General features: G+C 40.4%; 3 protein-coding genes and 1 long non-coding RNA gene across 7 annotated transcripts; 2 read left to right on the forward strand and 2 right to left on the reverse strand.

The window, feature by feature from the left end:
- Positions 1–1,782: 1,782 nt before the first annotated feature.
- Positions 1,783–35,837, reverse strand: LOC101730980. The gene is made up of 4 exons (XR_209023.4): positions 33,822–35,837; positions 10,488–10,516; positions 9,782–10,018; positions 1,783–1,962 (listed from the first exon to the last, which is right to left on the reverse strand). It is a non-coding gene; the product is annotated as an uncharacterized LOC101730980 (long non-coding RNA).
- An 838-nt stretch (positions 35,838–36,675) lies between these two features.
- On the forward strand, positions 36,676–60,956 carry ftcd (formimidoyltransferase cyclodeaminase). Of its 2 annotated transcripts, XM_018097084.2 has the most exons (17): positions 36,676–36,942; positions 39,272–39,455; positions 39,969–40,097; positions 40,439–40,527; positions 41,596–41,775; positions 42,294–42,431; positions 42,676–42,807; positions 43,068–43,129; positions 43,501–43,630; positions 44,079–44,240; positions 44,655–44,698; positions 47,083–47,221; positions 47,879–47,974; positions 51,828–52,298; positions 59,052–59,080; positions 59,694–60,052; positions 60,674–60,956. In XM_018097084.2, the coding sequence occupies exons 1-14, from the start codon at positions 36,889–36,891 to the stop codon at positions 51,909–51,911; spliced, it is 1,623 nt and encodes a 540-aa protein (XP_017952573.2). In that variant the 5' UTR covers positions 36,676–36,888; the 3' UTR covers positions 51,912–52,298; positions 59,052–59,080; positions 59,694–60,052; positions 60,674–60,956. The 2 variants fall into 2 exon arrangements, with proteins under 2 accessions (XP_017952573.2, NP_001006855.1); NM_001006854.1 differs by lacking the exons at positions 59,052–59,080; positions 59,694–60,052; positions 60,674–60,956 and having other exon boundaries at positions 36,868–36,942; positions 51,828–52,975.
- Positions 60,957–66,929: 5,973 nt separating this feature from the next.
- Positions 66,930–76,859, forward strand: LOC105948358. The gene is made up of 5 exons (XM_031893861.1): positions 66,930–66,998; positions 70,809–70,842; positions 74,749–74,777; positions 75,585–75,847; positions 76,629–76,859. The coding sequence occupies exons 1-5, from the start codon at positions 66,930–66,932 to the stop codon at positions 76,651–76,653; spliced, it is 420 nt and encodes a 139-aa protein (XP_031749721.1). The 3' UTR covers positions 76,654–76,859.
- Positions 76,860–92,399: 15,540 nt separating this feature from the next.
- Positions 92,400–119,283, reverse strand: col6a2 (collagen, type VI, alpha 2). 3 transcript variants are annotated; one of them, XM_031892514.1, is made up of 28 exons: positions 119,102–119,283; positions 114,943–115,040; positions 113,649–114,250; positions 112,162–112,182; positions 111,307–111,372; positions 110,746–110,799; positions 110,564–110,608; positions 110,444–110,470; positions 110,332–110,358; positions 110,204–110,248; positions 109,422–109,475; positions 108,850–108,912; positions 106,826–106,888; positions 106,315–106,404; positions 106,066–106,128; positions 105,909–105,971; positions 105,184–105,246; positions 104,310–104,372; positions 104,038–104,088; positions 102,438–102,473; positions 101,576–101,638; positions 101,411–101,473; positions 101,004–101,039; positions 99,249–99,294; positions 98,563–98,715; positions 97,851–98,303; positions 97,219–97,257; positions 92,400–93,786 (listed from the first exon to the last, which is right to left on the reverse strand). In XM_031892514.1, exons 1-28 carry the CDS (start codon positions 119,266–119,268, stop codon positions 93,182–93,184), a joined length of 3,219 nt encoding a protein of 1,072 aa, XP_031748374.1. In that variant the 5' UTR covers positions 119,269–119,283; the 3' UTR covers positions 92,400–93,181.
- Between the last annotated feature and the right edge of the window lie 24,896 nt (positions 119,284–144,179).

Genomic DNA, 144,179 nt, shown 5'->3' on the forward strand with positions numbered 1-144,179 from the left:
TTAGGGGATCTGCAAACATTTGTGTTTGTGATCAGTTAGCTTAAAGGGGTAGTTCGCATTCAAATTCACTTTTATTTTTAATGGTTTTTCAGTTATTTAGCTTTTTGTTCAGCAGCTCTCCATTTGGTATTTCAGCAGCTATCTGGTTGCTAGGGTCTTATTTACCCTAACAACCAGGTAGTGGTTTAAACAAGAGATGGGAATATGAATAGTTAAGGGGCCTACTTGGAAAAATAAGTAATACAAAATTATAATAATAATAATATTGTAGCCTCACAGAGCAATATTTTTTGGCCCCCATTTGAAATCTGTATAGAGGCAGAAGAGAGGCAAATTATTCAAAAAAATTAATTAGGAAGACCAATTGCAAAGTTGCTAGGAATAGGCCATTTTATAACATACTAAAGGTTAACTTAAAAGTGAACCACCCCTTTAGATGTGTTTATGTTAGTTTTATAGCAAGAAAGGCAGTGGGTACTGACTCCGCATTATATACAGTGAGACGCAGTCCTTATTTACAAAACCAGCACATTATATACAGTGAGAAGCAGTGGGTACTGATGGCAGATATAGTGCCAGGGCCTGAATAACACTGGCACTGATACACAACATTGGCTCCACTGTAACTAACTAGAAATTAACAAAACAATGACAAAAAAAAAATAGTAAGTGCAAAAAACAACAACAAATATATAAACACACAATGAGCTTTTTCAGAGGGAAAGAGTTAACTTACCCTCCATCTGTTAGGGTAGGGGATAGATTATAAATTATTATAGATGTCAGGTCAGGAAAAATAAATTTAATGTCAGCTAGTGATTCTTTAGAACTGTATAGTACCTGTGTATAGTGCCTGTGTATAGTGCCTGGGTATAGTACCTGTGTATAGTACCTGTGTATAGTGCCTGTGTATAGTACCTGTGGGATGAAAACTGCAGCAAAAGTTGAGAGTTGGTTCTTAGGTAAAGTTACAGCTGCAGATTCTTCTTTTCAGTCTTCATTTCTGTTTCCAGTTTGCAAAATCTCCCGATCTCTGTGTGCATCTGTGCTCTGATTGGTCAATTTTACTGTCTGTCAAGAAAGCTGTGCTCTGATTGGAGAATCCACAAGAAGAAAGATCCAATCGGAGCACAGCAAAACGGGCTTGCAAGGAACAAATTTCCAGCACAGTGCAGAAACGGAGTAAGGATTTTTTTTTTGTTTTTTTAATGTGCCAAGCAGGTTTGGGGAGGCTTAGCCTCCCCTAGCCTTATGGAAAATCCGCCTATGGGCTTATACTAAAAAGCTAATTTAACTACTAATCTTAACTACTAATAAAAGTAAAGTGGGTTAAAGAGATGCAAAAGTCTCATGGTCCAAGCCAGGTGTCATGGGTATTTGATTCATAACGACCACAGAATATGATTCATGTCCAAATTAAAGAGAAAAATACCCCACCCCCTTTCATTCAGCTAGGCATATAGGAACCCTTTCTTGACCCCCCTCCCCCCCTTAGGCTCACAGCATAACACAACCCCTTTCTCACCTGTTTTCATTGTGAAGTGATGGATTTTGGGACTACATAGCACTTTGCTTTCCACAGTGGTAAATTAGGTAGGTCTGTGTAATATACACTGATATTCATTTTTTGAAGTTCACGTAGGGTTTATGTAACTTTTGTATATAAGCGCAACTGAATGAGCTCATGTCATAAAGGGGGGGTATATTTTGTCTAACGGGAGTGAGGTTTAGGAATTGAAGGTCAGGCCAGTATCAAGGAAATGATTTTATTCATAGCACTGAGTATACAATAAGTAAGTAAGATAGGCAGGGCAGGTACATTACTACAATTGATATTATATGCATTGCATTATATGGGGTTATATGTGATGGTATGTCCTAAAGCAGAAAGAAATTAACATTTGAATGCATCCATCTTAATCCACAGATCACCCATCAGTCAAAGCTGGAACCATGGCCTTGCTACAAGGGGGAGAAGAAAAGAATATTTCAGAAAACAAAAGTGATATTGCATAAATATTGCAGTCTGCCAATAGTGTTTAGTATAGCTGCCTTCATGGGCGTCCGCAGAAAATTTTCCAAGGGGGGGCAAGTAAGCTAGCATCATCCTGCAACAGATAAATATATATATATATATTTTTTTTTTTGCAGGATGATACTAGGGGAGGCTAAAGATGGCCCATACACAGACTGACCTACAGCTAATGTGACACTTAGTGGATTCACTGCTGGCGTAAAAAATTAACCTCCCAACTACCTCTTGCCGTTCCCACTGACTTCCAGGGATACTGTACAAAAGTGCGGGTGGGGGTGCTTTTTTTTTTTACCCTAAAATGTTTAGTATTAGTAGTAAAAGTATTCATACGCGCACTTCTGTTAGGGGATCTGCAAACATTTGTGTTTGTGATCAGTTAGCTTAAAGGGGTAGTTCGCATTCGAATTCACTTTTATTTTTAATGGTTTTTCAGTTATTTAGCTTTTTGTTCAGCAGCTTTCCATTTGGTATTTCAGCAGCTATCTGGTTGCTAGGGTCTTATTTACCCTAGCAACCAGGTAGTGATTTAAACAAGAGATGGGAATATGAATAGTTAAGGGGCCTACTTGGAAAAATAAGTAATACAAAATTATAATAATAATAAAATTGTAGCCTCACAGACCAATATTTTTTGGCCCCCATTTGAAATCTGTATAGAGGCAGAAGAGAAAGGCAAATTATTCAAAAAAATTAATTAGGAAGACCAATTGCAAAGTTGCTAGGAATAGGCCATTTTATAACATACTAAAGGTTAACTTAAAAGTGAACCACCCCTTTAGATGTGTTTATGTTAGTTTTATAGCAAGAAAGGCAGTGGGTACTGACTCCCCATTATATACAGTGAGACGCAGTCTGTATTTACAAACCCAGCACATTATATACAGTGAGAAGCAGTGGGTACAGATGGCAGATATTCAGGCCCTGGCACTATAACACTGGCACTGATACACAACATTGGCCCCACTGTAACTTACTATAAATGAACAAAACAATGACAAAAAAAAAAAAAATAGTAAGTGCAAAAAACAACAACACATATATAAACACACAATGAGCTTTTTCAGAGGGAAAGAGTTAACTTACCCTCCATGTGTTAGGGTAGGGGATAGATTATATATTATTATAGATGTCAGGTCAGGCAAAAAACAATTTAATGTCAGCTAGTGATTCTTTAGAACTGTATAGTACCTGGGTATAGTGCCTGGGTATAGTACCTGGGTATAGTACCTGTGTATAGTACCTGGGTATAGTGCCTGGGTATAGTGCCTGGGTATAGTACCTGTGTATAGTGCCTGGGTATAGTGCCTGTGTATAGTGCCTGGGTATAGTGCCTGGGTATAGTGCCTGGGTATAGTGCCTGGGTATAGTGCCTGGGTATAGTGCCTGGGTATAGTACCTGTGTATAGTGCCTGGGTATAGTGCCTGTGTATAGTACCTGTGTATAGTACCTGTGTATAGTACCTGGGTATAGTGCCTGGGTATAGTGCCTGGGTATAGTGCCTGTGTATAGTGCCTGGGTATAGTGCCTGTGTATAGTGCCTGTGTATAGTGCCTGTGTATAGTGCCTGTGTATAGTACCTGTTTATAGTGCCTGGGTATAGTGCCTGTGTATAGTGCCTGGGTATAGTGCCTGGGTATAGTGCCTGGGTATAGTGCCTGTGTATAGTGCCTGTGTATAGTGCCTGGGTATAGTGCCTGTGTATAGTACCTGTGTATAGTGCCTGTGTATAGTGCCTGTGTATAGTGCCTGGGTATAGTGCCTGTGTATAGTACCTGTGTATAGTGCCTGGGTATAGTGCCTGGGTATAGTGCCTGGGTATAGTACCTGGGTATAGTGCCTGGGTATAGTGCCTGGGTATAGTACCTGTGGGATGAAAACTGCAGCAAAAGTTGAGAGTTGGTTCTTAGGTAAAGTTACAGGGGCAGATTCTTCTTTTCAGTCTTTATTTCTGTTTCCAGTTTGCAAAATCTCCCGATCCCTGTGTGCATGTGTGCTCTGATTGGTCAATTTTACTGTCTGTCAAGGAAGCTGTGCTCTGATTGGAGAATCCACAAGAAGAAAGATCCAATCGGAGCACAGCAAAAACGGGCTTGAGGGGACTGCAGAAACGGAGTAAGGTTTTTGTTTTTTTTGCTACTTTTCCAGGGGGGGGCAAGTGCCCCCTCTTGCCCCCTTCTGTGGACGCCCATGGCTGCCTTGCAGCAGGACATTATCTGCTGGAACATCAATGTCTTCCTATGTCTATGTGGCTTTCCTCCCACACTATGTATAACATTAAGTCTGGTCATTTGGCTCCTGATGAAACATATTGTACATAAGTACAAAATATTAAGCCTGTATACTGGACCACAGTTCATTGGGATTACATTTAGGCATACAACATTAAATTCTTATTATTTAATTCCCTGTAGCTCAAATGCTTTAGTCCAGTTTTGATTTAGTAACTGTGGGCATTTGCTATACATTTCCACCAAATGGCCACCTAGCCAGGAGCATATGAACAATAATGCACCTAGTCTACTGTGGTAGATGGTGAGCCACATAGGCGGATTTTCCATAAGGCTAGGGGAGGCTAAGCCTTCCCAAACCTGCTTGGCACATTAAAAAAACAAAAAAAAATCCTTACTCCGTTTCTGCACTGTGCTGGAAATTTGTTCCTTGCAAGCCCGTTTTGCTGTGCTCCGATTGGATCTTTCTTCTTGTGGATTCTCCAATCAGAGCACAGCTTTCTTGACAGACAGTAAAATTGACCAATCAGAGCACAGATGCACACAGGGATTGGGAGATTTTGCAAACTGGAAACAGAAATGAAGACTGAAAAGAAGAATCTGCAGCTGTAACTTTACCTAAGAACCAACTCTCAACTTTTGCTGCAGTTTTCATCCCACAGGTACTATACCCAGGCACTATACACAGGCACTATACACAGGTACTATACAGTTCTAAAGAATCACTAGCTGACATTAAATTTATTTTTCCTGACCTGACATCTATAATAATTTATAATCTATCCCCTACCCTAACAGATGGAGGGTAAGTTAACTCTTTCCCTCTGAAAAAGCTCATTGTGTGTTTATATATTTGTTGTTGTTTTTTGCACTTACTATTTTTTTTTTGTCATTGTTTTGTTCATTTCTAGTTAGTTACAGTGGAGCCAATGTTGTGTATCAGTGCCAGTGTTATTCAGGCCCTGGCACTATATCTGCCATCAGTACCCACTGCTTCTCACTGTATATAATGTGCTGGTTTTGTAAATAAGGACTGCGTCTCACTGTATATAATGCGGAGTCAGTACCCACTGCCTTTCTTGCTATAAAACTAACATAAACACATCTAAAGGGGTGGTTCACTTTTAAGTTAACCTTTAGTATGTTATAAAATGGCCTATTCCTAGCAACTTTGCAATTGGTCTTCCTAATTAATTTTTTTGAATAATTTGCCTCTCTTCTGCCTCTATACAGATTTCAAATGGGGGCCAAAAAATATTGCTCTGTGAGGCTACAATATTATTATTATTATAATTTTGTATTACTTATTTTTCCAAGTAGGCCCCTTAACTATTCATATTCCCATCTCTTGTTTAAACCACTACCTGGTTGTTAGGGTAAATAAGACCCTAGCAACCAGATAGCTGCTGAAATACCAAATGGAGAGCTGCTGAACAAAAAGCTAAATAACTGAAAAACCATTAAAAATAAAAGTGAATTTGAATGCGAACTACCCCTTTAAGCTAACTGATCACAAACACAAATGTTTGCAGATCCCCTAACAGAAGTGCATGTATGAATACTTTTACATCCTAAACATTTTAGGGTAAAAAAAAGCACCCCCCCCCCGCACTTTTGTACAGTATCCCTGGGAGTCAGTAGGAACAGCAAGAGGTGTTGGGAGGTTAACTTTTTATGCCAGCAGTGAATCCACTAAGTGTCACATTAGCTGTAGGTCAGTCTGTGTATGGGCCATCTTTAGCCTCCCCAAACAAAAAAGTCACCCTCCGCCTATGCAGATATCTGTGACGGGCCTTCTGCGCTCCCAGGACACGTTCTGCACTGAGGCGACTGAAAACACGCACTCGATGCAACATCAGGCCAGTGACAAGGCAATATCTATAATAAATAATAACTTTTATGTAAAGGGTTCATTGGCCAAAGTCATTCTTTTTTGGATTGCAAAGAACAAAGTTCATAGGCAAAAACTTTATTGCTGGTCTGAGTGCCTGTCTGGATGGAAAATATTTGAAGTCAGAGAACTGTACCTGGGTGTTGCACAGAACATTTAATTTATTAATTTTAAATTAATTATTAAAGGCAAATCTATAAACTGTGCACAACACCACATTAGATTGTCTGTGGCAGGGTAGGCAAAGGCTTGGTAAGGAGAGCTGTGTTAATGACCGATGTAACTTCTACTTCTGCGCTCAAGTTTATGCACTAGGTTACTCTATGTATGTATGTATATCTTTATTTATAAAGCGCTACTTATGTACGCAGCGCTGAACAGTAGAATACATTAATACAAACAGGGGGTTATTAATATAATAATAGATAAATACAAAGTATAATAATAAATACAAATAAATACGAGATACAGTTGCAATAAGTTAAGAGTCAAAGGCATAAGAGGATGGAGGTCCCTGCCCCGTAGAGCTTACAATCTATATGGGAGGGTAACTTACAGACACAAATAGGCAAATACAGTATAAGTGCTGTAGGTCACAGTGGGTGACACTACAATATATGTGCCTATAATAGAATCATACTTATTTACAGTAAAAGCCTTGCCGCTGACAGGTGTAACATAAGTACAAATACTTAGGTGTAATATAGGTGTGTGTAAAAAACGACTTACACTCCTTTTAATAATCAAAAATAAATATTGTTGCAATATAGCCCAAGTTTTTGTTTCCGCTTTGGGACCAAAATGTAAAATATAATGCAAGTAAAAGTAATAATAATTACGTATATATTATTGGATATACATAGACATACAGACACAAAATCTGTTTAAAACATTGATGCAATCAACATTTAAAGACTGTGGAACGATGTGCTTATACAGTTAGTATACATGATATAAGAGTGGCCAGCCAGCCTTGTATGGAAAGTCTCTCATATAACCCACATAGGGCTTTATTGGGTCCAGCTGGAATAGCCATACAGGCACCTGCTTTCAGGTCAAACACTTTTCAAATCGATGTTGTGCCTATTTTTATGTTATGAATAGTGCAGCACAGTTTGCAGATTCATTCTCTCTGCTTATGTAACAGTCCCCCTACTCATACAGGTCTTGGTGCAGCCGGCTTTAACCCTGCATGTTTCCTTCACACAGTGACGACATCACCGTCATATCTAAGACAAGAGAACGAATAGATCCTCTTATACTCGGGAGGTCCCAGGTAGCCGAGTGGTAGGGAGTCCGCCCTCAGTAGGGTCAACCCCCACTGAGACGCGGGTTCAATTCCACCCTTGGCCGCTGGCTGTACCCTGTGATGTTGGACAAGTCACTTCACCCAAAGTCCGGGTTGGCTGTATAGCCTTTTTGACTTTTTCAGTGGCTACATTTACCTTTCCCCACCAATCCTCTTTTTGCATTTTGATACCAGCTATAAAATTGCCTGCCTTAATTATGGCTGATTGTCCCTGCCACAGTTAGTGGAACTGAGCTGTCTATGGCAGCTGAAAGCAACTGTCACAGGAAAAATCTTTTTCTTTCCACTGGCAATAAAAAGTCAATTGATACACATCCCTGATGCTTGTGATATAACTATGAGAGCCCACTAGATATCAGACCAATGCCAATGGCAGTAAGAGACTGAAAGCAGTTGCAGATCAGCAATAGCTGGATATCCTGAAGACAGGGGCGCTGCTGCCATAAGCCTGCAAGAAGCCACTCCTGGTAGCTTTAAATCGGATTTTTGACTCTGTACTAGCAATGTGGCCCCCTCTTTCAGTTATCTGGGAACCTGTTATCCAGAAAGCTCTGAATTACTTAAATACATTCTTAAAAATGATTTCCTTGTTCTTCAAGATAATAAAAGAGTATAGTGCTGGGCGGTATGACCAAAAATGTATATCACGGTATTTTTCAAAATTATATCGGTGTCACGGTATTTGACGGTATTTTTTTTGGTGGCCACAGAACGCTCTTAAAAATGTGCTATACTAAGCAAGATCCACATCCCAAGGCTGAATGAGTTCAAACACAGTGAATTCAAGTTTGGAGATGCAAGCTTTCAGTATAAGAATTTGTCTCCAGTGTGGGGGGGTTTCTTTAATTTAAATAAATGAATTTACACATATCCCTGTCATTTGTATATATTTACTATCAATTTTATTCAGACATTGCAGATAAATTCTGTCTTGTTAGCAGTTTATGTGAAACCTTAGTGTATTACTGGCTATGTCTGGGCAAGGTGGAGTGATTGGATGCTGTGGGGTGAAATACAAGTAGTCAGTCACTCTTGTAGCATTGTATAGGGTGCATGGTGCAAAGTAAAAGGAAGGAAGGTGGTGGATTTGAGGGTATTTTGAGGGATTTTCAGCTTGGTGGGTTCTAAGTAGTGCTGGGCGGTATGGCTAGCGATGCGGTCCGTGCCGCTTCTGGTGCGTACTGACGTCACGTATGCACGGGGCGCAACACAAACTACACCGGTATGGGGGTATTTCAAAAATTAATATCAGTTTTTTTTAAAAAAAACGGTATTTGGTATATGGCGGTATACCGCCCAGCACTAAAAGAGTACCACGTATTTGATCCCAACTAAGATATAATGAATCCATATTGGAGTTGCATCCACTGTACCTATTTATATAGAAGGACATTTTAAGTTAACCTTTAGTATGTTATAAAATGGCCTATTCCTAGCAACTTTGCAATTGGTCTTCCTAATTAATTTTTTTGAATAATTTGCCTCTCTTCTGCCTCTATACAGATTTCAAATGGGGGCCAAAAAATATTGCTCTGTGAGGCTACAATATTATTATTATTATAATTTTGTATTACTTATTTTTCCAAGTAGGCCCCTTAACTATTCATATTCCCATCTCTTGTTTAAACCACTACCTGGTTGTTAGGGTAAATAAGACCCTAGCAACCAGATAGCTGCTGAAATACCAAATGGAGAGCTGCTGAACAAAAAGCTAAATAACTGAAAAACCATTAAAAATAAAAGTGAATTTGAATGCGAACTACCCCTTTAAGCTAACTGATCACAAACACAAATGTTTGCAGATCCCCTAACAGAAGTGCATGTATGAATACTTTTACATCCTAAACATTTTAGGGTAAAAAAAAGCACCCCCCCCCCCCCCCCCCGCACTTTTGTACAGTATCCCTGGGAGTCAGTAGGAACAGGAAGAGGTGTTGGGTGGTTAACTTTTTATGCCAGCAGTGAATCCACTAAGTGTCACATTAGCTGTAGGTCAGTCTGTGTATGGGCCATCTTTAGCCTCCCCAAACAAAAAAGTCACCCTCCGCCTATGGTGAGCCAATATGTTTGTACTGCCAGATCATGGGCTTGTTCTATGCACACACACAAGGTTCAAGCATTGTGCCTGGGAAACTAGATTATAGAATATGTGGAAACAATGTCTGTTCTGTCTCATGAAAACTCAATTTTAGTCTACTGGGTAAAGTGGGCATATATCATCACTATATGTCTCATTCAAGAGAATCTAGACCATTTTTGTTGCTATTTATCTTACATAATACAGGAGGTACCTGTAACCCACACAATTAATACTAACCTTTGCATGACTGTTGATGGTATTTGTGCTTCTTGTGTTAGCAAGGTGGGCCACAGCCATATGGGTATTGAGGGGGGCATTGAGGTATTATAGGCACCTGTGGTACGGACTGGCACCCAACTGGATAGCAAACCACAGGAGGGGGTGGAGGAGGACATATGACTGGCACACAGGGTGGGCAGACAGGAGGGCAAGGCCTACAGCCCCCTTGTGGTGAGGGGCAGGGAGGGCAACGTCCTGTAATGAAAAAATGTGTTTAGACACAGACAGTTAGTATATATAGTTTGGGAATTGCATGTAACATGATAGCTCAGAAATGAAATCATTCTGGTAGTGTTATATGGTAATATACTGTGTTATGTTAATGTTCATACTTTGGCATGGGTTTAGGGTAAAACAGAAAAGGCATAGGGGGAACAATGTAGATACAATCAGGAAGCACATATATCTCTGCAACAATCATTTTTTATTAAACAAATGAGGAATATCCAGCCTGTCAGCCTTCCAGATCTTATCGACTGCTTGTAGGATGCTGGAAGCACTTTAACAGCTGGAGGGCTGCAGGCTGAACATCCCTGATCTGTTAATTTTGTTACACCACAATAGGTCACCTGCCTGGACTGTATTCTTATAGAAAAGATGTTTACAAATCCCTAAAGAGTGAAAATGATTGGGATATTAGGAATCAGGGTTCTGGATCACTTACCTTGATTTGAGCTCCACAAGATAAAGAATCTTGAAAAAAAAGAAAAAAACAATGATCACTGGGAGGGAAGGGATTATATTAATGTACAAGTTATATAGGCACTCATACAGGGTATGTTCTTCTGCAAGTAGGTACCAGATATGCAACCATGTGTCAGACTGGGCCCACCAAAGACCCTGACATTGAGGACCCAGTTTACACTTAGAAGCAGACAAAGCTACATATAATAAGCATTATATAGACCTACAGTGAAAATAAAAAAGGACACATGGGAATGCTCCTTGGCTCGATCCCCCTAGAGTTAGGTATCACAACACTGAATGGGAGTGGCCCCTTTAGTAAAAGCTAGATATGGCCTTCAGAGAAATACTCTATTTAACTTTTAGTGGAATTTACTTGCTGCCTGAATATTTCCTATTGACATCAGCAGCTTATGTAAGGTCTAAAATGGTGTAAAATAACAGTGTAAAATAAGGCGGCATGAAAGAAAATGTGCATCTTTAAAATATGCAATTCATTAAATAATTCATTACATTTACACAATTTTCTGGTATAAATACTTTTGGAGCATTTAGTTAAATGGGCCCCTCTGTGTATGCAGAACCTTCTGCAATTAAAAAGAGGTTCTATAAAGCTAGAGATTCTGCTTTTAGGCTTATGATACATAGGTCTTTTTCTCCTCTGGGACCTATACTCCCTGAATGTGTGTGCAGTCATTGGATCAGTCTGTCAGCACAGGCACAGCCTAGAATTTGTTTTTTGTTATTTCTGGCACTAAAAAAAAAATGAAACCAGTTTTGCTTTAGCAATTTCTGTCACTTCCTGGTTCTGTTGAGTGGAGGAGAATCTGATAAAACTAATTGCCAGTCCTCTGAGAGGCCCTTGATAATAAGCTGCGCAAAGGCTGTAGCTTAGAGAAGGATGGGGTTTGTTTGTTCAAAGACAGAGAAGGAGTCTTGTACAAATTGCCCTGTGTACAATGAAAGAAGGGGGCCTTTAGTGAAAAAAAAAACAATTAGTGCTTTATAATGTGTAGTTCACATTTACATTAACTTTTGGTATGTTATAGAATGCCCTATTCCAAGCAACTTCCTAATTGGTATTAATTATTTTTTTTTTATAGTTTTCTAATTATTTGACTTCTACATTTTTCCAGCTTTCAAATAGGGGTCACTGACCCCGACTGCCAAAAACTATTACTCTGTGAGCTTATAAATTCATTAATATTGTTATTTTTTTACTTATTTCTCTTAGTCACATTCCAGTCTTTCATTTAACCCACTGCCTTATTTCTAGGATAAAATTCCAAACTGAAACTAAAAGGCAAATGACTGAAAAACCACAAAGAATAAAAAAAGAAATCAATTGCAACTTGGCTCAGAATACTCATTTCTACATCATATGAAAAGGTAATTTAAAGGGAAACAACCCCTTTAAAATACAGATTTTTTTTAATTAAAAGAATTATCAGAATGCATTATTATTATTATTATTATTATTAATAAAAACCTCATCATATGCGTTTGTGTTTTTTTTAAAATACAGATAGGTGGATATTTGTCAGTTTCAAATGCAACCCTCTAGTCTACTGAATTATGAATGCGCGTCAAGCGCAGGAAATGCAGCATGTTGTGTCTAAAAAATGCAATGAAATGCAAATGGAGTAAAATGCATCTCTAAATGCCCAGTGAGTACAACCTGGCAGAATATAATGAAATCAATTAGCAAATGTGTTTAGGTGCGCTCAAACCTACGTCTCAAATGCGTTAAAGAAACGCTTGTGGTTTTTGCTACACTGAGCCTGGAACACAAAGGATTATACAAATACTACTTTTGCTTTTGATTGTAATTACATTTACAAACACGTTTAAAATTTAATTCATAGGAAAGTTGAAATGCATGTTCTTTCTTTATGCAAAAAATTCTTTGGCCACAATGTATCTACAAAAGGTACATTACTGACATACACAGTAGCACATAATGTAACCTCCCTATATCAAGAAACCATGTTAGTTACAAAAAGAGAACAATCACTACAGATCAGTTATATATAAAAACCAGCAGTACTTTCTACCCATGTAACTTAAACAAACAAATGTACTCACACACCAGTGCATTGAATACATACCACACACTGCAGCCACTGGTACCCAAAGGTTTAGATCAGATCATCAACTGTGCCTCACAGAGAATCCAGCTGCACTTATAGGAAATGGAGCAGATTGGGGGGGGACCAAGGGGAGGGGGTAGAGGCAGGTGGGAGCCCTGTATCCATATCACACACAAATATCACCCAGCAAATCTCACCCTCTCTAAATATGAATCACATTTCCCAGAATCTTACATAATTTACTGTCATATTATGAAACAAAGGCAAACTCAAAGCAAGGGTTAACGTAGTACACCTTGTGGGGCAGATTTGTTTTATCACAAGTAAAACACAAGTAAAACAAAGGGGACGTGGAACAAGAAATTGTGAGCACAAGTGTTAAAGTAATTTTATTATGTTATCCTTATGACACACTCAGTTCCATCCCTCGCACATGGAAGTTACCAGGATGAAATACTGGGAAAGTTGGTAAACCCCTACTTTCACCCAGTGTCGGACTGGCCCACAGTGATACCAAGAAAATTCCCGGTGGGCCCAGGTGTCAATGGGCCCTCCTGCTTCTAGCAATTTGGGCTAATTCATGGTCATTACTTATTTTTTTATGAGAACAAAGCAACTTAATATATAGAATAGATTATAGTATGTAAAGAAAAAAATATAGAGATTAAGAAGTGGATGAAAATAGGTTTGGAGAGTGGGCCCATGGTCTAAGGTTTTCTGGTGGGCCCCTGGCATCCCAGTCCGACACTGCTTTCACCTGAGCAAATTATATTCAACAGGGACATGTGTGGGGGACTACGACTGGCTTCAAAGATAATCCCATTATTTGCTACTGAATTATATTGCACATCACAGAAACTTGAGATGTGCATTCATTTTGGTGCAAATATCTTTGCATAGTTTGTAAGTTGTATATGAGTTGTATGAGTTGTATGCACTATTTCTGAACGTTAAGGCTTATGCGTTTTGTACCACACAGGAAAGTATGCGTCATGTCTGTAAGAGAGATAAACTCACTTCTCTTGCTCCTCCACTGTGTTTTTATGAAGCTTGATTGCAGCCAGAGAAGACAGAAATGATCAAACGCACGAAAAATTGAGGGAATAATGTTATAAAAGTCACAAAGTTTGCAGTGGGTCTGGTAACTCTTATAAACCAATAAGCTGTGACATAGCTAATATACAGAAGACCCTGCAGGGGGTCTGGAGGACATACCATAGTGAACAACGTGCCATCTGCATGAAAGCATTGCGAATCAATTCTATCACTATGGTACCATTTAGACCCTACAGCTGCTAAGCCTAGGTTTGCATGGTTCCACCCATATTTGATATAGGGCCCGATTCACTAAAGTCCAAAATAAGGAGTGCTATTTATAGCATGTGTTAAAAATCTTATCACTTCTTATTTTTCACTCGATTCACTAAAAGGACACTTGTCATAATTAAGAAGCGATGTTCTTGGCGTTATTTATCTTACGATGACATATTTTCAAGAAATATATTACGCAGTGCACAAGATATTACGCAGCGCGCGATATTTTACGCAGAGCGCAATATATTACGCACGTAACCATTACTTTCTGAAAACCACCATTTCCCTGAAAACTGGAGGATGCATCACTCTAGGGCCAACATATACTTGAAAAAATACGACTGCAAACTCCATGTTGTGTTGCCAATAGCTCACGAACCGCAATTTTCTTTAAGTACCGCCTGCCCCAAGTAGGATTAATATTCACACAGATTAACACGATATTTTGCACGTTTAACGCTTCATATGTGTTTGTGAATCATGCGTTAGTACTATTTCTATTCGCTAATTAACGCAATGCGTTTTTTTTGTGCATGCGATATGCGGATTAACACATGCGAAATGACTTTGATGAATCGGTACTTAATTATCGCATGGTTTTTAATGAAAAAAACTATGCGATAAGCGTTATTGACCTTTAGTGAATCAGCCCCTATAACGCTTATCGCATAGTTTTTTTCATTAAAATATGTCATCGTAAGATAAATAACGCCAAGAACATCGCTTCTTAATTATCACAAGTGTCCTTTTAGTGAATCGAGCGAAAAATAAGAAGTGATAAGATTTTTAACGCATGCTATAAATAGCACTCCTTATTTCGGACTTTAGTGAATCGGGCCCATAGTGTCTTAAAAAACACAATGTATTTTTGGAAATACATGATATTCATATGACTAGTGATGAGCAAAATTTTTCACCAGGTTTAATTGCAAAAAAATGCCCATAGACTCCAATGGCTGAAAATAAATGTTGTGTGGTTGCTGCAAAAAAACAGCTATTAATTTCAATGCATTTTGCAAATTTTTTTTATTTTTTTTTCGCTGAAGCAATACGGGACAGATTAACTCATAACTACATATGACATTATCGTCCTATGTAAGAAGCTAAAAATACTATAACTGAAATAAATATGGTAAAATGCTCATTATAAAACACATTTTTCAAAACTTAATGTATTGTGATGGGTTAGAATCAAGTCCAAAACAACCTGAGACAGCTTGCTTATCAAAAAAGGAAGCCTTATTCAGAAATGAGCAAGTAATACAGCTGAATTCCTTAGCATGATTAATCTTTCTATATAATTTATACCAATTATTATGTCAACATTGCAAAAGTTGTGTTTGCTTATAACCCTTAAACCCTACACATGTATTTTCCTTGGAAATGTTACGCAGCAGCACTGGCAAGACAATCATCTTTCACAATGTATTTACTTTGCAGTCACTTCTCTGTTTCTCATGATAGCTAATATTAAACCCCCTCCGACAGTGACTGGGTGACTGATTTAGAAGGGTCGTCCTGGACAATGCACCTAAAGGGAGCACAAAATGTGTGGGGAGTGGGGTCAGAATCATAAGGGTTTCTTTTACTGCTATTTACCAATAAAGCAAATAAAGGGGTAATTTAATTAACCACTGGGTGCTAGAGCATTAAGGGGCACAAGACATTGCTCTTATTGCTCATGTGCCTACACATAGGCGGAGGGTGACTTTTTTGTTTGGGGAGGCTAAAGATGGCCCATACACAGACTGACCTACAGCTAATGTGACACTTAGTGGATCCACTGCTGGCATAAAAAGTTAACCTCCCAACACCTCTTGCTGTTCCTACTGACTCCCAGGGATACTGTACAAAAGTGCGGGGGGGGGGGGGGGGGTGCTTTTTTTTACCCTAAAATGTTTAGGATGTAAAAGTATTCATACATGCACTTCTGTTAGGGGATCTGCAAACATTTGTGTTTGTGATCAGTTAGCTTAAAGGGGTAGTTCGCATTCAAATTCACTTTTATTTTTAATGGTTTTTCAGTTATTTAGCTTTTTGTTCAGCAGCTCTCCATTTGGTATTTCAGCAGCTATCTGGTTGCTAGGGTCTTATTTACCCTAACAACCAGGTAGTGGTTTAAACAAGAGATGGGAATATGAATAGTTAAGGGGCCTACTTGGAAAAATAAGTAATACAAAATTATAATAATAATAATATTGTAGCCTCACAGAGCAATATTTTTTGGCCCCCATTTGAAATCTGTATAGAGGCAGAAGAGAGGCAAATTATTCAAAAAAATTAATTAGGAAGACCAATTGCAAAGTTGCTAGGAATAGGCCATTTTATAACATACTAAAGGTTAACTTAAAATGTCCTTCTATATAAATAGGTACAGTGGATGCAACTCCAATATGGATTCATTATATCTTAGTTGGGATCAAATACGTGGTACTCTTTTAGTGCTGGGCGGTATACCGCCATATATCAAATACCGTTTTTTTTAAAAAAAACTGATATTAATTTTTGAAATACCCCCATACCGGTGTAGTTTGTGTTGCGCCCCGTGCATACGTGACGTCAGTACGCACCAGAAGCGGCACGGACCGCATCGCTAGCCATACCGCCCAGCACTACTTAGAACCCACCAAGCTGAAAATCCCTCAAAATACCCTCAAATCCACCACCTTCCTTCCTTTTACTTTGCACCATGCACCCTATACAATGCTACAAGAGTGACTGACTACTTGTATTTCACCCCACAGCATCCAATCACTCCACCTTGCCCAGACATAGCCAGTAATACACTAAGGTTTCACATAAACTGCTAACAAGACAGAATTTATCTGCAATGTCTGAATAAAATTGATAGTAAATATATACAAATGACAGGGATATGTGTAAATTCATTTATTTAAATTAAAGAAACCCCCCCACACTGGAGACAAATTCTTATACTGAAAGCTTGCATCTCCAAACTTGAATTCACTGTGTTTGAACTCATTCAGCCTTGGGATGTGGATCTTGCTTAGTATAGCACATTTTTAAGAGCGTTCTGTGGCCACCAAAAAAAATACCGTCAAATACCGTGACACCGATATAATTTTGAAAAATACCGTGATATAAATTTTTGGTCATACCGCCCAGCACTATACTCTTTTATTATCTTGAAGAACAAGGAAATCATTTTTAAAAATGTATTTAAGTAATTCAGAGCTTTCTGGATAACAGGTTCCCAGATAACTGAAAGAGGGGGCCACATTGCTAGTACAGAGTCAAAAATCCGATTTAAAGCTACCAGGAGTGGCTTCTTGCAGGCTTATGGCAGCAGCGCCCCTGTCTTCAGGATATCCAGCTATTGCTGATCTGCAACTGCTTTCAGTCTCTTACTGCCATTGGCATTGGTCTGATATCTAGTGGGCTCTCATAGTTATATCACAAGCATCAGGGATGTGTATCAATTGACTTTTTATTGCCAGTGGAAAGAAAAAGATTTTTCCTGTGACAGTTGCTTTCAGCTGCCATAGACAGCTCAGTTCCACTAACTGTGGCAGGGACAATCAGCCATAATTAAGGCAGGCAATTTTATAGCTGGTATCAAAATGCAAAAAGAGGATTGGTGGGGAAAGGTAAATGTAGCCACTGAAAAAGTCAAAAAGGCTATACAGCCAACCCGGACTTTGGGTGAAGTGACTTGTCCAACATCACAGGGTACAGCCAGCGGCCAAGGGTGGAATTGAACCCGCGTCTCAGTGGGGGTTGACCCTACTGAGGGCGGACTCCCTACCACTCGGCTACCTGGGACCTCCCGAGTATAAGAGGATCTATTCGTTCTCTTGTCTTAGATATGACGGTGATGTCGTCACTGTGTGAAGGAAACATGCAGGGTTAAAGCCGGCTGCACCAAGACCTGTATGAGTAGGGGGACTGTTACATAAGCAGAGAGAATGAATCTGCAAACTGTGCTGCACTATTCATAACATAAAAATAGGCACAACATCGATTTGAAAAGTGTTTGACCTGAAAGCAGGTGCCTGTATGGCTATTCCAGCTGGACCCAATAAAGCCCTATGTGGGTTATATGAGAGACTTTCCATACAAGGCTGGCTGGCCACTCTTATATCATGTATACTAACTGTATAAGCACATCGTTCCACAGTCTTTAAATGTTGATTGCATCAATGTTTTAAACAGATTTTGTGTCTGTATGTCTATGTATATCCAATAATATATATGTAGGGACCCATAGGGTTAAATGGTCCCTATGGCTTTAAATCCCTACAGGTTCAGTTCCCTTAGTTGCTGGGCAGAAGGGAATGTATCTAAGTGAGTTCATTAACATGTGTGCTATTGGTTAGAAGGTATGGTGACCACATCCTGCCTGACTTTGGTATAGTGTTGGGCATAGGCGGAGGGTGACTTTTTTGTTTGGGGAGGCTAAAGATGGCCCATACACAGACTGACCTACAGCTAATGTGACACTTAGTGGATTCACTGCTGGCATAAAAAGTTAACCACCCAACACCTCTTGCTGTTCCTACTGACTCCCAGGGATACTGTACAAAAGTGCGGGGGGGGGGGGTGCTTTTTTTTACCCTAAAATGTTTAGGATGTAAAAGTATTCATACATGCACTTCTGTTAGGGGATCTGCAAACATTTGTGTTTGTGATCAGTTAGCTTAAAGGGGTAGTTCGCATTCAAATTCACTTTTATTTTTAATGGTTTTTCAGTTATTTAGCTTTTTGTTCAGCAGCTCTCCATTTGGTATTTCAGCAGCTATCTGGTTGCTAGGGTCTTATTTACCCTAACAACCAGGTAGTGGTTTAAACAAGAGATGGGAATATGAATAGTTAAGGGGCCTACTTGGAAAAATAAGTAATACAAAATTATAATAATAATAATATTGTAGCCTCACAGAGCAATATTTTTTGGCCCCCATTTGAAATCTGTATAGAGGCAGAAGAGAAAGGCAAATTATTCAAAAAAATTAATTAGGAAGACCAATTGCAAAGTTGCTAGGAATAGGCCATTTTATAACATACTAAAGGTTAACTTAAAAGTGAACCACCCCTTTAGATGTGTTTATGTTAGTTTTATAGCAAGAAAGGCAGTGGGTACTGACTCCGCATTATATACAGTGAGACGCAGTCCTTATTTACAAAACCAGCACATTATATACAGTGAGAAGCAGTGGGTACTGATGGCAGATATAGTGCCAGGGCCTGAATAACACTGGCACTGATACACAACATTGGCTCCACTGTAACTAACTAGAAATGAACAAAACAATGACAAAAAAAAAATAGTAAGTGCAAAAAACAACAACAAATATATAAACACACAATGAGGGAAAGAGTTAACTTACCCTCCATCTGTTAGGGTAGGGGATAGATTATAAATTATTATAGATGTCAGGTCAGGAAAAATAAATTTAATGTCAGCTAGTGATTCTTTAGAACTGTATAGTACCTGTGTATAGTGCCTGTGTATAGTGCCTGGGTATAGTACCTGTGGGATGAAAACTGCAGCAAAAGTTGAGAGTTGGTTCTTAGGTAAAGTTACAGCTGCAGATTCTTCTTTTCAGTCTTCATTTCTGTTTCCAGTTTGCAAAATCTCCCAATCCCTGTGTGCATCTGTGCTCTGATTGGTCAATTTTACTGTCTGTCAAGAAAGCTGTGCTCTGATTGGAGAATCCACAAGAAGAAAGATCCAATCGGAGCACAGCAAAACGGGCTTGCAAGGAACAAATTTCCAGCACAGTGCAGAAACGGAGTAAGGATTTTTTTTTGTTTTTTTAATGTGCCAAGCAGGTTTGGGGAGGCTTAGCCTCCCCTAGCCTTATGGAAAATCCGCCTATGGTGTTGGGAGAGGAGTGGCACCTTCCTGTTGTTTGCTTCCACCTTAGGGACAAGGTGGATGTGTGCTGAGAGCCCAGGGCATGGGCCCAGGCCCAGTGAAGTCGGGGAACAGGGCCCCGTGAATGAGGCATTAGATAGTGGCAGGTGTAGCTCCCTTTATAGTACACTCTAGGAGTGTAAGGCAGTTAGGGCTGAGCTAGAATGAGCAGCATGAGCTCCTGCATAGGATTTGCAGTTTTTCTGGAGATAGTTCTCCCAGGCCACATTGCCTGTAGTGTAGGGATCCAAGTGAATAGGGAATCAGGATAGAGAATTCCCTGAGGGATCCACTACAGGGTGTGTCGCAGAGGTGAAGGGAGATTCCTGCCAGTCTGCCCGCAGGAGAGTGTGAGTCTGAATATACACTCGGTATGTGTTGCATGTACCAATGGCCTCTGAAGCTGTATTGTAAGTAAACCCTGTGGATGTTCAATAAACACTTATCATTTTGTTATTTGCAAGAACCTCTGGCGCCCTCTGGTTTCATTTTTCTGCATAGCAGCAAGAGAGGTGTAGTTGCAAAAACACCCTCACCTTCCTCTTCCACTTAGCGAAGGCCCATTCTGGGTAAGAGAGTACAGTGTAACCCATGTTCTACTGGTACTAGTCCGGGAAAACAGCTATTGAGCTGAAATAGGTGTTACATTTGGCGCCCAAAAGGCGTGGGGCTCGAAGGTTAAGCTGCTAGTTCATGTTTCTTTAATTTTTTTGTGACAAGCGCAGGCACTGCTGGATGCAGGAGAGAAAGCTGCTTGTTCACTTCGTGAAAGGCGCAAAGTAATTGGCTGTGGGTTCGGGTTCTGAGGTTCTTTTCCGTTACTCCCATTGGCTGCAGTTACTGCCTGTCATTTAAGTCTTGCGTGCATATGTTTTGGCGCGAGTGAATAGTTTTGGCGCGAGTTGACCAGGGAGGATCCCTGATGTGAGGTCATCCCCGCCATTTTGAGGAAAGCAATAGAGGAAGACGGATGTCTGGTATTGCTCTGTACCTGGGTGTGCGCATTATCTGTAATCCATGCTGAGGAGAGACTGCTGCATTCTGTTTCTGTACCCACATAAGCTGTGGGACTGTGAGAGTATCTTTCCAGTGACTCTGTGTGCATCGGAAGGCCGTAAGCCCATACCCACACAGAATGGCGGATGCCCGCTGGGATGGCTGGGAGGAAAAGTACACTCCGGCTGGAGTTTCTGGTGGTGCCACAGGGGAAGTGCCAGTGACTGAAATGGCCAGAGATACATCTGGCGTGGCACGTTTGGAACAAAGCCTGATAGTGGCAAGCGGTATGTCTGGCGAGGCACATTTATACAGAAGTCTGACAGTGAAGGCAGGAGGGTCATGGTTCCTTGCTGTGGGAAGTGCAATGCGGAGGTCACCAGGGAGCTGCGTGATTTTGCTGCTAAATGCCCTCGTTGCCAAATGCCCTGCTGGGTGGGACCCTTCCAAGCCATTGGGAAAAGCAAAGACTCTGAACTGAGGTCTGCCCTGATTTTTGCTCTGGAAGGACTGTCAGTGGTGATAAAGGAACTGGAATAGGGGGGAGGCCTGGTACCCCATTCTGCTCCAATGTTATTGATTGCACTGTTGATATGTTGCAATGTTTGAAATGCTTTGCTTGTTTTTCAGTGACCATTGTTACCCGGTAGTGCTCTGGAGAGACTACCAGAAGAGGATGTCATATGATACTATGGTATTCTGTGGGTAATGTGATGTGTTTGATATTGTACCCCATTGTCGGGACGAAATGGGTTTTTCCCAGGGGTGAATGTAGGGACCCATAGGGTTAAATGGTCCCTATGGCTTTAAATCCCTACAGGTTCAGTTCCCTTAGTTGCTGGGCAGAAGGGAATGTATCTAAGTGAGTTCATTAACATGTGTGCTATTGGTTAGAAGGTATGGTGACCACATCCTGCCTGACTTTGGTATAGTGTTGGGAGAGGAGTGGCACCTTCCTGTTGTTTGCTTCCACCTTAGGGACAAGTGTGACCAAAAAACCCTTATACTGGCCCCATGTTTAGCCAGTGCATGATCTAGCCAAGATGGTGGCAGCCCATTGTTCTGTTTTCCCGCCGAAAGGGTTTTAAACAAAGAAGCTCCCAGAAGTCCCCTCCAGAGGAGCTGGGCATGTCCTTCCTAGGTTAAACCCCTCCCCTAATGATGCTGCAGGGGACCCTGCCAATTGGAGCTACTAGGGTTGGGTTAAGCAGAAGCAGGGTCAGCCTCCTAACCAATCAATCCTAGGGGGTGTGGAAAAGAGGGGAGGTACCAGCAGCAGGGTAGAAAACCCAGAGGTTGTGGGTGGAGAGGGAGCTTTTTGTTGATCTGGGTGTAACCTCGCTACGGCAGGACACCCTCCCCTGAGGTTCCTTGGGATCCATCCTAGCTCAGGCAGGAAGATTCCCTCCAACTGGATTACCCTAACCCCTGTGGAAGGACTGTTTGCCCCTGGAACCAAGGTAGTGTGTTTCTGTGGAACTACCCAAAAAGGAACTTTGTTTATTCCCATTGGAACTGCCTGGGGAGGCTACCCAGGTAATTGTGACTGTCTGGGTGGGACACCTTTGTGTATTGGGGGTTGGGCTGGGAGACTCGGCCTTTGTTCCCTGGAGACTGTGCAGAGGGGGGTTGCCCTGAAGACTCCCTGTAGGAGGATTGATGTGATTGGGACTTGTGGACCTTCCATGCGTATTGCCCTTTCCCTGTTTATCTACGTTTGGTTGTAATAAACCCCTGTGAAACAACCCCTGTGGAACGTGTGGTATTTCCCTGATTGTGCTAGCGGCTCATACGTCATACGTTGTGTGACAACAAGGTGGATGTGTGCTGAGAGCCCAGGGCATGGGCCCAGGCCCAGTGAAGTCGGGGAACAGGGCCCCGTGAATGAGGCATTAGATAGAGGCAGGTGTAGCTCCCTTTATAGTACACTCTAGGAGTGTAAGGCAGTTAGGGCTGAGCTAGAATGAGCAGCATGAGCTCCTGCATAGGATTTGCAGTTTTTCTGGAGATAGTTCTCCCAGGCCACATTGCCTGTAGTGTAGGGATCCAAGTGAATAGGGAATCAGGATAGAGAATTCCCTGAGGGATCCACTACAGGGTGTGTCGCAGAGGTGAAGGGAGATTCCTGCCAGTCTGCCCGCAGGAGAGTGTGAGTCTGAATATACACTCGGTATGTGTTGCATGTACCAATGGCCTCTGAAGCTGTATTGTAAGTAAACCCTGTGGGTGTTCAATAAACACTTATCATTTTGTTATTTGCAAGAACCTCTGGCGCCCTCTGGTTTCATTTTTCTGCATAGCAGCAAGAGAGGTGTAGTTGCAAAAACACCCTCACCTTCCTCTTCCACTTAGCGAAGGCCCATTCTGGGTAAGAGAGTACAGTGTAACCCATGTTCTACTGGTACTAGTCCGGGAAAACAGCTATTGAGCTGAAATAGGTGTTACATATACGTAATTATTATTACTTTTACTTGCATTATATTTTACATTTTGGTCCCAAAGCGGAAACAAAAACTTGGGCTATATTGCAACAATATTTATTTTTGATTATTAAAAGGAGTGTAAGTCGTTTTTTACACACACCTATATTACACCTAAGTATTTGTACTTATGTTACACCTGTCAGCGGCAAGGCTTTTACTGTAAATAAGTATGATTCTATTATAGGCACATATATTGTAGTGTCACCCACTGTGACCTACAGCACTTATACTGTATTTGCCTATTTGTGTCTGTAAGTTACCCTCCCATATAGATTGTAAGCTCTACGGGGCAGGGACCTCCATCCTCTTATGCCTTTGACTCTTAACTTATTGCAACTGTATCTCGTATTTATTTATTATTTATTATTATACTTTGTATTTATCTATTATTATATTAATAACCCCCTGTTTGTATTAATGTATTCTACTGTACAGCGCTGCGTACATAAGTAGCGCTTTATAAATAAAGATATACATACATACATAGAGTAACCTAGTGCATAAACTTGAGCGCAGAAGTAGAAGTTACATCGGTCATTAACACAGCTCTCCTTACCAAGCCTTTGCCTACCCTGCCACAGACAATCTAATGTGGTGTTGTGCACAGTTTATAGATTTGCCTTTAATAATTAATTTAAAATTAATAAATTAAATGTTCTGTGCAACACCCAGGTACAGTTCTCTGACTTCAAATATTTTCCATCCAGACAGGCACTCAGACCAGCAATAAAGTTTTTGCCTATGAACTTTGTTCTTTGCAATCCAAAAAAGAATGACTTTGGCCAATGAACCCTTTACATAAAAGTTATTATTTATTATAGATATTGCCTTGTCACTGGCCTGATGTTGCGTCGAGTGCGTGTTTTCAGTCGCCTCAGTGCAGAACGTGTCCTGGGAGCGCAGAAGGCCCGTCACAGATATCTGCATAGGCGGAGGGTGACTTTTTTGTTTGGGGAGGCTAAAGATGGCCCATACACAGACTGACCTACAGCTAATGTGACACTTAGTGGATTCACTGCTGGCATAAAAAGTTAACCTCCCAACACCTCTTGCTGTTCCTACTGACTCCCAGGGATACTGTACAAAAGTGCGGGGGGGGGTGCTTTTTTTTACCCTAAAATGTTTAGGATGTAAAAGTATTCATACATGCACTTCTGTTAGGGGATCTGCAAACATTTGTGTTTGTGATCAGTTAGCTTAAAGGGGTAGTTCGCATTCAAATTCACTTTTATTTTTAATGGTTTTTCAGTTATTTAGCTTTATGTTCAGCAGCTCTCCATTTGGTATTTCAGCAGCTATCTGGTTGCTAGGGTCTTATTTACCCTAACAACCAGGTAGTGGTTTAAACAAGAGATGGGAATATGAATAGTTAAGGGGCCTACTTGGAAAAATAAGTAATACAAAATTATAATAATAATAATATTGTAGCCTCACAGAGCAATATTTTTGGCCCCCATTTGAAATCTGTATAGAGGCAGAAGAGAGGCAAATTATTCAAAAAAATTAATTAGGAAGACCAATTGCAAAGTTGCTAGGAATAGGCCATTTTATAACATACTAAAGGTTAACTTAAAAGTGAACCACCCCTTTAGATGTGTTTATGTTAGTTTTATAGCAAGAAAGGCAGTGGGTACTGACTCCGCATTATATACAGTGAGACGCAGTCCTTATTTACAAAACCAGCACATTATATACAGTGAGAAGCAGTGGGTACTGATGGCAGATATAGTGCCAGGGCCTGAATAACACTGGCACTGATACACAACATTGGCTCCACTGTAACTAACTAGAAATGAACAAAACAATGACAAAAAAAAATAGTAAGTGCAAAAAACAACAACAAATATATAAACACACAATGAGCTTTTTCAGAGGGAAAGAGTTAACTTACCCTCCATCTGTTAGGGTAGGGGATAGATTATAAATTATTATAGATGTCAGGTCAGGAAAAAAAAATTTAATGTCAGCTAGTGATTCTTTAGAACTGTATAGTACCTGTGTATAGTGCCTGTGTATAGTGCCTGTGTATAGTACCCGTGTATAGTACCTGTGGGATGAAAACTGCAGCAAAAGTTGAGAGTTGGTTCTTAGGTAAAGTTACATAGTTACATAGTTACATAGTTACATAGGGTTGAAAAAAGACCTGTGTCCATCAAGTTCAACCCATCCAAGTAAACCCAGCACACCTAACCCACACCTACCAATCTATACACTCACATACATAAACTATAAATACAACCACTAGTACTAACTGTAGATATTAGTATCACAATAGCCTTGGATATTCTGATTGATCAAGAACTCATCCAGGCCCCTCTTAAAGGCATTAACAGAATCTGCCATTACCACATCACTAGGAAGGGCATTCCACAACCTCACTGCCCTCACCGTGAAAAACCACCTACGCTGCTTCAAATGGAAGCTCCGTTCCTCTAATCTAAAGGGGTGACCTCTGGTGCGTTGATTGTTTTTATGGGAAAAAAGAACATCCCCCAACTGCCTATAATCCCCTCTAATGTACTTGTACAGAGTAATCATGTCCCCTCGCAAGCGCCTCTTTTCCAGAGAAAACAACCCCAACCTCGACAGTCTAACCTCATAGTTTAAATCTTCCATCCCCTTAACCAGTTTAGTTGCACGTCTCTGCACTCTCTCCAGCTCATTAATATCCTTCTTAAGGACAGGAGCCCAAAACTGCACTGCATACTCAAGGTGAGGCCTTACCAGGGACCTATAAAGGGGCAAAATTATGTTCTCATCCCTTGAGTCAATGCCCTTTTTTATACAAGACAGCACTTTATTTGCTTTAGTAGCCACAGAATGACACTGCCTGGAATTAGACAACTTGTTATCAACAAAAACCCCTAGATCCTTCTCCATTAAGGATGCCCCCAACACACTACCATTCAGTAGATAGTTTGCGTTTATATTATTTCTACCAAAGTGCATAACTTTGCACTTATCAACATTGAACCTCATTTTCCAGTTTGCTGCCCAGTTATCTAATTTTGTCAAATCGCTCTGCAAAGCGGCAGCATCCTGCATGGAACTTATAGTTTTGCACAATTTAGTGTCATCAGCAAAAATAGAAACAATACTGTCTATGCCCACCTCCAGGTCATTAATAAACAAGTTAAACAGCAAAGGCCCAAGGACTGACCCCTGCGGTACTCCACTAACCACACTGGTCCAATTAGAAAATGTTCCATTTACAACCACTCTTTGTACTCTATCCTTCAGCCAGTTCTCTATCCAATTACAAATATTATGTTCTAGGCCAATATTCCTTAATTTGATCATTAACCTTCTGTGAGGTACTGTATCAAACGCTTTAGCAAAGTCCAAGTAGATGACATCAACTGCCATTCCAGCATCAAGGTTCCTACTCACCTCCTCATAAAAGGCAACTAAATTAGTCTGGCAAGATCTGTTACGCATAAAACCATGCTGGCACAAACTAATAGTATTGTGAACTGCAATGTATTCAAGTACCCTATCCCTTATTACCCCTTCCAAAAGTTTTCCTACTACTGATGTCAGACTAACAGGCCTATAGTTTTCAGGCTGAGAACGGGATCCCTTTTTAAATAACGGCACCACATTAGCAATCCGCCAGTCTCTTGGCACCATGCCAGACCTCAATGAATCCTGAAAAATTAAGTGAAGAGGTTTGGCAATCACAGCGCTCAGCTCATTTAATACCCTGGGATGAATCCCATCCGGCCCTGGACCTTTGTTTACCTTTACATGTTCAAGTCTCTTTTGAATTTCCTCCCGAGTGACCCATGCGTCAGTAGCTAAATTACTAGCACTGGGCATATTACAAGGGAAGCCTTCATTATCTGGCTCCTCAGATGTATAGACAGATGAAAAATAAGAGTTCAAAATTTCAGCTTTTTCCCCGTTTTCATCAACCAACGTACCCCCCCGTGATAATAAAGTTCCCACCCCTTCTTGCTTCATTTTTTTACTATTCACATAATTAAAAAATAATTTTGGATTCTTTTTACTCCTAGCAGCAATATCCCTTTCCATCTCTATTTTAGCTTGCCTGATAGTTTTTTTGCATGCTTTATTTGCTTCCTTGTACCTGATGAAAGTTTCTGCTGTCCCAGCTAAAACTTTCATCAGGTACAAGGAAGTTACAGCTGCAGATTCTTCTTTTCAGTCTTCATTTCTGTTTCCAGTTTGCAAAATCTCCCAATCCCTGTGTGCATCTGTGCTCTGATTGGTCAATTTTACTGTCTGTCAAGAAAGCTGTGCTCTGATTGGAGAATCCACAAGAAGAAAGATCCAATCGGAGCACAGCAAAACGGGCTTGCAAGGAACAAATTTCCAGCACAGTGCAGAAACGGAGTAAGGATTTTTTTTTTGTTTTTTTAATGTGCCAAGCAGGTTTGGGGAGGCTTAGCCTCCCCTAGCCTTATGGAAAATCCGCCTATGCTGCCTACATGGTGGAGGGCCGATAATGGAAGACAGTTTTGACTACTCCCCTTTTTTTAACCACACCCACTTCAATACTTCCATACAGGCAGCATAGGGCAGACAGAGTATGGCACACAGGTATGGCAGGCAGAGTTTGGCACACAGAGGTAGGGCAGGCAGAGTATGGCATACACGGGCAGCCTAGGGCAGGCAGAGTATGGCACACACAGACAACATAGGGCAGGCAGAGTATGGCACAGACAGGCATAGGGCAGACAGAGTATGGCACACAGGTAGGACAGGCAGAGTATTGCACACACGTAGGGCAGGCAGAGTATGGCACACACAGGCAGCATAGGGCAGCCACGGGCTGAATGGACAGCACTGTCCTAGAGTATACTGATTAGCAGTGATTAGGAATGCAGTAAATGGAGCATTAGAGGTACTTTGAACCTGCTTCTATATTATAAATCAGTCATTTGGTGGCAACTTCCACCAACATTTGGGTTCACTAGCTATAGAATCCACTCCTCTTCATATAAATATCTTTCTATGGTCAGATCAGGAAACCAGGAAAAACCTTAAGAAAAAAAATGCAATAATCCAAACTTCCTTGGGGGTATAGAATTGGTTTAATACAAAATTTAAAAAGTGGCTCTCTGTCTTTACTATTTTTGGCAATATTAGGTTCCTACACAATCAGAAAACTAAATCTACACAATAACAAAGATTAATTGGCACATGTTAAGGAGACACAGGAGGGGGGCTGTTGTACTGTAGAGCTTACAATCTAAGAGATAAAATCTCTTTCACTTCCTATAAGGATTTGAAAATTCTCCTGTGTGCCTGTAAAAAATATGATGGAATGCATAAGCAGTCATTTATCTTGCTTATCTTTTACTCGGTAGTGCTAAAAAGGTAAAAACAACCCCTCCATCAATCATACAGCTGCCTAGATATACAAATGGTTATAGATCAGTTCATATTGCTAATGGATTGCAACTGATTGCATGTCTGAAGGCTGCTTCTTCTGTGCAAGTGCCTGCTTGTTAATTGAGGTGAACTCAGGAACAAAAGTAATATGGCCAAGCATGGCAGCCTCCAACCAGCTGGAGCCAATGCAGAGGAGGAGCAGTTCACTTGTGAGCAGTACTGGTGATAGAAAAGTGGTTGGGGAAAATGTGCACTTTGGGGGGTAACAATTGAATATCTATAGGGAATGTTTATAATCTATAGGGATGGCAGTAGTTTCCACTGTGCAAGCCAAGTAAGCAGGTTTGGGGTGCTATACCCTCCCATAAAGTAAGCCTTATGTAGAGCACCAGCAAAGTGTCTATGGTTGGGATTTTCAGTTAACTATGTGACAGTTCTGAGGGGAATAAAAATACTGTAACTGAAATAATTATGGTAAATTGCTGATTATAAAACACATTTTTCAAAACTAACCCAAAAGAAATATGTTTTTAATGTGTTCTTCAGAGGAGTAAAGTGTTGGTTTAGAATCAAGTTCAAAACAACCTTTCAGCTGAGAAAAAAAGTTGTGATTGCTTATAAATCTTCTACCCTACACAAGCGATATAATGTATTTTCTTTGGAAATGTTACTCAGCAGTTATGGCAACACAATCAGCTTTCAAAATCTACTACTATCTACTTTGCAGTCACTTCTCTTTTTCTCATGTTAGCTAATGTTAACCCGGCAGTGACTGTGTGACTCATGATGGCTCAGAAGGGTCATCGTGGGCAATGCACCTAAAGGGAGCACAAAGCATGTTGGGAGTGGGGGGGGGGGTCAGAATCATAAGGGTTTCTTTTACTGCTATTTATCAATAAAGCAATGTGCTGATTACATTAGATATTTGGTCTTTTTACCCCAAGATTATAGGGGTAATTTCCGACCCCTAGGGGCGTAAGGCGCTCTGCACTGAGAGTTGAATGAAATATCTAGCACTCAGCGTAGAGAGCAGCATCAACGATGTGCAAGGTACACAAAGGATGGGGGTGATGCTGAGTGCCTGTGGGTATTTGCCATTAACCCACCCAGTTGGAAAAGTGCACTTTCACTTGCAAATGACCCTACATATACAGTATCTATGAAGATTCTCATTCATCCAGGTCATGATATACAGTATCTAGTAGAATTAAGTCTAAAACAACTGGACTTTTCTGAGTTTTTCTTGAAAACGTTTCAACACTCATCCGAGTGGCTTCTTCAGTTCAAATGACTAGTGGGGAATTCCCCGGCATTTAAATCCTTGAGGGTAGTCACAGACATCCAATCACAATGGTTCCATTGAACTTATGCGGTTACAGTGAGGAACATAAGTATTTGAACACCTTGCGATTTTGCAAGTTCTCCCACTTAGAAATCATGGAGTGTATTCGTATTGCACTGCTGCACATAAGTAATTAAACACCTGGCAATCAGCCAGCCTCTAGTCCTCTCATTAATCTAAATTAATAGCACCTGTCTGAGCTCTTTAAAGACACCTGTCCACCCCACAGTCAGTCAGACTCCAAGTACTACCATGGGCAAGATCAAGGAGCTGTCAAAAGACACCAGAGACAAAATTGTGGACCTCCACAAGGCTGGAAAGGGCTACAGGGCAATTGCCAAGTGTTAGGGTAAATCCTCCGTAAGTGCTCCCTGCACCCTGTATATCGGCAAAACATCTGATATTATCTCTGCAGGTGCGCTGATCAGGGAACTTGTACAAACGATACAACCAGTATGTGTATTGCAAACAAGTTCAACTTTATTTTGTTTTGTTATTACTTATATAGTAGATAGAAAAACACATCCCATTATGCTTACGTATCATGGGTGGGTACATATGCCTTGCAATTATTAGTAGAAATACAGAAATTATTTAAGTAGCTACTGAAGCTTTATTATGATTTCTTAGCCTTGAACATTAGCTGAGATTATCAAGGTCAGAGCAACTTGGACAGAGACAGGATAGTGAAGATAATCATAACAACTAAAGTAATACATGCACAGACCTTCATGATTTAAAACAAAATTTGTGTAAGTTCAGCATTTAGCAATTTAACCCCTATCACCAAGCAGCTTGGTGAAAATAGATCAACTGTTGGAGCAATTGTTAGAAAATGGAAGAGGCTAAAGACGACGGTTTTTAAGAATGTGAATAAAGTTCGAGTTTTATCCATTTTCTGTCTGACCATGGTGCTTTGCGAGCCGTTTTCTTCAGAGAATTGCATGGAAGGTTCCCCTGCTCAAGTCATCACGTGTCCAGGCCCGTCTGAATTTGCCAATGACCATCTGGATGATCCAGAGGAGGCATGGGAGAAAGTCATGTGGTCAGATGAGACCAAAGTAGAACTTTATGGTCTAAACTTCACTCGCCGTGTTTGGAGGAAAAGTAAGGATGAGTTGCATCCCAAGAACACCATCCCCACTGTGAAGCATGGGGGTGGTAACATCATGCTTTGGGGGTGCTTTTCTGTGAAGGGGACAGGATGACTGCACTGTATTAAGGAGAGGATGAATGGGGCCATGTATTGTGAGATTTTGAGCAACAACCTCCTTCCCTCAGTCAGAGCATTGAAGCTGTGGCTGGGTCTTCCAACATGACAATGACCCAAAGCACACAGCCAGGATAACCAAGCAGTGGCTCCGTAAGAGGCATATCAAGGTTCTGGAGTGGCCTAGCCAGTCTCCAGACCTAAATCCAATAGAAAATCTTTGGAGGGAGCTGAAACTCCATGTTGCTCAGTGACAGCCCCGAAACCTGACAGATCTAGAGGAGATCTGTGTGGAGGAGTGGGCCAAAATCCCTGTTGCAGTGTGTGCAAACCTGGTCAAGAACTACAGGAAATGTTTGACCTCTGTAATTGCAAACAAAGACTTCTGTACCATATATTAACACTGATTTTCTCAGGTGTTCAAATACTTATGTGCAGCAGTGCAATACAAATACATTCTTTAAAAATCATACAATGTGATTTCCTGAATCCCCACTTGACAGTGGGAATGCACAAGTGAATTTCAGACCCCTCCATGATTTCTAAGTGGGAGAACTTAGCAGGGTGTTCAAATACTTATGTTCCTCACTGTAGGTGTTGGCTGAAACCGACAGGTGTAAGAAGGTATGATCCAGTGACAATGGTATCATGATTGTCATTGATGCAGGTATTAATCCTTCAATGGTACATGACTGGAAGTGTGAACTGGATAAGGCCTCTTCAATTTCCCTCAGAAGGGGGAGCAGTCCCTGGATCAACTTTGTACTAAGAGATATTTTCCACTACTCTGTATTTACTCACTTGCTTAATAGCTATCTAATGTATCTGCCATTATGACTTATTCAGGGAGAGAATTCCACAACTTCAAAGCTCTCACTTTAAAAAAAAAATGCTTTTTGAATATTAAAATGGAAGTTCTTTTTTTCAGTCTGAATGAATGCCTTCACGTCTGCTAGAAGGGCCTACTGGTAAAGTATTAGAGAGTTTATTATATGGTCCCTTCGTATATATTGTTATACATAATTATCATATTGAAGAGAGAGTTTTCAGCACCTGGAGAAGAACTTGGCTAGCCACAGGAGGGCAACTGAAATGAGAAACGTGGCAAATTACATTAAAGACACCCAGGGGGAGACACACTCTGCACAATTGACACTTGTCTTGTTTAATCTTTAAAATAAGAGTAATCCCACCCTCCCGCCCGCTCGGCGACACGTTGTCTTGTTTAATCTTTAAAATAAGAGTAATCCCACCTCACTCTGATGTGGTAGGAGAATTATATATTAAACTGGTAAAGGGTGACATTATGAAGTTAAAACAAAATAATCAGAATAAACCTCTATTGAACTTTAAACACAACTTAAGGTGGCCATACACGTGGCGATCCGACGATGTTTCGTGCGACCATCGGTCGCACGAAACATCGTAAGATCCGCCACACACCATTCAGGACTGAATCGGCAGGTAAGGAGGTAGAAACAATAGGATTTCTACCTCCTTCTGCCGATTCAGCTCTGAAGGGAGAATTTTGGTCAGGCGCCTTCTATGGCGCCCGATCAAAATTTTCAAACTTGTCCGATCGGCGAGTCGTCCGATATCGGCAGCTTCCTGCGATATCGGTCGACTCGCCGACATGCCATACACGCACCGATTATCGTACGAAACGAGGTTTCGTACGATAATATCGGTGCGTGTATGGCCACCTTTAAGTAGAGAGACTTTTGTCACAGTTATATTAAAAGGTATTCAAACCTGCAGATAAAGGGGAGCATAAGTGATATTAGATAAAACCTATTATATGAATGAAATCCAATCCCAGCTTTCAGATGAGATGATTTATAAAAAAACTAGATGGTAATCCACTGAAGAATATACAAAAAAAATTTAGAGGATACCAAAAGCAGCTCTGGGGAATGGTGTAATTTATAGAGATTCATATCATTTTCTTCATCTGCAACATTCCTGTGTTTAATACATTACCAAAAATTCATAAAAATTTACACCACCCCTGAGGCTGCCCATTTGTAGCTAGCAGTGACTCAGTGCTGTCTATTATCCATATATTTAGATAAATTCCTGCAACCTTTAATCCCAGGTATGAGATCAATTCTATAAAAGAGAATGCATCTGATAGGTATCTTGCAGGGTGCAAGGTCTGCGCCCCCCCAATATTAATTTCCCCTCCACACAACTGTAGCCCAATGAGACACGCGCCCTCCCGCCCGCTCAGCTACACGCGCGCCCACCCTCCAGCCCGCTCGGCGACACGCGCGTCCACCCTCCCGCCCGCTCGGCGACACGCGCGCCCACCCTCCCGCCCGCTCGGCGACACGCGCGCCCACCCACCCTCCCGCCCCCTCGGCGACACGCGCGGCCACCCTCCCGCCCCCTCGGCGACACGCGCCCACCCACCCTCCCGCCCGCTCCGCGGCACGCGCCCACCCACCCTCCCGCCCGCTCCGCGACACGCGCCCACCCACCCTCCCGCTCCGCGACACGCGCCCACCCACCCTCCCGCTCCGCGACACGCGACCACCCACCCTCCCGCGACACGCGCCCACCCACCCTCCCGCCCGCTCCGCGACACGCGCCCACCCACCCTCCCGCCCGCTCCGCAACACATGCACCCACCCTCATTCTTTTTACCTTATGGACAAAATTACATTGCTGCACAGGAGAAGGCCAGTCCTTTCAGCTCTTCCCTTAGTTCCTGAAACATAAAAGAAAGCAGAATTGTAAGAAATGGATCTATAAATCAGTATGTACAGTAAGATGTGTTTGGTGAAAGGTCTGTAATTATTGGACATTTTATATAGTTAGGCAGAGCATTATCAGTAAGGTAGGCATACTGTGCTGGACTGAGGCACTCTCCACTTCAACCGTAATACACACAAGTGCGCACTGCTACAGAACTGCCATAGTTTTGATAGCCTTTTGGTTGCTATATCGTCACAAAGGCAAATTGTATGGCAGCTCCCACCTATATGTATAAAAGAAAGCAGTGACAGAAGTTGGATGCTGTGCAGACAGCTTTCTACAAAAGAAACCAATACATTTTGTTAAATGACAACATCCTCATCCCACTCGGTGGCCTAAAGGCACAGTCAGTGACTCTCAAAATGTTAAAATTCATTTTTTGAAAAAATGTTTAGCTTTAATGCTACTGAGTGAACCCCCTAAGGAGCATCACTTTAATTTCAGAACCACTAATTTAAATTTACCCGGCCCAATAGTAAAAAATATAAATCAGGCCCTGTGTCCATAGTAAGTAGGAGTGCCTGTGAAAATACAGCTGGGCAAGATTGCACCGTGGCAGTAACCCTTAGTAAACCGTCAGTTTGCTCTGTTTAGCCAGCTGAACTATGAAAGCAAAAATGTAAATGGACACCTTTGATTACTTTCCAGCATTGATAATTGCCTCCCCGCCATAGGATATATTTAATATGGGGCAGTGAGATAGAAAAATGGCCCAAATGCAAAATAAGATTTGTTATGGGGCTAATAGCATAAGGAATGGGACATATTGCCAGTAAGTACTCAAGGGGCAACTAGGCCATAAGGCTGTATAACTGCATATACCAATTAACTAGCTAATATGGCTACCTTTCTAATTCTCGTCTTATATTGTGCCCAATTTAGAATATAATGCGCAGCCATTTTATATGTCTTTGCAGCTAAAAGCCTGTTGCTAGTGATGCGGAAATTTTTTTGGCAGGCATGGATTCACAGCAAAATTACACATTTCGGCATTGGTGAATTTTTTCACAAAACTGCCGCAAAATTTTTCTGCAGAGTGAGGAAGAAGTTGTGGTTGCTGCAAAAAAAGTTACCTCAAAAAGTTACTTCAAAAAAGTTTCGCAAATTTTTCACCTTTTCTGTGAATTTTTCTATTGGGTGTCAATACATTTTGTCTACAAAAATATATTCTGTATACAAAGAACAATCCTCATTACACAGAAAAAAATGTGTGGCCATATACACTGGTAACAAATGTACAAAAGAAATATTTGTTTTGTACATTCTGTTATAACAAGCATTCTATCTCACAAATGTATAACATCCATAAAGCAGAACCAGTTTTTTTACAGAATGAATTATGTAAAACTAAACTGACTAGCAATATTCCAAGCTAGATGGAATGTCTTACAGATGGATGAAAAAAATAATGCTGTACTGATTCTGTGGCACAAAACTGATCTAATGATATTTGTATGGATTGTGCAGCTAAAATAAATTTTAAAGTAAAGCATTCAAAACATAAACATGATACATTGAGGTAAGTCATCTGTTCCTATCTTTATAATAGGCCTAATATCCCCTCATTATGATTGCCCCCCCCCGTAATTTTTTTTTTTAGAAAGATTCTTGCTCAAGCTTAGGGAGTGGGAGTAGGACCAAATTGGTGACATGGAGGGGGTGAGACAACAATGTAGGGGGAGGAATGGTAATGCAGAGGGAGTTGGATCAGTGACAAAGGTGGGCAGGCTGGAGGCTGAACAACAAAAACCTTGTATGTATGGGCAATAACAACCTGGCTTGATTAGGAATTTTGGCCAGGTTGAGGGTAGGCCGGAGGTAGAATGACAGGTAGACTGGTAAACACTTTATAGACAAATTAAAACAGTGGGAAGACCAGTAAATTGACTCCAGTTAAAACCTGTATATTATTGGATAATGAATATGCTTGTTTCTTATTGTTTTGTTTCACAGAATGGATATTTTATCAGTTTTGTGGAACTAAGTATTCATTTTGTTGATAGAATGAATTCTGTGGTATAGAATCTTACTTTCTGTCACAAGGATCTATTTTGTCATGAAAATCTAGCTTGGAATATGCTATTCAGTTACCCCATTATATATTCTGTTGAAGTTTTGTTTTACATAATTCATTCTGTAAGTAACTTTACACATAACTGGTTTTGTTGTATGGATATTATACATTTGTGAGATAGAATGCTTGTTAAAATTTACAGAATGGAGTTTGTAATATAAAAAAATCCTTTTGTGCATAAAATGTATTTTATTCTCAGAAATAAGTCTTTTGTATATTTGTTTTGTATATTTTTTGAATATAGAATGTATTTTTATAGACAAAATGTGCTTCGGACAAACAGCACCCCATATATGCCTGCCCAGGTGTCTCTTTGTAGCACGTGACTGCAGCTCCTTCTATCTATATTATGCACTACATAACAGGGATTTCTCATTTTCTGCTAGAGAGACACGTTTGAATAACATCTGGAATGTTATGTCCTGCTCTCACAGGATTTTCTGCTCTGTGGCTCTTACTAAGCTGCTGGAGTCCCTCCCTCCCCCAGAGTACTGATATCATGATCTTTGGGCTTATGTTTACCCTTTGTCATTTGCAAAACAACTTGTTAAATATTAAAAAGAAACAGCCAGACTCACAAACACAGCCACTTTTTGCAGTTAACCCCCCAGCTCATCTCTTCCTGCTTTACAACCTACCCCCCAAGCCTGTAAATACTTGTTAGCGTACAAATGTTCCTGTATAGTTAACCACATAGACTAGTGCACACCTCTCATACTTCCCAAGCAATGCACCAATCAGCAACTTTGCCCTTCCAAGCTTCATAACCTGTGTCAGTGGACAACTAATTAGTTAATTTGTAAACGCTGTTTTGGGTTTTTAAAGTCTGACTTGAGCAGCAGCTGCTGACTGTGAAAGGGGCTATAACAACGCTCAGGCAAAATGTCCAAGCTTGTAGAGTGTGTCCCGAATTTCTCAGAGGGGAAGAACAAAGAGGTAAGTTCAAATCATTCTAAAAATGAAATTAGTACCTCACAGATACTCTTTTAAAGGGGTTGTTGACCTTTAGGTAAACTTTTTTTGTGTTTTTTTTTCATAATTTAGCAGTGTTTAGCTCTCCAGTTTGGTTTTTAAACCGCTATCTGGTTGCTAGGGTCTTATTTACATTAGCAACCAGGCAGTGGTTTAAATGAGAGACTGGAGTATGAAGAGGTAAGGTACTGAATAGGAAGTTGAATAACAATAAAATTGTAACCTTAACGGAGCAATAGTTTCTCGCTGCCGGGGTCAGTGGCCACTATTTGAAAAGTGATGAGTCAGATGAAGAAGACAAATAATTCATAAACTATAAAAAATAAAGACCAATTGCAAAGTTGCTAGGAATAAGACAATCTTTAACATACTAAAAGTAAACATAAAGGTGAACCACCACTTCTTTTCTTTGTTCATAAAATATTAATAACAATTAAATGTAATTACCGTGTTTCCATAAATGTCCCATGTATAGTGTCTTCAGATGAATATAGAATACCTACCTTTACGATTATTTCACAAAAGCAAGTGGTACAAGCCTAAAAGTAGTTTTTATTAGTTTCAATGGGGTAAGCTACACAAATACAAATGGTAGCATAGTAGCACTAATGGACTACACCTACATGGAGGTGCACCTACTCACCGCAACGCAGGGAAGGGCAGAAGCAAACACTTGTGAGTATGAGCCCTTACCCGAGCATTTCCATGGCTCAGTGCTGAATTTTTGTTGCCAGGGATTGTCTGAATAGCAGGAGGCAGCCTATTTGCCCTTTTCCAAGCTGAATAAATCTTCATATCTGTAAAACTGGAATAGGCTACATCAGAGGGGACTACACTGGCTGATATGTTCTGTATGTACCCATGGGTTTATGTACCTGCAGGTTTCAGGTCTTTGCAGAATCAAAAAATTAGGCTGACGCATCCAACTGAGTCTGATACAGATAGCTGCAGTTACTGAACTATAAGCTATAAGTAACAGTAAACCGTAATGTAATGGTGGCCTCTGGACTACTGAACCATGTTTGACACAGTGGAACTTTGCAACACCGGGAAGCCCCACAGTATCCTTTCCCACAACAAGCGCCATGTCTTCTTTATTTACTGGGCCCCTGAAAGGACTCCTGTTGTCTACCCCTGTGGTGGCCCTACTTATATTCCAGATATCTAATTAATGGGCAATAATCTGAAATCTAGGGGCATCCACAAAATGGTTAAAACTGTGCTCTGCATTCGCTAAATCTGGCCCTGTCTGTGGGTCCATTCATAGCATTCATGTAAGGTGTCAGTTCAGAAAACAATAGGGCTTTTTTTTTTTTTTGATATAGAGCACAGTTTGACGCAGTATATATATATATATATGTAACCCTTTCTTGGCACATTCACTTATATATGGGCTGTATTTTCAGGAGATGTGTGTTCTTCAAAGAATATTGATACTGGGAACAGCGCAGTGCCTCCACCTAGTGGACACTGAGGAACACACCTCTAGGGGATTTCCACTAGGAAATAATCACACACAGCTTTTGCAGAAATGTTAAACTTTATATAACTGTTGGAGTTGGAAGTTAACACTTTATGTATAACTGATTTTCCTGCTCTGAGGAACCCATGTAGTTTATCCACAGCTGGCACAGACAGTCTCTATAGATGCCCAATCCCCACTTGGATCCGGATAAACCACAACCCTTAGGTTAGTTCAGTCCCTTCCCCAAGAGCTCTTTAGTCCCCCCAGGTAGCGCTACCTGCCCCAGAGTACCTTCCCTGTATAAAGGTGGCTGCTCCCACGTAGCAGGCAAACGAGCAATACCTGTTCACAGCAGGGGACACACACAAGAGATACCACAGAGGACTGATTCCTTCCTGGCAGCCCAGCAGACTTTTTCCTTTCAAGTCTAACACACAATATGGCTGCTCACACTGTATCTCTTTCAATTCTGGCAAACAACAGCAGGGGCTCCCTTTATAAACTGCTGGGCCCGCCCCTAGATTTTTGGCTCCAAAGCTTAGGCACACCTCTCCCAGACGTGCACTGGGGCAGCCAGCCAACCGGATCCCTCCCCAGGCTGTAGCTAGGCTGGATGAGATCACAGACTGAGAAACAGGGGACAGGGTTCTCTGATCCCCTACATATATATATATATTTTTTTTTTCTTGTTGGCATTACAGAATGGCTGGTGAAAATGACACTTGTTGCTGTGTAAGCAGTTTAGTTGTATGAGTGTGCAAGCACTTCACTGCTTCTCCTGTTTCCCCCTGTATGCCATACATCGTTCCCTCTATATCCCGTACATAGGTTATAGATGCACTGGCTGCAGCAATCACCCAAACCGGTGGATGTCGTCTGCTGGATGTGGATCCTGGGGCTTCCACTAACCGCACCGTATACACCTTTGTTGGATCTCCTGAGGCAGTGGTAGAAGGGGCTCTGAATGCAGCACGTGTGGCCTTTCAAATGATTGACATGCGCAAGCACAAAGGTAGGCGTAAATATGCAAAGTGCAGCTGTAGTCATTTTAATGCTGTACTCTGCAAATCTGAATCTTGCTAGATTTAAATCTTTCATTTGGGCTATGAGGCACCCCACTTCCATCACTTCACACAGAAATGGAAAGATCATAATGGGCTGTTTAAGTCCTGCAGCTTTACCCTTGCTGCTCTGAATGTCATGTAATATATGGAACCCATAGGAGTTTCAGGGAGGCCCTGTAAGTCTGGGTCCTGTTGGTCTTTAAAAGAGAACATTATAGCATAGATGGCATATGACTGACCATATCACTAGTAGCACCTTATGTGTGGCTCTTGTGATACTAAATAAGAAATCTGGGTTGTATGAGAGCTGCACTTATATATTTGGGCATATAGTTTACTAAGCAAACTGACTGCTATAAACTATTACTTATCTTACTGTATATAGGTGATTATGTTTTGAAATTATGCATTAAGTGTTTTACTTTGTAAAACTTCTGTACTTTTTTAAATGTCTTGTATAGGTGAGCACCCACGTATGGGAGCACTGGATGTCTGTCCTTTTATCCCTGTCAGAAATGTCACAATGGAAGAGTGTGTGGCCTGTGCCAACCAGTTTGCTAAAAGACTGGCGAAGGAGCTACAAGTTCCAGGTAGGTGCGACTGGAATAACTTTATCATCCCTAGACGCTGGTAGTGTGACACTCTATATTTCTTGGCCAGTTTGCCCCATTAGACTTTCTTAATGCCTACCATAGATGGCATGCTAAAGTAATAAATTATAAACACAGGAACTATTTATTTTTTTAACTGTCTCCCAGGATAAAATCAATAAAAATAAATGTATGGTTACATAAGTAAGTAAGTTTATAATAGGCATTGTCCCTGGAACTTTTGGTCAGTTTAAATTTGTGAGGTGAAAATGGCATCTATACATGCCTAAAAATATTGTGCATGTAAAAAACTGAATGTGTTTGGTCCAACTTTCTTTCAGTGTATCTGTATGGAGAGGCTGCTCGCAGTGAAAGTCGTAGAACCCTGCCAGCTGTGAGGGCTGGTGAATATGAAGCTTTGGCCACTAAGGTATTAGAATGCAGTAAAATCCTCTGTGTCTGCATATTTTACTCTCCTGCAACAGTATGCGACTCTTATCTACCAGCAGGCGGCAGCATGAATTTGATGGTGTATTTTAGTTTTTATATTTTAGAAAATGCTTTTTTTTTTTTTTTTTTACCCCAGGCAAGCGCTTACAATTTACAACTTAAATTAACATTATCCCTTCGAAAAATAATAAGCAAAATGTTGGTACATTTCCCGAAGCAATCTATTTACTCTCCTATCCTCTTCTCAGCAATCTTTCTCCTCTACATGCAGATGGTGTGTAGGGTTTCCACCTGGTGGTAAGAATGATGCCAATGCTATTATTAGGACAGAAAAATAAATATTTGTTTTCTGTAAACGGTGGCAAGCGTTGTTTTATGTTGGGGTGGTAACAACCAATAGGTTAGTCTGAAGCTTACTTGGATGTAAGACTTTAAAAAGGCCTCTTTCCCCAGGCTACCTGTAGATTTTCCAGCTTATTATATACCGGTCAGTCTTACTATGACATACAAAACCATGCATAATGAAAAATAAAATTTGTTGTTAATTATTGGGGTAATAATGTATAAAGCAAAATATATATAGTGGATGATGGGGGGGGGGGGGGGAGTGGAAGTGTCTTCTGAGCTGGGCTCCTGTCATTACCTTATATAAAGAGAGAGACTGGGAAGACCAAAGCATTGGTTCCACAGACTTAACCCTTCCCTGCTTGTGACTTTTAAGGGAGAGAGAATATTTCTAAAACACATAAGCCTACCATTAAGTCTGGGCAGTCTCTCTTCATTTGTATGCTTGTAGCTAATATGCCTAGATCAGTTGCACTTTCATTGTACTTGTATATTTTACTTGGCCTTGGAGTTCTCCCACAGCCCCCCTTTTGTGTATCCTGTATTAAAGTAGGAATTGCTTCTTCCGATTCTTACTGTGCAGTAATATCCAAATGAGCCTACTAGTATTTATTACACTAGAACGCCACTTATAATGCCATGGTTTTACCTTTCGAGCACTGACTTTTATTCAACTTAATTCCTTATTGCCCTTTACCTTCAGCTGAAGAACCCAGAGTGGGCTCCTGACTTTGGTGACCCAGTCTTTGTCCCTAGCTGGGGTGCAACTGTGAGTGGAGCCCGCAAGTTCCTAATTGCTTACAACATCAATCTGTTGAGCACCAAAGAATTGGCTCATCGCATTGCTCTTAATATCCGCGAGGGTGGCCGTGGAAAGGATCAGGTGAGATGGGAAACTTATGGGGCATTAACTGTCAGACAAGTGTTTTGTTGGAATGAATGTATTTAAGGAGGAACATTATTGCTTTTATGTAATGATGGGACAGTAGGGTAGGATGGATTTGGAAGAGAATGCTAGGGGATATTCGCATGTCTTATGTAGAGCTATTCTCAACAACTTTTCCCTGCTGGTCTGCCTCTATGTCCAGCAACTAAAAACCATAGTATGGATTCAATTTTATTTTTTATTTTATAGATTTTTCCTTTAGGCCCTTTCCTCTTCACATTCCATTTTGATTTCAAAACTGTTGTCCCCTAATAACCAGATAACTTAAACTTCTTGCCTGAGAGCTGCAGCACAAAAAAGTACATGATCAAAAGGCATAAAAATGATGACAAATTGCGCAAATTAGAAAAAGTTAATACTGAGCTAAAAACAGAGAAATGTGACTTTCAAATACTTCCCCTAATTTTTCTTTAATATCTTCTTACTTGGCATTTGACTGCCACATTTTCCCATAGCCAGGACGTCTTCGGAAGATCCAAGCAATTGGATGGTTCCTTCAGGAAGAGAATTTGGCACAGGTGTCAACAAATCTATTGGATTTTGAAATAACCCCTCTGCATGTAGTATATGAAGAGGTGTGCAAGGATGCCAAGGTACCCCATCGTCTTTCTGTTTATTATATATAAATTCTCACTGCATATTTGCTGCTTAGGTCATTGAATTGCCCCTGGTAATGCAATACTTTAGGCATAGCATATGCAAATAAAAAAAAAACCTGCTGAGTCTGTACAGAGAAGCAGAGACATTCTTTAACTAGAACTACAGTAACATAGGTATGCCAGCTTTTTAATAAGCACAAACAGTATATTTAAGCTGTAACTTTAATTTGTATTTCAGGAAATGACCCTCCCTGTAATAGGTTCCCAGTTGGTGGGTTTAGTGCCCCTCCAGTCTCTTCTAGATTCCGCTGAGTTTTATATCCAGAAGGAGAAGCTGTTTGTACTTGAGGAGGAGCATAAAATCAGACTGGTACGAGACTCATTTCATCCTTCACTTAATCTTTTTGGTGGGAACATTCCCTCAGTCCTTGTCTGTCTTCACATAATTATGCTGGTGATGATGCCAACACATTACAGGTTTTATGGGCAAATTGTTATTTAGCATCCACTTTGCACCTAACTGCTAATAACCCACCTATAGCCAGAATTCTCTCAGATGGGCTGAGAAATACTCACCATATTAATTTGTTTCTTAAATATATTTATTTAATTTTGGGGCTTAAATTATAGGTTATTAACCGGCTTGGTCTGGACTCTTTGGCTCCATTTGATCCGCGACAAAGAATTATTGAGTAAGTACCCATAAGTTCCAAATAAACCTGTGTAACACTGCACAATACATAATTTTATAGATAAATTGTAACTTGTTTAGAAAGCCCACCTAAAGTTCTTTGCTGACCTTATTCCCTGAGATAGGAACCCCCAGCTACTCAACACCACAATTCTTCATAACTATTTTTGGCTATATCCTCTCTTGCTCTTCCGCTTCATGCATCTCTTTTCTTCTTTTCTAATGTGTGGTTTATTTCCTCCAATGTATCATTTATTCCCTCTCCCATGGCTTTTTAATGCTTCCTGCTTGCTTACTTTTTAATTCCCCTTATGATTCTTCTCCCCCCACCAATAATATCATGTTGTGACACGTGTTTGCTCCTCCTTTTAGGTACCTTGTCCAGGATGATCTTTCTGAGTCATCGTTGGTCACCCAGTCACTGAGGGGGTTTGTGCAGAGTGTGGGTGCTCGTAGTGCTACCCCGGGTGGTGGCTCTGTTGCTGCAGCTGTGTCTGCATTGGTGAGAAGCTAAAGCCTAGTGAATTAGTGTTCTGTATCTCCTTATTTCTGTTAACCAGTACTAGAACAGGTTTTTGCCAGGTTTCCTCACATAAAAAAAAAAATGTTTTTCTTTATTCAAGCATAGCCCAGATTAATGTTTTCTATTTGTAAAATCTTCCTGTTGTGAGTTTTTGCTCTATGAATATAGTTGGCCCAACAGGCCAAGCAAAGGTTATCCATTTTGACTAAACAAATAGACCATTGATGATTAGGTTGGATCTCTAGACAACCATTTTCAGTTCGGACTTTCAGTTTGAACACTCAACATTTGTGTTGTGCTTCTAATCCGCTGTCTATTTATTAGAGAGATGATTTTTAGTTCTTCTCTGGCAAATCTGTTCACACTTATGACCTTATTTTAATATCCCCTATGAGTGATCCCACTATGCATTGCTGTTTTCCTGCAGGGGGCAGCGCTGGGCTGCATGGTGGGCCAGATGACTTATGGTAAACGGCAGTTTGAGTCTTTGGATGGAGTGATGCGAGAATTGATTCCGCCATTCCATCATGCAGCCGACAAGTTGCTTGCTATGGTTGATGCAGATTCCAATGCATTTGGAAGTTACATGGTATGTGCAGCCTTACCTCCTTTTATATATCATTTTCTAACTTGTCAAACATTTGTATGGAATAAAGATTACAATTATATTTATATTGGGGGTTATGTAAAAAATAAAGTGCATAATATCTATCTGAACTTCCAAAAATTAATAATTTATATTTTATTTTTACCTGGACATTCCTGATTCGAAAGATTGGAAGGGAGCTAAAATAGTTTGTCTCTGATTACCGGGAACCAGTTCCCCCACCTCCTTTAGGCTTGCTGTGTAATGCAACTGTCCCTTAACTTGTTCTGTTGTTTAAAGATGGATTCTGGGGTCCCTCTGCTTCACAATGGAACAATTTTGTCTTCAAATCATGCTAATTGGTTGGTAGGATTACTATCCTGCTGTAATTTATTTTTTGTTTGTCTGTCTCCTCAGGCTGCTTTGAAGCTTCCCAAAAACACAGTGGAAGAGCAAGATAAGTGAGTTTATCTCTCTTAGAGCATGACATCACATACACGTTCCTATGTATCAGTCTAGCAATACAGTAAGGTGACCAGGGCTGCGATCAGAAACTTTGGGGCCCTGTAAAAGTTATTTATATGGGGGATCCCCCATGAACACAAGTGCACAAGTTTTGGCCACACTTGTGTGTGCAATATAAATGGATGATGATACTCTATAATAAGCAGTTCATAAAAAAGATCCATTGATTTAATGTGCTAATCAACAGTTGGTTTATTTGGGGGGGGGGGGTCGGTGGAGTTTGCCCTAAGTTTGAACCCTACTCTCCTTCGTGCTCTTTTGTTGCCATTGCTCAATATAGAAATTGCATACGTTTTTGTATAAGTCGCCTAAACTGTGTAAGTGTAGGGGCCCTATAACCAGGCATTCCCCTGCTGTAAATTTATGTTGAAAATACTCACAATTCAGAAAAATAGCTTCTGTTATAAGCAGCTGACATTACTCTATAATAAGCAGTTCGTATATAAACAGTTAAAATGAATAATGTGCTAATAAGTCAGTCAAGTCATTGGGGCCAGTGGAGTTGCCCCTCCTCTGTCTTTAGCGTGATACACAAGTTACACAATTTTTAAGGCAGTTTTTGCAGACGTTATGTAAATAGCATGAGATTTGACGTAACTTTATCCCTTACTTACACAATTTGCCTAATATTCCCAATGCAGCCAGGCCACCTTAACTGAAGTGGATTTTGCTGGGCCCGACACGACTGCAACCCCCGTTTTCCCCCGCTGATCATGGCCCTGAAGGTGACAGTGTGTAATAACGGGGGTGAACCTTAATAATAATTTGAATTAATTAAAACTTAAGGAAAACTATACTTCCAAACAATGCAGGTCTATAAAAAAATATATTACATAAAACAGCTCATATGTAAAATCATGCTTCATCTAAAATTATTTTCATAAAAATATACTTTTTTAGTATTATGTGCCTCTGGGCAACCCAAAATAAAAAATTAAGGGTCGCCTCCTGGGATCATACTATTCACAGCACACGTACAAATTAGGTTACATTAGCACATTAGTGGACAAAGTTCTGTCTTTTACTCCCACACTTCTACCTGTTACAGTTAGAGATGCATTATTCCGGTCAGGTGATCTCTGAAGGAGATGTATGTGTGTGTAAATCATGATAACATCAATTATAGAAAAACTCCTATGCTACACCATAAACAGGTGGCACCAAAACAAAAATGCTGTTTGCTCTTATTGGCAGCCGGGATTGACCAAGTATTTTTTTTTAATCCATTTCTTTGTGACAAACCGGTTACCTTTGAGACAGCAGATCTGCTGCAATTCCTGACTGGTTCATATTACCAGGAATCTGAGCTGCATGGCTTGTCTCTATCACACCCCAGTTTCTTGAAATAGCTGCTTATCTTATAAAGATGTATGGCTTAAGGTGGCCACACATGGACCAGTAAGAGCTGCCGATGATCTGAGTCAGTTTATTGGGTTTTCAGACAGGTTTACCCGACTGATATCTGGCTAAAAATCGGCAATATGTTCATTGGGCAGGTTTAAAAATTCCATTGGAACAAGGAGGGCATTGGCACATTAATGTATTCCAACAGCCTGTATCCCATCAATGTGATTTGATATTTTAGCTCATGGGCCAGACAATCCGATCTCACTAATTAGCTGATCTTTTTCTCTATTGGCCATCTTTTAAAGGGTCAACTTTTTTTTTTTTTTTTAATAAAGTGCCTGAATGTAAAAATGAAGCCCAAGTGGCAAAATAATGGTGTTTCCTGTGACAAGGAGAAGCATTGTTTAAGGCACCGATCCGCTTCTGCACTTCAGCCTCACAGAAGCTTTTTTTTGCAGCTGTAGCACCAGAGAAGTTTGCTATCCCTCTCCAAACCCTGCAATGACCCTTCAATAGACATCATATGTCATTAGGCTTCACCCTGGGCTGAGAGCAGGAAAAAGGTGTTAGTATTAGCAAAACAAGAGTATACAAGTATATTTTACTCCTTAGTCATTTTCATGTGCTCTCTCACAAAAGGACAAAGATCAGTTATAGAAGGACTTTCTGTTACATTCCAACCTTTTTTTTTTTCCAGGGCAGCAACCATATATTTTGCTCAGTTACTAAAAACTGGGTGTGAATGCCCCTTTTCGGATACTGTTTGCGCAATAGTAGGAGTGTGCATGTGATTCTTTGTCATGGTCCATTGTATAGCAATGTTACTAGCCTCCGCATAATATTTGCACTGTACATAAGGAAAGTCTGAGTGTTTCAAATGCTTGTAAAACCTGATTGTGCTGCAGTACAAGAGGGTCATGTATCTGTCATATTGTGCATACTTCTGAGCTTTCCCTGTGATCTGCACATACAGGCGTTCTGCTGCCCTACAGGAGGGACTAAAGGAAGCTGTTAAAGTGCCACTCTCTCTGGCAGAAAACATCAATAACTTATGGTACCCTCTGCTGGAAATGTCAAAGCATGGAAACATTGCTTGCAAATCTGACTTGCAGGTATCCACTACTAATAAGAGATCTTGTTCCACTTTTTTTTTGTTTTTTTTTAACCTCTAAAAATAACTTTCCCTTTGTGGTTATGAAGACACATATCCCACCTCCTATTGTCCTTTTGCAATTATGCAAATGCTTCCCATATACATATTTTTAACTAAAATTATAAAGTTCTTTAATAGTGAACTTGGAATCTGTTAAATCAAACAGTTCACCGCATTGCTTTAATGGTGGAGGCTGGTGCTGTTATAGAGTCAGATAACAGAATGAGGTTATATGAAGGCATGATTGGGGTTGTTCTATAAAATGTGCACACTCTATATCTATAATAATATACACAAAATGTATAGTGCTTGTAATCTTGGCTCAGGAAAGCGGATGCACTCCCTTCCGCACCCCTGTGTATCTAAACTGAAAAGTACAGGGTCCAAAAATACCTGCATTTGCAGTTTTCGGCCAGACCGCCACTGTGCTCAGTGTACCTGCACTCAAGTGGAAGTAGTACTTTTTCAGTGTAGATGTAGGGAGCTGATATGCTTCTTTTGAAAACACAGGCTAAAAGAACCGGAGCAAATGCTCTGTTTGCCCATTGCCTTATCCTATTCCATAAACCTCTCTAAAAAAGCTTTCTCCATCCTTGAATATTATTTCTGTCCTCAGGTAGCCGCCAAAGCATTAGAAACGGGAGTGTTTGGGGCTTACTTTAATGTCCTGATTAACCTACGGGAGATAAAGGATACTGAATTCAGAAGCCTGGTATGTCTAAACCATTTATGAGCATCACTGGAGCAAGAGGTTCTGCCCTAAAGTTACCACCGAGCACATAATAATGCATACATTTGTAATACTCATGAATCCTAGGCGTTCACTTGCCAAAGTTCATCAAAAATGTCTGAGTGTACATTAACATGTCAATCTCCCATTTTTACTAAGGTTCAATGCACCAGAATTTTCTTTTAAAAGCTAAGCTAGCGCATTTTTTTGTTTTTTTGGCACTAATTAATTAATAAGTATTATTCCTCCCCAATGGACTCGCGCATTTTTGCTGCTTGTATTTAAAATTAAAATCACATCTTGCCCACTATAAAATTTTCACATGCCACTTCCTAGGTTTGATAGAAATTGGCAAAAAGTGTGCTGTTTGGTAATAATTTTGGTTCTAATCTTATGCAAAACAGCAAAGACTATGTAGTGGGAATAGGCAATAACCTATGTGTGCCGAAAGTCAACTCACAGAAGTGATTACAGTATAATAAACTGGCTCTAGGTTTTTCTGGTGCAAGTCATTATTGCTGTCTATCGCAAACTTGATCCTAAAACCTTAGGGGGCTATTTGTCCTGATGTAAGGTAAAGCAGTCTCTATGATTCCATTAAGGCAAAGCTGAAATGGAAACTGCATTCTAGTTTAAATGTTAATATCTACAGTGATTCTTATGTGCATGTTCTACTATGGGCTGTTTTTGTTCTATTGAGTGCAGCTGGTTGTATTATTGTAATTGGGCCAGAAAGCCCATAGCATATGCAAAAAGACCTTTTGAGACTCATAGCTTTTGTCTGGCTTGTCTCCCAGTCTTTTATGTCATTCCAGGTGACACTAGTCATTCAGTATAACATAACTGCACCTGCTTGCTCTGCCATAGATGGTGAACGTTGCAATAATGGGCATGGGTTTATTTAGAAGACAGGCCAGAATGTGAGCCCATAGCTTTTACTAATGAGGTCCTGAAAAGTCCAATACACTTAGCTGCTGCCAGTGTCAGACTGGGCCACAGGGATATCAGGAAAATTCCCGGTGGGCCCAGGTATCAGTGGGACCTCCTGCTTCTAGCCATTTGGCCTAATTCATGGTTATTACTTATTTTTCTATGGGAATAAAACAGCTAAATTTATAGAAGAATATATTATAATATATAAAGATAATAAAAACTAGGAAAATATAGAGACTGTAGAGTAAGAAATGGATGAAAAATAGTTTGGAGGGTGGGCCCATGGTCTAAGGTTTTCTGGTGGGCCCCTGGCATCCCAGTCCGACACTGGCTGCTGCATGGCCAGAACAATACACATGTAAAGAAGGGGTGGTGGGCAATGGCCAACTAAGTTCTTATTTTGGACAACTAACAATGTCAATGTGGTTGTCATTCAGACCCCCAAGACACAAACCAGCTGTTGCAGAATCCAGTTGCAAGTGATAATACTGGCTTCAAAGACCATTTCATGCAGTTCTAACTGCTATACATGTCCCTGTTGGATATAGTTTGCTCAAGAGAAAGGCAATTTATACTTCCTGCAGACTAAAAAGCATTCAGTTTTGTACATGCTACTACCAGGAGTGGTGATATGGTAAGAAGCCCAGCTGCCTAAAGAGTAAGAGCAATTGGTAGAATATGCCTGGTGTATTGCTATCGCTTAAAATCTATCCAGAAACAAGTTTTAAAACATGTTTGAACTTGTAAATATTTCCTTGGCAATTGTAACAGCACGTTGAGTCATATTTAAAGGGTTGGGGGCTGTTCAGAAAATATTTTTCTACTTGGTAACAGTATGGTGAACGTAGTTATCAAAGGGAAATTTTAACACTACAGAAACACATTGATTATAGTAAAGAGCACACATAGCACTGGGACATTACATTTATGATAATAGGAGCTACTTTCCACTCAATGAAACACTGCTCAGTAAAAATTTTCCCCATCTCTCCAGAGCCAGATGATCATCTGTTTAGAATCCTGACTGCCCTTTATACATATAGCAAAACTTTTCTCCAACCCTACTTTGTATCCACCTATCCCCTAGTATGCCATGCCCAGTTCACAAAAACACACACCTTTTTACATGGTTGGAATGGCAAACATGTGGCCCCCACATTTTGAGACAGACATAGTGTTGGGCCCTCTAGGACCTCATGACATGACATGTCTGTGTTGGTTCCCTAGCATTTTATGACAGACACTGTGGTGGCTAAGGTTGCCATCTAGCCGGAAAATAAATACCCCCCCTCCTTTTTTTTTTTCTTCAAAAAAAGTTGGCAACAAAGCATTTCTTTAACCGACACAGCGGCAGGGCCGGAACTAGGGGTAGGCAGAAGAGGCAGCTGCCTAGGGCACAATGATTGGGGGGCACCAGGCAGGAGCCTCTCCTACTTACCCCTAGTCCGCTCTCTTAGTCTTTGACCCCCTGCCGCTTGGCACTATCGCATTGCGGTTGCCTAGGGTGCCCGGTTGGCTTGGCCTACCCCTGCACAGTGGTGCCCCCCAGAACATTTATGGCAGACACAGTGGTTACATACCCCATAACATAAAAGCTGTTATCTTTGTGTCTGTGCTGAATAAAGTATAGTGCCCATACATGGGCTGATAAGCTGCCAAATCGGTCTAAAGGTGCCCATACATGTTAAGATCCGCTTGCTTGGTGAGGTCGCCAAGTGAGCGGATCTTCTCCTAATATCCCCACCTATGGGTGGGAGATATCGGGAAAATGTAGGCTAATTCGATCCCTGGGGCCAAACGATCGAATTCTAACGGCGGCAAGGGCACAGTCGGTTCAGGGACCGCATCAATGAGCCGATGCGGTCCCCGCTCCGATTAAATCTTTTAACTTGCCCGATCGATATCTGGCCAATTTCAGGCCAGACATTGGTTGGGTATGGCCGTCATTTCTGCCCCTACATGGGCCGATAAGCTGCTGAATCGGTCCAAGGGACAGATATCGGCAGCTACAATCGGCCCGTGTATGGCCACCTTAAAGGACATGTAAAGCCTACATTTGCTTACAATGTATATCAGTTGGGCATGTCTCCCCCACCCAAATGGCATAATTTGTACTGTATATATCCCCTCCACTTCCCAGCACCATTAAATTTTCCTAAAGCAAATAGCAGTTTTCACCCGGTGGCCATTTTTCCTCTGATACATAAGCAGATACATTTAAATCTGCAAGCAGCATACACACACTCACACTCAGCATACATTTCATCAAGAATACAGGCCTGCCCTAGACATAACTGTTTTTGATAAAAGTTCTGCTTTGTTTGAGCTGAGCTCAGGAGAGCTGGTTGGGAGAAAAAAATTAAAGCAGACAGCTAGAGCTGAGTTTCAATGGGAACCAGCAATGCCATCTCTTTACTGGCTGCTAGACTGGGGGGCGTGTTTAGTAATCTGAGTTTAGAACAACTGAGCATGCCCACAAGCCAACAGCCAAAGCAAATTCCTGAGGGAGGGGGCCGAGTGGGTTACAGGAGGAGAAGCAAATTGAAGTGATAAAGGGGATGCTGCAGCCTTACTATTAACCTCTGGAAAACCAGTGTGGCAGGTATTGAAAGATTTCAAAGAGGCTGTTTGCTGATTAAATTTTTGTGTATGGGGTTTGCATGTCCTTTAAGGGACTGATATAGGCAGCTAGAATCATCCCATGTATGGCCACCTTTACACCTAAGCAGCAACATGTCTGCCTGACTGATGTATGGTAACAGAGGAGTATCAGCAAGCCAAATATGCACATTATGTGAAAACAAAATGGGCAGCTGGGGAGTAGGAATAGAGGCTTTTTTAATTATACTTGCTTTTGCTACATTTAGTTATTTTATAATGTTTACTCTTTTTCTCTAAACAGACTGAAAAGAGAGTTGCCCAGCTGCTGGATGAGGCAAAAACAAGTGCACAGTCTGTGCTCCAAGTGTGCGAGGGACGGAGTTGAATGTGACACAAGGATACCATAATAAATTCGCTCTATCACTTTGTCAGTGCTCAGTATTACTTTTCCATTTGCTTGTTGGTTCTGGTGAATCTGCTTTACCTGTGATGAAACAAATCTGCCCTGAGGGGTGCCCTACCTTACTGTTGCTTAGTTCTTTCTATTTAATATGACCGTCAATTTCTGGGCTCTCTTTGTATATGTGATTCCTATTCACAGAGGGGGAGGTTAGCTGAGGGATATTTGCATGTGATATTTGCATGGATACAGGGCTCCCACCTGCCTTTACCCCCTCCCCTTGGTCCCTCCCAAACTTGTTTTCCTATAAGTGGAACTGACTTCTGTGTGAGGCACAGTCAGCTGATCTGAACTCCTGGGCTCCAGTGTGTGGTATGTATTGTGTGCATTGGCAACTGGTGTAACTGGTGTGTGGGTGTGTATAAGTCACATGCATAGAAGGTTCTGCTGGTTTCTGTATATGTGTAGCGTTTCTCTTCCCATAACCAGTTTTATTAGAGGGTGGGTAGATCATGTGCCCCCGCTGTATATGTCAATAATGTACCTTTTGTGCAGATACACCGCAGCCAACAGCAGCCTTTGTATATCCCTTTCTTTTACAGTTTAGCTGAAGTTCTCTTCCAGGTTTGTTAATTGGCTGTTTTTTGCTATGTTGTTTCAGAACTCTGAACCAGCAGCACAAAGCATATAAAGAGCCACAGATGTACTGTTTTTATTTGCAGCTTCATTTATACAATACTTTGAAGTTGCTGAAAATGATTAATGTATAGGGGAAAGTTGCTTACAGTTGCATTGGTATTGGCAAAAACAGCTGTTGGGCTAGATTGTGTTGCACCTATTCTCACCCACCCCCAGCTTCCAAGCTGATACCTTTGTATATTCTGCATATCAGTAAACACCCTTCTGTGGATGGAGCTTTATTACCTCCAGGCTTTTTATACTGTTACATATTTTGTTCCTTGCTACACTCTGGAATAGCTTGAAATTCTAGTTTCTTATGTTCTTGTGTAAATGACATTCTTGAAACTGAGGGTCAATCAGTGCTCCGTGTGATGAGCCCTTCCCTTTCGCACCCTAGTACAAACAGTACTAAAATGTAAAGGCCTGCCCTAGGCAACTCTATTTACTTATGTGAAGTTAGTAAAGCATGCGACTGCACTGCTACAATATATGGTCTGGCTTTTGGCTGAAAAGCAAAAGAGAAACTTTTAAAACGTTAACATTCTCGATTTTGTAGTGCTACACTTCTGTGTTAGCTAAGGAGCTATAGGAATGCCAGTGGTTATATTTCTGCTATACTACCAGCTGAGATAAGTATCTTTTTAAATAAGAGATCTCTCACTTTAACTTATGTTGCTAGCTCATCAATCAGTACACCGTAACCCCCATTTTTGGGGTCTAATTTATATAGTGCTTTCCCCCCGTGGGCCTCAAGTCGCTTTACAGCAAATAAGGTAGCCATTATAGGCGCACTAATGGGTTATTTAATAAAAGACACTAAGTTTGCTCAGGAGCATTAACCCATAGCAACCCATCAGCAGGTAAAATGTATTGGTCACCTGTTTAAAAGCATACATTGTATTGATTGCTATGCGTTATCACTTCTAATTATGTATGGGGGTAAGTATGCTGGGACACCAAGTGATTAAGTGTTTAGGGTCACAAAGAGTTGCCCGAGGGAATAAAGCCAGGGTCTCTAGCATGAGATTTCACTTCAAAGACTGATAACTTAACCTCTAGGCCAACTCATCCTCCATATATATATATATATATATATATATTTTTATAAGCCCTGTGAGTGTGGGATATTTTCATTTCTGCAATATTATATATATATATATATATATATATATATATATATATAATATTGCAGAAATGAAAATATCCCACACTCACAGGGCTTATAAAAATAAAAAACTTTTATTGGCAAGTGACTATCGTTTCGGCTGACACAGCAGCCTTTCTCAAAGTGAATGTGTAGCAAACAAATCCCCCAATTAAACCTTACAGTGGTGCCAAAACCAGTATGACATCATCAAGTGGGAGTGTGTTACAATAAGTTGTCCAGTAAACAAAAAGCATGAAAAATAAAAAGTAAAAATAAAACAGAAACTGAGCTAAAGGATAAAGAATAGACAGTGAAGTGAGTTTAAATATACCCAGTGCAAGCGAAAAGAAACGCTAGTACCAACATGTACTGAACTGCAACTCACACCCTAAGGTCCAACATATATGTTGCAAGCGGGCAAAAAACAATAGAGGGGCTAGAGACCAGGCTGTAGTATATACCCGGAGAAGGATTGGGGACTTAGATGGCCACACAGAGGGGAGATTGAACATAAGCATCATTGATACCGGCCGCGCTTATCAGCGCGCATCAGGGCTGCAGCATAAGTCTGGAAAGAAGTGGTAGCACAAGGGAGGAGTTGATCGTTATCGCAAAAAAATACCGGTCGGGCTTGTCAGCGCGTGTCAGTCAAAGCACGGCCGATTAGAGGGCAGCACATTAAAGTCACCTCGAGGACAGCTAGTGTCACGTATGAATATGGAATCTGCCCCAACGCCCACTGCATCAATATGGATCACAAAGTATACTGTCCTGATTGAGGGTATAGTTACATAGTGCAGTGCCAGGTACTAGTAAATGGTAAAAGGGGATTTATTGGAATCGGCTGCAAGTAATACAATAATTTAATAAATCAGATCCAAAGGCCCTGCTCGCAAGAGTATACAATCTCTAAAGTGTTAGGGTACAGTTGAAACATAAGGAACATGAAAGCAATTGGTGACTTATGATAAGCTGATATCTGATCAGTGAAGATACATTAAATATGCTTCTTTTAGCTGTTCCCAAATCTATGAAAGATCAGAGGTAGGTTCGTAAATATAGGGCCAGGGATAAAGAAGACTGAGAAAATAAAGGAGCCCTTTAGATTTGTCTTATTTACTTGTAGTGACGAGCGAATCTGTTCCGTTTCGCTTCGCCGAAAAATTCATGAATCTTTCAAAAGATCCGCGAAATGGCGAAAAATTAGCGAAACGGCGAAAATGTCGTGCGACAAAAAAATTGTCGCACGCGGCTATTATTTTGTCGCGCGGCTATTGTTTTGTCGCACGCGGCTATTGTTTCGTCGCCCGCGACTATTGTTTTGTCGCACGGCTAGTGTTTCGTCGCACGCGGCTATTGTTTCGTTGCCCGCGACTATTGTTTTGTCGCACGGCTAGTGTTTTGTCGCACGCGGCTATTATTTCGTCGCGCGGCTATTGTTTCGTCGCCCGCGGCTATTGTTTTGTCGCCCGCGGCTATTGTTTTGTTGCACGGCTATTGTTTCGTCGCCCGCGGCTATTATTTTGTCGCACGGCTATTGTTTCGTCGCCCGCGACTATTCTTTTTTGACGCCGGCGACAATTTTTGGACGTGCGGCGAATTGTTCCGCGCCGAAATTTTTCATCCATTTCGCGAAACAATCCGCCAATGGCGAAACGCGGAAATTCGCCACGAATCCATGCCTGGCGAAACTTTTCGCCCATCACTATTTACTTGCACTTCACCTTAGGGCACATATGTCAAACACAATGCCCACCTGGCTGTTTTATGTGGCCATTGGTCAGTGTGTCTGACCATCCAGCCTGATCAATTTCCATTTTTCTCACATAGTAACTAAGACTTAGGGGCACATTTACTAACCCACGAACGGGTCGAAATGAGTCCGATTGCGTTTTTTTCGTAATGATCGGTATTTTGCGATTTTTTCGGCGTCTTTACGAATTTTTCGTTACCAATACGATTTTTGCGTAAAAACGCGAGTTTTTCGTAGCCATTACGAAAGTTGCGTAAAATCTGGCGATTTTTCGTAGCGTTAAAACTTGCGCAAAAAGTTGCACTTTTTTCGTAGCGTTAAAACTTACGCGAAACTTCGCACCTTTTAAGTTTTAACGCTACGAAAAAGGCGCAACTTTTCGCGTAAGTTTAAATGCTACGAAAAAATCGGGCGATTTTACGCAACTTTCGTAATGGCTACGAAAAACTCGCGTTTTTACGCAAAAATCGTATTGGTAACGAAAAATTCGTAAAGACGCCGAAAAAATCGCAAAAAATACGAAAAAGTCGCAAAATGTTCGTTTTCAAGTCGGAACTTTTCCAATTCGGGTCGGATTCGTGGGTTAGTAAATCAGCCCCTTAGTATCTTACTAAGTATCTTAATAAAAAATTCAGCCTGCGACTTATCCTGTGTTTTAGAGTTCTACACCCCTGCCTTAGGGCAATACAAAAAGTTATCTTAACTCTTAGGGCTCTGGCACACGGGGAAATTAGTCGCCCGTGAACAGGGAGTTTTGCTGCGGGCGACTAATCTCCCCGTGTGCCAGAGCCCTTATAGAAAACACACTCCGCTTCAATCACACACAGCTTTGTGGGTCAAGGGCATACCCCTTTTCTGAAGGTATAAATTGTGCTCAGGGTGCCTTATACAGTAATTACTCAAGTGACCAATATCAGTGATTAGATTTTGTATTCAGATTGCTTACTCCATTCCCTAAAAGAAACATTAATTGTATGCTGTGTTGCCATTGCATATAGAAACAGCCCCTCTTGGAACAACATTGCAGCTTTATCGTGTATGTACAGTGTGTATTAGGGTGTGTCATTCCTTGTGATAACTTTGACGCAGGTTTGTTTGCTCGCAGTCAGTGTAACTGGATCTGCAGCATTCTGACCATGGGGACAACAATGTTTAGGAAACCTGTTTTTATAACAGTTGGCCTTCTAAACTATAAGGATTTCCCAGCAGCTGGATTGGGCATATTGACATTATAATGTCCAGTTAATCTGAACTACATAGAAGTGAATAATTCTTCCTTTGTGAGTATAAAACAAAGGGGATGGGGAGCTGCTTACTTAACAGATTCAGACTGGCAGACAATTTGGACTGCTGGCAACAAAGAGATCTTCTAGAGCAGCCAATCAGTTCCTTTGACCAAAGTGTGATATGGATAATGATCATGGGTCAAGGATGTCAGTGGGAAGTGTCCCATATGGCTTTGCCATGTACATGCTGTAAACCAGGGATCCCCAACCTTTTATACCCATGAGCCACATTCAAATGGAAAAAGTTTTGGAGAGCAACACAAGCATGCAAAAAGTTCCTAGAGGTGCCAATAAGAGCTATAATTAGCTATTTGATAGCCCCTTTGTTGACTGGAAACCTACAGAAGACTCTGGCAATTACACTGGGTTTTTATGCAACCAAAACTTGCCTCCTATCCAGATATTCAAAAATACGCACCTGGTTTGAGGCCACTGAGAGCAACATCCAAGGGGTTTGGGAATAACATGTTCCTCACGAGCCACTGGTTGGGGATCACTGCTGTAAACCCCCAAATACTTTTTTTCTTAATAAAAGAAAATCTAATTCTTTGCAACTTTGCAATGCACATTTTCAGTTTTTCAAGTGATTCCTTAATGTAATTGCTGTTAAATGGACAGGTGCACCTTTCAGTTTTTTTGTACTGCTGGTTCTGACTATTAAAACAATGTAGCAGAAGCCAGTCAATTATGAAGCTTGATTAAGACATTACACTCTGCTACAATGTACTAAAATTAATGTGTATTAGAGTTACTTGAAATTAAATGTTTTATTAGGCAAAATTTTATTTTTTGGCTTATACCCCCTGTTTATCACATACCACAGTCATTATGCAAAGTGAGCCCTAGAGGACGCTGCTTAGCTACTGCATCTGCAACCATGGTGCTTATTTATATCAGTTTTATGAGATTTTCTAAACAAAAGCACAGTTGTGTATTAGTATTACTTAAATGTATATGTAGTGATGAGCAAATGTTTTCGCCAGGCATGGATTCGCTGCAAAATTCCACATTTCGCCATTGGCAATTTGCAAAACTGCTTTGAGAATTCACCACAACAGAAAATTAAAAAGTAGTGGTCGCATCAAAAAAGTCTGTGTCAAAAAAAGTCATGTGGTAGCCGCATTTTGTGAGTTTTTTTACCATCTCGCAAATTTTTCAGCAGTTTTTCTTATTTTTGACAAAGCAAAAAGCAACAGATTCGCTGATTGCTATGTATATGTCACAAGTAAAATAGTATAACAGAAAGGAAGGAAAAATTAGTCTCATAAAGGCAAAAAAACCCCAAAAGGGTTGGGCTTTATATGAAAGTGGGTAAAAATTTGGATTCGTTGGGGGACTGTTAAGATGAAACTGGTGGTTTTAGAGCAGAACAGGGCCATGGTCTCATTTCTTCTGCCTTTGAAAATGTCAGTGTTGGGCGGTGCAACTGTAGCTGCATTGTTCACACCTCAGGCTGTAATCACCCACATTGTTCACTTCTTCACACCTCAAACAGACTGTAGGAACAGTGCCAGCATTGTATCACTGTATGTACTGTGTATGGCACACACAGGCAGCATAGGACAGAGAGAGCATGGCACACACAGGCAGGGTAGGTCAGGTAGAGTATGGCACACACAGGCAGCATAGGGCAGGCAGAGTATGGCACACACAGGCAGCATAGGGCAGGCAGACGTATGGCACACACAGGCAGCCCTGTCTGCCCTATGCTGCCTGTAGGAGGTGAACCTGGCAGAGGTTTGTTCTGGAAGTTTGTTAGTAGTTGGAAATAGCCATTAAATGGTCCCTAAGGTGTGTAATTATGTGCTGGGGGTTGCTGTGCTATCCACAGGGGAGAAGGAAGCATATATATTTAAGGGTGTGTCTTAATATAACATAATATAATTCTTTCACATATAAATGATGGTTGATATCCCCGCAGTGAGCACCAACCATTTGGGTTTTTGCTGCACTACCACCATTAATGTGGGCATGGTTTTGTGATAACATGGGTGTGGTATGAAGTGGATGCAGTTTAAAAAGGGGGAGTGGTCAAAACTGGCTTCCATTAGCGGCCCTCGACTATGTATGCTAGAGAAATGTATGTATGCTAGCGGCCCTCGGCACCACAGAAGTTGGACAGCACTGACTTAGATGATTGCACATCTAGTACCTACTTGGAAAAGAGCCTCCCCTGTATGAGTGCCTTTATAGTTTGTTTATTGATATAATCCTTTCCTCACAGTGATCTTTGCTTTTTTCTGTTTTTTTTTTTTAAGATTCTTCATCATGTGGAACCCAAATCAAGGTTAGTGATCCAGGACCCTGATTCCTAAAATCTCTGCAGAGCCTGCAGGCTGAATGTCACTGGATTATATAATTAAAAAATAATTATTGTTGCATAGAATATGTCCTTTATGTTTATATCTACATTTTTTCCTCTAAGGGGGCCCTTTGATACCTGAGTCCACAATAAACGCCCTTTCTGCATTATCTTAAACCCACTACTACTACAGCGAACATTAGCACAGTGCATATGTAGCATGCATACAGTATATTACCATATATCAGAATTTATCCCGTTCCCAACCCATCATGCTATATCCAAGTCAATTCAAATTTTATTGTCATCTCATCTGCGTATCAACATACACAATGGGACTCCTCACCACAACCAATACATCAAGTACATAAAATTGTGCATAATTTGTGTATTATTATGCAAATAAGCAGATTTATTTTCGTTTTACCCCCATTATTTATAAATTATAATAAAAACAAACTAATATATAAACTAATAATATAGAAAGCAGTATATATGTGTAGAGATAATCATTAAAGACAAAAAATGAAGGGCCCAGTTCCCAAACTATTTGCTAACTCTTTGTGTCTGACACTCTACACAACTTATTTTATTACAGGAACCCCCTATGGGCAGCCTCCTTGCCCTCCACCAGGTGGCTGTGCCCCCCCTCCAGGGCCCTACCCTCCTGGCAGCCAACCATACCCTGGATACCCCGGTCCTGCTCCTCCCCCTCCAGCAGGCGGCTATCCAGGTGGGTGCCCTCCTCCTCACAACCCTCAAGGTCATGGGCATCATGGGCATCACGGACATCACGAGCATCATGGACATCACGGGCATCATGGACACCACCCACATGGGCAAATACCTCCAGGCCCCCCTCAATACCCAACTGGATATCCAGCTGGCTGTGACCCCCATGGTGGCCACCATGGCAAGCACAAGAAGCACAAACACCATAAACATGGTCATGGAAAGGTTAGTATTAATAGTATAAATTACAGGTACCTCCTGCATTTTGTAAGACAAATAGCAACAATTTATTAGATTCTATTGAATGAGACCTACATTGATGGGTTTCCTTATAGACTACAATGTAGTTTTCATAAGACAGAACAGACATTGTTTCCTCAAATAATATAATAAAGTTTCCCAAGTGCAATGCTTGAACCTTGTGTGTGTTTGTGTGCATAGTACCTGTTTGTGTGCATAGTATCTGGCAGTACAAACATACCGGCTTACCAGCAATATACTTAGGCAGACCCCAAACTAATAGCACAGTAGATTGGGTTCCTTATTGTTCTTATGCTCCTGGCTAGGTGCCCGTTTAGTGGCCTTGTATAGCAACTGCCCACATTTGTCAAATCAATACTAGATTCATGTCTGAATGCTTTCCCGATAAAGTGTCATCCAATGTATAGACTTATCAATATAAAAAATAATTTTTACTCTGTAATCCTCATTTGTTAATTTATTGTAAGACCCCAGTTCATTATAAATGAATGTAAAGATCTAACTTGTTGGCACTATATAAATAGATCATGCTGATTATGACATGTCTTCTGAAATGTCTTCTTCCTTTTCTTTTCTCCCTTGTAGCATGGCAGTGGCTCCAGCTCTGATTCAGACTGATAGATGGTTGACAAGTGAAGATGGAGTCAAATGTTCATTTTATATGCCATCACATATAATCCCCACACTCCTGTCCCAATGCATATATATCATTATTACTATCTACATTCCCTGTCTATTCTTACCTACCTCTTATATGCTCAGTGCTGTGAATTGAATAAATTCCCTGATATTGGTCTGGTGATTTCCTGCTGCATTTGTATTACACAGAAAGGTCATATGGGCAGAAATAAAAATCTCTAAAGCACTATGTTTGATGTATGTTTGTGAGTCTTTATTCATTCTGTACAACATATAACAACATTTAAATTAAATGTCTTAGATGGATTATTGGTCATTTCTTGAATAAAACATTTAGCTAGTTGCAGGGTATTGCTAAGCTCAGTACTGGGAAACTCCGTTATCAGTGCAGTTTCCTGGGCTGCACTGATTGCAATTAAAGGAAAACTATACCCCCAAACAATGTAGGTCTCTACAAAAGTATATTGCATAAACAAGCTCATATGTAAAACCCTGCCTCATTTAAATAAATAATTTACATAAAAATATACTTTTTTAGTAGTATGTTCTCATACTTCCCAACTGTACCGATTTTCACGGGACCCAATTTTAACAGCTTCGCCCGCAGTCCCGGATTTTTACTGAAAAGTCCCTCATTCCCCTTTGATCTCCTGCACCAAACGCCAAAAAAGATACAAAGCTTCTCAAACTTAATTTGGTAAGTAGGCTTTTGGCAGACACCTGCACTGAGATACAATTGTATCTAATAAGCTAAATAGGTCTCTTGAGGGAACTGAGACTTGCAGCTTTAAGGACAATTTCACCTTCATTAGCAAAACTGTAATAACACATAAAACAAGACCCCAAAACCCCCCAAAATGTGTTCAAACTTTACATAACCTGGCAAGTTTTGTAAAATGGGAGTGGTATTTATGTGGTGTGGTCATAAAATTGGCGTGGTATTTTCACCGCGCTATGCATGGTATCTCTTTTTGTTGGGAGGTATGTGTGCTATTGAAAATTACCATTTTAAGAATTAAGGGCCGCCTCCGGGATCACAGGATTTACAGTGCACACCAATATACCAAGGCACACATACATGCTAGGCCCCATCAGCCAATTAATGGACATAGTTCTGCCTTTTGCTTCCCCACTACTTCCTGTTACAGTTAGAGCTACATCATTTCCTGTCAGGTGATCTCTGAGGGAGCACACAGCCCATCAGTAAAAAGTGGATCAAGGGAAAGGATGTAAAAGGACAATATTTACTGATATATATATTCCAGTTTGGTGAGATTCTTTAATAGGTCACTTAACATGATATAATCTTGGTTAAGTATTCATTCTGGGGGTATATCCTTTAAATAGAATGTAATCAGTGTATCCCCTACAACAGATTTTTTTTTTTTTTTTAGAATTGTAACTCTATTCTTATCTTAGGAGTGTAAGCTTATTCTTAAAAGCATGACGAATAAAGAAAAACGGGGAAGGGAAAATACAATAAAGGGCCTTCAGTCCCTAAGCATCACTCCCTGAATTTGGAAATGTTACAAGTTTTATGGTCTTTTTGGATCTAATACCTGTCGAAACAGGTGAGCGTAATTTCGATATAATATCAAACTGTTTCTCAAATTGGTGATTTAGGCCCCTACATGTAGGCTGCTAAATATATAGGCTAGTAAAGTGGGTTTACCCCAAATCTTGCCTATATTATCATAGGGCTAGCCCCCATTCACTGCTTTGGGATCCCATGATAACTAACATAACTATTTTGGAACCTCTGCCCTAGATCATATAGTGTAGTATTTCTGACATATAAAAAAGATGAGGTATTGTTTTTGGGCCCATGATACCAGGTGATGGGTGGAGGGCTCAGTGAAGGGATAAACTACAGAAGCAGCAAACTTTGTTTTAATATGGAAAAACAAGTCACAAAAAAACTAATAATGACTAATAATGATTTACAGTATTTGCATGGCATAACCTGGGGTCATCAGCATTTAATGTGATAAAGGCAGCACTGGATTTATCAGGGCGCCCAGAGGCTGCCCCCATTCCCCACTGCCCCTAAATTTGCCCAGGCCTTTGTGGCCTTGCCATAAATCCGAGCCTGGCCTAAGGTCCATTAGAAGAAGAAGGAGATCCAGATTTAACCATCCCAAGTAGAGTGTCATCCACTGGCCACTATTTTATGGACCCATACCTCCCAACTGTTTTCTCGAGACAGTCCCTCTTTTGACAGCTTAACCTGCAGTCCTGTATTGTTACTGAAAAGTCCCTCATTTCCCTTTGATCTCCTGCACTAAAGCTAAAAAAGAGATACAATTTAATTAAAAGTAGCTTTTGGCAGAGAGCCCAGAAATCTTAACTTAGCGTCACCTGCACTTAGAAACATTGTTTCTCACTTTTAATTAAATAAGTGGCTTTTGGCAGAGAGCCCAGAAAGGTAAAAAGCCCCCCCTGCACTGAGATACAATTGTAACTAATAAGCTAAACAGGTCTCTTAGGGGAACTGAGACTTGCAGCTTAAAGGGCAATTTTTAGCTTTTTCAGCAAAACACATAAAACTGGACCCCAAAACCCCAAGAAATGTGTTAAAACTTTATATAACCTGCCAAATTTAGTCAAATAGGAGTGGTATTTAGGGGGTGTGGTTGCAAAAATGGGCGTGGTCAAAAAAATCATCACGCTGCGTGCTGCATTTATTTTTGTCCCTCTTTCCGTTTTCAAAATGTTGGTAGGTATGTAGACCTAGCTCGTAGAATTGGAACTAGATGGTTGTATCATTATTATATGGTAACATTATGAGAGTCTTTGAAGCATGGCAACCCTTAATGGATGATGGCTATTCAATTAAAAAAAAATTATTACCATCTTCACGCATTGGGACTTGCATGACTGAAATGCGTTGGTAGAAGTATGAGAGGTTTATAATATCTATTAAAGAGCAAGAGAAACATTTGCAATAGCTAGAAACGTATACTACAAACTGTGCAGGTCTCAGCTGAAGGGCATTTACTTGTTACTTCTTAGTAACATAGTAACATAGTAAGTTGGGTTGAAAAAATACATATGTCCATCACATTCAACCATAATGCCTATACAGTGGAGGAAATAATTATTTGACCCCTCACTGATTTTGTAAGTTTGTCCAATGACAAAGAAATGAAAAGTCTCAGAACAGTATCATTTCAATGGTAGGTTTATTTTAACAGTGGCAGATAGCACATCAAAAGGAAAATCGAAAAAATAACTTTAAATTAAAGATAGCAACTGATTTGCATTTCATTGAGTGAAATAAGTTTTTGAACCCCTACCAACCATTAAGAGTTCTGGCTCCCACAGAGTGGTTAGCCACTTCTACTCAATTAATCAACCTCATTAAGGACACCTGTCTTAACTAGTCACCTGTATAAAAGACACCTGTCCACAGAATCAATCAATCAAGCAGACTCCAAACTCTCCAACATGGGAAAGACCAAAGAGCTGTCCAAGGATGTCAGAGACAAAATTGTAGACCTGCACAAGGCTGGAATGGGCTACAAAACCATTAGCAAGAAGCTGGGAGAGAAGGTGACAACTGTTGGTGCGATTGTTCGAAAATGGAAGGAGCACAAAATGACCATCAATCGACCTCGCTCTGGGGCTCCACGCAAGATCTCACCTCGTGGGGTGTCAATGATTCTGAGAAAGGTGAAAAAGCATCCTAGAACTACACAGGAGGAGTTAGTTAATGACCTCAAATTAGCAGGGACCACAGTCACCAAGAAAACCATTGGAAACACATTACACCGCAATGGATTAAAATCCTGCAGGGCTCGCAAGGTCCCCCTGCTCAAGAAGGCACATGTGCAGGCCCGTCTGAAGTTTGCCAATGAACACCTGAATGATTCTGTGAGTGACTGGGAGAAGGTGCTGTGGTCTGATGAGACCAAAATAGAGCTCTTTGGCATTAACTCAACTCGCTGTGTTTGGAGGAAGAAAAATGCTGCCTATGACCCCCAAAACACCGTCCCCACCGTCAAGCATGGGGGTGGAAACATTTTGCTTTGGGGGTGTTTTTCTGCTAAGGGTACAGGACAACTTATTCGCATTAACGGGAAAATGGACGGAGCCATGTATCGTGAAATCCTGAACGACAACCTCCTTCCCTCTGCCAGGAAACTGAAAATGGGTCGTGGATGGGTGTTCCAGCACGACAATGACCCAAAACATACAGCAAAGGCAACAAAGAGTGGCTCAAGAAGAAGCACATTAAGGTCATGGAGTGGCCTAGTCAGTCTCCGGACCTTAATCCAATAGAAAACCTATGGAGGGAGCTCAAGCTCAGAGTTGCACAGAGACAGCCTCGAAACCTTAGGGATTTAGAGATGATCTGCAAAGAGGAGTGGGACCAACATTCCTCCTAAAATGTGCGCAAACTTGGTCATCAATTACAAGAAACGTTTGACCTCTGTGCTTGCAAACAAGGGTTTTTCCACTAAGTATTAAGTCTTTTTTTGTTAGAGGGTTCAAAAACTTATTTCACTCAATGAAATGCAAATCAGTTGCTATCTTTTATTTAAAGTTATTTTTTCGATTTTCCTTTTGATGTGCTATCTGCCACTGTTAAAATAAACCTACCATTGAAATGATACTGTTCTGAGACTTTTCATTTCTTTGTCATTGGACAAACTTACAAAATCAGTGAGGGGTCAAATAATTATTTCCTCCACTGTATATAACATGCCTAACTACTAGTTGATCCAGAGGAAGGCAAAAAACCCCATCTGAAGCCTCTCTAATTTGCCACAGAGGGGAAAAAATTCCTTCCTGACTCCAAGATGGCAATCGGACCAGTCCCTGGATCAACTTGTACTAAGAGCTATCTCCCATAACCCTGTATTCCCTCACTTGGTAAGAATCCATCCAGCCCCTTCTTAAAGCTATATAATGTATCAGCCAGCATGACTGATTCGGGGAGGGAATTCCACAACTTCACAGCTCTCACAGTAAAAAATCCTTTCCGAATATTTAAATGGAACCTCCCTTCTTCTAAACGGAGTGGGTGCCCTCGTGTCCGTTGGAAGGACCTACTGGTAAATAAAACATTAGAAAGGTTATTATATGATCCCCTTATATATTTATACACAGTTATCATGTCACCCCTTAAGCGCCTCTTCTCCAGCGTAAACAGACCCAACTTGGCCAGTCTTTCCCCATAACTGAGACTTTCCATACCCTTAACCAGCTTAGTTGCCCTTCTCTGGACCCTCTCTAATTCAATAATGTCCCGTTTGAGCACTGGAGACCAAAACTGAACAGCATATTCTAGATGGGGCCTTACCAGCGCTCTGTAAAGGGGAAGAATAACCCCTTCCTCCCGTGAATCTATACCCCTTTTAATACAGCTCAAAACCTTGTTTGCCCTTGCAGCTGCTGCCTGGCATTGCTTGCTACAGCCAAGTTTATTATCTACAAGGACTCCAAGGTCCTTATCCATTATGGATTTGCCTAGTGCAGTCCCATTAAGGGTATAAGTGGCTTGCATATTTTTACATCCCAGGTGCATGACCTTACATTTATCCACATTAAATCTCATGAGATCTTACTCCCTTTTTAAATATAGGAATGACATTCGCCTTCTTCCAATCCGTAGGTACCATACCTGATGAAAGCGAGTCTGAAAATATCAGAAACAAGGGCCACTGTAATTCTGACCCTAGCTCTTTACTGCACATTTATACAATAGAGAACTACTTTCTTACTTTATTGTGTCACAGTAAATGTTTGTATTGGTGCCTTGTGACCCCTAATGGTGCATATATGTATTCAGAAAATCTCACCTTTATTTTAAAACATTTTAAAATGTTAATTTATTTAAAACATTTATCTATTTAAAACATTTAAATAAACATTTAAAATTGTATTTAAACATTTTGTGAAATATAGATAAATTGTGGACGGAGCACAGGAACATCCTTCCATAAAATATCACTTTTATTCAAACGATTAAAACCATCACGGAGTTAGGCACCCACAGCTTTACGCGTTTCATGGCTTCTCGCCACTTCATCAGAAGCTACACAGGTGCCATGACATGATTGCATTTAAATACACAACCCCAGCCCAAACCCTCTACATAAGTTAACCCTATATAAACCCCAACCAATCCCTTTAAGAACAGTTAGAAAACATTGAAAAATACATATTATTCAATGCACTGGCCTGCATGGTGGGCCAGATGACTTATGGTAAATGTCAGTTTGAGTCTTTGGCTGATGCAATTTTCGATGCATTTGGAAGTTACAAGGTAAGTGCAGCCGTATCTCCTTTATACTGTATATTATTTTCTAACTTGAGTCAAACATTTGTAAGGAATAAATGGTAAATTTTTTTTACATTATTTTAACCATAGACCAAAAAGAAATTGTTATTGTTTTTGCTGGATGTGCTCTTATGTTTAATTAATGATGCCATCTTGAATCTATATAGCCCCTTTTTGTCATGAGCTAATTCAGTTGCGGTGATGTTTATTTGTGTATTTCTGTCTCCCCATGTGGCCCACAGGGGCCTATACAATCGCTAATTTAAAAAAAAAAAAGAAAAATAAACCCCCCAAACTGCTGCCCTGTGGACGTGATACCACACGCACTGGATGTGACATTACGTGCAAACAGGATGGGCAGAATGGGGGTAGCCTGTGTGTGCCAAAATTCTAAATCCGGTGTTGTGTATCACAGGCTAGCAATACAGTAGTTCCCAAGCTGACCATGAACAGGTGGCACCATAACAGAAGCGCCGGTTGCTCTCCAACCCTCTGTTTTGTTTAAGAGGGTGAAACAGAAGAATATGCATTGGATATCCTAGAAAAATGTTTATTCACTCTCCAAAATCTTTAAAGATGTGCCAGGGATTAACAAAATATTTTTGTCGTGGGCGACTAATCTCCCCGCAATGCCTTCCACTGGCTAGAATGAATCCCGGTAGGACTTCATACGTGTTGCTGCGATGTCCCACAGTCACCCCAAGTTGCCTTGAGAGGAAACTTCGGGCAACTGCGGGACATAGCAGCAATGCGTATGCCATCCCACTGGCGATTTACATCCTAGCCGGTGGGAAGGCATTGCGGGGAGATTAGTTGCCCGCGACAACGAAGATTTATCGTGGGGCGACTAATGTCTCCATGTACCCCTTCCCTTAGCCATACGGCTTATCTCTATCACATTCGCAGTTTCCTAGAATACCTGCTTATCCTATAAAGGAAAGTGTAAGGCATAAAAGGTCAACCTTCTTTAACAAAGTGCTTGAAGTAAAAAATAGAACTCAAATTGCAAAAAATGTGTTTACTGTAACAAGGAGAAGTATACTTTAGGGCACAGATTCCCCTACTGCAGTGACCCTTCAATATGTCTTGGCAAAGACCTGAAATGTTATGGTATTAGCTAAATAAGAAATCTATAATTTTTACTTAGTTTATTGAGAGCTCACTCACAAAAGGGCAAAGATCAGAACTTTTAATTACATTGCAAAACATTGTAAAACTGGGTGCGACTCTCTCTTTCCTGATACATTTTACACAATAACAGGAGTGTGCATGTGATTCTTTATCATTGCCCTTTGTATAAAAGTGTAACTAGCCTCGGCATAATGTTTGCACCGTGCATAAGGAAAGTCTGAGTGTTCAGTGCCTGTAAAACCTGATTGTGCTGCTGTACAATAAGGTCACGTATCTGTCATATTATGCATACTTTTTCATCTGAAGTCTGATTTGCCTGTGATCTGTATATACAGGCGTTCTGCTGGCCTACAGGAGGGACTAAAGGAACCTGTTAAAGTGCCACTTACTCTGGCAGAAAACATCAATACCTTAAAGTGATACTGACACGAAAAAACTACTTTTCAGAATATTAATGTACATTCAATTTATAAATTATTTTAGTTACCAATAGGTCATGTTGATCGTTTTTCACTAATAGGTCTGCATTTGTAATGACTTGTCTCTTGAAGTTCCTAAACCTGACTGTTTTGCCAACCTGACTATCCTTCTCAGCTTCTAATACTAACGGCCTACTGCTGCACAAATATGGCGTCCTCATACAGGATCAAGAGGGACCAGATAGGTAATGTAAAAGCACCTGGCAAATGCCTTTATGGCAAAATTATAAATATCATACAAAGACACTGTTATAATAGATTTAAAAAGGGTCAATTTCAGATGTCATTATCTTTTTAAGGCACCCTGTCAAGCATGGAACATTGCTTGCAAATCTGACTTGCAGGTATCCACTTTACTAATGAGAGACCATGTTCTGCTTTCATTTTTTTCTTCATCTCTAAAAACAATTTCTTCCTGTTTTGTGGTTATGGAGACACACATCCCACTGCCTGGCAATGATGCTGCTATATTCCATATACATATTATGACTACATGGTCCCACCATGCTACATTGCTATAATGGTTGTACGCTGGTGCTGCTATAGAGTTTGATAACAGAGTGAGGTTATAAGAAGGCATGATTGGGGTTGTGTTCCATGAACTGTGCATCTATATATATGAAATATACAAAACATATAGTGCACGCTCAAGGGATAAAGGATACTGAATTCTGTTAAGACAAAGCTAAAATTTAAACTGCATAACAGAACCCTCTTTGAAGCCAGTATAGATACATGATCCTGTCAGATATAGTTTGCTTGCCAGCAGATAAATAGCCTTCAGTTTTGTGCCCACTATTACCAGGAGTTGTGCTATGGTGAGAAGCCAAGCTGCCTAAAAAAAAATGGCCAATGCTACTTGGTATCCACCCTTCCCCCAATATGCCATGCCCAGTTAACAAAAACACAACCCTTTTTACATGGTTGGAATGGCAGACGTGCTGTGGCCCCTACATTTCAATACATATTATGCCCCCCCCCCATATTTCATAACAGACACAGTGTCATGCCTCCCAGGATCTCATGACAGACACAGTCTAGATCCCCTAGCATTCTGACAGACACTATTGCCTAGGGGTGGCATCTAGCCAGTTTTTTTACTGGCCTGGACAGTAAACATGATGCTTGATTCCATATTAATAGGGAGGAAAGATAAATAGGAAGGCCAGTAATTATTTCCAGAATAGCTGCTAACCCTAATTGTGGCCCCAAAGCATATATATGTAACATATATTATAACATACACAGCCAGGGCCAAAACTAGGGGTAGGCAGAAGAGGCACGTGCCTAGGGTGACATAGTTGTAGGGGCGCAGGGCACATTACATTACATTAACATTTATTTATAAAGCGCCAACATATTCCGCAGCGCTGTACAATAAGTGGGTTACATACATTGGACATACAGAGTAACATATAAAGCAATCAATAACCGATACAAGAGGTGAAGTGGGCCCTGCCCAAAAGAGCTTACAATCTACAAATCTCTTCTGCCTATTTACCACTAGTTCTGGCCCTTCTGTACCTCCAGAGGCTCTGGAGGAAACGTCTGTGCCCCACAGGTGACGGGCGGAGGCAGGACAAGACAGCTTTCTTTAACTCTCCCAAGATCGCAGGAAAACTGTCATGCCCTGCCTCCACCTGTTACCTGCGGGGTGCAGTGAATCATTGGGCTTGACTAGGGAGTAATAGTCATTAGGCCCGCCTAAAATAGTCATTAGGCCTGCCCTGAACGCACCATTGCCCCCCCAAGCTTTCATGAAAAACACAGTGGTTACATATTCCATAACAAACAGGCTGTGACCCCTCTCTCCCCATCATCTCCTCTTCGTAGCTTAGGGAATGATGTCACTGTCCTATTTTTCAAGTCAACAAAAACTGGGATATTTTAGGGGCAATCGGGAACTGGGCTGGGTGCCCAATGCCTCTGGCCATGTCTGCCTGACTGATGTATGGTAACAGGGTGGTATCAGCAAGCTAAATATGCACATTATGTGAAAACAAAATGGCTGACACTGGTGGACAAACTTCTCACTGGTACACATTTTTGCACCTTTAAATAAGTCTGTCATTCTTACTGTCAGCAGCTGGGGAGTGTGACAGACACTTAAAAATATGAACTATACTTGTTTTTAATAAATTCACTTATTTTCCCTGAAATGTTCACTTTTTTTGTCTCCAAGCAGAGTGAAGAAAAAGTTCTGGATGAAGCAAAAATAGGTGAGCGGTCGGTGCCCCAAGTGTGGGAGATACGGAACTGAATGTGGCACAAGGATAACATAATAAAATTGCTCTAACACTTTGTCAGTGCCCAGTATTACTTGTTCCACATGCTTTTAGAGATTCTGGTGAATTTGCTTTACCTGTGAGGAAACCATTCTCTCCAGGGGTGCCCTACCTTGACTTCTGCTTTGGGTTTGTTCTTTCTATTTAATATGACAGGCAACTACGTCAGTGTCTGGGCTCTCTGTGTATATGTGATTCCTATTCACAGAGGGTGAGGTTAGCTGAGGCATATTGCATAATACGGATACAGGGCTCCCACCTGCATTTACCCCTCCCCTTGGTCCCGCCCAAACTCGTTTTCCTATAAGTGGAACTGACTTCCCTGTGAGGCACAGTCAGCTGATCTGAACTCCTGGGCTCCAGTGTGTGGTATGTATTGTGTGCATTGGCAACTGGTGTAGGTGTGTATAAATTACATGAATAGAAGGTGCTACAATCGGATCAGGTTCTCGATCCACATTTCTTTCCCTCCAGAAATCAGTGGGATGCTAATAAAAGAGCTCTCCGCCCTAAAGCAAAACTAAAGGTTAACTCTTAAAGTAAACACATTCAACTTTGTGGGTTACAGGTATAACCCTCTTCTGAAAATTAAAATTGTATTCAGGGTGCCTGGTAATTCCCCAGCTGAACAGTCTCATTGATTGGATTTATCAATCATCTTATTGATTAGATTCTGTATTCAGGTTGCTTGCTCCATTTCCTAAAAGGTGTGGCAGTTCAAAGTATGCTTTATTGCCATTGCATATAGAAACAGTCCCTCTTAGAACAACATTGCAGCTTTACAGTGTATATACAGTGTGTATTTGGGTGTGTCGTTTTATGTGATGACTTTGATGTGGGTTTTTTTTTACTCAGCCAGTATAACCAGATCTGCAACATTCTGACCATGGGGAAAACACTGTTCGGGAAACTTTTTATAATAGTTGGTCTTATGCGTTTCCCAGCAACTGGTTTGGTCATATTGACATTATAATGTTCAGTTAATCAGAACTATATAGAAGTGAATATATTTTCCTATGTGAGTAAAACAAAGGGGATAGTGAGATCTTCTAGAGCAGGCAATCAATTCCTCTGACACTTCTGGTAAGTTATGGATAATAATTTATGGGTCAAGGATATCAGTGGGATATGACCCATATGGAATTGCCATGAAGATGCTGTAAACCCCAAAATTATTTTTCTTAACAAAAGAAAATCTAATTCTAAGCAACTTTGTGGTGCATGTTCATTGCAAATTTTACGTTTTTAAAGAGATTTGTTAATGTAATAGCTATTGAAAGCATCTGTGCCTTTCTATTCTCTGCACTAGTGGTTCTGACTATTAAAACAATTAGGTCTCCCAATATACTGGCTTCTGCTACATTTAGACACCTCCTTTTGCTACAATGTATTAAGTTTCAGAGCCAGCAGTACTGAAAAGGACACATATTGATTTCACCTGCAATTCCATTTACAACCACTTTAAAACCACTTTAACCGTAATAACTTTTTAATGTTTATTAGAAAGTTACTTAGAATTAAATGTTTTTTCATTAGACAAAATTTTATTTTTGGGCTTATCTCCCCTTTAAGTTTTCACCCTAGTGTAAAAAAAATAAATAAAAAAAACACAAATACAAGAGTATTGTAGAAATGATACCTATATTGGCTAACAATAAAAATAATTGCGAGTTGAGGAGCTCTAAGGTCCCTTTGTCAGGCAAAATACAAATGAAAACAGAGAAGATAAGTGTTCACAAGCAATAAATTAGGAAGTTACAGATAGATAGAGATAACTTGTAAAGATAATAAAAGTAATTAAGGTTTATTAGGATGGGTTGTAAATAGTCCAGGGGCCTGGATTCAGGTGTTAATTCTGAAAGGGAACTTTGAAACTGAACGAGAAAGGAAGATCTATGAATTCAAATGTATGGAGTTATTCAAGACATTAAGACAGGGCCTTAATTTGGGGTCAGGTTTCATGCCACACTATCTGACCTGACTGAATCCAGACCCCTGGGCTATTTACAACCCATCCTAATAAATATAAATTACTTTTATTATCTTTACAAGTTATCTTCATCTATCTGGAACTTCCTATTTATTGCTCGTGAACACTTCTCTCTGATCTAACAGTATAAATGTTGTGCCATTCTAGTTTTCATTTGTATTTTGCCTGATGAAGGGGCCTTAGAGCTTCAAAAGCTTGCGATGTATTTTTATTGTTAGCCAGTATAGGTATCATTTCTACAATACTCTTGTATTTGTGTTTATTTTTTATTATTTTTGACACTGGCTAACACGGTACTACAGTTTTTGTTTTGTGATTAACACCCTAGTGTAGAGAGCCATAATTGACATTTACTTCTTGTTTTTCACACCTTCCATACCACAGTCATTATGCAAAGTGAACCTTAGAGCAGGGGTCTCAAACTCGCGGCCCGCGGGCCATTTGCGGCCCTCGGTATAATATTTTGTGGCCCGCACCAACGCCGAATGAATGGATCGTGATTTTTATTGCGATTCAAGGGATAATGCAAGGCACTGCGGGCGGGAGCTGCTGATTGCGGAAATGACGTTATGCCATCATAACAGTTATTATGGGAAGACGTAAGGAGCTAATTGTGCACACAGAACGTCTTCCCATAATAACTGTTATGATGGCATAACGTCATTTCCGCAATCAGCAGCTCCCGACTTTTTTTTGTGAAATCCCTTATGCGGCCCGGCCTCATCCTGACTTTGCCTCCTGCGGCCCCCAGGTAAATTGAGTTTGAGCCCCCTGCCTTAGAGGATGCTGCTTAGCAACTGCCTCTGCAACCATGGTGCTTATTTAATCAATTATATGACACCTTGTGAAACAAATACACATTTGTGTATTAGTATTACTTAAATGTATATTTCACATCTAAAATATTATGCCATATAATAGAAAATAAGGCCCATGGAGCATGGGGTGGAACAAAATAAAGTAAGAATTTTTTTTTTTTTAAAGAAAATCTTAGGGGACCTGTCACAAACACATAAAAACCCCATTTTTTTTATTAATACATCCATAGTTGTTGTTGCATTAAAAAATCTGACCTGTCAGTGTCATATATTGCCTGACAATATATGCTTTATGCTTCAGGCATCGAGGTGGTCCATTACTTTCACTTTCCATTTAGCACTTCCTAGATGTCACTGCACTCCTCTTATTCCTCCTTCCTGCTCACATTCATGGTCATTGGTACCCAATTCTAGTACATACAAAAGAATTTTAATGATACAAAACTTGCCTTAATAACAGTGCCCACTAAATGGAACCCACCTTTTTGCTGTGATTGTGAAGCCTGAAGAAACAAAATGTAAAAAATGCATATAGTTCAGTTTATTTTGCACAACTAACATGATAGAAAAGAATTATTTCTTCTGGTGACAGGTCCCCTTTAAAGGCAAAAAGCCAACCCTGGTAAAAGGCTTCAGTTAGAGATACCCATGGGTATCCACGGAACATGGGGGGTGTGAAGTAGTGAAAGTGGGTGGCATTTGGGTTGATTAGGGGACTGTCAAGATGTCATGGTCTAACTAATTTAAATGTTTGGAGGTGCGACCCTGCCAGTAGGGAGCTAGGGGGGAGTTGTATGCGTGTATGGGGGGACAGATGAACGATAGATGAACACAGTTGGCTTAGTCCAGTGGAGATGTGTGGTATTTTTTATCACCATTTCTTTACACGGCATAAATAGGCATTAGTGTGTGTAATGCTGAAAAGCCTTCTGAGCATGACATATCCTTTAAAATCTCTCAAGTTTATGTATAGTTTATATATTGATATAATCCTGCCCAATGAGTTACCTTTGTTTTTTTCCTTTTTTAAAGATTCTTCATCATGTGGAACCCAAATCAAGGTTAGTGATCCAGAACCCTGATTCCCAATATTCCTAATCATTCCCAGCCCTTGGCACTTGGTAACTGCTTTCCTACAGACCAGGCCAGTGACCAGGGCCGCTCCTGACATGAGGCAGGTGGATAGTGGCCAGGTACCTGGTAACTTTTAGAGCCAAAATGTTTTTAAAACAGAAATTTGGCTCTCCTAGTACAGAGAGCACAATAGTGCAATGATGTGGCCCACTAGAATCCGCTCTGACACTAACGAGGTATGGGTGGAGGGGGGGGGGCATCTGGCCTGCTCCTCAGGTGGCAGCAGCCCCAGGGGGGGCCCTGCTGGTGACCTGTCTCTAGTGTAACTAAATTAAAATTAAATAAATTAAACAGTGATATTCAGCCCTCCAGCAAATTCAATTCTGGAACTGCAATCATTAACATATAGTACATATGTAGCATGTAGTGATGAGTGAATCTGTCCCAAACACATTTGTTGCACAAATTTATGGTTGCGCGCATCTCTTTTACAGAGGCATTATTATGCAACATGCCTATTTTTGACCCGACCGCGTTTTTTTTGACGCACAATGATTTTTTTTGCTGAGGATTTTCACTGAAGTTTCGCAAAACAGTTCACCAGTGGTGAAATGCGGAAAGTCACTGCAAATCCATGCCTGGTGAAAACATCACTCATCACTAGTAGCATGCATACAGTACATTACCATATAATAGTAATTTAACTTATCCCATTCTAATCCGTTATGTTAAATCCAATTCCCAAACTATATTTACCAACTCTTTAATGCTCTACACAACTTGTTTCATTACAGGAACCCCCTATGGGCAGCCTCCTTGCCCCCCACCTGGTGGCTGGGTTCCCCCTTCAGGGGTCTACCCTCCTGGCTACCAACCATACCCTGGATACCCAACTCCTGCTCCTCCCCCTCAAGTTTATTGCCCTCCTCCCCCTCCATGTCCCCCTCAATACCCAATTGTATATCCAGCTGGCTGTGGCCCCCATTGTGGGCCCCATTGTGGGCATCATCACCATCACCATCACCATCACAAACACCATAAACATGGATTTGGAAAGGTTAGTATTTACTGTATTTTTTTATGATTGTGATTTTTTTCTTTAGCACATTTATGAAAACTTTAACATGACTGATCGAGTTTTCCTATTTGACTGCATAACTGCAAACAAAAATCTCATTGTTCCACTCATTGTTTCCACTTACTTTTTTAAATACAAAAAAAAAAAAATATTATAGAATGTTGAAAGTGCACCTCCCGTTGACTACATAATCTCCACGGGTTTTGGCAAATTCTTTCATTTAAATTTTTTCAGTTTTTTTTGACTAATGAATCTTAAATTCAAGAACAAAATTTCATTTTATGGTTCTGGCTTGATTATCTTGAATCGCAAAAATAATCTGGAATTTTAGTCAATTTGCCCCTTAATAATTTTGGTTTAGTCTGTCTGTTTTCCTAACAGTTATTGTTACAATCCTTAAATTCATATAGCGCTGACATATGATGCTGCACTTTACAGAGGGATCATAATATCCATAAGTGCCTATAGAACTTACAGTCCAAGTTTCCTACCAAACATTTGGGTCAGTTTTATCAGGAGCCAACTGACCAGATTTATGTATATAGTGTGGGAGAAAAGTCAAACATAGGGACTTAATGGTTAAAAAAAAAAACAAAAAAAAAACAGACATAGGGACAAAACTCAAACTGTTCAAAACTGAACGAAGGACTAAGCACTGCAAGTCTGCTATGCTCAACACTGTGGGCTGACTGCAATATATATGCGGTGTCAATATTTGTTTACTAAAATGTGCTTTTCTTTTCCCCCATGTACATGACAGTGGCACTGACAAGGGTGATCGATGACAAGATGGAATCAAATGTCAGTTTCTTCCCATTTGAGAACCTGCCATCGCATATAATCACTCCTGTTGCAATGCATATATATAATATTTGTAATGTACGTGAATATGATTACTTACTTATTTTATGTTTGGTGATTCCCTGTTGCATTTGTATTATACAGAAAGGCCATATGGCTAGCAATAAAGAAACCTCTAAAGTACTATGTTCATATATGTGTGTGAGTCTTTATTCATTCTGGACAGCATATAGCACTATTGGAATAACATTTTTTGGGTCACTTGTTGAAGAATAAAACATATTACCCAGTGCAGAGAATTCCAAAGCTCAGTACTGGGAGACTTCAGTCATGGGCGTCCACAGACGCAGGGGGGGTGGTGGATGGGGGAAATAAAGTCATCAAAAACTAGGTGTACAGTTAATGCTAAGTTTGTTGGAAATCAATTTATTGGCAAAGCCGAGCACACAAAATATCCTAGTATGTTATAGAATTAACTGTTCCTAGCAACTTTGCAATTGGTCTTCATTATTTTTTATAGTTATTGACTTATTTGCCTTCGATGTCTACATCTTTCCAGCTGACCACGCTAGCCAAAAACTTTTGCTCTTTGAGGCTATATTTTTATTTTTATTGATACTTTTTATTCCTATCTTTCTATTGAGTCCCTCTTTTATTCAAATTCCAGTCCAGTATTCGAGTTCCAGTTCTCCCTGTGCCTGTATGGGTTTCCTCATTGTGGGTGAATGTGATAAGAACCTTAGATTGTGAACTCATTGGGGCAGGGAATAATGTATAATCTCTGCAACCTGTTGTATAACATGTTGGCACTTCATAATAAATAAACAGTATTTATTTGGCTGATTTGTTCCAATGCGATTCGTTTACAAGTAATCTGAACCAGTTTAACAAGGAGTCATTACAGAGGATACTGGTATATGTCAGCTACTAAAATGAATGCTTAAAATGTAAGAAGTTTTACTGATGTGATTCTGAGGATCCTACCCACCAGCTGGAGCCATATTAGGAAGATATAGCATTACAATTTACCTACTAATGAGAAAGCTTATTACATTTGTACCGCTTGTAGGTAGATGTCTGATCCTATTACCTTGGTTAGTGAGTATAACCACATACTATTCTCCACCCTTGATTCATTTGCACCCTTACAAGCTAAGCGTACTCAGACTCAACACCCACGCACCTAGCTGAATTCATAAACCAGATTATTATACTGCTTTTCAAGGTCTGAGTAACTTATCTGGAGACTTTACAAGCAGACTTTATCCATTATAAATTCCTACTGTCATGCATCAATTCTGCCTCTGTCAAAGGTCACACTGCTGCTGCTTTTCTTGCCTTAAACATTTCTGCCTTGCTGCTCTTTACAGAGCAGGCTAAAAAGACTACCCTAGAGCACTCACATAGCACCTGAATTGAAAACTGGCACTTATCTGGCAGTGTCACCCACTGTAACCTGCAGCACTAAATACCCTCCTACTTGTGTGTGCAAATTACCCTCCCATTTAGATTGTAAGCTCTACATAGTTACATACATAGTTACATAGTTACATAGGGTTGAAAAAAGACCAGTGTCCATCAAGTTCAACCCTTCCAAGTAAACCAAGCACACCTAACCCACACCTACCAATCTATACACTCACATACATAAACTATACATACAACCACTAATACTAACTGTAGATATTAGTATCAAAATAGCCTTGGATATTCTGATTGTTCAAGAACTCATCCAGGCCCCTCTTAAAGGCATTAACAGAATCTGCCATTACCACATCTCTAGGAAGGGCATTCCACAACCTCACTGCCCTCACTGTGAAAAACCACCTACGCTGCTTCAAATGGAAGCTCCGTTCCTCTAATCTAAAGGGGTGACCTGCTGGTGTAAAAAGTTAACCTTCCAACTACCTCTTGCCGTTCCCACTGACTCCCAGGGATACTGTACAAAAGTGCGGGTGGGGGTGCTTTTTTTTTTTTACCCTAAAATGTTTAGTATGTAAAAGTATTCATACACGCACTTCTGTTAGGGGATCTGCAAACATTTGTGTTTGTGATCAGTTAGCTTAAAGGGGTAGTTCCCATTCGAATTCACTTTTATTTTTAATGGTTTTTCAGTTATTTAGCTTTTTGTTCAGCAGCTCTCCATTTGGTATTTCAGCAGCTATCTGGTTGCTAGGGTCTTATTTACCCTAGCAACCAGGTAGTGGTTTAAACAAGAGATGGGAATATGAATAGTTAAGTGGCCTACTTGGAAAAATAAGTAATACAAAATTATAATAATAATAAAATTGTAGCCTCACAGAGCAATATTTTTTGGCCCCCATTTGAAATCTGTATAGAGGCAGAAGAGAAAGGCAAATTATTCAAAAAAATTAATTAGGAAGACCAATTGCAAAGATGCTAGGAATAGGCCATTTTATAACATACTAAAGGTTAACTTAAAAGTGAACCACCCCTTTAGATGTGTTTATGTTAGTTTTATAGCAAGAAAGGCAGTGGGTACTGACTCCCCATTATATACAGTGAGATGCAGTCCGTATTTACAAAACCAGCACATTATATACAGTGAGAAGCAGTGGGTACTGATGGCAGATATTCAGGCCCTGGCACTATAACACTGGCACTGATACACAACATTGGCCCCACTGTAACTTACTATAAATGAACAAAACAATGACAAAAATTAAAAAAAAAAAATAGTAAGTGCAAAAAACAACAACAAATATACAAACACACAATGAGCTTTTTCAGAGGGAAAGCGTTAACTTACCCTCCATCTGTTAGGGTAGGGGATAGATTATGAATATATTATATGTCAGGTCAGGCAAAAAACAATTTAATGTCAGCTAGTGATTCTTTAGAGCTGTATAGTACCTGTGTATAGTGCCTGTGTATAGTACCCGTGTATAGTACCTGTGTATAGTACCTGTGTATAGTGCCTGCGTATAGTACCCGTGTATAGTACCTGTGTATAGTACCTGGGTATAGTACCTGTGTATAGTACCTGTGTATAGTACCTGTGTATAGTGCCTGCGTATAGTACCCGTGTATAGTACCTGTGTATAGTACCTGTGTATAGTGCCTGCGTATAGTACCCGTGTATAGTACCTGTGTATAGTACCTGCGTATAGTGCCTGGGTATAGTACCTGTGTATAGTACCTGTGTATAGTGCCTGCGTATAGTACCCGTGTATAGTACCTGTGTATAGTACCTGTGTATAGTGCCTGCGTATAGTACCCGTGTATAGTACCTGTGTATAGTGCCTGTGTATAGTACCCGTGTATAGTACCTGTGTATAGTGCCCGTGTATAGTACCTGTGGGATGAAAACTGCAGCAAAAGTTGAGAGTTGGTTCTTAGGTAAAGTTACAGCTGCAGATTCTTCTTTTCAGTCTTCATTTCTGTTTCCAGTTTGCAAAATCTCCCGATCCCTGTGTGCATCTGTGCTCTGATTGGTCAATTTTACTGTCTGTCAAGGAAGCTGTGCTCTGATTGGAGAATCCACAAGAAGAAAGATCCAATCGGAGCACAGCAAAACGGGCTTGAGGTGACAGTGCAGAAATGGAGTAAGGTTTTTTTTGTTTTTTTTGCTACTTTTCCAGGGCCCCCTTCTGTGGACGCCCATGCCAGGGACCTATAAAGGGGCAAAATTATGTTCTCATCCCTTGAGTCAATGCCCTTTTTTATACAAGACAGACCTTTATTTGCTTTAGTAGCCACAGAATGACACTGCCTGGCATTAGACAACTTGTTATCAACAAAAACCCCTAGATCCTTCTCCATTAAGGATGCCCCAACACACTACCATTCAGTAGATAGTTTGTGTTTATATTATTCCTACCAAAATGCATAACTTTGCACTTATCAACATTGAACCTCATTTTCCAGTTTGCTGCCCAGTTTTCCAATTTTGTCAAATCGCTCTGCAAAGTGGCAGCATCCTGCATGGAACTTATAGTTTTGCACAATTTTGTGTCATCAGCAAAAATAGAAACAGTACTGTCTATGCCCTCCTCCAGGTCATTAATAAACAAGTTAAAAAGCAAAGGCCCAAGGACTGACCCCTGCGGTACTCCACTAACCACACTGGTCCAATTAGAAAATGTTCCATTTACAACCACTCTTTGTACTCTATCCTTCAGCCAGTTCTCTATCCAAGTACAAATATTATGTTCTAGGCCAATATTCCTTAATTTGATCATAAACCTTCTGTGAGGTACTGTATCAAAGCAAAGTCCAAGTAGATGACATCAACTGCCATTCCAGCATCAAGGTTCCTGCTCACCTCCTCATAAAAGGCGACTAAATTAGTCTGGCAAGATCTGTTACGCATAAAACCATGCTGGCACAAACTAATAGTATTGTGAACTGCAAGTACCCTATCCCTTATTACCCCTTCCAAAAGTTTTCCTACTACTGATGTCAGACTAACAGGCCTATAGTTTTCAGGCTGAGAACGGGATCCCTTTTTAAATAACGGCACCACATTAGCAATCCGCCAGTCTCTCGGCACCATGCCAGATCTCAATGAATCCTGAAAAATTAAGTGAAGAGGTTTGGCAATCACAGCGCTCAGCTCATTTAATACCCTGGGATGAATCCCATCCGGCCCTGGACCTTTGTTTACCTTTACATGTTCAAGTCTCTTTTGAATTTCCTCCTGAGTGACCCATGCGCCAGTAGCTAAATTACTAGAACTGGGCATATTACAAGTGAAGCCTTCATTATCTGGCTCCTCAGATGTATAGACAGATGAAAAATAAGAGTTCAAAATTTCAGCTTTTTCCCCGTTCTCATCAACCAACTTACCCCCCCGTGATAATAAAGTTCCCACCCCTTCTTACTTAATTTTTTTACTATTCACATAATTAAAAAATAATTTAGGATTCTTTTTACTCCTAGCTGCAATATCCCTTTCCATTTCTATTTTAGCTTGCTTGATAGCTTTTTTGCATGCTTTATTTGCTTCCTTGTACCTGATGAAAGTTTCTGCTGTCCCAGCTAACTTGAATGCCCTAAAAGCAAGTTATTTCTTACCAACCTCTACAATAACACTTTTATTCAGCCATAAAGGTTTTGCTTTGCGATGCCTCTCCTTGCTTACAAGGGGGATATACTGTTGTGTATACCTACAAAGCAATGTTTTAAAGATGTTCCATTTTCCTTCTGTGTCTAACCCCATGAAAACCCTTTCCCAGTTGACACATTGCAGAGATGCCCTTATACTGGCAAAGTCTGCACGTCTAAAATTGAGCGTTTTAGTTACTCCCTTATAGCGCTGTCTCTGCAGCATTATCTCAAAGGAGACCATGTTGTGATCACTGTTCCCCAAATGCTCACCCACACAAATGTTAGTGATAAGTTCATTATTATTAGAAATCACCAGGTCCAAAATAGAGTCATTCCGAGTAGGTTCTTGAACCGCCTGAAATAAAAAGTTGACATTTAGCATATTTACAAACCTACTAGCTTTTTCTGACTTAGCCACCCCATTACTCCAGTCAATGTCCGGATAATTAAAGACCCCCATAATAACAACTTGACCCAATTTTGAAGCCTCCTCCATTTGCAACAATAGCTGGGCCTCATCCCCCTCATCTATACGGGGTGGTTTATAGCATACACCAATGATCATTTTCTTTGTGACCTTCAGCCCTACTGAAATTTCTACCCAAAGAGATTCGACGTTTTCATTGGTAATGTCTTTATTACATGGCTTTAAATCTGACTTTACGTAAAGACAAACCCCTCCACCCTTTTTAATCTCTCTGTCCCTCCTAAAAAGTGCATAACCATTTAAATTCGCAGCCCAGTCGCATTTATCATCCCACCAGGTCTCAGTGATACCTATTAAATCATAATTTTCAATACATGCAATAGCTTGCAGCTCCCCTAATTTACCCGACAAGCTACGCGCATTAGCCAGCATGCAGCGGAGATTATTACTTCTCCCTCTGATGTTTACATTAGCTAAGGGAGAATTAGAGCTAAGGCAATTATGAGACTGCTTTCCTTGTAACGGAAGCTCCTTATCTGATAAACTATATGCCCCCCTCACTCCTCCCCCACAACCCTTTGCTAGTCCCCCTACCCCGTCTACACTAATTTTCCCATAGAATTCTAGCTCACCCCCCCCCCCCCCCCCTTGTCTAGTTAAACACTCCTCCAACCTCTTAACCATTCTCTCCCCTAGCACAGTAGACCCCCTTCCATTGAGGTGCAATCCGTCACGGCTGTATAGATTGTACCCCAAGGAAAAGTCAGCCCAGTGCTCTAGGAACCCAAACCCTTCCTTCCTACACCAAGACTTTAGCCACGCATTTAGCTACCTAAGCTCCCGCTGTCTCCATAAACTTACACGTGGCACCGGCAAAATTTCCGAAAAAATGACATTGGAGGACCTTTGCCTAATCTTAGAGCCTAGATCCCTGAACTCACTCTTTAAAGTCCCCCACCTACCGTTCATTTTGTCGTTAGTACCGATATGTACCAAGACAGCCGGGTCATGCCCAGCCCCTCCCAATAATGTGTCAACCCGATCAACCACATGCCGAACCCTGGCACCAGGAAGACAGCAAACTGTCCGGTTGAAGCGATCCGCTTGACAGAATACCCTGTCCACTTTCCTAATGATCGAATCCCCTATAACCACCATCTGTTTAGGCCTAGCTCTGCTCTCCTCCCCACCACTACTAGAGAAACTGGTCTCCCGGCTGTTAGAGAGATCAGCCTCACCTAGAACCGCCAATCCAGAGTTCACACTCCCATCTTCTTCACACAATCTGGCAAATCTGTTGGGATGCGCAAACCCTGGAGCAGCCTCCCTTTTCCTTTTCCCCACACTAGATTTTCTAACTGTCACCCAGCTTACTGCCCTATCATCCTTTTGCTGCTCCCCTCCCCCCATACTATCTGACCCCACTAGTTCTTGTTCAGTTAGCAAGAGACCCCTCTCAAGATTGTTGATTGAACGCAGTGTTGCAACGTGTTCCTCTAGTGCTCTAACGCGAGCCTCTAAAGTGGCAATTCGCTCACATCCACAACAGAGATATGCACTTTGGAACTGTTGTTCCACAACTGCATACATGTGGCAGGCTGTGCACTGTGTCAGACCTTCAATGTTGCTACCACTGATACTCCCAGTTACAAGAACAGTTAAACAAAAATAGGTGTAAGGACTTGTAGTAAATACCTTGTTTTACCTTGTTTTTAACTCCCTTAGTGTTTAACTCCCTGAGTTTATAACTCCACTTACAGAGCCCCACTTCAAGAGCAATCACTTACAGAGCACCTACCACCAGAGCAAGCTCCACTGGAGTGCCTGTGGTTCTATTTATGCAGTCTGTAAAGGTCAACTAATCAAACCCCACCCTCCTCAAGCTGAGGAGTTACTTTTATACACTTTCATTTTTTGGTGTTACTGTTCCTTTAAAGGTCTTAAAAGTAATAAACCACAGGGTAGGTATTGAATAGTATTCCTAAATTTGTCAGAAGTGCAGCACATAAAATAGTGAAAAGTTTTTTTTGGAATACTATGGAAATATATTGAGATCCTTAAATACATTTTGCACTATCATATATCAAAAGGCACTTGAATATGCCAGGGATGTCATGAAGGACATTAAAATTATAGGAGTGAGTGGTAAAGTATACTTTATTTTTATGTCGCAGATGTGTTCCCTACACTACAATACGGTGTAATGGAAGACTAAGAAAGGAGATACTGTGATATCCTGTGAAACACGTTTCAGTTTTGCAGTTTAAACCTGTGCAGGTGTGCTCCTTTCTACACATTATATGCAGGTGACTATAGCAAGGAACTTTATATCCACTAGGATACTACTAGAAGGTTGGCTTCTGGGCGAGGTGGGCCAAACTGTTTTTATCTGCAGGGGAACCCTTATGACTTCTAGTTATGCCTGTGCTGCAATTACATGAACATCTTAGCAGCACTATGTCTGCCCATCTAATGTCTGATAACTGGGTGATATCGGCAAGCCAGATTGTGGGTGCTTAGTATTACTTGGCCCTCTTGCTTCTTGTTTCTGGCAAGGTTGTTAGCTTTCAGTTTTGTTCTTGTTATTTAATATTACTGGCAACTATGTCAGATTCTGGGCTCTCTTTCAATATGTGATTCAGGGTGAGATTTGCTGAGTGATGTTTGTTTGTGTGATATTGATACAGGGCTCCCACCTGCCTTTACCCCCCTCCCCTTGGTCCCCCCCCCAATCTGCTCCGTTTCCTGCAGCTGGATTCTCTGTGAGGCACCGTTGACTGATCTGAACTGAACCTTTGGGTACCAGTAGCATACCTCCTAACATTTGAAAAACAAAAAGAGGGACAAAAAGATTTGGCAATTTTTTTGACCACGCCCACTTTCGTGACCACGCCCCTATTAACACACCCCATTTTTTTCTAAAAATACTCCTTTTATATAGTTGAAATGGCGGGATCAGATGCAAATGTGCTATACCCTCATACTGTACTACCTAAGGAAAACAAAATAGCAACTCCTACATATAAAATACAAATATAGAGAGAAGGGAGTCAGTTATGTATGTATGTATGTATAACTTTATAAATAAAGCGCCACAAAGGTACGCAGTGCTGTACAATCTTACAATATACACAATTACACACAGGGAGGACAAATGTTATAATAAATATAAGTGAGTTATAACGATCTACCAGTTTTGCCCCCCCCCACACAGGGGAGACAGTACCCCCCATACACAGTGCCCCCCAGGCCCCCATAGACAGTACCCCCCATACACAGTGCCCCCATACCCAGAGCCCCCCAAACACAGTGCCCCCAATACACAGTGCCCCCCATACACAGTGCCCCCATACACAGAGCCCCCCCATACACAGAACCCCCCATTCACAGTGCCCCCCAAACACAGTGCCCCCCATACACAGAGCCCCCCCATACACAGAGCCCAACCATACACAGAGCCCCCCCATACACAGTCCCCCCCATACACAGAGCCCCCCCATACACAGTGCCCCCCAAACACAAAGCCCTCTAAACACAGAGCTCCCCATACACAGTGCCCCAATACACAGTGCCCCCAATACACAGAGCCCCCCCATACACAGTGCCCCCCCATACACAAAGCCCCCCCCATACACAGAGCCCCCCCATACACAGAGCCCCCCATACAGAGCCCCCCCATACAGAGCCCCCATACGCGTTCTGACTCCTTGCGCTGCTTCTCTTCTTATGATGCTCCTTCTCCGGCGGTCCCTGGCCCTTTTATAAGGTTGCGCCCCGTGTGTACGTGTGACGTCATTACGCACGGGCGCAACCTTATAAAAGGGCCAGGGACCGCCGGAGAAGGAACAACATAAGAAGAGAAGCAGCGCAAGGAGTCGGAGGGCTCAGCTGAAGACCTTCTCATCCTGCTGTCACGGATCCTTCTATGAATGTCCCGCATTTCCGTAATCTATTACGAAAATGCGGGACATTCAGGGAACTATCCGGGACAGCGGGACGCGCTATAGAAAGCGGGACTGTCCCGCTTAAAGCGGGACAGTTGGTGGGTATGCCTGAGTAGCTGCAGTGTCTGGTATGTATTCAATGCACTGGCTGGGTGTAACTAGTGTGTGAGTACATTTGTGTGTATAAGGTAAATAAGGGTTGAGGTACTGCGTTTTGGCAGGTGTATGTATCTATAAATTTCTGCAACTAACATTTTTTTTGTTAAAAGGAGGTTATATCATGTGCCTCTATGTATGTCAGTAATGGACACTATACCTTTTGTAGATTCAGAATGGCTAAAGGCTTTTTGCATGAAGAAAGAAAATGCAATTTAAGTTTTCTGTAGTTATTTGTAAATGTAATTACAAACAAAAGCAGTATTTGTATATCACTTTCTGTTCCAGGCTGTTACCGTAATTAGCTGGCCTTTGCTATGTTGTTCTGTAGGCAGAACCAGCAGTGCCACACATACTGCATTCATTTGCAATAACATTTACTAATAACTTCAAAACCACTGAAGGCGCAGTATAAACATAAAAAACACACATTGATGTAGGAGTGTAATAAATAAGACTTTTGTTTAGAATGTATTCTGACAATTTTAAAAAAAAAAATCTATATTTTTCTAACTTTTTGCCATATATAAAGCACTAATTGGAAATTTGACAGGGCAATATGTACAGAACCCCTAACCTTCATTTGAACAAACAAATGCCTCCCTTTTCTAAGCTACAGCTTAGAGCAGCTCATTATCAGGGGCTTCTCAGTGGACAGTTAATTACTTTTATCAGCTACTACTTTGCTCATCAGAACCAGGACGTGCAGGGAAGTGCTAAAGCAAAACTGGTTTTATTTTATTTTTTACTGCTAGAAATAACAAAAACCATATATATATATATAAAGCAATAGACAGTATGTTTAGCATACATGTGTTGGAATGGCACACCGTAGAAAGTATGTTACTGGGTGTGTTCACTTTGGGCTTCCTGGAAGCTCTCATATTGTCTATAAACTAATCCAAAAAAACAGGGACTCCTCAACTAAAAGCATTCAAAAGTATTCAAAGAGTTATATAGAATAAACCTGATCTCAATGTCAGGTTCCTTGGTGGGCCCAGTCTGACACTGCTCATATGGTTGCAAATCTAGTACCTACTTGCAGAAGAACATACCCTGAATGAGTATCTCTTTAGTCTGTATATTGATATAGTTCTTCACTTCCAGTGAGTTACTTTGTTTTCTTTATTTTTTTCAAGATACTTCATCATGTGGAGCTCAAATCAAGGTTAGTGATTCCGAACCCTGATTCCTAATATCCCAATTGTTCCCAACTCTGGGTACTTAGAACATCTATTCTTTAAGACTACAGACCAGGCAGGTGACCTATCCCTGATGTAACAAAAATAAAAAATCAGGGATGTTCAGCCTGCAGCAATCCAGCTGTTGAACTGCAACTTCCCGCAAGCAGCTAATAACATGCCTTTTCTGTGTTACCCTAAACCAAACTACCAACATTAACATGATGCATATGTAGCATGCATACAGTATGTTACCATATAGCATTACCTGAATTATCCCATTTCCAATTTATCATGCTACAGTATGTGTAATTCCCAAACTACATAAACTAACTGTCTGTGTCTGACTCTCTAAATACATTGTTTCATTACAGGACGTTGCCCTCCCTGCCCCCCACCAGTTGGCTGTGGACCCTACCCTCCTGTCTACCAACCATACCCTGGCCAATGTCCTGCTCCTCCCCCTCCTGTGGGTTACTATCCAGTTGGGTGCCCATCATCTCAAGGACGTCAGGTGCCTACAGTACCTCAGTGCCCTCCTCAATACCCATATGGCTATGGCCCACCTTACTAACACAAGAACCACAAAAACCAGTCACAGTCATGCAAAGGTTAGTATTAATTTTGTAGTATGTTACAGGTACCTCCTGCATTATGTCGGATAAACAGCAATAGAATGGAGTTTTCATGAGACAGAGCAGACATTGATCCAATAATATTATAAAGCTTCCCAGGCGCAAAGCTTGAACCGTGGGTGTGTGTGCCAACATCAGAAATTTTGGGATAATGTTTAGGCATACAGCATTAAATATTTAATGCTATTTTTATATTGAGTTGTTATTTAGGAATTCCCTGGAGTTCATATGCTATGGGGTATATGGAGCGTATGAACTCCAGGGAATATCATCCCAGTGAACTGTGATCCAATATACAGGCTAAATAATGTAAATATGCTGTTTTTGTATCATTTACAATATGTTCTGGCCAGTGAAACCTTACTGTCACTTTTTTTTATCAGGAGACAAATGATCAGACTGAATTATCTATATATATATATATATATATATATATATATATATATATATATATATATATATATATATATATGTCGAGGAAAGCTACATAGACATATGTAGACATTTAAGTTCTGCCAGATAATGTAATTGTGCAAGTCAGCTATACTAAACACTATCGGCAGACTGCAATATTTATATGTAGGGGTTTACCAAAAATGGGCCCTTAGGACAGGAACCCCTAGAACAGGGACACTGGGATGACTGGGTTGTTAAACAGTTAACAGGGTGTATACCTGCAGTTCGGGTTATGGCCACAGGGTGGTGCATAGGCCCATATAAGGGGATGCAGCCATGTGCTGAGGGCAGACATTTTAGCCCAGGGGCTGCTCAGGTAGTGTGCACCCCTGGCACAGTTAAGAGATAGCAGTTCTATAAGAGGTCGCTCTAGGAGTGATATGTAGGACACCAGGAGTTTAGAATGGGCGGACATTGCCCCTCCAGGAGTGGTAGTGAGGTTAAGACCTCCCGGCAATACATCAGCCGGAGTGCAGGGCCACAAGTGGTTAGATAGGTGGACAAGGTCACCGCTAGCCCAGGAGGCTGGATCTGAGGGGGCTTAGGCGTGAGTACCGGAGTGGGCTGCCTGTGGTGAGGCTGCCTAGCGTGAGTACCAGGGAGGACCTCAAGAGGGGGTGCCTTCTGGCGTGAGTACCGGGGAGATCACCTAGAAGGGGACACTTGGCGCGAGTACCGTGAGTTGCCCAACAGGAAAAGGCTCTCAATGAGTAGTAAGGAGGTAAAGCCCTGCATGCTGTGTATAAATAATATGTGCCACTCCTGGAGAGGTCCTGCCCTAATAAACTGATACATCTACTTCATCATATTGATTGTGTATCTGACTCTTTCCTGCCACAAGGATCACCTACCTGCCGGTAAGCAACTACCCCAGGGAGGGGCAAGGTACTGGGGGCTGTGTGTGGATCCCAGGCAGAGGTACTAGAGACTGTTAAGTTCCCAGGGGGTGGATTATAGTTCCACAACACCATCCCTGGGTGGAGGCACGCCTTTAAGGGAGAAATCCCTGTTAACCCCCATAGTAAGCGAGGGCTCAGGACTCCTGTAGCGCCAAGAACAAGTAATCAGCAGGTAGCAGCACAGAATAACCAAAAGTGGGCTACATATGCATTATCACTTGTTTTCTGAAATGTTCTTTTTCTCTCCCCCTTGTAGCAAGGCAGTGGTTCCAGCTCTGACTTATGTGTGATCGATGGCTAAAGATGGATTCAAATGTCAATTTCTTTTTGCTTTAGGACATACCATCATATATAACCCAGCACTCCTATCGCAATGCATATATATCATTTGTTTGTAATGTACATGTCCTGCCTATGCTTACCTACTTAGTGCCATAAACTGAATAACTTCGCTGATACTGGCCTGGTTATTCCCTATTGCATTTATTTTACCCAGAAAGGCCATATGGCCAGAATAAAGACACATTAAAAGTACTATGCTCATGTATGTATGTGAGTCTTTATTCATACTCTATATAGCATATGGCAACTTTAAATAAAATGTCTTTGGGCACTTTAGCCTCTGGGTGGATTACTGGTCACTTATGGAAGGAATAAACATATAACCAATTGCGGTGAAGTCCAGTACTGAGAAACTCTGCTATCAGTGCAGTATATGATTGGCATATCATTTGACAAATCACGGACCACATTATTTTAACTCATGGCAGTAACTGCTTTTTCTGGTCCAATCGGTTTTGCATACTGTGTTGCTAGATGGCTTTTGTTTTGCAGGACATGTTGATGGCATAAATGATCATTGGTTCAATTGCAGAAGATGATCCATTATACTGCAGCTTTTCTATGTTCTCCTATAAGCTTAGTTTATAAAAGTTTATTATAAGAAACACTGAGCAATGCAAATATCCGTTTCATGGACAGATTTATAAGCCCTCTCCTCCTTTTAATCTGTTATTAATTTGGCCCTGCCCTGTTGTAAGGTAATAACCATCCGCATTCTTCATGACATTAACTAGAGAGGACTGTCCTAATATGAAAAAGGGCATCCCACTGGTTTTAGCCAAACCCAAGTACTAAGTCCAACTTTGCCTCTCCTCCCCAGTGGAAAACTTGGCTCTCAGCTGTATAAACCATCATAGCAACCAGCTGGTTGTACTCTGGGGGCTCATGGTTTCTCTTCTGGGACTCAAGGAAGTCAGCAATTTGAGGGATGCTTTTGGGAAAGGCGATCTTCACACCCTCTTCACTGGTCATAATTAACAAAATAATGTGGGGTTAGAAAGTCAGAATATGGGCTCCCTTAACCTTCAGACTTTTTATTTTCCTTCCAAACTAAACCCTTTCTTTTACTTTCATTAACATATTCCCACATGTTATCTTTTTACCTCTCATTCGTCTGGAGACCTGCAGGCCACATGTAGCCCTCTAGGGGATTTTATGGTCCCTGGCCTGCTTTTGAGCTTTAAAGAAATTTGTGTATTATACCATCTAAAACTTTTCACAGTGAGTCAATGGGGGACTGCAGTTTTAGTTTTGAAAAAGGGGGCGGGGCCACCAACAGCCAATCAGATTTCATCTATTGAATTTTATTGGTTTGATGCCAGGGTTCCCAAACTTTGCACAGTCAGTCACTGCGTGACTTTGTACTCAAGGTTAGAAAAAGTGGGCAGAGCCGCCAAAATCACATTTCTTTCATTGTTTTCAGTGGGGAAATTTTAACTGCTGTCCTTCTCACATGTTTAATGTCAGGGTCCACAAACTTTGCAGTTTGTCACTGGGTGACTATGTTCCAACTTTAGAAAAGTTGGCGGGGCCAACAACAGCCAATCAGATTTCACCTATAGACTTTATATGTTTAAATTTAAACTGGTGCCATTCTTTAAATATTAATACTAAGGTCCCCAAACTTTGCAGAGGTAGTCACCAAGTAACTGCGGTTCAAAGTTAGAAAAAGTGGGTGGGGCCACCAACAGGCAATCAGATTTTAACTATTGAACTATAGGTATCAAGGCAGGGAAACTTTGGAAGCAGAGGAAAAGTGTACTTCCCCCTTCTGACTCGCAGGTAAACCTGTGGGTCAAGGGTCAACCTGCACATCACTACTGTGCAGGCCCCAGCACACGGGCACTTACCACTTAGTAATGCACACATTTATATGGTAAAATTGTTTCACTTGGCACGTAAAGCTTTTGTGTTGTGCTTCATGACTCCTATAGGTCCATGTATGTATTTAGCTGCAGAAACTATTACCTTTTAGATTACAGGCAGGAAAACTATACCCCCAGAATGAATCCTAAAACAACAGATAGTTTATATCATATTAAGGGACCTAAACCAAACTGGAATATATGCTCTTTTCCATCTTTTCCCTAGAACCACCATTTTTTGATGGTGTGTGTGCTCCCTCAGAGATCACATGACAGGAAATAATGCAGCTCTAACTGTAACAGGCAAGAAGCCTGGAAGTGTGGTTTGTTTGTCTGCATACCTACAATGTATACACCCATTTATTGTAAAGTTCTGTGGAATAGGTTGGCGCTTTATAAATGTGTGTTAATAATAGTAATAACATATAGGGGTTACACAGACATTTAGTCTGGAAACAGATATACTGTGTAATTCCATTCAATCCAAAGCCCTCCATAAACCCATCCGACCACCAAGAATGAAAAAATAGTGCCTATTTAGTTCCAACATGGCAAACAGTTGATCCCCAAATCAGTCACTGACAATTGTTGAACCATTACAACTGTAGCTTAACTCTTCCCAGCCCAGTCTGAAAGCCAACAATAAATCAGTCACTTGTCTAAAAACATAAATATACCCCAATCAAATTAACTGCATTACTCAAATCAATGGCAGTTATTTAAACAAGAGAAAAAGCAAAAAAAGCCAAGACAAGTAAAGTGGACGACTGGTCGTTTTTATTCATATTATAAAAAAGGAATTCCAACACAGTCACAGGGCATCCAAATCTCTGGAACATTTTTTATGGTGACACATTTATATTTGGGTACAACCCAATACTAACTTGCAATGACACTCAACCTTGTGACTTCCTAACGGTAGCCACCTGCCCACAGGTCTGAGATACAGGACACCATAGCACGTGAGTTGAACTTAGCACCACATGAAAGTGACACATTGTTTGGGACACTGACACCACGTGTCAATATTCCTGTGTCATTCACTTTAGGATGTTAAAAAAAACCTAATACTGTAATGATTCAGATATAAAAAGCAATGCTGCTTGCACAGACCTGAGAATGGACCTTTGTATTTGTGGGTGTCTGTATGTAGGAGTGTTTGTGTGTATCTGTGTGTGTGTGTGTATCTGTGTGTGTGTATGTGTGTGTGAGTGTTCTGGTGTGTGCACACTAGTGCATTACCGTTATGCCTTTATGATGGAATCTTTGGCAAAGGGAGATAAGAAAGCTCAAAGAAGGTTTCAACTACTACAAAAAACAATTTGCAGCTATGAGTCTTTGGAGTAGTTCAGTTTATGACTAGAAACTCATCCAATTTAAACAAAAAAAAGGTACAGCCTTTACATTTACAGTTTAAAACATACGTGTGTGAGTCTCTGTCTGTCCTTAGGTCTCTCTACAAATGTATCTGTCAGTTATGAATGTATGTCACTCATCTGGTTCTCTCTCTTCTGAGCTCTCTGTTTCCCTCTCTGACCTAGCACACCCAACGTATGAATCTATCCATAAAACTATTCTCAGTCAGTTTGCTGTAGTCAATTTGTCTAAAGATGGCTGCCCTCTCGCCCATGCTAAGTTGCCTCAAAACTGTCATATCAATGGAATCTTCAGGTCCCACTGATACTAAAGTCGAGACTACATTATTTTTCCTCATGGCAGTAACTGCTTCTTCTAGTCCCTCTGGTCCAGTCTCTCCATCAGTTATGAAGACGAAAGATGGTTCTGCATAGCGTCTTGCTGGACGGCCACTGTTTTGAAGGACATTGTTTATGGCATAAATGATCGCTGGTCCAATGACAGAAGATGATCCATTATACCGCAGCTTTTCTATGGCTTGGGAAACCTCTGTAAGGTCAAAGGCCAGAGGGAACCCCACTGATTGTTTGTCCTGTCCTCCAAACAGCACTAGAGATACTCGAGCATTGGAAGGATCATCATGCCTTCTTGCCAAAGACAGCCTCTGAGCCACTTCCTCCACAAAACCCGCTGCATACTTGAAGTTCTGCTCTCCAGTTCTCATAGAACCATCCAGGAGGAACACTAGATCCACAGGACGCTGTGTGCACTGAGCGACTGAAAGTTCTGTGAAAGAAAGGTGTATATATACCATGTATACCAGCTCATATACACACTATATATACTACATACTGCTCACATTACTGCTTCAAAGTAAAATGCACTACTACTTCCTGCGCATACTGTAAAAATTACTAGGGCTAATTTATCAACACTGGGCTGCTGAACAGCAGCCACTCCAACCATTAAATACTACCAAACTGGCTACTATGGGTTACTATACCAGGTTCCAACTTTGTGACTTTCATTACATTACCCCTTATCTGTGTGCTAATATAAGACAGTGTAAGAAAAATAGGTTGTTTTTGAAGGGGGGTGGGGCAGGAGGAAAATGGAGGAAAAGTTAAAAACAAGTGGGTAAAAGAAGAGGTTCAAGTAGAGAGAATAGAAGAAGGAATAAGTAAGGTAATAAAAAGAATTGCCTTAACTCTGCACACTGTGTTGAATAAATGAAATTACCCAACCAGAATCAATTAATGCCGTCAAATGTGTTTAATAGCAAAAGCAACATTTCAGATGATGCCAGAAAGACACAATCTACCAATAACTATCAGATAAAACTTTAACACCATATATTATCCATTTATATGCTCAGTTTATAAACATTATTGTGCTTTGGCATAATAAATTATAAGAAAAACTGAGCTATGCAAGTATTAATACTGTGGCCCTGCCAGAGTCCTGTCAGTACGAACTATCCCCATTTTCCATGCACATTGTCTGGATAGGAATGTCCTGTTATTCCAGTAACAGGGATACATAACCTATTATGAAGGAGGACATCCCACTGTATTTAGCAGAGCTTAAGCACTGAGTCTGAACCCCCCGCAATATCACTGTGGACCTTTCTAAAAGAATTAATGAACAACTGAGTCCAATTCTGCCTCTCCTCCCCAGTGGAAAACTTGGCTCTTTCGGCTGTATAAACCATCATAGCAACCAGCTGGTTGTACTCTGGGGGCTCGGGGTTTGCCTTCCGGGACTCAAGGAAGCCAGCAATTTGGGGGATGCTTTTGGGAAAGGATATCTCCACGCCCTCTTCACTGAGGTCATAATTAACGACAGATGCGGGGTTAGGTCCCCTGTCACCTACAAGTGAGTTAGAAAGTCAGAATATGGGCTCCCTTTTCCTTTAGGCTTGTTATTGTCTTCCCATACTGAACCCTTATGACAAACTATATTAAGAAGTGTCCCTTACCCCCAGCTTGGGTATGCCTTATGCACACATATGATTTACTGACTCTGAATCTTGTCTTGTGATAATATACAGTATTTAATCTGGCTGCAAATTCCACATACTTACCAAGAAAACCAGAAAACAACATTATTAGTGGCTGCACTAAGCTAGATGATAATAGCCTCCCTTTCAGCCATCGTTTGCATATGTTTAAAATATTTCAAAGTTCTATAAAATGTCAGTATCTTCTAATGTCATCTTTGCACCTCTTCTTTCTATAAGTATCTTGTATGTATCTTACTCCTCACTCATTAAACCTTAGCCCCACTTTCCTTCACTCTTACAAACACCTCAAGGCTCTGATTTCCAATTATATGTGAGCGCTTTCTCATTTTCTCCTCCTGATACACTCCCACTGTGTCTTTCCTGCCAAATCATAGCCCAATCTCAGTACAATGTAGGATCTTTCAGATCATCTTTGTATAACCACTTATTGTCTTTCTTTGTTATCTCTCCTTCTTGCATCTTATACCTGGAGAATAAAAGCCTTTCTTGCCCCTCAGCTGAAAAGTTCTCCTTTTATTTCTCTAAATCCCACAACGTAACACACCTGCCTAGCCAATATATGGTGTTTTACTCTTCCTCCTAAGGTGTTATCTGCCCCTACATATACCTAAAAATGTTATGTGTTCTCCTTTCTGTAGAGTCTGCGGTTACTATTTCTTACTTCAACATAGAGAGTGAAAAGATAGAAAGAGTGGAATTGGAGTAAACTTAGAAAATTCCATTTGAAAATTTTCTAAGAGGACTGAGGTCATGTTTACAGGGAAAATGTATATACTCCCTAATATTTCAAGGTTTTCCCCTAAAATTTGGCTACTTGCAAGTCACAGAAATGAAATTCTAGGACAGGGCTCAGTATATTTTAGAGTAAAAGTGGTATAATCAATTGTTATCGCTCAATTTCAAAAGGGAGATATTATAAAACAAAATGCAATTTTAAGTTGCATATTTGCTGATTTTGAGCTGTGAATTAAATCAGTTTTATAAAATAAAGACACTAGGGGGCACATTTACTAATCCATGAGGAAAGTCTCCCATAGGGCTCAATGGCACTCTGCAGCTCCAACCTCGCCCAAGGAAAGTCTCCCATAGGGCTCAATGGCACTCTGCAGCTCCAACCTGGCCCAAGGAAAGTCTCCCATAGGGCTCAATGGCACTCTGCAGCTCCAACCTCGCCCAAGGAAAGTCTCCCATAGGGCTCAGTGGCACTCTGCAGCTCCAACCTGGCCCAAGGAAAGTCTCCCATAGGGCTCAATGGCACTCTGCAGCTCCAACCCGGCCCAAGGAAAGTCTCCCATAGGGCTCAATGGCACTCTGCAGATCCAACCTGGCCCAAGGAAAGTCACGATACTGAAGCTTGAATGAATCCGAAACTTTTGTACTCAGCGCGACGGCTACGAAAAAGTCGTGACAATTCGTGCAAGTCGTAACGCTACGAAAAGTCGCGACAATGTATGAAAAAGTTGTAACGGCTACGAAAAAGTCGCGACAATTTACGAAAAAAATTGCAAAATATCGATCATTACGAAAAAACTGCATTCGCCCGCTTTTCGGACATTCGTGGATTAGTAAATGTGCCCATAGATGTCACAGCTACAGATAAAAGTGTACTATTAAATTTCATAGCTTGATGCAGTGCTGAAAATATTTAAAATATAACAGTGTAGATTTAGGGTAGAATAAATAATAATAAATAAATAGGTTTACCCAAGTAATTACATACTAGCCTCATTTTCTGCTGTATAAATATTTTCACTAGAGCAAACTGTTTATAGCTGTAGCAACAAAAGCTGAACTCTTAATTTTGAGTCAGTCTGTTGCCACGGTAATAAGGTTCAATCTCTGAGTGTTCTCTGTGTGTAAAATCTGAGGTGTGTGTCTGCTGGACCATAAGTGTAGTGTGCTGCAAACAGTCTTGGAATACAGAGACATACATACATTATAGAACAGTTTCTTTGTCTTTCAATAGCTATTCCCAAGTAGCAAAGACTAGCTCACCATGGAATTTTCTCTATAGGGGTAATGTAATAAAAGGCACTTTTGTTTGCCCAGGAGCAGTAACCCATAGCAACCAATCAGCAGACAGCACTTACTGGTCACCTGTTTAAAAGCAAGCATCTAATAGGTTACTATGGGTTACTGCACCTGGACACACCTTGTGCCTTTTATGACATATGGGGGTAAGTCTTTCACATTACCTGTTTGGCATGGCAGGTCCGGACACACAACCTGAGGGTCTGCAAGAATGTAAGAAAGGCAGGATATTAGAGGATACAGACTTATATGTACACATAATAACAAACATATCCAATATTCTTCTCATAACTCTAGAAATAAATTGAAAAAAAGCTGAGGTAAAAAGTTCCTGCTTCTACCCAAAGGTCTCTTGCAAACTCGAGAACAGTCCCTGTAATAACTATTTGCATCTACTAAATAGCTATATTTTATCTACCACCCTGTCTATCTATTCAGATCAATCCATCTCTCTGCCTCTATTTCACTCACTATCTGCCTAAAAGTAGAGCAATTGGTTTATCTAGATTAATGGTTTTAAGGTTTTTATGTGGCGTGCCAAATATTTATGATTGCATGTTACAGTTGGATTACAATAACATCATGAGAGTATAAAAAAGAAGTGAATGGGGCCACAACAGAACCCTGTAAAGCCACAAGTAGTCTTAAGGGGCAGCCATGATATGGACATTAGCGGAGGACACGATAATGATTCACTAATTCCAGTTATGCATTCAGTCATCAAACATCCTATTAAACATTAAACATCCTATTAAACTGTGCCATTTAATTGCATACAGCAAGGGGTAGCCCTTACCTGGGCAAAGCACTTCTTCCATGTTATCTATGAATTCATCAGCTACAAGTTCAGAAAAGAGTTTCATCTTTGTCACTCTCCCCTTATTGTTGCAAGCAATGGAGGTCAGTGTTTCGTCTTCTTCTGGCTTGTTAAACATATCACCAATGCCGATGGCATTGACATCTACATCCCCACCGCACAGCACCTGAAGGCGTTCATCTGGATCACGAGGATCATGGCGACCATCAGTGATGACCACAGCAAACACCTTTGCCTTATCACGACGAGTTTCTTTGATGAGCTTGTTGTATGCAAACTGCAAAGCCGATGGTGTCCATGTGCCTCCTGCGATCCACTCAAGACGTCTTACTGCCTCCTTAAAACTAGACAGCGAATCAATACGAGGATCGTCCAGTTGAATTGCCTCAAATGTACCTTCATGACTGTATTGGACAACTCCCACACGAGCACCTAAAGGGGGGAAAATTAACTTAGGCCCATAGGAAATGAGGGGATGAACATTATGGACTCCAGCAGAAATAGAATAAAGTATATATAACCTAAATTATGTTGGGGTTTAGATTTGCACTACAGGCTTCAAGACTGTTTACAAATATAGCGATTGACAAAGGGTGAAAGGGTTCTTTTCGATGGGATGTATAACTATGGTACAAAAGCTTAACTAATTACATTTGTCTAAGTAAAGTTGAGTTGCAGTGCTATGCAGTACCTGTGTCTGATTTCGGGTCCTTGGCAATGGACCCCAGCCTGCTCACCACATTAATAACAAAGTTCTTCTCCAGTGAAAAATTGGTGTATCCGATACTCTCAGAGCTGTCAATAATGAAAACAATGTCTAATGCCCCACAGCGCTTCTCGCAGTCTAAAAAATTAAGAAAGATTTTTCGAGTTCAGTTCGGGCAGTATGTAAGTATTACGCAATAAAATGGATCTTGAATCTTAACTAGGTGGAATCTATGAAGCCTAGAGACGTTTTAAAGAGGAAGCAGAGGGGCCTGGACCATGGGTTCTGCTTCCTCTATAGCTTTAGTGAACTTGCTCACCTACCTGAGAGGTGGCAGGGAGTGGCTGGCAGGGAGTTGGGACGTGAAGGGAGGGCAGGGAGGGGGGACCATGAGGGACAGATGGGTAGGTAGCACTTGCATTGGGCTTGCATTTTCTGCAGGGGGAAGGTGGCTGGCATGGTCTAGGAACACCACTACCTGCAAATCAATCATTCTGAATGTTGCATGGATATTGCTAAATGTTAAATATTGCTAAATGTCTTTACAAAAATGGGAGAACCAGACAGAACAAGTCTTAACTTCTTATCTTCTGCCTGTATTTCTCTATACATAAACTTCCAGGGATATACACTAATCTGACAGGTGTAAGGATGAAAAAGTGGACACTTACCACAGCATCCGCAGGTCTCTCGGACATAGGTCATAACATCACACTCCTATTAAATAAACACACAGCTTCACAGTCAGACATTATGTCAACATCATCTCAGATCAGACACATTACAAAAGATATAAACAGACTGGACTTAAAGGGGTAGTTCACATTTACACTTTTCATATGATGTATTGATATTCTAAGTTAAATTGCTTTTTTAAGTTATATAAAGTTATTTAGTTTTTTGTTCAGCAGCTCTCCAGTTTGGTTTTTCAGCAGCTATCTGGTTGCTTGGGTCTTATTTACCTTATAATAAAGCAAAAAAATGCGGAGCACCACTAAAAATAAAACCAGTCTTTTATTGCATATTTCTTAAGAGGTACACGTACATTCCTTAACAGGACTTTGGCGCTTGACGCGTTTCGTGGCGTCCAGCCACTTCCTCAGAACAGAACTAAATTGTTAAAGTGGACATTAATTAAAGAACTAACCTGCTCTTACTATTTCTCATTCACGGGGTTCCTGATCCCCAACTTGACGCGTTTCGTGGCGTCCAGCCACTTCCTCAGAAGCATGCTTCTGAGGAAGTGGCTGGATGCCACGAAACGCGTCAAGCGCCAAAGTCCTGTTAAGGAATGTACGTGTACCTCTTAAGAAATATGCAATAAAAGACTGGTTTTATTTTTAGTGGTGCTCCGCATTTTTTTGCTTTATTATACGATTTTTTGGATCCTTGGGGGAGAGGACCCGTGTGTAGCACACTTCTTCAGCGGTAAGTGCTCCCATGCACCTGTTTGTCTTATTTACCTTAGCAACCAGTTATATGAATATAAATAGGTGAAGAACTGAATAGGCAGATAAGTAATAAAAAGTAACAATAACAATAAAATTGTAGCCTAAGAGAGCAATAGTTTTTTCATCTGCCAGGGTCAGTGACCCCCATCTGAAAGCTGAAGAGAGGCAGAAAAGGAAAGCAAATAACTAAAAAACTATAAAAAAAAAAAAGAACATTCTATAACATACTATAAGTTTACTTAAAGGTGAACCACCTATTTAAATATTTTTTTTTTTTTATTTTCCAACACTTATTTGTTACAGGATTAAAAATAGGGCTCCTCTGGCAATTCTTATAGCTTTAAACCATACGCTTTCTTATTTCCACTGTTACTGGCCATGTATCTATTTTGCTATTAGAATATTATGTATCATTGATTTATGCCTTATGACCACTTCCTGCACACTGTAATATAGTGTTTAGCAGGGGGTGGATCTTCCTCTTTGGCCGGCATCTGTTAAACCAGGTAGATGTTCACTGAGCCTGGGATCAACATGGCCCCAGAGGTGTTTTGCCCTAGAGGGACCCATACCTCTAGTGAAGTTGGGGATCAGGAACCCCGTGAATGAGAAATAGTAAGAGCAGGTTAGTTCTTTAATTAATGTCCACTTTAACAATTTAGTTCTGTTCTGTCTCACATCATAGCCTATCACTAGGGTTTTCAGCTTTTCTGAAAAAAACATCACTTTGCTATATGTTATTCTTTCTTCCTTAATGGCAATAAATATGATTTTTACCAGTTGGATCGATAAAATATCAGGCAGGTTGCAACCCTGCTGTCACATGTAGCAATGCTGAGCTGTACAGGAATGATACGAAAAATGCAGCCAACAAGTGAGAATATTTTTTTGAAAAAGACATTTGTGTATTAAGTGATGCTGTATGTTATGCAGGTTGCCCCAAACACAGTTTGCTCATAATGCCAGTATACTTACTGTCAAGCCTGAATCACCTGGTGGTCCGACATCACCCTAAGTTTGGAAACAGCAAAAGCCATTATTTGACCATGGACACAATACAAACCTGGGAGAAAATGTTATCAATCTTTCTGATTTGCCAGCAAGTGATTTCTTTTTGACATGAGGTAAAATCCCTAGTTAAAATTAATGATGGGGGGGTTTCTGCTGTAATGCAACAACTATCTAAATGTGGGTGCCTAATAATAAATGGCTGTTTATTGCAATGTCTTGAAATGAAAAGTAAACAAGAAGTGGAATGTGAGCATTGTTAGGTTTACATAGAAATTATGAATGCATTGTGATATAGAGAATATAAAGAACCTATGGTTACATATACAGAGAATCCCCTGTGGCACATTAGAATGATGGCAGTTGCATCATACCTCACTTCCTGGGTCTCCGGGTTCCCCTCTTTTGCCAGGCTCTCCTGTTATGCCAGGTTCCCCCTGCAGAAAAGAGCACATGCTTTATATAAGAAGGGTCTGTCTACTATACATGCAAGATCATACATGCACCCATAATGTACACACCCACACCAATATACTCACAGGCTCTCCTTTCACTCCGTTGGGTCCAGCAGATCCTTTGAGGCCAAAGTCTCCTCGTCCACCCTAAATGGCAAAGAATGAATTAGTATTCAATGCATGGGCCTACACAATATAACATTTAGTTTTCTTTACTCTACGGGGCACATTTACAAAAGCACGAACGCTCCGAGCGTATTTTCGCCGGTTTTTTCGGGCGTCCGGACGACTTTTTCGTTCGCTGCACGACTTTTTCGTACGCCGCAGGACTTTTTCGGACATTTGCACGAAAAAATTGGAAAGGTTTTACCGCTGTTTACAATTGTTCGGTACGAAAATTACGTGACTTTCGAATCGCCAATACGATATTATCGTGACTGATACGATTTTTTCGTAAGCATTTTCGTGATATTTGCAATCTTCAGAAATTTTCGTTTCCAATCCGATTTTTTCCCATTAGTGATTCGGATTCGTGGATTAGTAAATGTGCCCCTACATGTGTTTTATGTGTATGTCACCAAACCATTAATTAAGAAGCATGTAACCCTTTCTGTGCCAGAACCTTTTCATCTTGTCAAACCAAATGCTGCCAGTAATTATTACATATGCCTGGTTTACTAGCAGCTCAGTAAGCCTGACCACTCACTTTCTAAACTTTAATACATTAGCTGATACATCCTCAGCCGCTTCAGTGCCTACAGAGCATATCCAAATGCTCTGTCAATTTTAGGGGGAGAGCTGGCAACACTTTATAAAAGATGTAGGACATTAAACATTAATTTTAAGCCTACAGACAAAAAAGCAAATAGAACGAAATTGAAAGCAATTTTTATATACTTTTTAGATCCTGCCCAGAGACAGTATTCAGTACAATAGTGTCACTTACCAGCGGCCCAGGCAGACCCTTTTCTCCCTTATCTCCCTAGAAAAAAAGACAAGACAGACAGAATGAAGCATTCCAAATCTTCTTAAGTTTTAAACCTACAAAATTATATGTGCATTTTTGGAAAATTGTCCTAAATAATTATGTGTTACCTCAGTTTTGCCTCAAAACTTCACTTCCAGGTGGAAAACTGTAATGTGTTCTTCAACTAAATTTTTACTTGTATGTCTTGGTATTTATCTGATTGTCTCTGCCTTATTTCTACCTATATACAGCAGTCCTGCCTCACTTTATTTGTAGGTTTCTATCTATAAACAATGGGAACATGTATCTCACAAACATGATACAATTCATCTTAAAGAAGAAGTGAAGGTAAAAACTAAGTAAGCTTCATCAGAAAGGTCTATGTAAATACAGCCATAAGTACTCACAGAAAAGTGCTTAGAGTCCTCTATCAAAAGAAACACAGTATTTCTTGCCTCCTTTTTTGTAAACATGTTTTAGGGTATCTGACTTCCTCTCTCAGAAAAATCTTTCATTTTTGGGGCAGTTCTCTGCTCTCTCCCTTCACCTGCTCCCCCCTCCCATAAGAATTCTAAAAACTCACCCCCCACCCTTAGGAATGTGTAATCTGAGCTAAAATGGCTAGAGCTGCAAACAGGAAACTAGGAAGAACAAGCTAAAATGGCAGCTGCACTCTTAAACAAACAGAGAAAGCCTCTAGGACCCTTTACTCTGCAGAATAAATTCAGCGGTGGCACTAATGTGGCAAATCTATTGGCAGTAAAACGCCAAAATACCTTTTCTTCTCTTTTAAGGCAAACGAATGGACAGAGGACATATGACGACCAACACATGGCATGGCCGCCTTGCAACCAGCAGGAATTGAGGAGGAGTTCACTTCCTGATGCACCATAACCTGCCCAATCCCATAGCCACAGTACATGGATATAGATCTGGAATGGCGGGGCACCATACATGTACCAATAAAGTTATGAAAAGCATTTGATACGTATATGTCCAGCTTTAGCTAAAAAGTGAGTTACGATGTACTACACTGAAGAAGTTGTGACTGTAGAAGGCATAAGAAAGAGTAGCAGTGGAAGAGCAAAATAATCTTCAAAAGTGACAAATATATACAATCTGAAGTATTTAGATTACGTGAAGTCAATGCCTCTTTAATTATTCATCGGTTTTCTTGTTCAGGGATAGACTAACTGTCCCTAGACTCATGTCTAATAGGAAAACTAGGGATGCACCAAATCCAGGATTCGGTTCTGCCAAGATTCTGCCTTTTTCGGCAGCATCCGCATTCGGCCAAATATACAATCCTGGCTGAACCGAATTTGAATCCTGAACTGAGTATTCACCTGAATCTGTTACGAAGGTTTCGGGGTTCAAATGAATCTGAAAAAAGTGTATTTGGTGCATCCCTAAGGAGAACTTATAAATTCATTTCCGAAGACATTGATAAATCAGAATTGTACATAGCTGGGAATGACTTCATATATGTACTCTTATGAATAATATTTACTGACAGCAATAATAACTCTCACAGACATGTTCTGTACATGCTAAAATACAGTGCAGACATCATACTTACTGATTCACCTCGGCGACCTGGGTAACTGATGCCTGGCCTGCCTCTGTCTCCCTGAGGTAAGATAAAAAAAAGCCATTAATAAATAAGTCACGAGGTGCATTCGCCTTCTGTAACTGGCACACATTGATCTGCTGAGTTTGCACTCAAGCAATTTTGTATCTGTTGCTACACTTCTATTTTATAGTCTAATATCTCCAGAAGCATATATTGCTATCACCTTCCAAAAGCATATTTATTTCCTTAAGTAATGCAGAAGCGTGTCACATGCTTACCTTAGGTCCTTGGGGACCTGGGTTTCCTCTCTCACCCATGTCTCCTGGGTCTCCACGTGATCCCTTAAGAACAAAAAGCAAAATGTGAACATGTAAGCAGTGCTACTGCAGAGCCTCTGTGAGATGAGAAGAGAAAGCCAATGTAATAGTAAGGAGATCGTTAAAAGACACTACAGGCCTCATTTTTTGGCATGGACGTTACCTAAACTCCCATATTTATCAGGTGAAGATATGAACTCAATGTAGACTGAGCAATCAAATCATTAAGTGGGAAAAGTGCAAATTCATATTGCAGTTAGTCCAATGACCCTCAAAATTTGTTGTGTATACAAGCAGAGCAGGCTATCGTGTTCTCCAGTATAGTTACTATGGGCCATAACCATAGTTTAACATCAGGGACTTCCAAAGCCTTGTTGTGCCCCTGGGCTACAGTGACAAAAAAGTTTATTAAGGTTTTTTTTTTTAAAAAAATCCTTTCACAATTTAAGAACCTTCCCAAAACCTTGGATAAACTTACTATTATGGCCCAGTTATAGTTCACTAGTCTAGAACTTACATCACACTATGGGTTTTAGATCAACTACAGCTAGGTGCAAGTTCTGTCAGAAGATTATTTACTGCACTAGCATCTGTGGTGCTGAAATTCAACTAAATTTACTGGGTGCAGATTAAATGCAGCTGATAGTACAAACAGTCAGTCCATAGTAATAAGTGAACTATGCAATATAAACTAAGTCTCATATGGAAATGTATTATAATTTTCAAACATTGTTTATTTTGCCTATTAGAGAATCACAGAACCATATATTATATTTATGAGAAACAGAAAAACAATAAATAGTTTAAAGAAGAACCACACTGTAGTCTCACGTACATTCCTGCCTGGGACCCCTGCATTTCCTTGTGCCCCTCTAGGTCCTGGGCCTCCACGATCACCCTATGGAAAAGGAAGAGGTAGCACAAAACAATGAGGACAGCATGTTAGATCAACTGATAAGCTAAACAACATAACTTAACTTTATTTGTCATTACATCATAGGGGGCACATTTATGAACCAAGTGCCAAACTCACTGAGCATCACTTTCTAAATGCATTGAACAGCCAACCATAAATAAAACTAGGAGGAGCTTTGGTAACTAAACTTTTAATTATTTTGGGGGCTCAATAAAGCACTGGCGTTGCACACTGTGCCTTCCTTAATAAGTTCCAGTATAGGAATCCATTGCTTGTTGTAACAATGCGCAATAAGACAAGGATCACGCAAGCATAGACTAATTGTGCCCCTTTCACATCTACTAACAGGCCAGCATAATGCATTTTAGTTTGGTGAGAAGGAACCTCCAGCCTACTGCTAAGTACACAATATAACAAATGGTCCAAGCTGCCAGTTCAAATCTTACGGGAACCCCAATGACTCTACAGGATCATGACGGTAACCTCTGATACTTGTTTCTTACTGGGTGTGCAAATCTAACATCTACTACTAGCCACTACTTATGTCCTTCTCCCATTTTTTTAACATATTCATAACTTATGTATACACAAATATCCCTTGTCTTGGACCATGGACTCATTATATGTATTTGCTCCAAATTCACCTTTGCTCCTTTTATGCCAACTTCTCCAATAAGTCCTCTTGGGCCCTCAGGGCCTGGATCTCCCTATGTAAACAGAAACACCACAATAAAAATCAAGGTATTTACAAAACGAATGAGCATTACTTAATATAAAGGATCACTTTTTATTTTAGTCCACCTTGTCTCCTTTAGCTCCATCAGTTCCTGAAGCCCCCTTGTTACCAGGGTCCCCTCTGCGGCCCTAGAATAAGAAAAAAAATGGAGACTAGTTGGTACAATAGGAAGATTCACACTATCTTAGGGAGACAACCATGCTGAAACAAAGAGGATAGCTCACAGAAGACTTAGACAGTCACCAATTTAAATGCAATTAATAACTTTCAATAGACAATAAGTTTGCGGAACAAGCGTCATTTGGGGTTCTTACTGGCTCTCCCTCTGGTCCTGGTCCTCCAGGGCCCCCTTTAGCACCTTTAGGTCCTGGGGCTCCTGGTGCTCCTGCATTACCAGCCGGGCCCTGAAAGGAAGGAGCAATAAAAAGAGCAAAATTAGTGTGATTAATACAAAAATCTTTTACTGAGCATATAAGATAAAGAGATATTTAGAAGAAAATTAATATTGTGCTTCAAAATTGTGCACTGATTCTAAATAACTGGTGTTTTGAAAGGTAAATACTATAGAATATTAACTCATTGCCTGTACTACATCATTTACTCTGAAGAAAATAATCACCTAGCTTGGATAAGTAAATATACTAACCCAATGTTATATCTGTGAGATTTCACAAGCTCCTACCTTGTGATATAGCTGACTGACAACTAATATTATGGGTAGTGGGTTATCTATCAATTTATCCATTTAATATGTGTATATTTATTTTTACTTTTTTGATGATTTAAACTATAATATTTTTTAATCTACACAAGGATCCATGTTACCTTATTTCCCTTTTCTCCAAAGGGTCCTGGTGGTCCGACACGTCCAGGTCGCCCGTGATCACCCTAAAATACAAAGAAAGTTTGACTATGTTTATAGATGCAGATATACAGTACATGCAACTATAGCACAACAAGGTAACATACAGTTACATAATTAAAAACAAACTCATGCAGAGTTAGAGATCAGAAGCAGTTGGTTGCAGCAGAGCACAGTTTGACTACAAAAACAAGTGCCACTCAGTGTTTTCCTGGTTTAACAAACTAGCTAAATCTTGGGTAACTTGTTTTGCAGTAGCAGCAATTTGTTATTAAATTTTGGATGAATCACAAATGTACAAATACAGGTATGGAAGCCCATTATCTAGAAACCTTTGAAATTCAGCATTGCCATTTCCCACAGAATTCAATGTAGGATCACTGCACAAACCCTGCTCTTACATTGTAGTCCCCAGCCAGGTTGTACAACTTAAGAATTTATTTTTCGCTGTAATTATTTGACAGAACTGTAATTGATGACAACAAAGCTGCAAAAATCCCATACTGAGCAGTCACAGACTAGGACACACATGGCACAACAGAAAACCTGATATCAAGGGCCCACCAGCTGAAGCCCTAAAACTTTTCTTTCTATTGAGAAAAACCCTGGTATCCTCATGTTTCAGTTCACTATTCAAATGTACCTGATTAATATAGCCTAGAAGTCTATTTTTTACCCTTGAGATTTTTTTATTCTTTAGTCTATTCAGTACTAATTCTATGTGGGGAGCTGCACTCTCCTGTGTGTTCTGTTTGTTGCATTATTGCTGTTCAAGCTGTGTATGAGAACACAGAGCAATGGAGTAGGTACAGACAGACTGCAGAGAATAACACAGACAGACAGATAGTGTGCAGATGGAACCACTCTATCCCCATGCTGTTTACTGCACAGACTATATGGTTATTTGAGGAAGCTATTTGCTCTTGCTCTTCCAATTTGCACTGTGCAAATTATTTCTAAAGCTGGTCATACATGCAGATATAACCTCATAGGATTTTCAGACCATGCATGGGCTCCAAATTATCATCCCAATAATTTTCGTACCATGGCGATTGGCAGTTTAGTCAATTGGACAGGCTGGAAAATTTTGGTAGGATAATGATAAAATCTTTGCATACAGTATCCTTGGGTGACCTACAATGCATTTCTAGGACTAATTCATGTTTAGAACATCCTCCGTTTGTTATTTTTAGAACTTTATCCTACAATTTCAGTCTGAATGTTAGTTTTAGATCTTGCATTTAAACGCACAATCAATATCCAAACATTCCCCCTGCCAGCTCTGTATAATTAACAGCCTCCCTGGATCTCCTTATCTGTAGAAAAAAATTTGGCCTCAGTCATATCCCTGACCCCAAACACAGACTCCTTAATTAAATGAACTCCTTCCTATGTTTGTTACTGCTAGCTAAATGAAACACAAGCAGGACCTAAATAAGAGGTTGAAAGAAAAGAGTCGATGCTCTATGCTCCAGAAAGGACAAATGACCAACTAAGGTTGGTTTTTTTTTATTCAACCAGCTGTACTCCCCACACTAACATGCATGCAAATTATAGATGGTGCTGCTACCTGGCTCACATGTCAATCAGCAATAAAAGAAGGAAAGGAATAAGATGCACATACTAATTAACTTTGACGAAGGAGGTAGAAACCACCAAAACGTTGAAATGGTTATGGTTCAATAAATGGGTTCAGCACCCGCAAAGTCAATTGGTGTCTGCATTTCCTATTTCCTTCTTTTACCACTAAGATTAGGGCCCACTGGGAAAAGTCCCAGTCCAACATTGATGGCAAAACCTGATCCAAATTATAACAAATTCTATAGTATTATACCGCTATGGGCAGGGTAAGTTCTTTTTCACAGTTTATTTTACTGAACATGCGCTCAGTTTTAACTGGTGAAAGGAATACCCAAGAGAACATTCTGTTATTCACTTCCACAGACTTACAAATAAAGGTCAGCTTACTGAAACCAAAAACACATACCTTTTGGCCTTTGTCTCCAGGTTCTCCTATGTCTCCGGGGCTTCCTGGGTAACCATCAGGTCCCTGAGGAAATAATTACAATGTTTTCCCCACACTGGTATCATAATCATCTCATGCTAATTTCATTGGTAATAGATTCTCTCTGACTACCACAATCTATTACCTATGTATAAATAACCTGTTTACACAAAAGTATCATCAAAAAATAAAACTAGCCCTGTGCTTCAATGACCCACCTCATTAAAACCCACATTTGAAACAGATAAGTTAGGTAGGTAATCACAACGTTCACCTACATTTCACCCACTGACCTGCAAATTTATCTTCCTTTTCATCTCTCCCCTAGTTCATTCATTTGTCCCCGTGGTTTATTGTTGATCCTTTTCAGTTCAACATCTATCCTACTTATTAATCTCTGCCTCAAGATACACAATTGCTACCCAATTTATCCTAACTAAAGATGTTCATCTTTTTTATCCCTTTATTCTCTCTTTACAATTTTACCATTAAAAATCATCACCCCCTCGTAACACTACAAAGTCCAACTTTATAAAAATGTTGATCATTCTCACCCTATTGCCAGGGTCTCCCTTACAGCCGGGTGAACCGATACGACCTTGTTTACCCTGAAAACAAAAAACAAAACAATGTATTTTTCATTTTTACCCAGTGCGCACACAAATGTTTTTATCTACTTATTTCTTTATCATAAGGTCACAAATTATGAATATGTTCAAATATAAGGTAAATGGATAATATTTGCCACAGGGTGTGCTGGGTATTGTATATAATTCGGTGTATGTGGTGTTAAGATAACATCCGACAATTAGGACGTATGTTTTAACCTTTAAATATATACCATTCACGAAACACAAGCTTAAGACGTATGATTATTTTAATTATTTTGCTTAAATCCTAATATTCTGTTTGGTGTGCTGCTTTCCTTGGTGTTCTGAATCCATTTTATATGAAGCTATATCTATTAAGGCAGGGCCTCTAGCAAGTCAAATTACTATGGGACAACATCTTGTCTTAATTTCAGAACTGCATTCAGAATTGAAACCTGAATAAGGTTACAACTGTATATCTGCCTGTGGGAAGCTCTGGATCAGACAGGCTGGGTAGATTGAAGGTCGGATGTCCCCTTTTTAAATATCCATATACAATCTTTTTCTGGGTACATTATTACTTCTAATACGTCAGTTGTCAACTATAACATAAAGCTATTATAATCATACCTCTCTGATATAACAGAGAACTCTAATAACAGTACTGTAAAGCAAAAATGTTTAGGCCATTGCTCACAGTACTGCTATTTAATTCATTATGATAACTGATACAGATTATTACTTACCTTATGTCCATCTGTCCCATTTCTTCCGTGAGCTCCTGCTGCTCCCTGGCGTAATAAAAGAACTGTTAGTGCTGTGCTGAGCAAATGTGCAAATTTAACAATATTTTCTGTAAAGACATGTGTCTTACCTTCCTTCCATCTGCTCCATAATCTCCCTGTAGAAGGCAAAGGAGAGTGCTTTATATTGATAAAGATGTTTCTGTAGTAATCATCAGAGGCTTTAGATGGTTACATATTTACCTTTTCACCTTTCAGGCCTGAAACTCCCTAAAACACAAAAGAAAGATAATAGTCAAATAACAAATCTCAGATTATGCAGGCACATATTAGGTCTGGAGGGTATTCTGGAAGAAGGCACACCTTGGGACCAGGATATCCGATTGGTCCTTCAATACCTGGATCTCCCTAAAAAATACAAAAAAAGAGAGAAAACGCAATGAGAATATAGAGCTGTAACTGCATCAGAGTAAGTACTAAAGCATTTTAGTTCATTTGAGATTTTTTTTAAATCACATTGATGGATATTTAGGTAGATGACTTACCTGTCGTCCTTTCTCTCCTGGATCTCCAGGTAATCCAGCATTTCCCTTGGCACCCTAGAGAAAATAAAGATGGTCAAGTAAACAGAAAATGGTATCATGCAAGCAATAAGAGCCACCTTTTGTTAAAGAGATACTAACACCCAAAAATTAAATCATTTTTACTTCTATCTTAACATTGTATTTGCATGCAATTAAAATTTTGCCATACAAGTATTTGCCCAGTGCTTTTACAATACCCATCTGATTCCCCCATGCATGTTCCTCTTTGTGGGAGCTGCCATATTTGTACAGCAGTAATCTTTTAGCATTAGAAGCTATAACTGACAGACTGAGAAGGGACAGTCACTTGGCAAAACAGACAGGTCTAAGAACTTCAAGTAAAAATTACTTACAAATACAGTCCTATCTGCCAAAAACCATCAAAATGCCCTATAGGTAAATTTTAATATACATTCATATTTTAAACTCTAGTTTTTTTAGTGTCAGTATCACTTTATAGTGAAAGAATACAAGCAAAATAAATACTTTTCTTTATATGCTTGTAGTATTTGCTTTCCTTACCTTTTGTCCTCTTGGTCCATGGGGACCTGGTGGGCCAGGAATCTCCAGGCAGCTTGGTTTGTAGCACTAAAACAGACACAATAAACATCAGCAAGGAAGGCTAACTGAAACATGAGACTGAAGAATAAAATTTATTTCAGTAACAGAAACCTAAAATAAATGGCCATAGTATGTCAAAGAAGGGATAGCTATGGCACTGCATATTAGGCATATTACATGCAGTCAGTTCTCATGTTGTTAATCATGGCTGTCCACGTGCAGGGCAATTAAACCCCACAAAAGATTAGGCTCTGTATCTAGTGCACAGGGTCATACTGTATGATGCGTGCAAATCGCTAGAGTAAAAGTTTGTTTAGTACAGTATTTGCCTGCAAAATAAGAGATATTTTTCAAATCTTAATATACATTAGGTTACATTTTCACCCCAGAAAAGTAAATAGAGCTTTGGTAATTTCTTTCACCTAATAAATCTAGGCTTGTTTTTTACTGTTAACATAACTTAAACAGAGATGTCCCATTTGAGAGAGGGAGGTATTTGTCATTAAGGAGACTGCCCTCAGAAGATAGAGGAGATGAGAAAGTGCCGCCACTTACAGTCTGTATATTATACGTCAAAACAAATTTTAGTCTGGTATTATGGAACCACAATTCACACTGCCAGGAAGTCTGAAGTTACACTGATTTTGCCTTTTGATATTACCCATCCGTGTATCCCCCATCATTATTAAACACAGGTGAATGATTTCTTCTCACTGGATCAAACTGCTGTTGTGATGCAACAGTATAGGTTCCTCAGGAACAGAGAGTCCTGTAATAATGTTTTTCACATGTTAATGCCACCAGTCATTTACCTACCTCTCCATAAGCTTCATGTTTCTGTCAAAAAACACAAAATGCATATGTTAATTTACATTTTACAATACAAGTCATTTAGCCACAATATTTAGGTAGATGAACGCACAATCAGTGATTTACTGTGTGTATATATATATATATATATATATATAATCCACAAAAAGACCAGCAACACCGGGATTTTTTAGTGTAAAACCAAATGTGTATTAAGTAGGAACATACAGCCAATGTTACGTTAGGCCGCACTCTGGTTGGGGGAAACAATAGTTCTCTTTTAAAAAGAACTCCCCCCCACCAGCTACCCGCACCGGAAGGGAGCTCCCAGTGCGGGCAACCATGTTGGTTGGTGCGCGTGTGCATAATGAGAGGATCTCCCCGCTCTTTTATTATGCGCGTGCACCTAACGTAGGAGTGGTGGATGTGACTCACCCTCCTATGTCACACACATGTGAATAATGAGCGAGTTGCGGCACTTTCTCATTGTGCGCATGCGTGTGCCCCAACATGGCTGCCTGCACTGGGGGCTCCCTTCTGGTGCAGGTAGCCCAGCGCTGGCAGGGGAAGCTTTTTCCCTTATCTCGAGTGTGGGCTTTAAGAACTAGCAGGATTGGGGAAAGAGAATGGTGGTCAATGTATAGAATCTATATGGTGTTTAGCTGAGCTCTGTTTTGGGTTCCCTTTCATTTAATATTTTCATTAATGACTTGGAGGAAGGTATTAAATGTATATGTGTGTTTCAATAAAAAACGAAGCTTTGTAGAACAGCTGAATTAATTCAGGAAGGGAACTAAAGGTAATGAAAAACATTGAGCCTTGAAGGCTAGATAAATCATTAGTAAATATAATGTTATGTACTAAGGATACATATATCCTTAACCATGTATGGGGGCCACAGATGGTCCTGCCCTACCATATCTGATACTGCCCATATGGACAAATAAATACAAGACATGTCATTTCTTTGGATGCAGCGATGGCAAGAGGACATGCAGTTAAACAATGTACAATATGAGGTCAGCCCTCATGTACACAATTCATGGTGCATGGAAAACAGGTGTGGTATTGTGTATCTGTGACACATTCTGTCTGTCTTTAGCATAATTTTCACACTTATTTTTTATCTGACATAAAGTTGCAGAAGGTTACTGATGTCCTATATAGTTATCTACTGTGCTATCATAATTACTAGTGTAATTATTGGCCTTTGTATAGAGTAAAAGTTATTGTATTTATGTTTAATGAGGATGTAAACCTTCCATAACACTGTTGCTCAAACATGGGCTAACTTATGCAGGACTATATAGCTCACCATATACTACATCTATAAAGCTTGAAAGCATGCTGGTCTGTAGGCCAGCAACATCTGTTATGGAATTTGGGCTGTCTATATTGGAGAGTTAGGGATGGAGTTTTATGAATAGTTTACTTCTCATTTAATCATATAAACATCCAAAGAGCATTAGAAAACCTATTTGTTCACTTCTTACCATGACTTGAATGATTTTATCAATGGTTTTGTCATTGATAACTGTACGATCATCTTCTCGGGTCAGGGAATAAGAATTCCGGAAGAGCTCATAGGGTGTATTAGCAATCTCCCGAAGGCCAGACTCATACACATCATGGCTGGCAGCTACAGAGAACAGCTTGATACCAGCGTTCCTTGCACGATCTGCCTGATGCATCATTCCTCCGCAGGGGCTGCCGGTTACATGACCGTCTGTGATGACCACTGCAAAGTTGATAGCATCGCCCCCATGCTTTTGAATCAGGGCAGTCATGTTGGAGAGGGCGCAGTCGGTAAAAGTACCACGTCCTATGTAGTTGACTGCGTTAAGTTTTGATTTGTACTCCTGCTTGCTGGTAGTAATGTCGCTGAATATGATCACCTCGTCAGAATAATGCAGCCCTCCATACAGCCAGTTGAGTGTAACCTGGTCCAAATAAGCAGCATCCTCCAACTTATCAAGGAATCTTGGGATGAAGACTTTCATGTTATCTAGCAAAATCTCAATGGGAGCAGTCTGCAGGATGATACTTTCAGAGGTGTCAATGATAAAGAACACATTGATTGGGCACTTGATTTTATCTGCAGGTAGACAGTGAATTGCGAGTTACTATGGAGCAGAAGGTACATGCTGCTCAGTTGTAAACTTTACCTGAGCAGCACTTTAACATGAGCATAGGTCAATGGGGAAGTTGCTACAAATTAATTATATTTTTAGATACCCATTAATAAGGAAAGGTCACAAGACCAGGCACAGGGAGGCAAATTTTAAGGTTACTGACATATGCTGCATTGTAACTTGCATACTGATGGTAATTTAAAGAAGGGAGCTGCATTGAGGACTGGGAATGAGATTCCAGCAGCTAAAATATCTCCTGCCCACTGACTCCCCACTGTGGTTTCATTATTCCTAAAACTTGCACTTCTTAAATCAGCCCCTCATAGACTTAAACTAAAATCAGCTGCTAGATCTATATGCTTTTTCAGATTAAGCTTTGCTGCTGCCTTTAACTGGCAAGACATATACGTGACAAAGCATTTGCTACATCAGTTGCCTAATTCAGCAAAATCAGACTTTGGAAGTCTAAATAAGGGGTGCAGATTTGACTTTCCCCTTTCGCTCATATGGTGTAAATATCTCTTTCAGACTGCCATAGAAATGCACAACATTTTACCTGCATAGCTGAACCGAATGTAAAAAAATGGTCTTGACTGTAAATTTTATATACATCTACAGTGTTTTGCCATTATTTTAATAGTTGCACATACTGTACCTGAACATGGCCTTGTGCCAGCCACATCTTGGGCTGGGAGACTGGCAAAAAGAGAAAAGAGCACCAAAAACAGCTGAAGGGTCCGTGCCATGGTGACCCTGTATGGAGAAACAGAGTATGGGAAAGAAGTCTGAGAAAGGGCGGTCAGAAGTACAACAATGCAAACCCATGTGCAGGAATATGAATGTTCAATGTATAGGGCAATGTATATGTGGTACTATTCTAAAACAAGCACTAATAAGTTACTGCTGCATTGGCCACCTTAATTGGTACACCTATAAAGAACATCTCTGTATTAAAAGGAAAACTATACCCTCAACAATGTAGGGCTCTATAAAAATATACTGCATAAAACAGCACATGTGTAAAACCCTGCTTCATCTAAATCAGTGCTGTCCAACTGGGGAGCGCAGCCACTCCCCACCCCATGTGGCCCCCCCACTTGTCTGGCTGCTGTGACTACTTACCTTTGTGTAAGCATTTTTTGTCATATGCGAAGATCTATTTTTATGTCGTGGTAATTAGTGTAAGCTTTAAATGGTATCAGTACTGAGATAAACTGCCCACCCACATTGTTCACACCTCAGAGCAGGAGCAGTGCCAGCATTGTGTCAGTGTATGTACTGTGCTGCCATACTTTGCCTAGCCTATGCGGTCTGTGTATACCATACTCTGCCTCCCTTATGCTGCCTTTGTGTGCCATACTCTGCCTGGCCTATGCTGCTTGTGTGTGCCATACTCTGCCTGCCCTATGCTGCCTGTGTGTGCCATACTCTGCCTGCCCTATGCTGCCTGTGTGTGCCATGCTCTGCCTGCCCTATGCTTCCTGTGTGTGCCATGCTCTGTCTGCCCTATGCTGCCTGTGTGTGCAACACTCTGCCTGCCCAATGTTTTCTTTATGTGTTATACTCTGCCTGCCCTATGCTGCCTGTGTGTACCATACTCTGCCAGCCCTATGCTGCCTGTGGGAGGTGAACCTGGTAGGGGTTTGTTCTGGGAGTTTGTTAGCATTTGGAAATAGTCATTATATGGTCCCTAAGGTGTTTAATTATGTGCTGCTGCTGTGCTATCCTCAGGGGCATATGGATTTAAGAGTCTTAATATGACATAATAAACTTCTATCATATATTAATAAAGCGTGATATCCATGCAGTCAGCACCAACCATTTGAGTTTTGGCTCTGCTACCACCATTAATGTGGGTATGATCTTTAAAGCTCTTGTGATCACATGGGTGTGGTTTGAAGTAGGTGCAGTTTAAAAACAGGGGAGTGGTCAAAACTGGCTTCCATTATCGGCCCTCCACCATGTAGGCCAGAAAAATTCAGGCCCACAGAAGTGGGACAGCGCTGATATAAATAAACCATTTTCACAACAATATACTTTTTAGTAGTATGTGCCATTGGGTTATCCCAATTAGATAAAAGATTATCCCCTGGGATAATATGATTTACAGTGCACGCAAACAAACCAAGGGCACACGTTAGGTCACATGAGCAAATTAATGTACAAAGTTGCATCTTTTGCTCCCACACTACTTCCTGTTAAAGTTAGAGCTGCATTATTTCCTGTCAGGTGACCTCTAAGGGAACACACAGCCCATCACAAAATGGTGGATTAAGGGAAAAGATGTCAAATGGCAATATTATATATATATTATTATAATGATTATAATATTTATATAATACAGTTTGGTAAGATTCTTTAATAACCAACTCTCACCTTTACTGACCTTCCTGCTGAATGTACCCCCAGTCACAGCTCTGGGTTCACTGTGGGACAGGCCCATAGTTTGGGAACCACTGTGTTACCCACTATGTGGGGTTTAACGGTGTCAACACATTTGAAGTGTATTTAAATACGATTCTAAAGATCACTGAAGGTCATAAAGAACCTCCACAGTCAAAACCTCATAATCATTGATGGGTTTAATGCCTTTATCCAAACTATAATACATATACATGTAATACAGAGCTTTGTGTAGGATACAGCCAGCTGTTAGCAAACTACAATGGCTGTTAGGGAGCTGGTTCTGCAAAAATCTGTAGATCAGAATGCTGCTATTGCATTTACAAATTAGTGTTTTAGTGGAGCAAATGCCCTTAGCACTCTGTATTCCTCTGTATAATAACAAAAAAGGGTGCTAAGGAGTGGGCCTGAATAAAAGTCTAGTTGTAAAAGGTGATAAATATCACAATCACACAATCTTTTTCTTGGGGGACTTTGACCCCAACAACTGGATGTTACTGAAGTGAAGCAAAATAGAGAAACAAATAATAAAAAAAAAACTATGACAAACTTGCTTAGATTACTTCCATCTGCAACATATTATAGGTTACACTAAAGTTACCCTTTAATTTACTTTTGCTGGCACCATATTTATGTTTGCACAGACATAAATATATACTTTCCACTTTAGGTGTAAGGCATATATTGACACAACCCACTGTAGGAACCCTGAACCTCAAAGGTAGCAGTAGCACTAGGATTCCCCTGCATCTATAGGTGGACTTGCCCATGATTTGGGACAGAAGCACCAGTGTCACGTGCAACTACGTGGAAGTGCCTGAAGTGTGTTTGGACACAAGTCATTAAATGAATGACGTCAATGCGCCATTGCAACTGCAACTGTCGTAAATGATCCCTAATGTAGGGGAAATCCGATCATTTTCAGTCGACTCCATTTCCCACAATGCCTTGCATGTTCATTTACAGGTCTGTTAATCAGGACCTGGATTTTGCTACATTGTTTCAATAATCAGAACCAGCAGAATAGAAAAAGGAAAAGACTGATACTTATTCCAATAACAATGATATTTATAACTTTAAAATAATTTATATTTTACAATGAAATTATGCTGGAAAGTTACTTAGAATTACATTTTTTGTTTATTGGGCAAAATTTTATTTTAAGCTTTACATTCCCTTTACCAGTGAACTGTGAAAACCTTCTGCTTATACTTACTAATGGCATTGCTGTATTTACTTATCCCCATAATCTTTTATATAAATTACAGCAATACAATTTCCCTTAGTTTCTGCTCTGCTCTCTGTAATAACATATAATAACAAGACCATACCTTGAACTTGCTGTTAAAGCAACAGTAGCTCCAAAAAGTTGAAGGTTTTTTATGCCTTTAAATATATTGTAGTGTTACCCTTTGCAGGTGCAAACTGCATTTATGTTTACAGAACTAAACCTCTCTCATATAAAACAGACATTTGTGCCAAGAGACAGTTTGTTTGTAGCTGCTGGTTGGACAAGTCTAAACTTCAAATGTATAGAAAAAACATTTTCACTTAATGGTGTTACTGGTCCTTTAACTAAACCAGAATAAATCCATGTGAACGACAATACAATACTATAGGCTTTTAATGTTTAAATGTTTAACAGATTTGAGGTATGGCATCTAGACTAAAGAATGATCCCTTATCCAGAAAATCCCTCACATTGCACATTAACAGAGCCCAGACCAGTAGTAGCTAATACAACACAATACCTCCCCATCTCAGTCACACTTTTTTGGCTTTTCGGGGTCCAGTGCTATTTGTGTATAAACATTTGGTCTGCCCTCCCCTACACTTACAGATATATCCATATACAAGTACAGACATCAACCCCCTAATCCCACCTTCAAGCTGCCCCCCATGACCCCATGCAATGCACTGGGCCCCACAGACTGGTGGTCTATCTATCTAATATGGATCTAATGCCCCTTACACTTTCCAAGCCTAATGGAGTTGCTTAATGCATACAAAGAACCTAGTACTAAATGAAGTGACTAATTACAAGCAACGTTAATAAAATAATAGAAAAGTTCAGTCCAGTAAAACCCTTCCAAGAGTAATGAACCCCACCTATAAGAGATGGTACTGCCCATAACTTTCGGAACATAATGGACCCCACTTATACGAGATGGTACTGCCCATAACTATCGGAACATTATTTGGTAATGGCGTGTAATGTACAGTTACCGTATATACCGACGGACTAAGCGCAAACCCTTTTAAAGTAACAGTGCACTTTTGATAAATGTAATGGGCGCTATATGTCCCAACTCCAACCCAGAGGCCCTCACATGCCCCTCTGGGACACGAAATGTAACAAAATACAAATATTCGTTCACCAAAAAAAAGAATCAGTAAGTGACGACACTCACCTACAATGAAGTGACAGAGCTGTGTGAATTTTATAGCGAAATCTGCAGGCTGGGTCTGTGCATCCTCTGTGGGGTGAAGAAACTTCTTGTGGGAGCTTCTTGCACGAACAGGATCGGCTGCTTTCTCCGCACCCGACTCGCCTTCTCGCTGCAAAATCTCTGCCCATTTTGGGTCTGCCCCTTCCAAACTTATTTGACTGTAGCCGCGCTTCCCACGCTTTACCGCAAGGGGGAGCTGTGGGACTTTTATAAAGTAATGCGCCTTGCCGAAGTTGGAGAAGATACCAATGTGGCTCAGTTGAGCTTTCTTTTGTTCTTTTTTGAAGAATATTAAATATTTCCAATGGTATTACTGCATGGACAGTTCCATTAACCTATTAAAAATAATTTACTCCATGTATAAAAAAAAGTCTGGTAAGTCTTTGCCATGCAGCATATGGGGTGGCATATGGGGCGAATCCTTTACACTGGAGGTAAAAAGATTATTGGGGTTTTGGACCCCCTTTGCAGGCAATTATTTTATATCTCCAGCCTTTTTAGCTCATAATGCTGTTTAGATCATGACACTGGGGTGCCTGTAGAAAGCAAGAGAAAGGGGCCAGGTAGGGGGTAGATAGGTTGCAGTGCCAGGTGTCCCAGTCCTACTACAATATAGTATAATTCGAACATTAAATGATCATTTAGTTTACCCCCACCCCATGGCCCCATGCACTCCCCTTCTGACAGTATGAAAAGTGCCCTTAATTTAAGTTTTATTTGTAAGGTGAAGGCACCATTGCAACTGGCCCTTGTTTGTTTTTGCACTTTACAACCAAAAACAAAAAAAGTGATAATGGAGATTTGTATTATTATTGCTACTGTATTCTATATTCCTAGGCAGAAATAGGATCAGAAAATGGTTCACTTACGGAGGCAGTGAAGGACATCATCTGTCTTAATCTGTTTGTCAGATCCTGTCTATATATTATCTCATTGGTAATGAATCAGAATCTGCTTAGAATTGCCAAATCAACACACTATTAGTGATGAGCAAATCTGTCCCGTTTCGCTTCACCTTAAAATTCGCGAAAAATTCACAATGCATTTGTCACGTGGTTTTTTTTGTCGCCCGCTGCTATATTTTGGTCGCCCCCGCTTCTTTTGATGCTACCGTGCCCATTTTGACACAACCACACCCTTTTTGCCGTGACCACGCCCAATTCGGCGAGCGACAAAAATATTTCCATGCCAAATTTTCACAGAAGTTTTGCAACACAATTCGCCAATGGCGAAATGCAGAAATTCGCTGTGAATCCATGCTTGGCGAAAAAATTCGCTCATCACTACACACTATGATTGCTATAAGTTTTCATTCTGAAGTGCTGCATGTTGACTGCTCCTTTTCAGATAACATGGCTCTGTTCAGTGGTGCAACTAGAAGTTTACTGGGTCACCATAGAACAATTATTTTGAAGCCCCTAAACCTTTTGAATAATACATTTGTCACAAACATATATTGAAACTTCTCATCAATCAGTGCCCCACTGTGCCCTGTATATTTCCCTGGCCACTCAGCATTGGCAGGGTCTGCTTCCTCTATCGTTACGCCCCTGGTTCTCATTTTGGTCCAGTTAGGAGACTTTGTGAGATGCCAGATTGGGTGTTTATAGTAGTATGTTCTAGTACATTCCCATAGGAGCACAGGCTGATTCACGGCACAACGATCCGTGTGCATTTCTTTTCCTGGCAGAAAAGGAAGTGTTAAAATTGCTTCTTGCTTTTTTCCCCTTCAAATTAAACCCTCTTGGAATAAAACCGTATGTTTTATTTTGTAGTCACCAAGAGAAACCAGGGAAAAAGCTCTGACATTTGGTTTCCATTAGGAGATCCCAGCGTTTGGAACGTCTCATTACTCATAATGCGTGCAGTGTGTCTGGAGATTTACCTCCAAGTAGGAAAAGAGGGGGCTGCAAATTAAAGGGAAAAATGCCCCTTATCAGTATGTAGGGTATATTCCATTTGTATTTCCTTAAGGAGACAGTACTTCTTTGTTTATTCTTCACAGAACATCAGTATCTGCAGTTCTATATTGGTTAATTAGTGGGAGGAATCAGAGTGCAGACATATCTGTTTTTATGTATACAATACCCCCCATGAAGAGCTGCAGCTTTTGTTTTCAACAGAAACCTTAAATAATATATAAACATGATGCAAGTTTATTTTAAGTACCAGCATAGTTGCTGAATATGTAAACAGGCTAGCCACACTCTAAATCCACCTAGTCCACCCAACCAAACCAAATGATTCCCCAATCCATTAACCAACTCTGGGGTAGCTTGTGCCTTTTGTGATCCACTTGCTGAAACTGTTCTGGCAAACAGAAGACTGTCAGTAAGTATCTTTGCCAAAATGAAAAGTTACTGGGAGACTCAAATCTTTATGGGTCAAACCAGCCCCTCCAACAGTAGGGAAATTATGCATGCATCAGTTATGACCCTGACCAGGCCCTTTGTGTTTTCCCTTCCTCCTATACCATACCTCCCAACATTTGAAAAACGAAAAGAGGGACAAAAAGATTTGACCATGCCCACTTTGTGTGGCCACGCCCCAATTGCCACTCCCCATTTTTTAAAAAAAATACTCCTTTTATATAGATGAAATGGCGGGATCAGACGCAAATGTGCTATACCCTCATACTGTAATACCTAAGGAAAACAATATAGCAACTCCTACATATAAATACAAATATAGAGAGAAGGCAGTCAGTTATAAGTGAGTTATAACTATGTACCAGTTTTGCCCCCCCCATACACAGTGCCCCCATACACAGTAGCCCCCCATACACAGTAGCCCCCCCATACACAGATGCCCCCCCATACAGAGTAGCCCCTCCCACAGTGTCCCCCATACACAGTAGTCCCCCATACACATTAGCCCCTCCATACACAGTAGCCCCCCCATACACAGTAGCCCCCTATACACAGGTGCCCCCCATACACAGTAGCCCCCCCATACACAGGTGCCCCCCCATACAGAGTAGCCCCCCATACAGAGTAGCCCCCCATACACAGTAGCCCCCCCATACACAGTAGCCCCCCCCACACAGTGTCCCCCATACACAGTGTCCCCCATACACATTAGCCCCATACACAGGTGCCCCCCCATACAGAGTAGCCCCCCCCACAGTGTCCCCCATACACATTAGCCCCCCATACACAGGTGCCCCCCATACAGTGCCTCCATACATGCTGCAGCTTCTTCTTCAGCTTCCCCTCTCTATATGCAGCTCCTTGTTCGGCGGAGCCAGGCCCTTTTATAAGGTTGCGCCCGTACGTGCGTGCGTGTGACGTCAATACGCACGGGCGCAACCTTATAAAAGGGCCTGGCTCCACAGAACAAGGAGCCGCATATAGAGAGGAGCCACTGGGGAACGCCTGACTACAGCCAGCGTGTCCCGCTGTCGGGATAGTTACATGAATGTCCCGCATTACAGAAATGCAGGACATTCATGGAACTATCCGGGACAGCGGGACGCGCTACCAAAACCGGGACTGTCCCGCGGAAAGTGGGACAGTTGGGCGGTATGCTATACCTCTGTCAGTTGCATTTATTTGTATTTATGGGCTGGGCAAAGCCCTGGGGATTACAATTTTCTTCCATTTATTCATCAGCACTGGTATCAGGAAAAGCGAGGATTGGCAAACACAACTGTAAACTAAAGGTGGCCATGCACATTAAGATCCTCTCGTTTGGCGAGGTTGTCAAATGAGCAAATCTTTTCCCAATATGTCCAAGACCGGATTTACATTTGGTCAATCCCAAGCAGCTTGCATTCCCCGGTCCCCTGCGCACTCTCTCAAACTGCGTCCCTTACTGATTGGTTGCAGTGGGAACAGGGTGAGTGGGAGATTCAAACAGCTCTGAAAATCTCCCATCCAGTCCCCAGTGCAGATGTGGCCAGTTGGCAGCTTGCTGCCCCCATATCTTTGCTACCCTAGGTCAGGATCTTTGTGGCCTGCCCAGTAGTGATGTATGGGTAGACAAAAAGTCAACCTGCACCCGACCCTAACCCGCTGCTCCACCACACGCACCCAACCCTAACCCGGCGCACGCCTGAATTTATAGACCCATGGAGCCCTGCTATGATATCATGAAAGGAGGGGTGACCAAGAAGGTGTGAGTCTATAAAAGGCACTCATTGGAGGTGAAAGTCGGCACAGTTAAATCGTGGGGTAGAGGGTAGAAGGAAGAGCTCGACCCAAACTCGCCTGCGATCCGACAGGGAATTATAACGATGTGTATGGGAGCCATCATAGTGAGGACCGCATAATTGAGCCAATGCAGTCCCTGATCCGACGGGAAAATTTTGCCCAATCAACACCTGTCCATTTCAAGGCAATGACCGTTCGGATCGCGTATTCACCCTTAAATAGATAATGAAACTAGAAATTAACCCCTTTTTTTACAACTGTCATAACATTGTCTTTGCATGCTATATATAGATTTGCTATAAATGTATGCCTGATGCTTTTACATTACCTATCTGATCCCCCATGTTACTCTATGAGGAGGCCGTTAGTATTAGAAGCTATAACTGACAGGCTGAGAAGGGACAGTCAGGTTGGCAAAACAGTCAGGTTTAGGAAACATCAAGTAACATTTACTTACAAAAGCAGAACTATCAGCAAAAAATATGACTTATAGGTAACATTTAATGTACATTCATATTTTGAAGAATAGTGTTGTAGTGTCAGTATCACTTTAAGATGATGGTTGAAATAAACGTGTACAGAGAGATTGTACTTGCTGTAAAGTTATGTGTTAATGATAGGGTACCCCGAGCCTCCTCCCTGCAATGCATTTCCATTTCTATCTTACTTTCCCTTCCCTCTAAATACTCCTCCAGGATCCCTGTACTCCCCTCTTCCTCTAACCATTCTGTTCCCACAGAAATCCTTCCCCTGGCCCCCTCTTATCCAGAATCCCAGCCCCTGCCAAGGATGCTGATTCCATCTCTAGGCCAGAAATGCTGACATTTCCCAGCCCTTGCAGAAACATGATTCCAGTAGCAGCATTACATTATGATTTTATCCAAAGATGAACTTACCAGCTACTCCTCCGTATCTCAGCACTGGAGTCAACGTGGTCAGCAGAAAGGGCAGCAAATGTACATATATGTGTACATGTAAATTGTATGTGTGCTCTACATACATTTTTGGCTTTCAGACAATGGATTTTGCACAGCCCTCTTTTACCATAAATATATTCTCCCTTTACTATATGCCTGGGGGATTCTATGTTATTATTGGATGTATTGCATATGTATATGTTATTATAGGGATCAGAGTTTTTTTTTTGTCAGTATGGATTCACTGAGAAATGTTGCATTTCGCCATTGTCGAATACCTTTTTGAAAAAAATAAGGCATACAAGATGCATTTTCAGGCAGGTCTCTGCTCAATGTAGCTGCACTCGGGCTGACCCTGCACCTGTCAGCACAGATACAGTACATGGAGCTGCAGATGAGAGCTGATCTGCCCGCCCACAAAACTCAGACAGAGACATTACCCAAAGAAAACACACATAGGGCCGATTTATGAGCAAAAAAGACAAAATAAAAATAAAAAGCAGAGACCTGATTAGATGACAATTGTGCGATTTAGCACGTATGCTGTAAATCAGCAATACAAACACTACTAAGCAATTACTAATTTATAATCTTTTTACGCTCCTGGGCAGGCGAAACCAGTGCAAATTGGACGTGAGGTCATGTAAAAATTGGGCGCAGTCATGTCAAAAAAGCCACGGCGACAAAAATAGATGCGGGCGACAAAACAAATAATAGACGCGGAAAAACAAACGTGCGGCAAATGCGTTTCTCAAATTTTTCGCCATTTTGCGAATTTTCTTGCCGTTTTTAGTGATGTAGCGAACATCGCCAAAAATGTTCGCGAACCCGTTCGCGGACTTTCGCCAAAACTCGCGAATATTCGCGAACTTTGCGAACCCCATAGACTTCAATGGGAAGGCGAACTTTAAAACCTAGAAAAGCCATTTCTGGCCAGAAAACTGATTTTAAAGTTGTTTAAAGGGTGCCAGGACCTGGACAGTGGCATGCAGGAGGGGGATCAAGGGCAAAAACTTCTCTGAAAAATACTTTGTAAAAAAAACGCCAAAAAATAACGCCAAAAAAAACCCGCAAGCTATTCCTATGTATATGCATAGGCGATAAAACGAAGCGAAAAAACGCGGTGGAAAAACCAAGGCGAAAAAACGCGGCGCCAAAAAAAAACGCGGCGAACCCAAAGTGACGAACATCGGCAAAAGTCCGCGAATTTGCACGAAGGCGAACACCCGATGTTCGCGCGAATTAGTTCGCCGGCGAACAGTTCGCTACATCTCTAGCCGTTTTGCGAATTTTGACCTAAATCCCATCCAATTTTTTCCACCCATGTTTTTTCGAGAGACTGTTGGAACCTTTGCACGGCAGAATTTTACTTTTTTTCTGTTAAGCTCCTTCAGGCCTCAGGACCACGGCTTAATACTACTTCCGCCACTGACACATGGTTCCACCCCTCATTTTAGGGACGTCTCACCTCCACCATGGAGTGCTTCATAACTCTGAACCCTATTTCCAGATTAATGTACAGGGTGTCCCTCCCAATGAAGCACTCCTATACTAGCATCAAAGGGTATTAGAAATATATGATATAAGAAGTATCATGGTCATACACAACACTCCTTTTTTCCTTTTAGACAAAGTTGGTTCCATATGCCTCCAACACAGAGTGTTGCTGAGACAAAAGCTGGTGCACCCTAAAGATCCTACACCAAAGCATATGAAAAGTAATGTGGTCTATGCTGTCCAGTGTAGTGAAGAGTGCTGTGACTTATACATTGGGGAGACAAAACAGCCTCTCTGTAAGAGAATGGCCCAATATAGGCGGGCAAAATCCTCAGGACAAGACTCAGCAGTCTATCTACACCTCAAAGAAAAAGGAGACTCTTTTGAGGACAGTAACGTGCATATTTTGGACCGAGAGGACAGATGGTTTGAAAGAGGTGCGAAAGAGGCCATTTATGCCAGCCTGGAAAAAAACATCCCTGAACAGAGGAGGGGGCCTGCGACACCGCTTGTCATCAACATACAATGCAGTTTTAACATCCTTACCCCGGTGGTTTCACAACAGTTCACACTTCCAGTCATGTACTTTGAAGGATTAACAACTGCATTAATGAGAATCATGGTAGCACTGTGACTGGATCATACCTTCTTACACCTGTCAGTTTCAGCCAACACCTAACTGAATAAGTTCAATGGAACCATTGTGATTGGATGTCTGTGACTGTACTACCCTCAAGGGTTTAAATGCCAGGGAATTCACTACCAGTCATTTGAACTGAAGAAGCCACTCGGGTGAGTAGATACAGTATATCATGACTTGGATGAATGAGAATCTTCATAGACCTCAAGAAGAATTGTCTATCATCAAAAGAATTGTCTTGCGCCAAAAAGAATTGTCTCTCGGCAAAATAATTGTCGGGCATTAAATGTATTGTTGCGTGCAACAATTTTTCGCCATTTAAAAGATTTGCGAATTAACAGATTCGCTCATCACTATATATGAATTACAAATAAAAGCTTTTTATTTCAGGGGTCAGTAGATTTTGTGTCACTTATGTTAATAATGTATTTATGTACAAGATTCCTCTCTATCATTAGGATGATAATATACCTTATTGTTTACTAATAAGGCAAATTGAGGATCTGATTTGTGTTCTGAATTTACTATGGCAGCATGGCTTTGCTAAAACTAGAGAAAAGGCCCTCATAAAGAGTCCTAGGGGCTGATTTACTAACCCACGAATCCGACCCGAATTGGAAAAGTTCCGACTTGAAAACGAACATTTTGCGACTTTTTCGTATGTTTTGCGATTTTTTCGGATTCTGTACGAATTTTTCGTTACCAATACGATTTTTGCGTAAAAACGCGAGTTTTTCGTATCCATTACGAAAGTTGCGTAAAAAGTTGCGCATTTTTCGTAGCGTTAAAACTTACGCGAAAAGTTGCGCATTTTTCGTAGCGTTAAAACTTAACGCTACGAAAAATGCGCAACTTTTCGCGTAAGTTTTAACGCTACGCAAAATGCGCAACTTTTTACGCAACTTTCGTAATGGATAGGAAAACTCGCGTTTTTACGCAAAAATCGTATTGGATCCGAAAAATTCGTAAAGAATCCGAAAAAATCGCAAAACATACGAAAAAATCGCAAAGTACCGATCATTACGAAAAAAACGCAATCGGACTCCATTCGACCCGTTCGTGGGTAAGTAAATCAGCCCCCAAGTATGTAGCGCCTGCTGGGCAATTGCATAGATAATGGCTTCAGCTTCTCTAATCACATTATACATGGGTTACAGTGTTGTTGCACACATGTTACACTATTTTGCCCATCTACATCAACCCAACAGCACATTACAAAGAGGGTGCAGATCATAACCCTCCACTGTTAATGTTCTATTATTTTGTGTGTTAATACAGTATAATACAGATATTTGGGTAACTGATGTAACTTCTCTATATACAGGAACAGTAATCTCCCAAACCAGTCTATTGCTGCCTAGTTTATACAATAACTCATTTCCCATAAGAACAACATTTTCACTGGACTTTCATGGACTCTCATGGAAAGATAGGAGTTGTAGTTTAAATCAGCAGGTACTCGTCAGGGTTGCCCTCTCTCCCTATTATTATTTAATACCTCTATGGAACCCCTAATCAGATATCTAGACTCAATGGATCTTTTTCAAGGGTTAGATATAGGAGGTATAAATATTAAAACACTAGCATATTCTGATAATCTTTTACTAATTGTCACAGATCCAGTTCGATCTTCTACTAATATTTTTAAATTCTGATTACCATAGCTCCTTTTCAGGATATACAATTCATTCTACCAAAACAATCTTAATTTAAAACTACCATTTGGGACCTTGAAATATTTAGGAATTTATTTTTTTTTCTCTTATACATTTGGTAATTTTTCTTATGTAAGAAAGGGATCAGATGTCAAACTAATGGAGAAAGAATGGGATCTCTCAAATCAGACAAATAATTGATCCTGACTCCTGTGAACCTTATACATGGGAATTAAAGAAAAACAGCCTGAAACAGCCTGGTTTTCCTTAGGGGGTTTAGTGAAAAATATTATGATGGCCCTTACCCTGCTGGGACCGATATTCAAAATAGGTCCTGGCATTTTTATCACTCAAAGGTCCATACATGCCCACTCAGGCCTAATATAAAGCACTGGTCTATGGCAGCTTACAGCATCCCCTCTGGCAGAATTTCCAGATTACCAGTCTGCACATAACTAGAGATGCATTTAAACAAAATTTTAATATCCTCTGTGCAGGCATAAACCCTAATTTGCTGTTTTGCTTTTGATTATGCCCTGGGAAAGTTTTCAGCGTGCAAAGCAGAGCCAGTATAAGTGCTACATATACTTATGGAAGGACTTTATAACATTTAATTCTGTAAGCCTGTTTGTAGGATCAGACGCTACTGTTAGCCTTCTGTAAACTCCTCTGGGATATCAAACGCAACAGGGCAGCCACAAGAAAGCAAGGCCATAAACAATCTACTCTTCATAAAAGTGGAGTGACGTCAGCTGGCTTTCCCCAGCAATGGAAATGTAATGCTTATAACCAGAAAAAGCCTTAGTAAAAAGTTCCATGACAGTTCTTAAGAGCAGAGAAAATGGCAATGTTTTTTTCAGTTGGTGTACTTACATGACATAGGGCAAAAGCATAACATCACAATGCCCCTTAATTAGTCGTTCTTCATAGAGACGATAAGGTAGAAAATGGTCAGCAACCATACCTCAAGGTACAGTGCTGAGTCCTTGGACTTGTCTCTTTTCAATGTACACTATCATGCATTGTGGTCCAGGTAGGGTCTGCCAAGAATGTTCCCCTTTATGGGTGAGAATGTACAGTGCAGCTGGAACTATACTGTACTGTACTATAAATCACCTTCATGCTACTGCAACAGGTACCCACAACCAGAGGCTCGCCAGTCTATGCTGCATTAACAGTTTACAGTACAGTATATTCCAAAAACTGTTGTCCACCATTGCCACATGTTACACTCCCTCTAAGGGATGTAATAATAAAAAAACAACAAAACACAAATACAAGATTATTGTAGAAATGATACCTATATTGGCTAACAATAAAAATACATTGCAAGCTTTAGCCAATATAGGTATCATTTCTACAATAATCTTGTATTTGTGTTTTGTTTTTTTATTATTATTATTTTTGACACTGGCTAACACGGTACTACAGTTTTTGTTCTAAGGGATGTCAAATATTTAGACATCTCTTCAGAAATTTCTGCTTGAGCAGAGATATCAAATTTTTGGTATCTCTCACACTTACAAGCAATGTTCCTTTTTGTTTCCAACAGGCTTGGGGGGCAAAAAAACGAGTGATATATATAGCATGTGTTAAAAATGTTATCACTTCTTATTCTTCTTCTTAACGATGGATTCACTAAAAGGACACTTGTCATAATTAAGAAGTGATGTTATTGTCATTATTTATCTGGCGATGACATACTGTATTTTTAAGCGTTATTTTAAAGGATGCGGTATATTTATGCGTTATTTCGTAGTATGTGATATTAGCGCACACTATTATGCATGTAACCATTACTTTCTGAAAACTGCTGTTCTGAAAATTACCATTTCCCTGAAAACTGGAGGATGCATCACTCTAGGAAGATCACATACTTGAAAAAATCTGACTGCAAACTCCATCTTCTCACCACAGACAATCAGCATCTGCAATTTTGTTTAGTAACACCTACTCCTGGGAGGCGTTAAGTTTCACAGTAATTATCGCCACATTTTATGCTTTTAATGCTTTATGTATTTGTGAATTATGCGTTAGTATTATTTCTATGCAATAATTACCTCAATGCGATAAAAATAATGCTTTGCGATAATGCGGTATTTTGCGCATGCGATATGAGTGTTAACGCATGCGAAATTACTTTGATGAATCAGTACTTAAGTATCGAACAATTTTTAATGCAAAAAACTATGCGATAAGCGTTAACAACCTTTAGTGAATCAGCCCCTTGGTGTGCAAAAATTTTTAATTTTTAGAAAGTGAAAATGCTTTCTGTACATTTATATAGCCCTCCATTAAATATGCATATTGACAGTACTTGTTTTTTTATTTTAAAAAAAAAAAGTTTTGTTCCTAAGGGTTACTAGATCTGGTATAAATGTTTTACACACATGTAATAAAAGGCACTAAGTTTGCCCATGTGCAGTAACCTTAGCAACCAATAAAATATTTGCACCTAAGCAGCTGACCAGTAAATGTTACCTGTTTATTCCTTCGTAAAGGTGATTAAACAGGCAAAAAATCTACACCTTTTATTATTTAAAACCCTTTTAGGATTATGGAATAAAAGACCCCCAATTTGCCCAGGTGCCGTACCCCATAGCAACCAATCACCAGGTAGCACTAGTCTTTTATTGGTTGCTACAGATTTCCGCACCTAGGCAAACTAATTATTTTTTTACTCTCTACTACACCTAGGGGCTGATTTACTAATCCACGAATCCGAATGGGAAAAATTCGGATTGGAAAACGAACATTTTGCGACTTTTTAGTATTTTTTGCGACTTTTTCGTAGCCGTCACGACTTGCGCGAATTGTCGCGACTTTTTCATAGCCAGTACGACTTTCGCGAATTGTTGCGACTTTTGCATAGCCATTATGACTTTGGTGAATTGTCGCAACTTTTTCATTGCCATTACAAATTTTGTGAATTGTCGCGACTTTTTCATAGCCAGTGCGACTTTCGCGAATTGTCGCGACTTTCGTATTGAGCGCTCGAAAAAGTCGCAAAATACCGATCATTACGAAGAAAACGCATTCGGACGCTTTTCGGACGTTCGTGGATTAGTAAATGTGCCCCCTAGTTATAGTATATATGCTTAGTCTAGAAAGCAGGTTGTTTTTGATTGATGACTTTGCCCTATGAGTAGCAGTGACCTATAGATTTTTAGGGGCACAGGTGTCCATCTCTTTAAACCAAAGCACTGTTTGAGGCACTGTAGACTATTTTAAGCACTTTTGGAGGCAGATGAAATATTTGACACCATGACCTCCATAGTATTTTTAAAGACACTGTTGTCTCTTCAATAATTATTGACCCAAAATTGACTAAATGCCCATTCAACAGAGATAGGTTGAAAAGTTTACTTAAATGTGTAAATTGGTGTATGAATGGATGCCTACACACTTGTCTTGCTTCATTTAGAGACCTATAGCATCAGTACGTCTATGCTAAATGTCTACAGCACTACAATATTATTTTCTTTTAGTTGGATCTTCTGTTCTAGAGTAATTATTGAAGTTATCTTGCTGTATCATTGCCTTCCACAATATATTTTCCACACCTTACATTTAAGGTCTTATTCCTGTTTTAGCTTTTTTTATGGCCCTGGTATACAGCATACACAGCAAAAACTGGGTAGTGTAATGTACTTTTAGGTGTACTAATACATTGTGCAGTCCACAGAAAAGCAACTAAGCCCTTTTACTTTTAGAAGTGATGATCCACAGATGACCACTCTTCTATAGGGCAGTGATACACACCATAGCCTATGCAAAGCATTGTTGAAAGATGTTGTGGCCTGTATGAACCATTTTTAGGTCATTGTGAGCTATGTGAAGCAATTTTTGGGACTCTGATTGGCTGCTCGAACATCTTTCATATATAATGTGTATTTTGAGTCATATGAGGCATATTTTGGGGGGGGGAAATAATTCAGGATTATAGTCTTGACCAAAATAAATCATGAATACTTTTCATATTTGTGAATGCTCTGTCTGAAAGGGTTGTCCTACTGATAAATAGGAGCCAAGGTCTGGGAATAATTAGCCCTAAGAGGGTTTGATTATAAGGTAGAGCAAGATAAGGTAGCAAGAATTGGGCTATGAGGTAGTAAATACTGCTCAAAAAAGTGTTTATTGTCCTACTGGCTTTGTCAAGTGTACACAATAAAGTGAAAACACAAATTTAATGTGGAAGTTTACATTTGTGTTTTCACTGTATCATGTATACCCAACAAAGAGCCAGTAGGCTCGAAACATGTTGCATGAAAAATAAACACCTTTTTGAGCAGTATTTTCTACCTCATAGCATTAATCTTGCTATCTTATTTTGTTCTTTCATTGGAAGTTGTATATGCAGAGGAGCATATAAGGATCTGGCTGTACTATACTACTTTTTGTTCAAGGATACCAGTGATTAAAAATATTTTTAGTGATTATTAGGTAGGACCTGATTCTGGTATGTTTGGTGGAACTGAAAAATACACTAATGTATATGGTGCTAAAGCCAAATAGTTCAAAGCTCACTTGTAGAACCATGTGGTTCGGGTGCACAGCCCCAACGCAGACCTACAACTTGAGTAGGTAAGACATACAAGAAACAGATGATAGAAAGCAATGTCTGTTCCTATGGCTTGTCATAGTTTCCATCTGTAAATCATTTCTAGAGATAGTACATTTTTTTTAAATGCTTGTCACAAAGAATTATTGCCCCTGGAAGTTGTTCAGGGTTCTTAAAATTGCTCACTTACACTGGAAGCATTTCAATTTTCCAATAATCATAAAACAATTATCAGTGTCTGTTCCTCTCTATAAGCTTTTACAAAAAGTAAATTGTAATCCTTTGCACAGACCCATTAGACATGTCACATATGGTGCAGTCTGTCCAATAAATGCAGTTCTTTAATGAGGCAACAGCCTGCAGCAAAATAGAATTTCATTTTAAAGAGTGAACATCACTGTTTATTATGTTGTAAATTATACAGCTGGTTAATAAATTAGAGAGTGTGTTAACTTACACAGTGCATTGTTTGCAGAGCAGTTGTTGGGCCCAAATCAAAATGCTTTTTCCTACAATCCAGCATTTTCCCAGAATCCCAGCATCACTGAGTCTAGAGCATTTGCCTTTAATAATGGGTATCTATACTGGTAGAGCTTTGTGTTAACTTGTACTTGTGGACGAAAATCAGCCATTAGGTGCCTGCTATTTCATGGCAATTAAAAGTTTCTTAGATTTAAAGATCATTTTAAACTTACTTACCCTGTTACTCCTGTTATGCCAGTGGACCCCTTCCATATAAATCAATAGAACAGTTCCAGTGCTAGTAGAATTCTTTGCACTAGCAACTCCCTAATGTGTACCTTATTTTTTCCTACAAAATTGCACACATTCAGGCCCTATTTATATAGGTGCTTGCACATAAACATGCTCATTGAAGCTGCCACCTAATTCCAATATGCCAGTTTGTGGTGCTCACAATTTAGTGGACACTTAAGCTGTAGAGAGTCTCTGACACTTTGGTTTGATTATTATAGTCCCTATAATTAAAGAGAAAGTGAACCTCCTCCCCATTAATGTTTTGTGATCTGTAATGCCCTAGAACTACTGTTTCTATATGTTTACATCTTTTTTTCTCCCCAAGGGCAGGAGGTTCCTTGGCAGATGTCTTCTCTGGCTAAAATCAGACAGGAGCTGGTCCTTTTTCAGGTGAGCTGTGTTTTTAGTCAGATTTGCAATGCCATCTCTCTCTATCTACACATTATCTCCCAGTTATTCTCATTCAATAGACTTTTTTTGGTAACTTTCCAAGTAAGAGGAGATGATATCTAACATCCCTTTAAGTCAACAGACCTTTTATGGGCCAAGAGCAGGCTTTGGAAAGACAGACAAACTCTCCAATCTTCATAAGTCAATTCAGTTTGCTTCCTTTGTACCTGGCTCAATAAGGCAAAATGAGTGTTGGCACCATTGTGCCTTTAATGTTTTCTACTTCAGTTTCTCCAGCAGATTTCACCAATCTTTGCAGGTCAGCAGGCTACATTTCAGAGATCTTCAGGCTGCATTATTTTTTTTGACCTTAGACATTTCCTTAAGGCATTTTAGTTTCAGGACACAACATATCCAGGTATGCGGACTATTAGCCAGGCAAGTAAGTCTGCTTACTAATATTATTAACAATAACCATTAGATCCATTTACCATGTTAGAGAGATAACCTTTGGGGTTACAGCACTAGGCGTTAATTGCTGTGTCAGTGAAAACTGTGCAATGAGTATCTCTCATAAAGTAAGTTGAACTTAAACAACAATGTAATGCTCACTGGTTGTGTCCTTTTATCAAATTTGTGTTTCCAGTACAAGCAGGCTAGGTTGGTGCTTCACGTTTAATTGTAGTCATTTATACAGCTGTATGTACAAGTTTTTTGAGGGGAGGTTTATTTTAAGTAGTTACAATAGCCAATAAAAAACTTGGTGGTGTAAAAATGTGTACCATGCAAACTATGGGATAATCTAAACTGTATACATGGTATTAACGTATGAGCTGGAAAGTAAACTTTCCGCCTAAGAATGTATAAATTGGATCTGGCAAGGAACATAAATAGTGATAAATGATTTAGACATACGAATAAATACACTAATCAGTTCATAAATATCACTGGTGAAAAGTTATGAAAAGGAGCAAATAATGTACGTTCACAGAAACTGGAGAGCCTTTGGTTTACACTTTATTTCGCAAAAATTCTTAAAACAAAATTATAAAGTAAAAATAATAGCATGAGGCTGCAGCAAAATTGCCAACAATAGTAAGGTTGTCTGTACATTTTATTCCAGTTGCTATTTTTGAAAGTCTGATAAGTGATGAGCAAATCCAAATTTGGAAAACTGCACAAAAAATGCACAAAACTTTTTTGACTCATGAAATTTTTTTGCTGCAGCCACAATTTTTTCCTCACTTAATTTTTGTCACTGCAAATTTTTTCAGCAGTTTCATGAAAAAATTCATGAATTTCACTGCAAATCCATTCCTGTAAAAAAAATTCTCATCACTAGTCTGAGATATAGAATGCCATGTACCAGTGCTATCCAACTTCTGTGGTACCAAGGGACTGAATTTTCTGGCCTTCGAAGCAGAGGGTTGATAATGGAAGTGAGTTTTGACCACACCCATGTTATCACTATAACTTTTAAGACCATACCAACATTAAGCTCAGCAAAGGGCAGGCAGAGTATGGCATACACAGGCAGAATAGGGCAGGCAGGGTATGGCACACACAGACAATAAGAAATAAGATTGAGAAAGAGAACCTAAGTTATATCACACTGAAAGGTCCTGAAACAACATACCATTAATTAAACACATTGTTCAGTGAAATACACAACCATTTATTGGCTCAGAATTTAAACACAAAAATAAAAAAACAAAACATACTATACCAAATGGAAAGGTACATCCCAATGCCTCATGGTACCCACTCTCCTAACGCGTTTTGCAGCATTGGGTGCTTCATCAGAGGAAGTGATGAAGCACCCAATGATGAAGCACCCAATGGTGCGAAACACGTTAGGAGAGTGGGTACCATGAGGCATTGGGACGTACCTTTCCATTTGGTATAGTATGTTTTGTTTTTTGATTTTTGTGTTTAAATTATGAGCCAATAAATGGTTGTGTATTTCACTGAACAATGTGTTTAATTAATGGTATGGCACACACAGGCAGCAAAGGGCAGCCAAAGTATGGCACACACAGACAGGGTAGCGCAGGCAGAGTATGGCACACACAGGCAGCATAGGGCATGCAGAGCATGGCACACACAGGCAGCATAGGGCAGGCAGAGTATGGAACACACAGGCAGCATAGGGCGGGCAGAATATGGCACACACAGGCAGCATTGGGCAGGCAGAAATAGGGAAGGAGACAGCGAGACTTGTGGGACCAGTTGGACACCATTGCCATATACTATTGATAGTCTGTGGGACGATTTAATTGATATGCCATAAATTAAGAAAAATTAATGGAAAGCCAATCACGGGGTTCCAAATTCACTTTGTTGCATTTGCCCCTTAAAACTGTTATTAGTTTGCCACCTGTCCGTTTTTGTACCTGGACAGCCCAGGTTTCAGAAGGGCTGAAATAATAGTGGTGTTCCTGTAGAATTCTGCACTGAAATCCATTTAAAAACACAAACAAACAAACAGATTTTTTATATATTTAAGTTTGAAATACGACATGGGCACTATACACATGCTTAGTCTCCCACATGCCCTCAGCCATGTGACTAAACTTCAGTCTCTCTTTACTGCTGCACTGCAAGTTTGACTTATATCACCCCTCCTTTCCCCCCAATAGGAAGGTAGGAAAAACAGCTCCCATTTGCTAAAAATGCTGCCATGCCCTACCTAGCGGTTGATATGAGCATAGCACTCAGTAGTAAATATTCAAGTCAGGCTCACCCAATCATGACTCCTCCATTTCACCCAATCGTGACTCCTCCATTTATATTAAGTAGGAGAAACAATAGCTTATCTGAAAGCAGTTGCATTGTAAAGCGCTGGATCATTGCTCAGGATTAGACACAATGCACTGAGATGGCTGCCTACATACCAATATTACAGCTCAAAAATACATAGTGTGATGACAGAATCCCTTTAAAGACAGAGTCATTTTGCACATTAAGCTGCTAGAAAATGTCCTTCCTTTTAAACAAAATAGGGATTGTTTATATATATATAGTAGGTAAAACTTGGTTCCTGTAGAAAAAGGTAAAATGAAGTCAGGCCAGACAGGGGATGGCTGAGATGATGAGTGTAGAGAACCTCTAGTGTATATATGCATGTGTCTGTGGGGTAATTCTCCTGTGAGCTTTGCTTCATTTATATTAATATGTCCGTTTACATTCTATGTAACAGGGCCATTAGAAAAACATGACTGACCTTTTAATCTAAATATTTGTGTTATCGTGGCCACCATCATAGCTATCAGATGTACAGTAGCTTAATTTCATATTATTTAATTTGATATACAGGGGTTTCGTCTGGATAAGTGTATGTAAGTTTCAGGGCTAATTCTTTGAAATGGCTGCAAAATTTATTAGTAAAGAGGGGGCTCAACCTGATTATTTCAGCAAAAAAATGGGCCATATAAGTAATTATTAGCATTTATAGTAGTGTACTAGTTTGAGCCACTAAGATTGCAAGTTCTACAGGACCTCCTTCCTACTGTGTCTCGGACCACATGGTAATTTATCTCTGTGTATTTATATTTCTTTATACTTATTCGTTGTATTTGTTTAATCTGCGTCCTCCCTTTGTTCAGCGATGCATATCTTTGCGGCGCTTTATAAATAAAGTTATACATAGCATATAGTTTAGAGTAAACATGGGCGCTGCATTTGCCCCTAATGTGTCAGACTGTACCTTTATGCCGTTACTGCAAGGCTTAATGGATATATGTATATTTAGATTTTGTTCTATAGCTAAATATAAAGGATGATGGATTACATCTAGAATCTGGTTGATCTAGTTGATCTGTAAGAGTGATACAACAACATAAATGTTTTATTGCTTCCCATTCAATGTTTAAGTGCAACATACAGCAATATGTCATTGCAATTAATCAACTTATAGTGCTGCCTACACTTTTTATATACAGTATAAACCAGGATATACACTACATTGCAAAAGCATTATGGACTTTTTAAACAACAACATTGTATATATAGTCCTTCATCACATATATGAAATCCTTGGATAGGATATTAATTATTATCACTTACAAATAAGCTAAGTAGTAACATGAAAATAAGACACTTTTTAAATAATATGGGGAAATGAGCTAGACAAAGGGGCACATTTACTAATCCATGAACATCCGAAAAGCGCCCAAATGCGTTTTTTTTTCGTAATGATCAGTATTTTGCGATTTTTTCGTAAATTGTCGCGACTCTTTCGTAGCCGTTACGACTTTTGCGTAAATTGTTGCTTAATTTAAACATTAAGCTTATTGAATAATAAATATTCTGTCGATAAATTACAAGCACACTATGTAACATGATCAGAATCAATGCAATAAATGCAATAAATAAGGGCTATAGGCAAATGCACCTATGGTGTATATGTTTATACACCTTCCCCATATTCTGCATTACCTGTGAAAATCTATCAGGCAGGTTTATAATCCCATCAGACAAGAACCACTTGGAGCGTTGTGTAGAAATGCTTTTAGAAAGAACAACTTCCATTCGGGGTGGATTAATGGATGGTGGGGCCCTACCCCTCCCTAGACTTTCCAAATCCCTATTATGGATTTTGTTAGGAGTGTCAGTGACACACACATGCTCAGTGGTCTCTATGCTACAGGCATGTACCTTTTCTACTCCCCTACTCTTTGCCCTGGTCTCCCCACTGCCGGCCCATTACTGCGCCCCCCCCCCCCCCATCTTACTGTCAGCATGCATGGGAACAGACATGCGCATGTGCACTGACAGTAAGGAGAGACAGTTGGGAGAGGTAGGCCTGGCACTGTTATATTGTAACATTTATATTCTATATCCACAGTGTTTATTTTGGTATATTTTCTAATTAAACCTCTCTGTTTCGGGTGCCAAATTACACAATATATACCAAGGACATGTTTGCTTTTTTGTGAATCATTGTATATGTTTAAACTCATATAGACCCACTTAGATTTTAAGCTCTACATATCATGGAGCTCCTTCTTCTTGTCTCTTTAACATGGTAATGTAACTGTACTTTCTACTTATTATTGTATTGACCCCTGTTTGTTTTATTAATTTATTGTTCTGCTGTGCAGTGCTGTGTGCATAAGTAGATACATACACTCACTTCTGTGTAGGCTTTGCAGTATTTTGAAACTGTCAGCTTTCTTGTCTAAGCTCCTACCCCAACTTCAAACTTGTATAATTATGGGGGATCCAGGGAGGAAGTGATTAAAGATTCCCTAGACCTTTATAATCATGTAACTCATGTAGGCAGGGGGTCACACGTTCCATACTTTTGAAGAAATGAAAGACAAAAATATATAAACAACTTGGTTGCGAATGAAACATTGATCCACCCCTTCCTTTAAATTGTACTGCATGATGAGAGACATATTTGCGCAGCCACAAGAGACCACATGTCTACTACAGGGATTATTGAACTAAACGTTTATGGGGCTGCCTAGGAAATTAAACACTTCCCACAAAAAAAACAAAAATCATTCTAATCCATGGTGGAGATATTTTGTATACACAGATGAGCGGCATGCATTGCTCATTTAAAAAGTTACTACAGGTATGGGATCCCTTATCCGGAAACCCGTTATCCAGAAAGTTCCAAATAACAGAAAGGCTATCTCTCATAGACTCCATTATAAGCAAATAATTCTAATTTTTAAAAATGATTTCCTTTTTTGCTGTAATTATAAAACAGTACCTTGTACTTGATCCCAACTAAGATCTAATTAATCCTTATTGGAGGCAAAACAAGCCTATTGGGTGTGTTCAATATTTAAATGATTTTTAGCAGACTTAAGTTAAGGAGATCCAAATTACGGAAAGATCCCTTATCCGGAAAACCCAGGTCCCAAGCATTCTGGATAGTCCCATACCTGTACAATATTTGTTGGTTTTATCTACGGCCAATAGCACCCCTTTCTTTCTTCAGTTATCACTATGTTCTCACAGTTTCCGTGCCTAATGATATCTCAATGTGGCAGCTATGGATTGCAAGATATCACAACCAGTGAGAACTATTTGCCTTCCAGACAAATAGCTGCCAGCATGCTCCTGCCTGTCTGCCGGAACAATTCTAGGAGTAGAGTGGAAGGGGGCAGAGGGTAAAGAGTCAGAAAATTACCCCCTAAAGACACATGCCATTTTAATCTTGACCTTTGTCTGTAGCAGATAATGGTCAGGTATAAGGATTCCTGCCTGTGTTTTACTGGACACACCTGGCTGGACATATGTTCAAATATCAGATGCCCTAGGCGTATAAACGAGTATGTTAGGTCTAGAATATTTATATATAAAGACTTAGATATGCTGATACCTGATCCTTGCAGGATGCATTGATTCACCATAAATTGTTTAGAAATTTGGCACAAAACAATTTGTGGTCACTAGTGTATACAGGTATGGGATCTGTTATCCAGAAAGCTGTTAACTAGAAAGCTCCAAATTACATGAAGACCATCTCCTGTGTTTTAACTAAAAACAGGTATGGGATCTAATATTCAGAATTCTTGGAACATTGGGCCTTCTAGATAAGAAGTATTTCTTTAATTTAAATCTCAATACCTTAAGTCTGCTAAAAATCATTTAAACATTAAATAAACCCAATATGGATCCATGCAGCTTAGTTACCATCAAGTACAAGGTACTGCTTTTTATTACAGAGGAAAAAGGAAATCATTTTTAAGAATTAGATCTATTTGTTTAAAATTGAACCTATGGAAGTTGGCCATCCAATAATTCAGAGCTTTCTGGATAATGGGTTTCCAGATAATGGATCCTTGTCCTGTAATTCACATTTTTAAAAAGAATAATTTTGTTTCTGTAATAAAACAGAGCCTTGCACTTGATCCCAACGACATTATTGGAGGTAAAACAATCCTATTGGGTTTATTCAATGTTTCAATTATTTTTTAATAGACAGTATGGGTATCCAAATTACGGAAAGACCTCTTATCCAGATAACCAGCGCCGGATTTGTAATCTGAGTGCCCCGAGGCCGCCCCTTGTCCATCGCCCCCGCCCCTTCCCACGCATGCGCGAACACGCAATCGGCGCCCCCTCCCCCCTGCATGCGCAAACCCACGATCGTGCATTCGCGGGGCTTTCCATTCACATAAGGAGCAGTGGGGGAGAGGTCCCCATTGCTACGTATGTGAGAAAAAGTATTTTGGTGCGGGGGGCGGCATGCCACCCCCAAATTTGTGCAGCCCTAGGCCCGGGCCTTTATGGCCTTTCCACAAATACGGGCCTGTGGATAACAGGTCCCACACTGGTACTAGGTTAGTTGCAGATGTAGTTATACATGTATGTGGCATGCATGTAGAAAAAAATAAAGAATAATAAATTAAAGGAGAAGGAAAGGCTAAGTCACTTGGGGGTGCCAAAATGTTAGGCAGGAGAAAACCACACCAGCCCGGGGTAGCTGTAGCGAATGGTTCCTTTGCCGGCGCTCCCCCTTCTGACTGTTCCTCCCCTGACGCGTTCAATTTATACGCGCTCGGGGAGGACGTCAGGTGGGGGCCCTGCGGGGGGGGGCCCCGGTGGGCCCTGCACCCCTCAGTCCGACCCTGGTTCCTTTTTCCGTGTTTCTTCTGCCGGCAAAATCCCTGGGCCGGCGCATGAGCATTAGAGTGAAAAGCCGACTTCTTTTTAAAGTTCAGCTTTTCACTCTAATGTAGCAGTATGTTATAGAAAGGTCAATCTAAGCAACCTTTCAATCCGTTTTCATTATTTGTTTTTCATAGTTTTTGAATTATTTGCCTTCTTCTTCTAATTCTTTGCAGCTTTCAAATGGGAGGTCACTGATCTCGGAACCAAAAATCAATTGCTCTTTGAAGCTACAGTTTAATTATTATTGTTACTTTAATTGTTATTATTACTTATTTTTATATTCAGGTCCTCTCCTATTCATATATCAGTCTTTCATTCAACCACACACTGGTTGCTAAAGTTATTTAGATCCTAGCAACCAAATAGCTGCTGAAACTCCAAGCTGGAGAGCTGCTGAAATAATTAAAAAACTGAAATAATTAAAAAACTACAAATAATAAAAAATGAACACCAATTGCAAATTATCTCAGAATATTACTCTCTACATCATACTAAAATTCAAAGGTTGACAACCCCTTTAATGTAGCTGTGTGTGAGAGTGAGGCAACTTTGACATTACCCCTACTAAAACCAGAAAGGAGCAAAAAAAAATCTGTGCAGTGATGAAGCCCAAACCAGTTGCAGTGTACAGCTGCACTGTGCCAATATATGCTTCTTTATTCAGACTATTCCATGGAGGATAAATAACATAACTGCGATGAGGCTGATTAGCACATCAGGCAGAGTTGTTACGCAGCTGCCAACACATAACAGAACTGAGGGATCATTACATGTTCAATACTGTTCACCAGTGTACGGGTTAGGGAAGCACTGAATCTGGGATTTGGTTTGGTATTTGGCCAAAATACCAAACCTTTAGTACTTTGCCAAACTGAATACAACATACCCTTGTTTTCATGTGACTTTGCTTCCCTGGGCAACGCATTTCAGAGAGAACCTGTAATTTTGTTGATTGCCTTGTAAATTGGATATGCACATTAGGGTTTGGGTTTGGTTCAGTATTTGCCCACATTTTGTACGTAGAATCTTTATTCTGCCAAATCCCAAAACTATGGATATAGTGCGTCCCTAGGAATTTTCCTCTGTATGTAAAGAAAATATTCCAGCTTCTCATTGGATCCATATAATCCCATTGGTTTTATCCATGTTGCCCGATTTGTAACGGCTCTTTTGGGCTGTGGCATCTGGAACTGCAGCTTGGAAACTTTATGCATAGTGATTAGAAATGTTAAGCCACAGGCACGAAAGGTTTTTACAGTAAATGAACAATTTATGCTTAGAGATGCTAGATGTACTTCCCTGGTGGTCCAGCCAAAAAACAACATATTAACATATACACAGGCTTTTAAACATGAGTAAATGATCCCACTATTACAATCTGCTATCCTTTTCAATAGAGTGAAAATATTGTGTACAGACCCCATGCAAGGACAAGTTGCATTTTAGGGATGTGTTTAAATATAATGCAAAACAAATAAATGTATCTTTCTGATACACGTATAAAAATAATTCAAAGAAACTTTTACAGTAGTTTGCTTCAAATTGTTTAATTTTTATGGAACTCCTTCATCAACTTAATATTAGTATATTGTTGGGTTTTTTTTGTTAAAATCTCAAGGTGTCACCTAGTGCCCCGTGTTCAAAAGGCTTTACAAATGAACTGAAAGGCTCCTACCTCCTACAGACAAAATGCTCCACAGGTCTCTAGAATCTTGTGACCCTCCTTCACTGTTAGGCAATGGAGGGCTTGAAGACCCTGTCATTTCTGTGCCTTTTGGCCAGGGAGCTAGGATAAAGAGGCAAGGGTCTTCAGAGCCTACTTCGCCCCACAGCTAGAGAACATTCAGAGAAAAAATTTGGACAGTACTTCCAATCTTCATTCAATACTAATATTAAGTGTTTGTTTTTTCTAAGAAAGCTCAAGGTGTCACCAACTGCCCTGTGCTCAGAAGGGCTCATTAACAAACCCTCTCTTAAAAGGCTCCCACATCCTACAGCCAAAAGGCTCCACAGGTCTACAGAATCTTTTGACTCTCCTTCACTGTGAGACGAAGGAGGGCCTGAAGACCCCTGCCCCTTCAGTGCATTTTGGCCTGGGGAAAGGGTCTTCAGGTGTCACAGTGAGGGAGTGTTCCTTTTCCAAAAGTTCAGCTAAAGTATTCCCCGGGAAGAGGGGAGAAGCCTAATGACCACACATACCCCTTCTAGTTCTTTGGGGCAGAGCCCACTGAAGAAAAAATCAGGTAGGTAAGTGGTGGACAGGTAGTGCGTAATAAATGAATAAAAATCGAGTGCTGTGAGTTATGGCTCTAACCGCTGACTGAAAAAAATTCTGTTCACAGCGTGAAGTCTGGAGCTATAAATGTGGTGCAGCTGAAAAGAAAAAATGCTGTGTGCAAACCATCCTACTGCCTATCCTAACACCATGGGTCAGTACATGTTCAGGTATCCCAGGGTCATTAATTTTGGTCCATGGCATACCTCAGTTTTTTATGCTACTGGTCTTCTGGCTGAGGGCTCAGATTAGTTTTACTCCCTCCATTTAATGTAGGGAGCCCAGCATACCTTTCAACTACTACATACTACTAAATACCACACAAGATCTGAATCAGATCTTGTGTGGTATCTGTTCAGTTTATGAAATGATTCATAGATGAAGTATCCAAACTATAAATTAGCTTTGCAACTGTTGGAGCTCATTGAGGAGCAGGGTATAAGAAACCAAGGGAGTGTGCTAAATCAATGCCCATTTTTTATGAAGAGAACCTAAATAACAACAAAATTCCACTCCCTTTCCATGCAAAACAAATGGAATTCTGGGGAAAAAAACACATTTT

The sequence above is a fragment of the Xenopus tropicalis genome, chromosome 9 (genome assembly GCF_000004195.4).
Source record: "Xenopus tropicalis strain Nigerian chromosome 9, UCB_Xtro_10.0, whole genome shotgun sequence".
Lineage (NCBI taxonomy): Eukaryota > Metazoa > Chordata > Amphibia > Anura > Pipidae > Xenopus > Xenopus tropicalis.

Bases quoted from the DNA above. Each gene is read 5' to 3' on its own strand.
- ftcd (XM_018097084.2), top strand. From the start codon at position 36,889: ATGTCCAAGCTTGTAGAGTGTGTCCCGAATTTCTCAGAGGGGAAGAAC. The intron at 44,241-44,654 runs GTATGTGCAGCC...CTGTCTCCTCAG, and splicing joins ATGCATTTGGAAGTTACATG to GCTGCTTTGAAGCTTCCCAA. The intron at 47,975-51,827 runs GTATGTCTAAAC...TTCTCTAAACAG, and splicing joins ATACTGAATTCAGAAGCCTG to ACTGAAAAGAGAGTTGCCCA.
- LOC105948358 (XM_031893861.1), top strand. From the start codon at position 66,930: ATGACTTATGGTAAATGTCAGTTTGAGTCTTTGGCTGATGCAATTTTC. The intron at 74,778-75,584 runs GTTAGTGATCCA...GTTTCATTACAG, and splicing joins CATGTGGAACCCAAATCAAG to GAACCCCCTATGGGCAGCCT. The intron at 75,848-76,628 runs GTTAGTATTTAC...TGTACATGACAG, and splicing joins ATAAACATGGATTTGGAAAG to TGGCACTGACAAGGGTGATC.
- col6a2 (XM_031892514.1), bottom strand. From the start codon at position 119,268: ATGGGCAGAGATTTTGCAGCGAGAAGGCGAGTCGGGTGCGGAGAAAGC. The intron at 101,040-101,410 runs GTATGATGCAAC...TTCCAAACTTAG, and splicing joins CCGGAGACCCAGGAAGTGAG to GGTGATGTCGGACCACCAGG. The intron at 98,304-98,562 runs GTACTGCATAGC...TCCCCCCTTTAG, and splicing joins GGACCCGAAATCAGACACAG to GTGCTCGTGTGGGAGTTGTC.